The following is a 143,403-nucleotide window of genomic DNA, read 5'->3' on the forward strand; positions in this document are numbered from 1 at the left end:
CATACAATCGTCTACCATTGAGACCCTTGCATGTGCATAGCAGTCAGGGAGTGCTCTTAGGGTTTTATAGGGCTCACCTATATGCTCCTTAGTTTGGGATCAAGCCAGTCAGTCGTTTACACTCGTGACAATCAGTCTGGCTTATGTCCCAGATTCTGTCAGAAGGCTACTGTTCATGCGCTTGTTTGTGACTGCGGCTTGGGGGGGTGACAGGTGCACTCCTCTAGATAGCCGTTTACATTAGTGTATGGCGACCACCGAACTGGAGCGTGTATGGGTCTTCTAGACACCCCCCTCCCCGGGGAGATAACGGGCAGGCATGTTGGATTCAAGGCAAGCGAGCCTTTTGTTGTTGGGAGATAAGTCACTCCCCATTCACAGCACATGCATGCTCCGCCGAGCATGCGTGTGTAGGTGGGATTTAAGAGCTGTCGGTACATTCACAGGCAGTGGGCTTGTCTTATATCTCATTTCTCTGAATAGGGCTTCCACCAAATGAAGAAATTCCTGCAAATCTGAATCCAGTCCAAAGTTATGGTGGGAAATGTATTGCATTTGTAAACACTAGTCCTATATAAAGCTATAGACCCCCTATAGCAGTGCCCAGGACACCCTCCCTCCCACCCCCCTGTATGACACACAGTCACCCTGCTGCGACCAGTCCGGCCGGGGGTCGCTGCCGCTGTGCATTATGGGACGCCTCAACCACTCCGCTCTGCCACTTTAATAAAAGTCAGAGTCCAGGACAACTCGTTGGTGTGTGACAGCGGAGGCAGCCAATGGGCATCAGAGAACAGGATTAGCCACGCCCACACCTGCCATTAGCTTTCCCCGCTCCACGTTTTGATTGACAGATTCCTCGCATCAATGAGCAAACGACTTGGGAAAGCCCGCCCCCGGGGCGTTACCACGGCAACAAGACTGAAGGGAGCGGCGGAGCCGGGAAGAGGTGAGAGAGGGCCTGGGGATGCAGGAACGGGTTAAATCCGGGTCACTTACTGGGGTTTAGTGGGACACTCGGGCTGGAGTGGCCCGAAGGGTGAGGTGGGGGGGCAAAGGCCGGCGAGCCAGGTGTGCGCCGGAGGCATGTAACATGGCCGAGACGTGTGGTGTGAATGCGGCTCTATGTGCGGCGTCTGCCTCTATATTTAGCGCTCTCCGCAGTGTCCGTATCCCCGGAGTGCGCAGGAGACGTCACTGAAGGGTTAATCCATTAACACTTTCATTGCCGCCTCCATACATAGACAGTGTGGTAAAGTCCAGGGTGATGATGGCCACTTACCGAAGCACCCACTGGGGCTCACTGTGCCTCAGGATGGGGGCATTGTCCTTTACATTTCCATAACTGATGACTCCTCGCCCCACTTACCACTACATGTCACCCGTGGGACCCCATCTGTCTCTGTGACCCCCGTGAAAGGTCAGAGTCCATGGATCCATCAGGGCAGGACGGGGTGGGGGTCCTGAGAATCTGACGTCAGGACCAAAACGACATAAGGGCCCGACATACCGGGGGCCCGAGGCTTGGTGCCCAACCAGGTCACAGATGTTCCATGCCGGATGTCACTTGGTACATTTACAAAAAAATAGCGTGGATTTAAAGGGGTTCTCCGGGCACACTTCGCCGCCCCATCTGACGTGGAGAGATGCCGCTGCGTGCTCGGCGGTGGAGTCGCCAAGATGGCACGTACAGTGCGTGGGTCCTTTCCTGGTTAAATGGGCGCATGTGCGATACTTGGACTGTTGCCTTGGCAACCCAGTTCCCAGTCGTGTCCGGTCAGGACAGTGTGCCCGGAGAGCCCCTTTAAGGACACATTCTAGAAAGGAATTAAAGATAGGATTTTCAGGAATTAAAAAATCTACCGATCCAGGCACAAACTTTTTGGCGCGCCCACACTGCACCGATTCCACCTCGTTACCCCACGTGCCTGATACGGTAAGGCGTGCCATAAACTGGTCACCTGACCTGTTGTCGCTATGGAGATTGTGTCAGCGCATACATAGAAGGAGCGGAATCGGTAAGGTTGGCCGGACAGCTGTCTCTCCGGACCCCCATACACATGCATGCTTGGCTCAGCCGAGTATACATGTGTTGTGAATGGGGGCAGACCCCCGCAATGGTGACTTATCTCCTCGAGCATGTTGAAGTCCAGCTGTCCTGTCCTTATTTCCTCGACATCTGCCATCAGGGGGGAGTCGGGAGCCTTCCGAACTCTGTTCTGGACTATCCACTGGTAAGGAGTGGATTAAAGGGGTATTCTGGCTGTAGGACAGGATAGGGGATAACTATTAGATCAGTGAGGGGTCCCACTCTTGGGACCATGAGAATGGGGTCACCCTGAAATGAACGGAGCGGTAGGTCGGGTACGCACACTGCTGCTCAGTCCAAATCTATGGGATTTTCGGAAACAGCCGACCACTGTACTCACTACAACCGGAATCCCCCTATAACTCAGCAGAAAGTGCTCTAGTCTCCTGCAGCGCCTTCGCAGGGGAAATGAAGCATTACACAGAGCGTATGGAAATCAGTGGGCTGTCTCTGTTATGGATAGCCTCGTTCACGCGTCCGTGTGTTGTCCGCGGTCTCCACAGAGCGCTCGCCTCCCCATTGACTTTAATGGGTGTAGGTAGGGGATGCCCTGGAAATACGTGGAATATGGATAGCAAAAAATGAACCCGCTGATTTTTCACGGAACATTGACCGTCATGGATGTCAACACGGATGTGCGAAAGAGGCCTAAATGAGGGGCTCTGCGTTGTGTTTCCTAAGGGTTGGGTCATATGTTTCGGTCATATTTTCCAAAATTCTGACGTGTGAATTAACCCTTAGAGGATGTTTGAAATTGGGTTTCCAAAAACGGACAACCCCCTTAACCCCTACTCTCGTAGTTGCTGATGCAGAGCTGATGACGTCACCGCGGAGCAGAGGAGAACCAGAACTGCACCCAGGATTATTTTTCTGGTTCTCGCCCCACTGTGATCAGTTTGATTTTCTCGGGTGTTACCTTTGCGATGTACATAAGGATTACTGGACCCTTGTATCGTGACGAGGGGCGGAGGGTGCGTGCACGTGTCCTTGTCACTGGTGGTGCTGGATCTGTACTGGTATCGGTCAATAGATTGATCTGGTGATGTCACTGCAGTGGATGAGGGGGAGGGGTAAATGACTTGGGTATACATGACATTGGTTGTATTTCAGCTCAGGGAATATACCTGAAGCCTTTGGGACTAACGTCATGTGAAGAAGGAGTGCGCGGCCCCCGGAGGCCAATAGGGACGCCCCCATCTGGCCGACCAACAAGGAGGATGGAATAGTGCGGTGCTAATTCCAATGCACTCAGTAGATTAAAGTGGTCACCAGTGGTCCCTGCAGGTCAGTGCTCGGCCTGATCCCAGGGGGCGTCCAAATTATGGGTAGCCCTTTATTAGTTCAGCATCACGTTAAAGGGTTTCCCCGAACCTGACGCGCCATTTATCAAAGGAAAGAGCATATAGGAGCTGTTACTGCGGACACTGGGGGTGTGCGGGTGGTATAATACCTACAGGGGAATTCTGGGCAATAACCAAAAATCCAGTTTTGTCCAAGATAGGCGATGGTCAGGATTTGACATCCGCTGCTTTGAGACTACAACTCCCAGCATGCACATCTACCTGGCTGTTCTTGTAACTCCCACAGAAGTGAAAGGAGGATTCTGGGAGTTGTAGTTTGAGAACAGCTGGAGTGCCGGAGGTTCCTGATCCCTGCCCTGCGACTGTCCATGGACTGAGCCTGGTGTAGCTGAGCTGCAGTACCAGACACAACCAGTGTACAAGAGTGGCGCTGTTTCTCATGCACCCTCTTTAATCAGTGCAAAGGCTTTATGTAGGGGTCTTGTTTAAAGTGTGTGAGGTCGTAAATCTGTCGTCTGACAAGTCGTAGTGCAGCGGCTAACCAACCGATGACAACAGCATGTCCGGACTGGAGCTGCAGGCGGCCAGAGACATGAAGGAGGATAGTAGACTGCTTGGTAGGTCGGTGACTACAGTAGCATGCTGCAGCCGTCATGGGTGGTCTCTGCGGCCATGTTATCTGATCACTTGGCTGATTGTGCCTTGGCCTCCATTAGGTTTGTTTTTTTTGCTGTGTAGGCGCACCGCGCTGCCGCTCTGAGGCCCCGACATCTGCCATTGGGGTAGATCCGGAATGACTCTTTAGATAGTCGGCCGGTCCCTCTGAAATCGTGGCCTGTATGGGAATGAATGGTCTTTGACTGACTCAAGCAATTTGTATACAGACGATGAGCACATAAATGGTTACATTTACAGATCCAAAACCTGTGCGTACCATAAAGAAGAACCCGGGAACCCTGCGCGGGGCAGATTGTACTGCTGTGCCCCCGTATGAAACAGGCTGGTACATGTGAGCAATCAGACGAGGCACGGTGATAGAGATGGTATCATGGCAGCTTGTGGGCACTTCACTGTTATCTGTAACCCGCAGCGGGCCATCTGATGTGCAGCACCGCCACAGGCTGCCAGTTTAGTTCGCCCACTGCAGGACTTGTAAGGAGAAGCGCGAGTGGACGCTGAGGTTTCACGCTGACTAATACCGGCTTCCTCCCATCTGCAGCTCACATCTCTGACCTCAGGCCTGGCTGCAGAACCTCCCCGGGCCCCCTGCTGTGGCCCCCGCTTGTCCCGGCTCCTGGTCCTCATTGCTTTCACTTCCTACTGACATGACGAGGAGAATAGTTGATTTCCCACAGTGCACGGGGAAGGAGCCGATATATAGAATGGTATCTGTCTTCAGAGCAGGCTTCTCCAAGCGTATCTAATAGGTCGCACCAGGCAATCTGTTCTGCAGCACAGTGCCCGTATTACCTCTGTAGCAGCACAGTGCCCCTATTACCTCTGTAGCAGCACAGTGCCCCTATTACCTCTGTAGCTGCACAGTGCCCGTATTACCTCTGTAGCAGCACAGTGCCCCTATTACCTCTGTAGCAGCACAGTGCCCGTATTACCTCTGTAGCTGCACAGTGCCCGTATTACCTCTGTAGCAGCACAGTGCCCCTATTACCTCTGTAGCAGCACAGTGCCCCTATTACCTCTGTAGCAGCACAGTGCCCCTATTACCTCTGTAGCAGCACAGTGCCCCTATTACCTCTGTAGCAGCACAGTGCCCCTATTACCTCTGTAGCAGCACAGTGCCCCTATTACCTCTGTAGCTGCACAGTGCCCGTATTACCTCTGTAGCAGCACAGTGCCCCTATTACCTCTGTAGCAGCACAGTGCCCCTATTACCTCTGTAGCAGCACAGTGCCCCTATTACCTCTGTAGCAGCACAGTGCCCCTATTACCTCTGTAGCAGCACAGTGCCCCTATTACCTCTGTAGCTGCACAGTGCCCCTATTACCTCTGTAGCTGCACAGTGCCCCTATTACCTCTGTAGCTGCACAGTGCCCGTATTACCTCTGTAGCTGCACAGTGCCCGTATTACCTCTGTAGCAGCACAGTGCCCGTATTACCTCTGTAGCAGCACAGTGCCCGTATTACCTCAGTAGCAGCACAGCGCCCCTATTCCCCCTGTAGCAGCACAGCGCCCGTATTACCTCTGTAGCAGCACAGTGCCCCTATTACCTCTGTAGCAGCACAGTGCCCGTATTACCTCTGTAGCAGCACAGTGCCCGTATTACCTCTGTAGCTGCACAGTGCCCGTATTACCTCTGTAGCAGCACAGTGCCCGTATTACCTCTGTAGCAGCACAGTGCCCCTATTACCTCTGTAGCAGCACAGTGTCCCTATTACCTCTGTAGCAGCACAGTGCCCGTATTACCTCTGTAGCAGCACAGCGCCCGTATTACCTCTGTAGCAGCACAGCGCCCGTATTACCTCTGTAGCAGCACAGCGCCCGTATTACCTCTGTAGCAGCACAGCGCCCCTATTACCTCTGTAGCTGCACAGCGCCCCTATTACCTCTGTAGCTGCGCCAAACAAATGACACCAGTGCAGCACCAGCAGTATTCTCCCACTTCCTGTCCTTCCCCCCCCACTGGGAAACCTCATTCTCCCCCTTCCTGCCCACCCCCCCCCACTAGCAGCAGTATTCTACCTATTCTTGCATCTCCTTCACTGGGGAACAGCATCCTTTCCTTTTCTGCTCCTCCCCCACTGGTAGCAGCATTTTCCAGCTTCCCGCTCATCCCCCATTGGCAGCAGCATTCTCTCCCTTTCTTCCTCTCCCTCACTAGCAGCAGAATTCTCCCCATTCCTGCCCGACCCCCACTAGCAGCAGCATTCTTCCCATTCCTGCACCCCCCCCCCCCCACACACACACTGCTAAACAGTATTCTCCCCCTTTCGCGCATTGGTGCAGGATTGTCCTGCCTTTCAAACATTCCCCCATTGACAGCTGCATTGCCCCCCTTCCTAACTTTCCTGCACTGGCAGCAGCATTGTCCCCTTCACACTCCTTCACTGTTAGCAGCATTACCTCACTTCCAACCCTCTCCCACTATAACAGCATTGTCCTAAGCACCCCTTCTCCTAACGTAGTGATATTCTCCCCCTTCCCCATTTCCACCGTGCCCAAACTGGCAGGAGCTCACATGGTGCTGGATGTGGGAGGGGGGTATCAGGAGAGCTCTCCAGGCTCCTCTCTTTCTCCACAGTTTAGTAGTCTCAGGACCTGAGCACCCATGTTCCTTCACGACATTACCAGCCTAGACTGCTGGAGATATCGCTTTGAGCCGATGCCCAGGACCCGAACCTGTGCAGTGGAGTTCAAGGGAACCTGTCACCTGGATTTTGTGTATAGAGCTGAGGACATGGGTTGCTAGATGACCGCTAGCACATCCACAATATCCAGTCCCCATAGCTCTGTGTGCTTTTATTGTGTAAAAAAAACAATTTGAGACATATGCAAATTAACCTGAGATGAGTCCTGTACGTGAGATCAATCAGGGACAGGACTCATCTCAGGTTAAGTTGCATATGTATGAAATCTTTTTTTTTTTACACAATAAAAGCACACAGAGCTATGGGGACTGGATATTGCGGATGTGCTAGCGGTGATCTAGCAACCCATGTCCTCGGCTCTATACACAAAATCCCGGTGACAGGTTCCCTTCAGTACCAGGCATTCACTTGCTGTGTGGATTTTCACTGTGGATTTCCCTCCGTTCAATGCACCAGGAGTAAAATCCACAATCCGCAAAATCCGCACAGTTTTGAGAGGAGATCCACATACACTTCCTACAAAGGAGCAATGTTATGTAACGTCCAAGTATTTCTGGCCTGGTTGTGCTCGGTTGGGGTGCCAGTGTACATTTTGCTCTGTGCCACTTGTCCTTAGCGCCCAGCTATCCGCCTCCAGACACGGAGATGCACTAGAGAAGCTGGACTATCGCGGTAGGCTCGTCACTCATTCACGTAGTGATGGTTGGTAGCAGCTCCGCTGCTTTGCCACCCGAGGGGGAACGTATTCTGGCAGTCAGAGTGAAGCAGACTCCTCGTGTGCCAGCAGCCAGAAGGCACTGGTGCTCGTCGGAGAGGCGGATGTGACAAACACTGGTGGAGAGCAGATGATTCCTGCCACCATAATGTCTGCCGCACTGTGATGAGTCTGTTCTGGGACTTGGCTGGAAGCCACAGCCTCCTAGTCAGCGAGGTCAGCCGCGGCTAGTGATCGAAAAGATGGACATCTGAGTGCGATACTGTCCTGGACATTTGTAGGACTCTGTCTGGATTCAGGGGGGTCTACACAGCGTTTTAGTGGAGTGTTTCTGCAGTTTAGCATTTTTTTTTTTTGTGTGTATTTTTCACGGTAAAAACAGATGTTAGGCTACTTTCACACTAGCGTTTAAGTTTTCTGGTATTGAGTTCTGTCATAGGGGCTCAATACCGGAAAAAAAAAACGCTTCCGTTTTGTCCCCATTCATTGTCAATGGACACAAAACTGAACTGAACAGAAGAGTGATCCAAAATGCATTCCGTTCCGTTTAGTCGCGTTCCCATACCGGAGAGCAAACTGCAACATGTAGTTTGCTTTCCGTCCTGGGATGCGGAGTAAGACGGATCCGGCATGACCCCCAATGCAAGTCAATGGGGATGGATCCGTTTTCTCTGCCACAATACAAAAAAGGGATCCGTCCCCCATTCACTTTCAATGGAGCTCATGACTGATCCGTCTTGGCAATGTTAAAGATAATACAACCGGATCCGTTCATAACGGATGCAGATGGTTGTATTATCAGTAACGGAAGCGTTTTTGCTGAACCCTGCCGGATCCATAAAAACGCTAGTGTGAAAGTAGCCTTAGCTGGAAATATGAAACACGTGGTGTTCTTGCTCATTAGATCACGTTTTTGTCTTTCTTTCTCCATTTAAAAAAATGCAGCATGCTGGAGCTTTTGGTGCAATTTCAGGTGTTTTCACATCTCTGTAGGGCCTAGTGTAAATTGACATCACCTATAAGTTGGCGTAGCTGTAATCCAAAAAAGGCGCCAGAATTTTGGCGCACAGAGGCACCTTTAGGCCACAACCCTTTTCCCGAGAAGTCACCTCCCTTGTCCGGCAAGCCGTATAATGCTTACAAAAGTGTGTAAAACGGTTGGTAATTGTGACGCAGAGCATGCCCGCCAGTTTTTTTTTTTACCACAAAAAAAAGTAACAGGTGGAGTTGCGCTGTAAGGCCTCTTGGACATCACCGCATCCGTTTTGTGGCCCTCAAACCGCGGATCCACCAAACATGGATAACGGCCATGTTCATGCTGCACTTTCTGCAGGCCCTGTTCTAGAACTGCCTATTCTTGGCGGCAAAACGGAGAAGAACAGGACATGTTCTGTCGGCGGCACGCACATATGGATGCAGAGGGCGCTCATTTTTTTGCAGCCTCGTTGCATCCGATCCGCAAAAAATGTGGCATCAGATGTGGAAAACATATGGTTGTGTGCATGAGACCTAATACTGGACAAGCAGACCTCCATATTCTCTAGAGGCCGATAGCGTCCGCCGGCCACTATTGCAGGTAGAAAAGCATCACGCTGGCTTACGGTGGAGCGGTGAGAGTAGCTGGACTGGAGAGGAGGTGTCCCCCTGTGTATGACATTTAGGCCACCTTTACATTTTGTGGAATATGTGCGTTTTTTCTGCGTGGATTCCCGTTCGGAAAAAACGCAGCGTATTACAGTACCAGCAAAGTGTATGAGGCTGCAGAAATCTCATGTACACTTTGCAGATATTTTCCATGCGGATTTCTAAATCTGCAGCATGTCTTTTCTGTTTGCGGTTTTAGCTGCGGATTTCACCTTTTTTCAATAAAGGGTGAGATCTGCGGAAAAACGGTATCAAATCCGCACCACAAACCACTGTTAGACATTTCAGATTATGGTGCAGAAACGCACATAGATCCACCAGAAATTTTTGCGGATCTTATGTTCGTTCACCCGTGTGCAGGTGGCCTTAGGCCTCCTGCACAAGACCATACCCATTTTACGGTCCGCAAATCACGAATATGTAAAACATGGATGTGGTCCGTGAGCATCCCCTCAATTTTCGCAGGACCTACTGTAAAAATGTTCTATAATTTACGGACGGGAGGCACAGATACACACAGCACATGGACCCATAGAAAATAGTCCATGTGCGATCCGCAAAAAATGCAGACCAAAAATCGTGTGCATGAGGCCTCACAGGGAGGAATTTCCACAGGCAGGTTTGCTGCAGATTTCACCCAGGGCATTGCAAAGATCACATCCGCACCGTGTGTCCTTGCAGGGTTTTTCTGCCGTGTGCAGATGCGATTTTGTTGGCACTGTAAGGCCTCTCTCACACGGGCATCGCGTGTGAGGGCCGGATAGGATGCGGTTGCGTCGCGGGAAAATCATGCGATTTTTGCCTGTGAGTGAGGTGAGTTTTGTATGCAATTGCGTTGCGTTCTTCAGTTTTTTTCCACGCCAGTGCAATGCGTTTTGCTAGCACGTGAGAAAAAACTGAATGTGGTACCCAGACCCAAACCGGACTTCTTCACTGAAGTTCGGGTTTGGGTTCGGTGTTCTGTAGATTTTAATATTTTTCCTTATAACATGGTTATAAGGGAAAATAATAGCATTCTGAATATAGAATGCTAAGTAAAATAGGGCTGGAGGGGTTAAAAAATAAAAATAATTTAACTCACCTCATCCACTTGTTCGCGCAGCCCGTCTCGTCTTCTGTCTTCTTCTTTGAGGACCTGGGAGAAAAGGACCTTTGGTGATGTCACTGCGCTCATCACATGGTCCATCACCATGGTGATGGATCATGTGATGGACCATGTGATGAGCGCAGTGACATCACCAAAGGTCCTTTTCTCCCAGGTCCTCAAAGAAGAAGACAGAAGACGAGACGGGCTGCGCGAACAAGTGGATGAGGTGAGTTAAATTATTATTATTTTTTTAACCCCTTCATCCCTATTTTACTTAGCATTCTGTATTAAGAATGATATTATTTTCCCTTATAACCACGTTATAAGGGAAAATAATAATGATCGGGTCCCCATCCAGATCGTCTCCTAGCAACCGTGCGTGAAAATCGCACCGCATCCGCACTTGCTTGCAGATGCTTGCGATTTTCACGCAGCCCCATTCATTTCTATGGGGCCTGCGTTGCGTGAAAAACGCTCAATATAGAGCTTCCTGCGATTTTCACCAACGCACAAGTGATGCGTGAAAATCACCGCTCATGTGCACAGCCTCATTGAAATGAATATGTCCGGATTCAGTGCGGGTACTATGCGTTCACCTCACGCATTGCACCCGCGCGGAAAACTCGCCCGTGTGAAAGGGGCCTAATAGTCTGCACGATGTCTGCCCACTGTTCCATGGCAGAAAACCTGTGGAGCATGTGTTCTGTGTAGATGAAGAGCAGATTTTTCCTTCCATAATATCCAATGCAGAATGCTTGGCGGAAACCTGAGGCTGATATGCATCTCTGCAATCCATGTCTAGCCACCTACCATGGTTTCCGCACAGAAATGATGGCAAAAATAGACATAAATTATTATTATTATTTTTTTTATATATGACGTGGCTGTCAAATCTGCTTGGGTTTACCTGTTTAGTCCCTGTCAGCCCCTCTAGTGTTACTGTTTTGCCAAAATGGAGGCAATGGGCAGGTATATACTTCAAACTGGAAATGAGGTGTAAGCCCTGATTTGACGTTGGGGAAGGGGTGCTGCTTACTGGGCATTCATTAGGGCTCACTGCTTGGTTGTCCCACAAAGAACAGGATATAAAGTGCATTCGGAAAGTCCTTTCTTTCCCTTTTTTCACATTTAGTTCAGTTGCTAGTTTTCGCTCATTCTGCTCTCAATACCTCATCATGAGAAAGTGAAACAGGATTTTAGAAATGAAAATGAAAAACTAAAATCTCACAAGGACATGAGTATTCAGAGCCTTTGCTGTGCCACCAGGCATTGAGCGCTGGAGGCCTCCCATTTCTTGATCATCTTTCAGATGTTTCTATGCCTTGATTGGAGCCCACCCTTGGTAAATCCAGTTGATTAGACATGACTTGGAAAGACACAGATGATAACGCATATCGGAGCAAAAACCAAGCCATGAGGAGGAAAGAACTGCCTGTAGAGCTCAGAGACAGGATTATGTGGAGGCCCAGATCTGGAGAAGCGGACAAAAACATTTCTACTGCACTAAGGGGAAATGCACACGATCAGGATTGCGTGCGGAAAATCCGCTCCGTAGGTCATGTACTTTGTATTCTATGAGAACTTGAAATTCTCAATGCACACGATGAAGATTTTTTTTCCGCGCGGATTTTGACCTACAGTGCAGATTTTAAAGTCCGCAGCATGTCAATATTTTCTTTTTCCTGACCGGGTTTTCTCTATTCACTTTAATGGAGAGAGTAAAATCCGCACAAATTGATCCGGATTTCCTTGTGAACACCTGCGGATTTCAGTGCGGAATGTCCACATATAAATCCTAAAGGGTAAATTCACACGATCAGGATTGCGTGCGGAAAATCCGCACCATAGGTCATGTACCTAGTATTCGATGAGAATTTTAAATTATCAATGCACTATGCGGATTTTGACGTGCTGTGCGGATTTTAAAATCCGCAGCATGTCAATATTTTTTTTTTTTCCTGACCGGATTTTCTCCATTCACTTAGTAAAATCCGGAGGCAGAAAATCGGCATGCAAATCCACATCACTTGATACGGATTTGCCTGCGAGCACCTGCGGATTTCAGTGCGGATTCTCGGCACATGAATCCTGAACGTGTGCATGTACCCTTAACGTGCACAGTGGCCTCCGTAATTCTTAAATGGAAGAAGTTTAGAACAACAGGAACCTTCCTAGAGCTGGCCTCCCCACCAAACTACTGGTCTGCGCATGCGCAGTTCTTTCTAGCGTTGAGAAATTTTAATACCGTATCCGTTATTCCGGAAAGACGGATCCGGTATTTCAATGAATAAGTCTAACGGATCCGGAAAAAAACACATCCGTTTGCATACAGATTTCCAAATCCCGTTGCCGGAACTGCCTGCCGGATTCTAACAGCGCTAGTGTGAAAGTACCCTTAATCCTAAGTAAAGGGTCTGAATACTTAGGTCAGTGCAAGATTTTAGTTTTTCCTTTTCAATAAACTAGCAACGATTTCTACCATTCAGTCTTCACTTTCTGAAAAGTGCAGAACGATGGGGAAGTTTAGCACAAGGCCACAACATAACAAAGTGTGAAAAAAGTGACAGGATCTGAAGACATTCAGACATTTTGTTTTTACTTGTGGAGGAAACTGCTTCAATTAAAAATCGACAGCGACACATCGGATGATGATGTTCGGTCTCGGAGCCCCCCCACCGACATCCTGAGTGAACAGGCCACAACAATCTATAGAGGTCCTGATACGGCTGAACCCCCAAACATCCAATCAATATGTATGTCTCGACCCGGGACACCTTCTCAAGCCCTCGTATGGTCTCCTCTCTAGAGGTATTAGGCCCCACGATGTGTACTACACGCAGCGTAGTACAGTACCCGCTAAGGAGCTGACATTTTCAGAATCTCATCTGCACGGATGCAGAAATTTTCCACCTGTTGCGAATTTTGGAATTTGCAGCTTGTCAATTGTTTGTGCGGATTTTCAGTGCAGCTCTCGCCCTTTGCAATGCGGATTTTGGTGCGGAAATGCGTGAAGTGAGCATGAAAATCGAGGGGGGAAATCTGCATAAACTGCAGAGTATGTCAGCAAGGAAAGCTGAGTGTCCAAAGCCGTGTTATCCCGTAGCATGCCCGGACGGGGGCAGCCATATAGGTGTAGTGTGCTGGGCTGATGTATGGGATACGCAGGTGTAGAGAACGGTTATTGGGGGTAAGATTGGGAGGAGCTTGTTGTTAGATGGCGTCACCGCCGAACGCTTGCTTTACACGGATACATGAGCTCCGTGGGAATTGCCATAGAAACAGAAGTCTGGATCCCATAGCTCCTAAGTATCGCCCATATGTGCCCTGCACATACGTGACTTTACAGCAGACATACTACGTGTCAGCTTCTCAATAGATGTAATCCCCTCTATGTGCGCAACGTGGGAACAGCGAGTGGGCGACATTCTCTCTCATCGGCGCCGTGTTTATTTCAGGGGAATCCTGTAGCCTCGCTGGATACTATCGGAGGGGGCAGCTGTCCTGGCAGAGGCGCCAGCAAGATCCTCCCGAGCAGCCTTTCCTGGCCATTATATTGTATTCTTTATTTCTTTCCCGCACATGAATCGTCTGCAGCCAGCCATTACATTTTGTGTTACGTCGTCAGACTCTATTCAGACGGCATCTGCAGCATTCAATTAACGAGTGCATCCAGAAAGCTGTCGGCGAATAAATTAAGCATACCGATGAATAGCGTGGCATATGGCGCTGTTCTGTACAGAGCCATCCAGTAATCAGTATAACACGCGGTATATTTTTTTTTAACATGGCTGCCTATGAGTGACGCATGCCAATCTGTGGCATCCATTAAAGGGGTATTCTGGTATACTATACTGATAGCCTAACCTCAGGATAGGAGACCAGTATCTGATTGCTGTGGATCCGACTCCCGACACCCAAACTGATCAGTTGTTTGAAAAGACCAGGGCTCTGCGGCCTCCTCACAGCTAAGGCTACTTTCACACTCTCGTTTTGGGTGGATCCGTCATGGATCTGCAAAAAACGGATCCGTTACAATAATACAACCGCATGCATCATTCATGAACGGATCCGTTTGTTTTATCTGTAACATAGCCAAGACGGATTCGTCATGAACTCTATTGAAAGTCAATGGAGGCGGATCCGTTTTTTTTATTGTGTCAGAGAAAACAGATCCGTCCCCATTGACTTACAGTCTGTGCCAGGACGGATCCATTCGGCTCAGTTTCGTCAAGCGGACATCAAAACGCTACAGGCAGCGTTTTGGTGTCCGCCTCCAGAGCAGAATGGTGACTTATCGGAGGCAAACTGATGCATTCTGAACGGATCCTTTTCCATTCAGAATGCATTAGGGCAAAACTGATCCGTTTTGGACCGCTTGTGAGAGCCCTGAACGGATCTCACAAACGGAAAGTGAAAACGCCAGTAGCCTAAGCCTAATTCAGCTTTTTTTTGGTCTGGTCTGAGGTCTGCATTAAAGGGATGGGGGGGGGGGGGGGGGGGGGGCATTCAAAATTTTGCTGTGGGGCACAGTCAGTTCTATTTTAGCCACTTTTCATCAGTTACAAAGAGTCAGAAAACCCTTTAAGCAAATTAGTTTTTTTCTGCTAAAAAATGTCTTATAGTCAAAAAAATGCTTTAATTATGTTCTTTTTCCTTTTTCAGAGCTGAGTGAGAGCTCCAGCGGAAGGCTGGCTAGCAAAGCCACCAGGCAACATGCCTCCACCGCCAGATATAGTGAAGGTAGCCATTGAGTGGCCTGGAGCTAATGCCCAGCTGATTGAAATAGACCAGGTGAGCAAAGTGGGAGAAATTATTTACATGGACATTGCATAAGCTACTTACACATCAGTGTTTTGGCATTCCGGTTTTGAGATCCAACAGAGGCTTTCAAAACCAGGCCAAAACGGTTTATTTTAGGGCCAATGTATTGTGAATGGGGTATGCTCCATTCATGATGCATTCCGTTCCGGCAGCACTTTGTTTTGTGACACCGCTGCAAGCTGCAGTTTTGTGTCCGGTCATCGAAACAGAACAAACCCGATCCATCACTAAAACCAATGAAAGTCAGTGGTGCCGGATCAGTTTTTTTCCGAATCCTAAAAAAAACAGATCTGTCACCCATTGACTTACATTGTTTTTAGTGATGGATCTGGTTTGTTCCATTTCAATTTAACACAACCACGTCCTAACGGAATGGATGCATCCTGATGTATTAAATCAAACGGAACCGTTTTGGTCCAGTTTTGAGATCATCTGCCGGATCTCAAAAGCTGAAACCAAAATGCAGATGTGAAAGTAGCCATACACAGCCATGTGTACACACGAATACAGGTTAAAAGGGGTTATCCAAGTGTATTCCCCTGCCTGGATCACTGGTAGGTGCAGTAGGACATGCATGATAATGGCTGGGTGTCATGCAGTTGTCTAAACAGTGAGCAGTTAAGTCTCTGTATGCCCAGTGTCGGAATGGGTGGGATAGTGTGCCCCGACAAGCCCATTAATCCCTTCTTTCACCAGGGTGTTCAAATATGTCACCAGCAGAAGTGAGTTCTTACCCAGCATTGCAGATATATGTCTTGGTGATCAGGCAGTGATAGATCTAGATCAGCCCATCTGAACAAACCCTTCTTCAAATGAGGACCTGCTAGTGACCAGGTCTTCACTGTGCGTCCAGCAGCCGATCAGCTTCTATTGGTAGGTGACTCTGTGGACGGCCATATTTCTCCTGCAGTCGCTGCTCTTTGATTTCTACAAAGGGTCTGGAATGGCAGCGACTGCTCTTTAGTAACCAGTTTGGTTGAAAACACAACTGAGATGTAAGGGGGCTGCCACACGTCCCTGCTGTGCTGCATTTTGTGTGCAGCAAAAAAACACTAATGCCTTTTTTATGTGTTTTTTTACTGCACTCAAAACACAGCACAGCCCCAATGTGTGGCAGCCCCCCGAAGTGAAGCTGTGCGTTATCCTAATTTCCACCTATTTTCTCTTGTAGAAACGGCCTCTGGCATCGATTATCAAGGAGGTGTGTGATGGGTGAGTACAATTTTTATTAGGATGAGACACCATGCAGTCTAAAAATGTGGCCGACATCACAGGCTAGGAAATAACTGGGGACAATATGTGTATCTTCTGGTAGAGGGTAACACTGAAATGGACAGATTGTAAGCTTGTCTGAAGAGTTCAGTTTGTAGGTTTCATTTAAAGGTTTGCAGGTAGGTAAAGGTGGTAGGTAGTTTGCTGTAGTGATTTTCAGGGAGGCAAGAAAGAAAAGAGCTGAAGTCTTGTGTGCGGTAATAGTGGAGAAATATATGGAGGAGCCAGGTTGAAGAGCCTTGTTAGGGTGTGGAAATAATATTCACTGGGTAGGTAGTAGCCAAAGAATTGACTCGCAAACATTAGAAAAGTAGACAAAGAGGTGAAATAGAAAAGATGGAAGCCAGTCTAGTGAACGACCAAGATGGAAGGCAGTCTAGTGAACGACCAAGATGGAAGGCAGTCTAGTGAACGACCAGGATGGAAGGCAGTCTAGTGAACGACCAGGATGGAAGGCAGTCTAGTGAACGACCAGGATGGAAGGCAGTCTAGTGAACGACCAGGATGGAAGGCAGTCTAGTGAACGACCAGGATGGAAGGCAGTCTAGTGAACGACCAGGATGGAAGGCAGTCTAGTGAACGACCAGGATGGAAGGCAGTATAGTGAACGACCAGGATGGAAGGCAGTCTAGTGAACGACCAGGATGGAAGGCAGTCTAGTGAACGACCAGGATGGAAGGCAGTCTAGTGAACGACCAGGATGGAAGGCAGTCTAGTGAACGACCAGGATGGAAGGCAGTCTAGTGAACGACCAGGATGGAAGGCAGTCTAGTGAACGACCAGGATGGAAGGCAGTCTAGTGAACGACCAGGATGGAAGGCAGTCTAGTGAACGACCAGGATGGAAGGCAGTCTAGTGAACGACCAGGATGGAAGGCAGTCTAGTGAACGACCAGGATGGAAGGCAGTCTAGTGAACGACCAGGATGGAAGGCAGTCTAGTGAACGACCAGGATGGAAGGCAGTCTAGTGAACGACCAGGATGGAAGGCAGTCTAGTGAACGACCAGGATGGAAGGCAGTCTAGGGCTGCAGACAGGCTTATTAAAAAAAAGAAGTGATGTCACGTCCATCATTCACGTGACTGCTCATCCAATCTGTGGCCTCACCAGTCATTTTTGTATGAATGGCATGTGATCGCCGAGGTCAGAGATTGCCTGCACTGTTATGTGAACGGTGGATATGACATCATCACTTCCAGTCTGATGGGTGCTGGAAACCCAGGGGACAGTACCCGCATCACTGGAATGAAGGGATCTTTAGCAGGTGACTTACTTTTATTTATTTTTTCTTCCTTTTTATAAGCCTGTCTGCTGACCTGAGAATTTTAAAAACTTCTGGGCAACCCCTTTAAGAAGATTAGGTTTCTTTGAATACAAACTTCACTTCTTATTATCTAAATTGGTCGTATGAAGATTTTTTATTTTTTTTTCTATTGCTTAGGTGGTCGTTACCAAACCCAGAATTTTATGCCTTTCGCTATGCAGATGGGCCCCAACTGTACATCACTGAGCAGGTGAGTCGCTGTGCACCACTATACGACCTCTTGGTAGGGGGGTGGGTAAAAAGGGCGCAGAGATAGCAAGTAAATCGGTGCCTGAAGGGGCCCAAAGGCCTCTCTGCCATATAGGAATGCACCAGTATTATAAATGGTACCTGGAAGGTGGGGGGCTGTTATATATTTTACATCGGGGTCCAGGAGCTTCATGTTACTTACACCTCTTGTATTGCGTTACCTATTTCTTTTGCTCTTTTTGGGCCATTTCTCTGTATTGACATCCTGTAGTATTTCAGACTCGAGGAGACATAAAGAATGGAACCATTTTACGCCTGGCTGTGTCGCCGGTAAGTTATATTTGCCCTTTTGGATTTTGACGAACCCTACCTCAATCCCCCTTCGTGACCCTGTGCAACACAGTTCAGCAAAGCTCCCATTATAAACCATGGTTAAATAACATTTATGAAACTGTGGTCAGTTAAAGAAGAATTGTAGTTGAGGTCTGAAGAATTAAAATTAAAGGGGTTGTCCAGTTCCAGAAAAAAATATCTGCCTGAATTGTAATAAAATAACAAACAAAGCAGTACTCACCTCTTCAGTCCCCTGGCCATCCATTGCAGATGCCAGGGATCTGACACTTGACTGCTGCAGACATTCAGTGGCCTCAGCAGTTACGTGCATTACTACTGGCATCACCGCTCGGCTGCAGCAGTCACATTGTGGTATGGCAGGTCATTGCTAGCTGCCTTTAAACCAAGACTGGTAGGGGGCCATCTGAGCATCTGCTGCTATGTCTTAGATGATGTGTAGGAGCAATTTTATTTTCGGCCCATCGTTAGGGCTCATTTAATCCTTGCATGGTAGACTAAAGGTCCTTTTACATGGTCCAGTGAGGTGGCAGATTATTGGGGATGAGTTTTTGTATAAACGCGTGTTCCCGATTATCTGCGAGTGTAAAAGGTGCCGCCGACCACCCGATGAATGAGCAAGCGCCCTAATGATCCAGGTGATCTGGTCTTTCTGCCGACCCCTATGGGCGGAGAAACAATGATTTCCTATGAAGATAAATGCTTGCTATATTAATTGCTTGTCCCCATACAGCGGCAGGTAAGTGCAGCCCCCATCCCCGCTGATGATCAGGCAATTATCAGGGACGTCTACTTAGTTCACGATACTCTCCCTGATCATCTGTCTGTGTAAAAGGATCTTAAGTTGAAAAGTGAGTCTGAGGTAGTCTCATCAGTGACGCATGTTGCTGCTCTCTCCCTTCCAATGCATTACACGGCAGCTCTAGATTGGCTGCTGTATAATTAGCACAAGCTCACCAAGAAGTCATTGTATGTTATAAGCTGGTCTGCCGGCTGAGCTTCTGAGCTGATTTATGACCAATTCAAAGTTCAACTTTGTTTTGGTCATATGTCGGCTTAGAAGATCATTTGGGCAGAGAGAGAGGGGCTGGAGACTGGGCCGCCAGAGGAGCTTTCTGACGGATTACACTGTGAACGGCGTTCTGCAGCCTGCTATATACTCTAGTCCATAGAAAGTACAGAAGACTTGAGGTACGAAATTGGCTTTTCAGACAAAAATACATGCAGTTATGTGGAAAAACAAAACAAAAACTGCACCAAAGGGTGCCAAGAGGTTTCCTTTAAGTCAGGAAAGAATGACTATAAGCTCCAGGCATCATGCAGTTGCTACTAGTGTTGCGCAAACTTCTATTTTCAAGTTCGGCGTACAAGGTTCGGGTTATCTTAAGAATTCCATTATGGATTCTGCTACTACGGACCATAAGTTATGGTCCATGGTAGCGGAACCCATAACGGAATTCTTAGATAACCCGAACCTTGTACGCCGAACTTGAAAATAGAAGTTCGCTCATCCCTAGCTGCTACACATATAACAAATGAGCCTCAATAAGTGGGGGATGGTTACAGGTACGGCCAGGTGCACATCACTGTATTGTTTTCCGTTTTTCTGATCCTTCAGAAGAATCGAAAAAAAAAAAAAAAAGAGGATCCTTTCTTTTAAAGGGTTTCTGTCACCCCATTAAACCGTTTTTTTTCTTTTCTTTACTAATAATCCCTACACTGCGATCTCATCATACATAAGCTAATTAATGATTTTCGTTCAGTAGAATTTCTTAAAAATCGATTTTTGAAATATGTAAATTACCTTGCTACCAGCAAGTAGGGCGGCTACTTGCTGGTAGCAGCCTCATCCTCCGATGGTAATGACGCCCCCTCTGCTTGTTGATTGACAGGGCCAGCGGACGGGATCTTTCTCTGCTGGCCCTGCCTGTTTTGATTCAATATCTGGCGCCTGCGCCGCGGCCGTACCTCTCTTCAATCTGCGCAGGCGCACTGACAGGCGGCCGCTCGCTCCTCAATGCGCCTGCGCCGGGTGTAGATGTGACGTCATCGGCGCATTGAGGATGGAGCGCCGAGTGAGTGGCCGCCTCTCAGTGCGCCTGCGCAGATTGAAGAGCGGTACGGCCGCGGCGCAGGCGCCAGATATTGAATCAAAACAGGCAGGGCCAGCAGAGAAAGATCCCGTCCGCTGGCCCTGTCAATCAACAAGCAGAGGGTGGCGTCATTACCATCGGAGGATGAGGCTGCTACCAGCAAGTAGCCGCCCTACTTGCTGGTAGCAAGGTAATTTACATATTTCAAAAATTCTACTGAACGAAAATCATTAATTAGCTTATGTATGGAGAGATCGCAGTGTAGGGATTATTAGTAAAGGAAAAAAAAAAAAAACGGTTTAATGTGGTGACAGAAGCCCTTTAAAGGGAACCTGTCGCCTCCAAAAACCTTCTGAAGCCGCCAGCAGTACCTTAGAGGTAGCGAGCAGTGTTTTTCTGACGATTGTTTTGTTCCTGAAGGCAGATGCGGCAAAAGCTCTGAAAACGTTCTTTTATCCCCTGCCGGCGCGCTTCTCTAGTCATGCTTGAGGTCAAGGGGGCAGCGGCCTCGTTGCTTCAAGTCACGGTAACCACGCCCCCTTCCCTGCCCCTTCGCTGTGACTGACAGCGCTTATGCAGAGAGTTCGGCAAAGCCAGCGAAACTGCCGACTATCAGTCACAGCGAAGGGGCAGGGAAGGGGGCGTGGTTACCGTGACTTGAAGCAAGGACGCTGCTGCCCCCTTGACCTCAAGCCTGACTAGAGAAGCGCGCCGGCAGGGGATAAAAGAACGTTTTCAGAGCTTTTGCCGCATCTGCCTTCAGGAACAAAACAATTGTCAGAAACACACTGCTCGCTACTCTCAGGTACTGCTGGCGGCTTCAGATGGTTTTTGGAGGCGACAGGTTCCCTTTAACTATCAGTTGTGCTCATTTTGGATCTGTTTTTGTCAGACGGATCAGAAGAACGGAAAACAAAAAGGAGATATGAAGCCAGCCCCTCCCCGATCCCCTATTATCATGTACTGTTTGGGGTAATGAGCTGCTGCCAGATACCCCTGACATAATCTTCACTCCCTCACTCCATGTTCCTTTAGTGTCAGTTCTTCTACAAACCACACATGAATTTGTTGTGACTTTTTGCTATCTCTCTAACTGTGATTTTTCGATCAGTCCCGTGCAGCCCGCCAGCTCCTGGAGAGGATACAGTGCTCCAGCATGGACTCCAGGCTAGATGCAATGAAGGAACTGGCTAAGCTCTCTGCAGACACTACTTTTGCTACCGAGTTCATTAATATGGATGGAGTGACTGTTCTCACCCGACTGGTTGAAGGAGGCACAAAGCTCTTGTCACAGTCAGTATTAGGAAAGATCTTCACGTTCGGTCTTCTGGGCTTCCTGCCACTGAATTAAAGAGAGCCTGTCCCCATGAAATGCAGCATGTTATAGAGCAGAAAGAGCTGAGCAGATTGATGTATAGTTTTGTGGGAAAACATTCAGCAAGACTTGTGTAGTTTATACATTTAAAAGGGTATTCTGGTTGTTTCAAGTTATCCCCCATCCACAGGATAAGGTCAAACTGTTAGATTGGCACGGGCTATACCGCTGGGACCCCCACCGATCACGAGAGTGGGGGCCCTGCAGCCCCCCTAAAATGAACGGAGCGGCTGGTCACACGTACGTGCATTCACTCTATTCATTTCTATGGGAATTCCGGAGATAGTCAAGCGGTGTACTCAACGACCGGCTGCTCCTTTTATTTCAGGGTGGGGTACAGGGACCCCATTCTCGTGATCGGTGGGCGTCCTACCGCTGGTATACCTACCCACCTGTGGATTGAGGCTAACTGGGAACGACCGGAATACCCCATTAAGTCTCTGCTTTTTCTGAGATCACTTTTTTCGGAGGCCATCTTATCCATGACTGACCGCTATCTCTGTATACACACTTACACACTTATTGAAAATACCAAAGTGGGCCATTGTGAGCCCAGAAAGAGCAGAGATTTAAATTACCACTGAACCACTGTGCTGACATTTGTTTCCTCCTTGGTAAATGTCCATTCAGATGGCCAATATTACTTTGCATTGAATGAACATTTGTTCCTGATGACTTCCTGTTCGTTAGCTGTATTTACATGCAGTGATCAGCGGGTGGTTCATCCCCATAATTATTCCCTGCTTCTCAGGGTTTACACAGGGTGATGTGCTGCCAGCTAACAATATTTTTGGATCAGGCGATGTGATCTGCAGCACATTCACGCGGTCCTATTATCATACAAATGTTTGTTCCCAATTGTTCAATGTGAATATGCCTTAAATAGCTCCCTTTACTCCCATAGCTATCCTCTGCTCCTCATATGACCGCTTTCTCTCTCCTCTCAGTTACAGCGAAATGTTGGCCTTCACATTGACAGCCTTCTTGGAGTTGATGGATCATGGGATAGTCTCTTGGGACATGGTCTCTCTAACCTTTATAAAACAGGTGTGTCTCTTGCTACAAGTGCCTTAAAGGGGTTGTCTCAGTTCAGCAAATAGCATTTATTATGTAGAGGAAGGTCATTTAAGCCACTTACTAATGTAGTGTTATTATCCATATTGCTTCCTTTGCTGGCTGGATTCATTTTTTGTTATTGGATTATGCACTGCTCGTTTCCATGATTACGACCACCCTGCAATCCAGCAGTGATGGTCATGCTTGGACACTATAGGAAAAAGCACTAGCCTATGTGAGCTCCCATGGTCCCGGCCACCAGAGAGGCCAGTGCATTTTCCTACAGTGTGCAAACATGACCACCACTGCTGGATTGCAGAGTGGTCGTAACCATGGAAACGAGCAGTGTATAATGTGATCAAAAAACGAATCCAACCAAAGGAAACAATATGGATAATAGCAATACATTAATAAGTGTTTTGTATTAACCTTGTCTACATGGTGAATGCTATTTGCTGAAGTGAAACTACCCCTTTAATGACAGATTTTAGTAACGTGAAATCAGAATAAACACTTTAAGTTAGGGGTGTTCTTTAAACTCTTTCATGCTCGTAATTTTGATCTACATCATGTTCTGCAAGTTTTTTTTTTTGTTTTTTTTTTGGGGGGGGGGGGATTTCATGGTGTGTGTCATGGCCCCCTTCATTGCAATCATAACCAGGAGAGTTCTTTATGTCATGCATCCCTATATAAAAAGAGAATTTCTCATCCGTATCATTGGGGGACACAGGCTTGACCATGGGTATAGCTCTTACCGCCATGAGGCGGACACTAAGCACACAAAGTGTAAGCTCCTCCCCTTCAGCTATACCCTTCCTACAGGGACTAAGCTAATCAGTGTCTGTAGGAGGCAGAACTGCTTGCGTTGCAGGTCTGCTGGTTTTTTGTTCTTTTTTGTTTTTCCTTTTTTTCTAGCGGGAATTTCAGGCAGTCCTTAAAACTGCCTGCACTCCCACCCAGGAGATGGGAGACCAGCCCCCTGCTCCATCCCGTTCTCCAGAAGCAAACGAGGACCAGAGGTTCCCACAAAGCCTCTGTTTCCCGCCAGCGTTCGGATCACCACAGTCGTCTACCGCAAGTCCCCTCTGTCCCGGTGTAGCGTCCCACCCCAAGGGGCCACACCGAAGGTGGTGATCCGGCTGGAGCCAGGGGAGCAGAAGACACCGGACAGGTGAGTTTAAAAAAAAAAAAAAAAAAAAAAAAAGAGGAGGAAAGGAAATTGCCCCAAAGTGCTCCCCCGTTCCAGTACCATCCCCTCCCCAAGTTACCTGGTCCACGAGGCTGGGCCCCTCCAGGAGGGTGCTGCTGGAGGGGGGGGGGGGGTATGCAGGGTGACAGGACAGTCGCTCTGTAATATGGTATGGGGTAGGTACTTGCACCTGGGGGCGTCAGTTTTCCAGTGCCAGCAAGGGGCACACCGCAGCTCTCCGGCTGCGTCCATGGCGCCATTCGGCCGATGAAATGCGCCTGTGACTGATAAGGGGGCGGAGTTATCCTCCTCTGGGTTTAGAAACCTCGCCGCTTCCTGGTCGGCACGTCACCTTGGTTCCAGGGCCATCGTTAATTGAGGCCCTGGCTTTTGTGCGTCCTACTCCTGTAGGGCCCCCCCCAATCCCCGGCTTATTTTTACCCAGCCGGCATCTTGGTTTGGCCAGGGATGCGGGCATGTGTGCCGGCGAGCGGGGAGGGTGCGGAGCCAGATAAGGGGGGGCTGGGGGCGGGGCCTGTCTTCTCCCCGCTCCCACGCCAGAGGGAGAATGGGCTCCGCCCACTTCCAGGATTTAAAGCACCTGGTGGGACGCTGACAGGCTGGTCTTGCTGCTTGGAGGGACACAGGCTGGGTAAGTGCTGTTTGTCCCTTCTTACAGGGCCTAGCCTTCCCCTTTTCCTCATTTAGGGCCAGGGTTGTTATTATGTCTAAACCCAGGTCCCGAAGCAGGCGGTGCGTCATTTTGCCTGTGCGTCGTATCGCTCAAAATTTTCATTACCGCAGTCAGACTCCCTCTGCTTTGCGTGTGCGGCTCCACCATCAAGTGGCTCGGCCCCGGACCCGATGGTTCCTGCGCAAACCTTCCTTCAAGCCACGCCTTTCCTGGCGTTCCCGTCAACAGGGCTCCAAGTCCTTTAACCCTAAGAACTCCACTGCATGACAGGCGGTTCCCGGCACCCTCCGTTCGGGTGGGAGGCTGGCTGGCTCACGTCTCGGACGCGTGGGTGAGGGAGGTCATTACAGAGGGCTACAAGTTGGATTTCAAGTCCTCCCCTCTGTCCCGTTTTTTTCTGTCGTTTCCGCCGGCCTCTCCCTCAGCCGCAGATTGTCTTTTTCAGGCGATTTGCACACTGCTGCAGCAAGGTGTCATTGTTCCGGTTCCTGCGCAAGACCGTTGTCGTGGATTTTACTCAAATCTCTTTGTGATTCCCAAAAAAGAGGGGACGGTCTGTTCTGGACCTCAAGGCGCTCAACAGTTTCCTTCGCATCCGCAGTTTCCGGATGGAGTCCCTGAGGTCGGTCTCTGCGTCCATGGAACCGGGGGAGTACCTGTCCTCGATAGTACCTGTCCTCGGAAGCTATCCGCTCTCCGTCTTCAGATTCTCCCCTTGTTGCGGCCAGGTCCGGTTCCCATTCGTCGCTGCATGTGGGCTCTGGGTCACATAGTCTCTGCCTTCGAAGCAGTTTTTTATCCTCAATTCCATACCAGAACGCTTCAGCGAGCCATTGTGTCCAGCTGGGACCGCTCTCCAGCGCCTCCCTGCCCCGGTTTGCTGGGCCCTCAGATGGTGGTTGGTCTCTCCGAGGTTTACTTCGGGTCGCTCGTTCCTTCCTCTCCGTTGGAAGATGTTAACAACAGACGCAAGCCTCAGTGGTTGGGGGGGGGGGGGGGGAGTGTTGTAAAATCTCTCTGTTCAAGGGGGTCACATGAGGAGCACTCGCTTCTAATCAATGTTCTGGAGTTTAGGGCTATTCGGCTCTCGCTGCGCCATTGTGCCGACCATCTCAGGGGTCGTCCGGTTCGGGTTCAGTCCGACAACTCCACGGCAGTGGCGTACCTCAATCACCAGGGGGGCACTCGGAGCCCAGCAGCCATGGCGGAGAAACATGTTCCGCCACTATCGGCAGTTCACATCCCTGGCATCGACAACTGGATCACAGACTTCCTTAGCCGGGAGCGTCTCGATGGCGAATGGGCTTTTCACCCGCAGGTCTTTTGGGCAATCTACGAGCGGTGGGGTCAGCCGGATGTGGATCTCATAGCCTCCCGTTTCAACAACAAGGTCAAGGACTTCGTCGACCGATGGCCCTGGTGTGCGACGCGCTGGTGATTCCGTGGAGTCGGTTTACATTTTCTTATGTGTTCCAGCGTCTTCCTCTCATTCCGTGTCTCCTCCGGAAGATCAGGTCCGAGGGACTGCCCGTCATTCTCGTGGCCACGCTGGGTGTGGCACGCGTCTCTCTAGTCGCCCTTCTCGCCGACGAACCCTGGTGTCTTCCTCTTCGGGAGGACCTTCTGTCGCAGGGGCCGATCTTCCACCCGAATTTAGGGTCACTACATTTAACAGCATGGCTGTTGAAGCCGCCGCACTGAAGGCTCAGGGTTTTTCGGATGCGGTGGTCCAGACCATGATTTGGGTCAGGAAGCCATCTTCCAGAATCTACCACCGGACCTGGAAGTCCTACTTTAGGCTACTTTCACACTTGCGGCAGAGAGATCCGGCAAGCAGTTCCGTCGCCGGAACTGCCTGCCGGATCAGGCAAACTGTATGCTAACTGATGGCATTAGTAAGACTGATCAGGATCCTGATCAGTCTTAAAAATGCCTGATCAGTCGAAAAAATGCATTGAAATGCCGGATCCGTCTTTCCGGTGTCATCCGGCAAAAACGGATCCGGCATTTATTTTTTCACCTTTTTTTCAGTCTGCGCATGCGCATACCGGAAGGACGGATCCGGCATTCCGGTATTCTGAATGCCGGATCCGGCACTAATACATTCCTATGGGAAAAAATGCCTGATCCGGCATTCAGGCAAGTCTTCAGTTTTTTTAGCCGGAGATAAAACCGTAGCATGCTACGGTTTTCTCTTTTGCCTTATCAGTCAAAACGACTGAACTGAAGACGTCCTGATGCATCCTGAACGGATTACTCTCCATTCAGAATGCATGGGGACATACCTGATCAGTTCTTTTCCGGTATAGAGCCCCTGTGACGGAACTCTATGCCGGAAAAGAACAACGCAAGTGTGAAAGTAGCCTAAGTTGGTGCGAGCGGCATCAGCTGCCTCCCGTTCGGTTCTCTTTGCCGCTACTGTTGGCTTTCCTGCAGTCAGGCATGGGCTTGAGGCTGGCTTTTGGCTCCCTCAAAGGGCAAGTGTCGGTTCTCTCCATTCTTTTTCAGAGGATTTAGCTTCACTTTCGGTGCTTTGAACGTTTCTGCAGGTGGTGGCGCATGCTGCTCCCCCTTTCCGTCCTCCGTTGGATCCCTGGGATCTTAATCTAGTGCTCAACGCTCTCCAATGTTCTCCTTTTGAGTGGCAGGTGTTGCTTCGCTTCCGGTCTTGCAAGGTGGAGTTGTTGGTGGCAATCACGTCCATCCGTAGGGTGTCTGAACTCGCGGCTCTTTCATGTCGGTCGCCTTTCCTGATCCTCCATCAGGATAAGGTGGTCCTTTACCCTGTGCAGACCTTCCTGCCGAAGGTGGTGTCGGAATTCCATCTAAATGAGGAGATTATTCTCCTTTCATTTTGTCCGTACCCGTCTCACCCTAATGAGCAGTCTCTCCATACCCTGGATTTGGTACGAGCCGTTCGAGTCTATCTGTCCCAGACGGCATCTTTCCAGCGGACGGATTCCCTGTTTGTGAGTCCAGAGGGCCGAGAAGAGGGCTGGCGGTGTCGAAGGCTTCCATTTCCCAATGGATTTGTTTAGCCATTGTGGAAGCGTTAATGGCCGGACCCCACCCTTCCGGGTGACTGATCATTTGGCTCGGGCAGTGGGGGCCTCTTGGGCGGTGCATCACAGTGCTTCAGCCCTTCAGGTGTGCAAGGCGGCTACTTTTGCCAAGTTTTATAGAGTGCACACTTTTGCGTCTTCTGACACTTCTCTGGGGCGTAGAGTTTTGCAGACGGCGGTTCTCTGATTAACGGGAGGGTTGCTTGTTATGCCCACCCTTGGGGACTGCTCTGTAACGTCCCATGGTCAAGTCTGTGTCCCCCAATGATACAGATGAGAAAACTACTAGACTAGATTTTTGTACTGTAAAATCTGTTTCTCTTCCGTTCATTGGGGGACACAGCTCCCACCCATTCTTTTGTTTAGGGGCCTTTTCCGGCCTATGTGATTCTGGGTTTGTACACAGTGTGTGTGGTTTTTTTTTTTTTTTGTTTCCCCCCCCCCCCCCCCCCCCCCCGTTGCTTCTCCTACTGCTTTTGCACTAACTGATTTAGCTTAGTCCCTGTAGGAAGGGTATAGCTGAAGGGGAGGAGCTTACAGTTTGTGTGCTTAGTGTCCGCCTCCTAGCGGCAACAGCTATACCCATGGTCAAGCCTATGTCCCCCAATGAACGGAAGAGAAACAGATTTTACGGTAAGTACAAAAATCTAGTTATTATTCTACCCATAGTATTGGGCTACAGCTGAGGCTGTGTCAGCAAGACAGCAAATAACTGATCCTGCTAACCATGCAATGGATGGTGAGCTGGCAAAAAAAGATGGAGATCCATGTGTCTCCATGGTAACAGACTACAAACAGACCCTCTGTAGCTGGATCGTGCAGTCATACGCCATCTGTTTTCTAATCCATTTATTAAGAAGTATATTTGGATGACAACATGACTGCAGAATCAGACTACCCAGAATTTGTTTGCAGTCTGTTACCATGGTGACACAAGTTTGCATAGGCGCTGTATATAAGCAAAATGGTAGGAAATGAATCAAGACTCTTTGCAAAGTTTGCTGCATTTTTCATTTTGGATGCACTGGAATAATAAAAATATGGTATGTGACAGCGAATGTAATATCACAATGCCACTGTTACCCGGATCTGATGGGATATTAGGGCCCATAATCATACATCTCTTGTTCCTCTCCAGATCTGCGGCTATGTATCCCAGCAGTCAGTGGATGTCTCTATTCTGCAGCGATCTTTGGCTATATTAGAGAGCATGGTATTAAACAGCCAGGCTCTATACCACAAAATCGCAGAGGAAATCACCGTTGGCCAACTAATCTGCCACCTGCAAGTGTAAGTCACCCACCTCACCCTCAGCATGCACATTACAGGTATGTGCCCTCTCACTTACACTCTCTTCTCTTGCCCAGCTCTAACCAGGAAATCCAGACTTACGCCATCGCCCTGATTAACGCTCTTTTTCTGAAGGCGCCAGAGGAAAAGCGGCAGGTGAGTGTCCGCTGCTCACTTTCGCTAACCACGTGACATGCATAACTCTATATCCATGTGTGTTTTCTTGTGTAATTATCCCGTGGTGTCCTTTTTGTTGCTGTCTGCTCTTAACTCCCATCTCTGCTTCTGTTTGTGTGCGTGGTGCACTCAGGAGAAGCCCCAGAATCTCATGGAAGTTCCTGTTAGTGTGAGTACCACGTGTGGGAGTCCCCGTTGTCCTCTGTTCCTCACCCATGGCTTCTTTTTCTACCTTTGCTGTTAGTGATGCCCCTCAGTTACTCCAAGCTTTTTCCTCTTCCACATGACACTTTCCCTTCTTTTGTTGTCCTGACAAGTGCGACTTGCAGATAATGATTATCTTGTCTTCATTTGTATAGGAAATGGCAAACATCTTTGTACAGAAGCACCTCCGATCCATTATCCTCAATGTAAGTGATGGGGAACTGGATGAATCCCGACCGAGAATATACATAGACTAGAGGGGACCCTATAGCAAAAGTCTACATCCCGACGCTCCCGCCATGTGTGCTGGTTTGCATGTCTACCATATTTCATGACCTGTTCTTATTTCACATCCAATGAAGGCAGCTTGACCCACTATGTTGTTTTTTTCCGTCTTGTTTGCTACTGACCGTGTTGAGGCACAGCCTTCCTTAGGGTCTCATCATTCAAGGGGGACCTGGCATGAGACCAACCATACATGGGTACCCTCTTAAAGGGAATCTGTCACCTAACCTGTTTTAATCTGGTGAGGTGGGGAGCACTGGGCACTCGCCGCTCCAAGACCCTTGCGATATCGAATTTGCATATCTTTGAAAGTTTGTTTTTGGTGCTTTTGGAGTCTCTCAAAAATGAAACCAAAGTACCATCATGTGTTGTGTATACCACAGAGCTATATTATCAGTTTGAAACCTGTTCTGTAGGTGACAGACTCCCTTTAAGGCCTGTAGCAGATGCATGCGATCTCGTGCTGGCCATAAATGTTCCTATCCTGCTACTAAACCACATTAATGAGTGCAGCTATCGGAATGAGCACTCAGAATAATTGATGCCGGTTACTGCCAACAGCAATTATTCACCATCTGGATTTACTGTGGTGCTTACAAGTGCTGAGGTGGATGAAGGATTGTTCTCGATGGCAGCTCTGAACATCAGTGTAATATTCAGCCGTCTCCAGCACAGGTGTCTGCCACAGATTATTATTGGAATTATTTTTATTCTCATGGTTTCCCGTTTTCATTACCTTTTAAAGGGAACTTGTCGCCTGAAGATTCAGTCCTATCTGCAGGCAGCGCATTATAGAGCAGAAGGAGCTGAGCAGATTGATATACGATTTTATGTTTAAGTTTCAGGGTAATTTATTCATTTAAAGGGGATTTATTTTCAGCCTGGAGGTATTGATGACCTATGCTCAGGATAGGTCATTAAAGGGGTATTCCCATCACATACAATGGGGGCATATCGCTAGCATATGCCCCCAATGTCTGAAAGGTGTGCGTGTCCCACCTCTGGGACCCGCACCTACAAGGAGAACGGAGCAGGGAGAGCTGTGGCTGGAGGACCCTGGGTTTCCCGGGGTCCGTCCACCACCAAGCGCTGCTCCCATACAAGTGAATGGGAGCGCACGCGCGGCCCCTGCTCCCATTCATTTTTATGGGCCAGACGGAAATAGCCGAGCCAACGCTTGGCTATTTTCGGCGGCCCCATTGAAATGCATGGAGGGCGGCTGCGCATGCAGATATAGCTGTCAGTTACTAATAGGACCGCCCACTGGACTCCTAAGCGTAGAAGAGCAGGGATTTTAAAGGATAAATTCTAAGTTATACTGAACATTTCCCATAAAACCATATAGCAGACTGCACTGCATTTTCATGGTGACCAGGTTTGTTTTACAGTCGGGTCTTGTGGTTCTACTTTTGTCACATACCGAAGCCGGGTTTTGTGTGACACCTCAACGTCTTTGCCACTCGGCTGTAATACTGCTATTCCTCAGTTTGCTATTATAGTCTCAGCCATTGCTTCTCTAATGTGTAGTGTTTCTTGTTTGATCTTTTAGCATATTATCCGAGGAAATCGACCAATTAAGACAGAGATGGCGCATCAGCTGTACGTGCTGCAGGTGCTAACCTTTAACCTCCTGGAAGAACGGATAATGACTAAAATGGACCCCAATGACCAGGTGACGCAAATTACGTCCACGTCTTCCCTGCCAGTTAAAAAACGGACTTATTATTGAACAAGCAAAACTATCTTGTCACTTTGAACTTACTAGGAGAGATTTGTGGGACTGCCGGAGGTGGCAGTACAAGCGCTTGGCTATCTCTGGCCGCCACATAGAGCTGAATGGAGCAGCAGCGCGCATGTGTGACCACAGCTCTATTCAGACGAGGGGACCACGGGTCACCGTTCTTGTAATCGGCAGTAGCCATCGCTTGTCCTCATTGTGTGGAGGTGACCGCTGAATGAAAATGCAGCTCTCACCTCCACTGACGAGCAGACCGTTATCAGAAAGGGACGGTCTGTTCCCTATAATTTGCCTCCTCAGTCGGCACATGTGCATTCACCTTTATTGTTAGTGAGCATGGCTGTCTGGGTGTGACCGCCTGCTCTATGTATAATGAAGTACTCATGTGGGTCAGACTTTAGAGCCGGATAAAATAAATAAGAGGAAAGGATAGCCCCGAAATTCTGAATTCATAAGCCATAATTACAGCCACGTAAATTTCCTTTGAACATAGATTTTCTAGTCAAGAATACTATAAAGCAGGATAACGACCAATAAACCTGTGGTGACGCCGGTGTCCCGAACATTATGCTCTAAATAATCTCAATACTGATTCAATTATATGAAGTACAGTCCAAAGTAGTAAAGAGAAGTAAGAATCGCAAGATAACTCTACCCATGGGTGCCACCTTTTATAAAATAAAGGAAGTTTATGTAGACTTGAAGCTGTGAAGCAATTTTAGGATTGTTCCAGGGTTTCACAATTTTTATTTTTGTTACTATTAGCACGTGTGTAATGTCGTCGCAATTCATGCGACTCTCCTTCTTCTTTGTGTGGTGCCAAATCAATTAGAAGAATAAGTATGTGTACAGCATACTGCTTTATAATGAGACCAGACACTAGGTGGTTTCATGAAAGCATCTTCTCTGAGCCATGGTAGAAGAGAGCAGGCGAGCGAGTTTTATTCACAGTACATTCACTTAAATAGCAGACATGACATCACAAAAGGGGTGTTCCTTAAGAAGAGACTATTGGCTCCTTAACCTGATAGGAGTGGTTTCATAATCCCCTCTTCCCCCTCCCTTATTGACCTTCTCATACATATGGTTTGCGGCCATCTAGTGGACAGAAATGTGTACTACAGAATTTTCTAATTATATATTCATAAAATCATAAATCCTTCTCTCACAAATCCCTCCTTTTGCGGGAAATAGACCAGAGGTGAACAGGCAAAGTGAGGTACTCTCCCAACGCCCTAAACAGCGAAGAGCTGGACTTTCCTTATTGCTTCACCAGGTCCCCTCAACTCCCTTTCGGGTTTGCCTTCACCTTGTCCTATTTACACCGCAACCATCAACAAGGTTTTATTTACTTAAGGATGGAATAATCTTTGTCTTTGACAGGGGCACAGCACATATACATAGTGTGGGCATGGATGTATTATACATTTTCAAAACAATTTTCCTAAAATGTAGAACTATATGACAGCCCATTAAAACCAAATTCTAATAACATTGTAGTCGCTGAACCAGTTCCCAAAACATTATTCTGGCCATGATATTAATTTCAGAATTTTTCCCGTCAGTTCATTTGATAAAGTTCATCAGTTTCTTCAGATCCTTGGTGATCCTTCCATCAGTTTCTTCAGATCCTTGGTGATCCTTCCATCAGGGGCAGTGTTGTCCGGAATGTAGATGCAGCAGTTCCTGTAGACCCCTCCTTTTTCTGCTGTCAAGGACCAGTCGGTTCTGTAGAGTCATCACTGGAAAAGAGCTCAGTTGTTCCACCATTCTCTGCACAGCATCACAGATATAATTCACAAATCTCTGTTGATGACAATAGATATGTTAATCTAATCAAAAAAATTATTATTATTAATTTTTTTTATACTCGAATCCTGCAACTATCTGACTTTTTGCTTTAAATTAATCAGAAACTCTACTACAGACTCCTATGGCATCCATGTATAAACGTGAGTCAAAGGATGTAGGCAGTGACCTCCTTAGTCGTGACCGGACATTGTTTTCTGATTTGATCCCACTCAGGAGGTGAGAATAGAACAAATGGCATCAGTACCCGATCAGGACTTGATCAGGGTACATTGGCCACTTCATTCTACCTGCATCCTGGGTCGGAGTTTCAAATCTCCACACAATCACCAGATATCTGCGTTTTGATAATTTTGGTTGATAAACCAACTGTCAGAGTAAACGTTAGAGTCACTACTTGTCATCTTCAGCTGAATTATGTAAGAACAATATCCTGGAGGGAAAACACCAAAGGGCTTTCCTGTATAAATCCTGTCTCTAAGGTCAGTTTGTCATTATATTTTAAATTTGGCCAAATATTTAATGCCAATTATAGGTAAGGATGTAGGAGCCACAGGAGCAACTGAACTTTGAGATTTCTCCCTTACCAACATTCTAAATTTGCCTAGGGGATCTTGGTCACTTACACATGCTCCTAACACATATATCCCCAAATCCTGTTGTATAGGATTTCTAATGGACAGGAACAGAGGATTACATTCATCATGTTTACAACTGTTTGGTGGGGTTCCCTTCAGGATAGTCATTCTATGGGACAAACCTTCACCTTTACTGACTCTAGAAGTAGTTTCCACTGGTATATATTCACAACACTTCAGATTAGTACTCCATTCTGTTAATTTCCAATATCTACAGTTGGTATGGTCATATTTAAATACAATTACCATAGACTGGGTCAGTCCCCGTCACACAGATGTACTTATCAGCCCAAAACCAAGTGTCCTATCTGTCATCTGTCCTTACAGTCACTATACTGCAAAAGTCAACTTAGTTGTTCCTGACTCATCTTGAGAATATAAAACCGTTGGAATTTGATTTGACTGTGATTTCCCCTTTGTACAATATGGAACAAACAATAAGGCATGAAACAACATTATGGCTCTTATAGTCCTGGCACTTGATTGCAATACGATCAGTTTCTCCTTGCAATTCGACAGCAGTGACGGCGGTTATCAGGACTTGATGTAGGTCTTCAAACTGTAGCTCTAGGACTTTCCGCCCGTCTCTTGTTTCACCACTATCCAATCTCCTGATTGTGAAGAATGAATCGCTTCTATACAGTCTGGATTCTAGGAAACAACTAAAACTTGGAAATACACATTAAACAATAAATTGTGCGACAACATCATTTTGGAAAACTACTATGCTGCATCTGGAACTATTGGGGAAATAGACACCTAATCCAGGAGCATTCCCAAAGAGTACTTCATAAGGACTTAGGCCTATCTTCCGGTTAGATGTATATCGGATGGAGAAAAACCCCAGGGATAGGTACTCTCACCTCAGTCAGTATCTTTTAGCTGTAGCCTTCGCTACAGGCCAAATCTCCGAATATCCTGGAAAGAGATCAATATAGACACAGACATATTCACACTGTTCCACCTTTGTTCCGAATGTAGTCAATCCGCAGTCTCTGAAATGGGTAAGATGACCTTGGCATATGCCTTCCTGGAACTCCCATAGTTCTCCCATCATCATTACAGCAACTAACCTAGTGGCAGCATTGTTGAACCCAGGAGTCATCCACCACAGAACCCAATCACACCTTCTCTCTCTCGATTTGCCCATGTTCTAAATCCATCCTCTTTAGGTAGAGTGCCCTCTGAAGGAAGAGTTTATTACCAACTCTCCAGAGTCCTATTATCACTTCTACCTTTATCCTTTGATGTTTCCTTTCAGCCTCTGTAATAGAGTTGTTGCGATACCAAATTTTTGATTCGGTTTCGATACCATGAAAAAGTATTGCGATACTCGATACCATTCGATACCACGCGAAAAAAATAAACAAAAAAAGCCACGTGCATTCCTCATTTTTAAAAATGGCGAATCGACGCAGTTTTTATTTTATTTTTTCTGTTCCGGCATTCACCACCTAGATTTTTTTTTTATATTTTAATAGTTTGGACTTTTCTGACGTGGCGATGTAATATGTTTATTTATATATTTTATATGTGAAATTGGGAAAAGGGGGGTGATTTATACTTCATATTTTAGTGTTTTTTTTTTTTTTCACTTTTTATTTAATAACTATTTCCCCCCTTAGGGGCTAGAACCTGGGATCTTTCATCCCTTTTCCTATTCACCCTGATAGATCTCTATCAGGGTGAATAGGACTCCACACTGTCCCTGCTGCTCTGTGCTTTGTGCACACAGCATCAGGGATGTTACCATGGCAACCAGGGCTTCTGTAGCGTCCTGGCTGCCATGGTAACCGATCGGAGCCCCAGGCTTACACAGCTGGGGCTCCGATCAGAAGCTGCCACTGCACCACCAATGAGGGGGAGTGGAGAGGTCCCTGTGGCCACTGCCACCAATGATTTTAATACTGGAGGGTTGAGAGGGGCCGGCGCACTGTGCCACCAATGATTTTAATGGGATGGGGGGGATTGAGGGGGAGGGGGTGCACTGCACCACCAATGATTTTACCCCTTTATACAGGAGGCGGGTACTAGCAGATCAGCGGCAGTTAACTGCCGCTGATCGCAGCTCCCTGTCAGGGGCAGGGTGCCGGCAATGCGATTCTGCTGCCGGCACCCGCCTCCTGTATGTGTTAAAGACTGACTACTGTATATGAGTCCAGACTTTCACTATTAGCCCACACAGAGCGGCGCCCAGCGATGTCTCAGCACTCACCATTTAGTCCTGGGCGCCGCTCCGTTCGCCCGCAGTGCCCCATTACTGTCTCCTCTCCTGCTCCACATGCTGCTGATTACTATCGGAGCGATGGGAGGAGACATCAGCTTCACTAGTGGGCGTTCCTTCTCCCTGGCTGTAGCGCTGTCCAATCGCAGCGCAGGGAAAAGGAACGCCCACTAGTGAAGCTGATGTCTCCTCCCATCGCTCCGATAGTAATCCTATCATTGGTGGCGCAGTGCGCCCGCCCCTCCTCCGCCCCTCTCTTCTCATTGCCGCCCCTCCTCCACCCCCTCTCTTCTCATTGCCGCCCCTCCTCCACTCCCTCTCTTCTCATTGCCGCCCCTCCTCCACCCCCTCTCTTCTCATTGCCGCCCCTCCTCCGCCCCTCTCTTCTCATTGGTGGCAGCGGCAGCAGCACAGGGGGGGGGGGGACAGCTTCCTTCTCCCCGTGCTGCTGAGAGAGAACATGAGCGCGCCGATAGCAGCGCGCTCATGTTCAGAGATACTAGACTGCGCAGAAGCGCAGCCCAGTATCGAAAAAACGGAAATCCCGGTATCGTATCGATACCGGGACAAAAGTATCGATTGGGTATCGAAATTTCGATACCCGCAACAACCCTACTCTGTAACCTGTATCTGAAAAAGACAAACTTTTTGGAAGTCCACTGGCCTTAAGCCATCCTTTATCACACAGATTTCCACTTAGGGTAGACTTCAGGTAATAATGTAGCCTCTACCTCCTCAGGCAGCATCAGGGCATCAAACATCCTTCATACACTCAGCATTCATTATTGATGGGCTTAGCCATGGATCAAACAAAATCTCTGCTTCACTAGATTAGACCATAATAATGAGTGATACCGAAGGCATACCTGGATGTTAGCAGTCTTACCCTCAGCCATCTTACCAACCTCAGCGAGTGTCTTTAGCTCTGTCTCCTGCACTACCATTGCTGGACGGAGTGGTTCTTTCTTGACAACATCAGATTAAGTAGGAACAGCATATCCTGTCCGAAATGATCCATCTTCCAGGAACCTGAAATGATCTACCAGAAACTCAAAAATGTGGTTATTAATTGGAGACATTAAATTTGAATTTTTATTTTTATATTTTTATTTACAGAGGTGGGAAAGTATTTGTATTTACTACTCCCAGCCTCACCCCTTCCAGATGCAGCAGAGTGGTCGGATCTAATTTTGCACACCCTTAAGACGGTGATTAATTGGTGAGAGGAGTAGGAATTGCATTACTATATGCTCCTACACATGTGATACTATCCTCAGTCATGAGAGATATTTTCTCATGCATAGATAAGGTAATCTCAAAAATCCAAATCCACCCAACTTTTCTGGAGTCTAGTGAAAACTTTCTCCACACTCTCTGTCCTGAGGACAATGTGACTGACTGATGATCTAAACACTTCATCACAGACTCACTGATCTTCACTATGCATTAAATCCCCAGCTTTACATTGGACTCAATTTTCCAAATCTCATAAATAATAGGAGAAAACTCTCCATATTTTAACTAATTTTCTATAAAGCAGCATAAGTAAGTCCTCTGAATTGGGAATTCTATTCATCATGGCAAAATTGATGTTACTACTGGGTGTAGTATATGTCATACATCATATAATGATGCAGATATCCCTACACTTTCACTCATACCTGAATAAGGACTTAGAATGAGTGCAATCTAGATTGAGTAGACTGGCCTGGAATATTTCTAGTAGGCATCATAGGGGCAATTACTGCAGGTACATTTTTAACTGATGGGACATACAATTGGGAAGGGTTATTTTCAGACATCACTGGATATAATCCAGTGTTGGAACTATGATAGGATTGTGTAAAGTCTTTGAGATCCACAAACACACAACATGTTACTCGTGCTTGCACACACACTCCCATCTCCCATAAGGCCTAAGGAAAGAGTTTTTGGGGGGTGGGGAAAGGCTAGAGAGAGCAGAAGGCACAGTGGGTGGTGCTGATTAGCACATTCCAGCACCTGGTGTAGAGGAGGGGCTGACAGAAAAAGCAATAGGTAGTCTTTGATGGACCACAAGACCCAGGATTACTTTTTTTTTTTTTCAACACATGTGGTGGGGGGAAGGGAATGCCGCATGGCCAACTCTCTTTGTTCCCTTACCACACCCAAATCCTCCATTTTACTATAGCCATATTGTCCATTCTTCTCAATTACTTTCAACTTTCCCTCTACAATTTTCCACAACTTTAATTTAATCTATCTCCTACTGCATTTGCAACATCTAGGGGGAACTTTTACACAAAACTGCATATTTACGGATAATACCGGAAATCGCTGCTACTTAGTATGACAGAATGCTTTCAACTTTTATTTTCTAACTGAAACTTTTCCTTTCTTTTTTCGCATCAACTGAGCCACTGTTAATATCTCTTTTCACTCTGTCCTGCAACATTCGAATTTCCCATTATTGTAGTTGCACAAAGCTCTAACAATTGCTACTTATCAAACCCGCAAACTTAAGCGTAGTTGCACAAAGATCAAACGGAATCCGATTACTATAAGTAATCGCCACCGAACCCACAAACTTAAGCGCAGTTGCACACAGCTCAAATGATATAATAGTATTGACCCCACAATCTCTCAAAGTGAAGACCCCTAGTCAATTCACCGGGATACAAAATCTTAATAACTTCCAATTGCCTATGGCAATTGGTATTAACCCTTTCTCCAAATATTCTCGTCAGAATATTGGCTGGGAAACAATTCTACGTCACAGGATATCCGGCTCAGCTGTCTAACAATTTCCGTTTAGTTTCAGCATGTTCTACCACACAAAGAAGGAATATTTCAATAGGTTCTTTCTAACAGACAGATCAGCTATAATTTGAACCCTTATATCGCGATAACACCAATTCAACTCTTGAGAACCCACAAAAGCGGAAGTTACAGATGAGATTTGTAAGAAATAAAGCTTTCTTACCTTGCCGGCATGTGATCTCGTCTGATGGTTCCGTTTAAGTCGCTCTCGTGGCGTTTGAATCGGAAGTTACGCAAGCTATCTGCCCCACGTTGGGCGCCATTTTGTCGTCGCAATTCATGCGACTCTCCTTCTTCTTTGTGTGGTGCCAAATCAATTAGAAGAATTAAGTATGTGTACAGCATACTGCTTTATAATGAGACCAGACACTAGGTGGTTTCATGAAAGCATCTTCTCTGAGCCATGGTAGAAGAAAGCAGGCGAGCGAGTTTTATTCACAGTACATTCACTTAAATAGCAGACATGACATCACATAAGGGGTGTTCCTTAAGAAGAGACTATTGGCTCCTTAACCTGATAGGAGTGGTTTCAGAATCCCCTCTTCCCCCTCCCTTATTGACCTTCTCATACATATGGTTTGCGGCCATCTAGTGGACAGAAATGTGTACTACAGAATTTTCTAATTATATATTCATAAAATCATAAATCCTTCTCTCACAGTAATAACTGTTATATGTATATAGTGGAAATGTTCTAAATTTAGAGATAATAAGAAGGCGCTAGTTAGTTTTGCATCATATTTAGGCCCCAGACACACAACCGTATTTTAGGTCCGCATTTTTCGTGTATTGGATGTAGACCCATTTATTTCAAAGGGGCGTTTTGTGGACAAGAATAGGCATTCTTAACATAGGGCTGGACAGGAAATTGCATAACATCCACAGCAGGTATCAATGTTCTGCGCATCTGTATGCGGTCATGTGCATGGGGCTTTACACAATTTGCTAACTAGAGAACTTATTGCCTCCCATAGGGCATTGATTATTTTAAGGTTTATGAGTTCTGGCATACACAAGTAAGGGTCCATTCAGACGTCCGTAGTGTTTTGCAGTCTGCAAATTACGGACCGCAAAACACTGACACCGCACATTGTCGGCACTATATAGAGGATTCCTATTCTTGTCCCCAGCTGCGGACAAGAATATGACATGCTCTATTTTTTTGCGGAGCCGCGGACCGGAAATGCGGATGCGGACAGCACACTGTGTGCTGTCCGCATCTTTTCCGGCCCCATTGAAAATGAATGGGTTCGCACCCGTTTTGCATAATTGCGGAACGGATCCGGACCATTCATACGGACATGTGAATGGATCCTAATAGTGAACAGATGTTGTTTTGTAAATGCATATTCCTACAATAATGGTTTGTACTTTACCCATTTATTTCTTATGTGTTTCATTAGGCGCAGAGAGACATCATATTTGAGCTGAGAAGAATTGCCTTTGATGCGGAGTCTGATGGGAGTGGTGTGTCTGGCAGCGGCACTGAAAAAAGAAAGGCTATGTACAGCAAGGACTACAAGATGCTGGGCTTCACTGTGAGTAGTCCTGTCAGTCTGTATCCCTGCCATATACTAAAGGCCTTGGAAGTGTTACCGTATGATCTAAGATTGTGATGTTAACCATTACTATGTGGTCTGTTTCACGTTTTTTGCTTACCGTATTTTTCGCTTTATAAGACGCACCTAATGATAAGACGCACCTAGATTTTTGAGGAGGAAAATAAGAAAAAAAATATTTGAACCAAAAGGTGTGCTTTTGCTGGGTTTTGAACTAATGGTGGTCTGTGGATGACGCACTGTTATGGGGGGACCTGTGGATGACGCACTGTTATGGGGGGACCTGTGGATGACGCACTGTTATGGGGGGACCTGTGGATGACGCACTGTTATGGGGGACCTGTGGATGACGCACTGTTATGGGGGGACCTGTGGATGACGCACTGTTATGGGGGGACCTGTGGATGACGCACTGTTATGGGGGGACCTGTGGATGACGCACTGTTATGGGGGGCCCTGTGGATGACGCACTGTTATGGGGGGCCCTGTGGATGACGCACTGTTATGGGGGGACCTGTGGATGACGCACTGTTATGGGGGGACCTGTGGATGACGCACTGTTATGGGGGGACCTGTGGATGACGCACTGTTATGGGGGGACCTGTGGATGACGCACTGTTATGGGGGGACCTGTGGATGACGCACTTTTATGGGGGGACCTGTGGATGACGCACTGTTATGGGGGACCTGTGGATGACGCACTGTTATGGGGGGACCTGTGGATGACGCACTGTTATGGGGGACCTGTGGATGACGCACTGTTATGGGGGGACCTGTGGATGACGCACTGTTATGGGGGGACCTGTGGATGACGCACTGTTATGGGGGACCTGTGGATGACACTTATGGGGGGACCTGTGGATGACACTTATGGGGGGACCTGTGGATGACACTGTTATGGGGGGACCTGTGGATGACACTGTCATGAATGAAGTGGGAGGAGCGTGAATGAGTGAGCATCGCGAGGTTACGCTGCCGCCCTGCCTGCCGCTTTCATAGTGAGTTGTACTACTACAGAGGATTGCCCTAGTTTAAAGCAGAGATACTGCTTGAAGATTATAGACTGTACATGTGAAAATTACTGTGAGCGGGGTCCGATGTATTACAGTACAGTGACTGCATCGGGCCCCGCTGCGAGTGTTGCCAGCCTCCGTCCCCTCCTCCCACCCCTCTGATACGTCGCGGCTTGCGATGTATCAGCGTCACCAAAGTAAACATGGCAGTGTTCGCTTTATAAGACGCACTGCCATTTCCCCCCCACTTTTGGGGGGGAAAAAGTGCGTCTTATAAAGCGAAAAATACGGTAAATGGAAACAAACCTACTGGCTTTGTGGGATGTAATGGATACGGAGATCAGTAGAAGGTGGTATGTTGGCTTAGTTTTTTTTTTTTTTTACTTGTGATCATGGATGGATATATATATGGTGATGGAATATATTCTATCCTGCAACTTCCTGTTTTTCCCGCTATAGAAATATCAAGTTGCTGCCATAATTCTTAGACTGTTTCTATGGTTCCTTATGGCAGAAATGTCCTTTAGACGCTATAGACAATAAAACAAACTGGATCTCTCCATTCTCTTGGCTGATTGCTAGCACATATCAATGTCACTATCTCTTCCTCTCCTTCCTCTTCTCTCCACATCCAAGGTGTATTATCAGGTTTAAGCGACTGCTATAAAAAGGCATGTTGACGGTCACTAAAGGGTTAAACCGTGCTGTATTCTGTGCCCTTTCTTCAGTCAGGATAATCCAGACAATACGGCCTCATTATAGTTGCAGGCTTCATACTGTCAGATGATTTGAAAGTATAATTTAGCTTTGCTCGTCAGAGTGAAATGGCAAAGACCAATTTAATAAGGCTGAGTTGAGATAAACATGGCAGATTCAGTGGAAGCCCGAAATTCACCTTTATGGATGGAAAGGACAGCTGATATTCATATACTGTCATTTCAGAATCATGTCAACCCAGCGATGGATTTCATTCAGACGCCCCCTGGCATGCTGGCCCTGGACAACATGCTGTATCTGGCAAAGTTTCATCAGGACACCTACGTTAGGGTAAGCCTCTCATTTGGTGACCATTGCTCCCACTATATATCAATACTCTATATAATACTGTATTTATTGCAGTTGAAAGTAAGGGTATGGCATTGTGGTGGATTTGTATGAAAAAGGGCTAGTATCACACTAGCAGATCAGCCAGGCGATTGTTGGGAAGGAAGAGTACCTTCCAGGCAATCGCCTGCTTCTCAGCGGAGGAGACCATTGCATTTACATGCAGCGCTCTCCTCCACAGTATGGGCAGGAGCGACTGCTAATTACATTGCTCGTCCCTACACTGAATCATTGTTTGCCGCCGACAGATCGTAATTAGACACCACAATCTGCCGCCGGCAAACAATGATTTTCAAGCAAGCTGAAAGAATTTGATTTCCCTGGCAGATCATCGCTAGCGAGCGCTCCTACGAACGCTCGTTAGCGATGACCCGGCCGACAATCGGCCAGTGTGTAATATAAGTAAGCGTTACTGTCCACCCTATCATACAACTAGCTATCCTACACTTGTAACAAAGAGAGTGTCGTATTAAAAATTACGTTTTAAATTAGGCTACATTTCTTGAATAAGTCATATCATTTTCTAGCCTAAGTTGCAAAATGAAATTGTGCTCCTCCTATATACCAAAGCCTTCTTAATGACTGTATATATACATAAATAAACTATTTCACGTAACTGCCTAGTTAAAGAGCACTTGTCCCCTCTCCTGACATGTCTGTTTTAGTAACTACTTGTATTCCACATGTAATAACAATTCTAGATCGTCTTTTGTTAGGTTTTTATGTTGTGCCATTCCTCTACTTTTCCTGGGTGTTACCTGCACAGTCTAACACTAGCCAGTCGCTGCTGTCAGTGTCCGATTATGCAAGTGGTAACACCGAGATGGCAATTCACTCATAAACTCCTGGTAGGAATATTAGAGGAATGGCACATGGTTATTTACTAAAATCGACATGTCAGGAGAGGTGACAGGTCCCCTTCAGAAGGGTTGGCCACAATAAGCCCCTTTTGCACGCTCCCATATATCTGGCCATCCATTGTAGTTTCCCTCTGTGACAGAAATGCCACAGTGAAACTAATACCAGAACTGATAGGAACCGCCCTGGTATCCATTGCATCAGGTTTAACGTCAGATGTCTCCCTACACATGCCGGACCAGTGCACAGAAATGGCATGGACTGTCAGGCACAGGCAGAAAACAAATGATGTATGTGAGCCAGCCTTACATTAGACATTACAGCTTCAGATCCGATGTCCCCCTCTAAGGAGCACCGCCTCCTTGTTCCTTACAGTGCTTGGTAAGCTGCGGCACTCATCAGAGCTCCAGTGAGCGTTGCAGGTTCCTTACACAGTTGATGCGTGGGGGGCACCAGGTATTACATCCCTGCCAGTCTCATATTGATGACTTATCTTGAGGATACGCCTTCACTATGAAAAAATTAGAGAACCCCTTAAACCTCAAAAAAGTAATTGTGATTTCAATTTTACTCTCAACATCCTACTGCCCTATGAGTCCTAATTACAGAACTCCGGGGAGATGAGATATTGGAGACAGAACCTTCACACTGTTAAACTGTGGTCACCAGAAGTAAATAAAATGGCTGCACTGCTGGGTTAAGGGATCAAGAAAGGATTCCCCCCCCCCCCCCCCCCCCTGCGTAACTGATGGGGAAATAAAAATGACTGTGATCTGCAGCTCTACATTCTGAGGATCCTCTCAAACGGCTGCCTGTTCTCAGTTCCCTTGGTCTCTGGGAGTGTGACATTTGGGTTGGGGTTCCCTGCAGTCACACCTTTGTCAGGGGTTAGTATATTTCAGAATTTGTTCCTATTTTGCTCTCTTTTTTCCATGGAGTCAGTCTTTTCTGTGTCTCATTGAACTTCTGTGCTCTGCAGATTGTCCTGGAGAACAGCAGTAGAGAAGATAAGCATGAATGTCCATTTGGGCGCAGCGCCATAGAACTGACCAAAATGTTATGTGAAATTCTGCAGGTTGGAGAACTGCGTAAGTGCCTGTGTGACTTGGGCTGTCATTGGCTATGGTGTATATCAAACCTTTAGATTTAGTGGGGTCAAAAAATCTCCATCTCAACTGGGCTTTTTTTTTAGTTCTCCGCTTTAATTACCTGGCTGTCCTGACTTGTCCGTTTTTTTTAATAAAAACTTCCCCATAAAATAACAATTCAGGGGCTTCTTTACTTGGACCTCTGCATTGCACCATTCCTCTAATTATGTCTCCCTGAAATATATGAATACATTGACAGCTGGATGTTACCATGTCCATAAACGCTGAACCTCTCCATTCAGAGTTGTCAGTGTCAAACTGTGTTGGGATTCAGCCTATTGACAAGGGGAATGGTAACATCCTACTATGATTTTATTCAGACGTTTCCAGTAGAAATAACAGAGCAACAGCACAACACAGAGCTCTTAACAAATGTGCTTCTGCATTGTTATTTTAAGGGAAATAGGTGTGCTTTTTAAGCAAAAATACTGTGGCCATATATGAACCTTTTATAGTGACATAGTTTGTAAGGCTGAAAAAAAGACATATCCATCCAGTTCAGCCTGTTATCCTGCAAAATGTTAATTTGTAATAGTCGGGGGATACTATATCACCTTATGGAGAGCACCTTAACGGCGTGAGTAGACTTTAGGGCTGCAGTAAACGATTATTTTAGTAATCGAGTATTCTATAGATTATTTTTTACAATTAATCGAGTAATCTAATAAGAAAAAAATAATAGACTGTTTTCCTTTATAAAAACTCAGACCCCTCAGTGCCATCAGCTCTCCCCACCCAGTGCCATCAGCTCTCCCCACCCAGTGCCATCAGCTCTCCCCACCCAGTGCCATCAGCTCTCCCTCACCCCAGTGCCATTAGCTCTCCCTCACCCCAGTGCCATTAGCTCTCCCTCACCCCAGTGCCATTAGCTCTCCCTCACCCCAGTGCCATTAGCTCTCCCTCACCCCAGTGCCATTAGCTCTCCCTCACCCCAGTGCCATTAGCTCTCCCTCACCCCAGTGCCATTAGCTCTCCCTCACCCCAGTGCCATTAGCTCTCCCTCACCCCAGTGCCATTAGCTCTCCCTCACCCCAGTGCCATTAGCTCTCACTCACCCCAGTGCCATTAGCTCTCCCTCACCCCAGTGCCATCAGCTCTCCCTCACCCCAGTGCCATCAGCTCTCCCTCACCCCAGTGCCATCAGCTCTGCCCCCTCTGCGCCCCCACCCCCTCGGTTTCACCAACTTACCTTTCCAGCAGGGGGTGCTGCCGACACTCCATTGTTCTGCGCTGCTCTGCTCCTGACGTCACACAGTGCGTCAGGTCACGGCGTGCGTACGTCAGGAGGTCAGAGCAGTGCGGGACCATGGACGTACTGTGGAGTGTCCAGAGGCCGCCTGCTGGAAAGGTAAGTATTCCAAGCGCCGCGGGAGACCACGGAGCGGGAGTAATAGCAAGCGCTTCACTCCCGCTCCGTGGTCACATGACACAAACGAACCTTCGATGCAAAAAATTTGCATCGAGGATTTTTTGGTGTCGAATTACTCGATTTAATCGAGTAATCGTTTCAGCCCTAGTAGACTTATAGGCCATACATGCTCCTGGAACTCTGGGAAGAAAGGTATGCAAATAAGCTCTTAACAAGCTCTGCCTCTGATTCTACAAGATGTAAAGCAACTACCCTATAAGTCAATGTTCGATGCACAGCTCTTTTAGTGAACTCACCATCACCACCTCGGGCAGAGAGTTCCATAGTCTCACTGCTCTTACCGTAAAGAATCCTCTTCTATGTTTGTGTACAAACCTTCTTTCTTCCAGACACAGAGGATGTCCCCTCGTCATAGTCCTGGGGATAAATGGATGATGGGAGAGATCTCTGTACTGACCCCTGATATATTTATACATATGTTTTTGATCTGCTGTTTTTCTCAGTAATATCATTAGGAGGAACAAAAATACCAAACTTTAAAAAAAGCAAAATTTAGCCAACTTAGAGAGGCCATAGGTGTAACTAACTGTGACAAAGTCCTCAAAAATAAAAATACAGCCACAAAATGGGATATTTTTAAAAGCATCCTAAAATCTAATTTTGAGAGGTGCATACCTTTATAGGAATAAAGGGTTATGGAACAAGAAGAAACCAATGTGGATAAATAGAACTGTAAAGAAAGCAATAAATGACAAAAAGAAAGCATTTAAATCACTAAAACAGAAGGGAGGCCAGGAAGCACTGAAAAACTATAAGAAAAAAAAATAGAATATGTAAAAAACAAATAAAAGCCGCCAAACTAGAGACCGAGAGATTAATTGCCAAAGAGAGTAAAACTAATCCTAAAATGTTCTTCAATTATATAACTGGTAAAAAGTATAAATCTGAAGGTGTCGGCCCTCTACAGAGCAATGAGGGGGGAGTTGCAGAGAGCGACGAGGAGAATGCAAAGCTATTAAATATTTTTTTCTCCAATGTATTCACTGAGGAAAATAAACTGTCAGATGAGATGCAGAATGTAAAAGTAAATTCCCCATTAAAAGTGCCCTGTCTGACCCAGGAAGAATTACAACAGCGACTTAAAAAGATTAAAATAGACAAATCGCCAGGACCAGATGGCATACACCCCCGTATCCTAAGAGAATTAAGTAATGTCATAGCCAGACCCTTATTTCGGATATTTACAGACTCTATACTGACAGGGAGTGTTCCACAGGATTGGCGCATAGCAAATGTGGTGCCAATATTCAAAAAGGGTCCAAAAACAGATCCCGGAAACTATAGGCCGGTAAGTTTAACATCTGTTGTGGGTAAACTGTTTAAAGGTTTTCTAAGAGATGCTATCTTGGAGAATCTCAATGAAAATAAGCAAATAACAATATCAGCATAGCTTCATGAGGGATCGGTCATGTCAAACTAATTTAATCAGTTTCTATGAGGAGGTAAGTTCTAGACTTGACAGCGGCGAATCAATGGATGTTGTCTATCTGGACTTCTCCAAAGCATTTGACACTATACCGCATGAAAGGTTAGTATATAAAACAAGAATGCTTGGACTGCGAGAAAATGTCTGTATGTGGGTAAGTAACTGGCTCATTGTTAGAAAACAGAGGGTGGTTATTAGTGGTGCACACTCAGATTGGGTCACTGTCACTAGCGGAGTACCTCAGGGGTCAGTATTGGGCCCTATTCTCTTCAATATACAGTCAGGTCCATAAATATTGGAACATCAACACAATTCTTACATTTTTGGCTCTATACACCACCACAATGGATTTGAAATGAAACGAACAAGATGTGCTTTAACTGCAGACTGTCAGCTTTAATTTGAGGGTATTTACATCCAAATCAGGTGAACGGTGTAGGAATTACAACAGTTTGCATATGTGCCTCCCACTTGTTAAGGGACCAAAAGTAATGGGACATAATAATTATAATAAATCAAACTTTCACTTTTTAATACTTGGTTGCAAATCCTTTGCAGTCAATTACAGCCTGAAGTCTGGAACGCATAGACATCACCAGACGCTGGGTTTCATCCCTGGTGATGCTCTGCCAGGCCTCTACTGCAACTGTCTTCAGTTCCTGCTTGTTCTTGGGGCATTTTCCCTTCAGTTTTGTCTTCAGCAAGTGAAATGCATGCTCAATCGGATTCAGGTCAGGTGATTGACTTGGCCATTGCATAATATTCCACTTCTTTCCCTAAAAAAAAAATCTTTGGTTGCTTTTGCAGTATGCTTTGGGTCATTGTCCATCTGCACTGTGAAGCGCCGTCCAATGGGTTCTGAAGCATTTGGCTGAATATGAGCAGATAATATTGCCCGAAACACTTCAGAATTCATCCTGCTGCTTTTGTCAGCAGTCACATCATCAATAAATACAAGTGAACCAGTTCCATTGGCAGCCATACATGCCCACACCATGACACTACCACCACCATGCTTCACTGATGAGGTGGTATGCTTAGGATCATGAGCAGTTCCTTTCCTTCTCCATACTCTTCTCTTCCCATCACTCTGGTACAAGTTGATCTTGGTCTCATCTGTCCATCGGATGTTGTTCCAGAACTGTGAAGGCTTTTTTAGATGTCGTTTGGCAAACTCTAATCTGGCCTTCCTGTTTTTGAGGCTCACCAATGGTTTACATCTTGTGGTGAACCCTCTGTATTCACTCTGGTGAAGTCTTCTCTTGATTGTTGACTTTGACACACATACACCTACCTCCTGGAGAGTGTTCTTGATCTGGCAAACAGTTGTGAAGAGTGTTTTCTTTACCAGGGAAAGAATTCTTCGGTCATCCACCACAGTTGTTTTCCATGGTCTTCCGGGTCTTTTGGTGTTGCTGAGCTCACCGGGGCGTTCCTTCTTTTTAAGAATGTTCCAAACAGTTGTTTTGGCCACGCCTAATGTTTTTGCTATCTCTCTGAAGGGTTTGTTTAGTTTTTTCAGCCTAATGATGGCTTGCTTCACTGATAGTGACAGCTCTTTGGATCTCATCTTGAGAGTTGACAGCAGCAGATTCCAAATGCAAATAGCACACTTGAAATGAACTCTGGACCTTTTATCTGCTCATTGTAATTGGGATAATGAGGGAATAACACACACCTGGCCATGGAACAGCTGAGAAGCCATTTGTCCTATTACTTTTGGTCCCTTAACAAGTGGGAGGCACATATGCAAACTGTTGTAATTCCTACACCGTTCACCTGATTTGGATGTAAATACCCTCTGCAGTTAAAGCGCATGTTGTTCGTTTCATTTCAAATCCATTGTGGTGGTGTATAGAGCCAAAAATGTTAGAATTGTGTCGATGTCTCAATATTTATGGACCTGACTGTATTTATTAATGATCTTGTAGAAGGCTTGCACAGTAAAATATCAATTTTTGCAGATGACACTAAACTGTGTAAAGTAACTAACACTGAAGAGGACACTATACTACTATAGAGGTATTTGGATAGATTGGAGGCTTGGGCAGATGAGGTTTAACACTGACAAATCTAAGGTTATGCACATGGGAAGGAATAATGCAAGTCACCCGTACATACTAAATGATAAAACACTCGGTAACACTGACATGGAGAAGGACCTAGGAATTTTAATAAACAGCAAACTAAGCAGTAAAAACCAGTGTCAGGCAGCTGCTGCCAAGGCCAATAAGATAATGGGTTGCATCAGAAGGGGCATAGATGCCCGTGATAAGAACATAGTCCTACCACTTTACAAATCACTAGTCAGACCACACATGGAGTACTGTGTACAGTTCTGGGCTCCAGTGAACAAGGCAGACATAGCAGAGCTGGAGAGGGTCCAGAGGAGGGCAACTAAAGTAATAACTGGAATGGGGCAACTACAGTACCCTGAAAGATTATCAAAATTAGGGTTATTCACTTTAGAAAAAAGACGACTGAGGGGAGATCTAATAACCATGTATAAATATATCAGGGGTCAGTACAGAGATCTCTCCCATCATCTATTTATCCCCAGGACTGTGACGAGGGGACATCCTCTGCGTCTGGAGGAAAGAAGGTTTGTACGCAAACATAGCAAAGGATTCTTTACGGTAAGAGCAGTGAGACTATGGAACTCTCTGCCTGAGGAGGTGGTGATGGTGAGTACAATAAAGGAATTCAAGAGGGGCCTGGATGTATTTCTGGAGCGTAATAATATTACAGGCTATGGCTACTAGAGAGGGGTCGTTGATCCAGGGAGTTATCCTGATTGCCTGATTGTAGTCGGGAAGGAATTTTTTATTCCCCTAAAGTGGGGAAAATTGGCTTCTTCCTCACAGTTTTTTTATTTTTTTTTTGCCTTCCTCTGGATCAACTTGCAGGATGACAGGCCGAACTGGATGGACAAATGTCTTTTTTTTGGCCTGATATACTGTTACTATGTTACTATTGGGGGACACAGCACTGTAGGTACAGGTGTGACCTGCACATATCACCAGAACAGGGCAGAATGAATGAAGTGGCGGCCACTTGTTCAGCTGTTTCCATGACCTCCGTGGAAATGAATGGAGATCCCACAATTCTCAATGGCAATGTGCTGACTTTGTGGAAGGTTGCTGTAGGCTAGTTCTTCTATTAGGTTTGATGAAAGGTTGTATGGGCAATTTTGAGTCATCTTGTGTATCTGCGGTAAAAAAAAAAAAAATCTTATTCTGTATCCAGCCACAGCTTGCTGTCCCCAATGTTTACTAGCTGAGCAGCAGGATATGGGTCGAAACATTTTCGTTGATATGTGCAGATCTGAAAGACATGGCCCTTCCACTTCTCTTTTCTGTTACATAGCTAATGAAGGTCGTAATGATTATCACCCCATGTTCTTCACCCACGAGAGGGCGTTTGAGGAGTTTTTCTGTATCTGCATCCAGTTGCTTAATAAGACCTGGAAAGAGATGAGAGCCACCGCGGAGGATTTTAATAAGGTACGTTGTCCTGTGCGTGTTAGATTTATATAGAATGGCTCTAAGCTGGATTTCACGAGGATCATTTGATTCACAGAAGTCATCTTAGAAAAGCTGAGAATAATCGTATAATGATGTGGTCAGCCCAGCACGTTATGGTATTAGTAGATGTCACATCACCATTCATTGACTTTACTAATTAACTTACCTTAATAGAAATCTTGACAATTTCCTGGAAGATAATACAGAGGTCCTTATGTCACAGCTTTAAGTACATATCACTAAATGTTCCCCTAACATACCAGTAAATTGGGGCATGTGTATCGTTATGCTTGGACGAAACATGGTGGTTGAGCCTCTGCTTCAGCTTATTTGGGGATGTGAAGAATCCATGTAAATTGGCTTCTCATGTCCTCTTTAACTTCTTAAGGACCCTGCCATTTTTCACCTTCCTGCCCAGGCCATTTTTAGCAAATCTGACATGTGTCACTTTATTACTCAACACAATAAATAAAGTACCAATATACCCATAAATATATCAAAATGTATTATATTCTTATTAAAAAACATACATACATACATACAATAACGTGGAAACAAATAAAGTGCCTACAAGCGATTGCTCACATCTATCCTTAGACACCGTAATACGATATCATAAATAGGCTACCATCAAAAATACATAGTAAATATAATATCTAAGAGTTATATATGGGTGAATCAAATCACAGTTTACTACTATAAATTATCTCATAGTTTAGGAAAATCTCCACATACCATGGATGTAACAACATGTAGTGTGATTAATACAAACCCTATATCACTGACGTCTATGTCCTCTCAGACTTTCTATGTAGCCATATATAGTTAATGTGCTGTAATGTCATATAGGACTACAGAGAGCACAGGAGTCGCCCTATTCAGTGCATCATAACCTTTGTCTATACTGATTAATCATTTAGTCCACACAAACGGGGACCGCTCCAAAAAGTATCCTAAGAATATAGCTGCACAATCATATCCACTGTTACCTAGTCACTCTGGTATATGTGATGGCTCTCAATCGCTAGCTGGCGTGCCCCTCTACGCGCGTTTCGCGTTAGCTTCTTCAGGAGGAGTGTCACTTTATGTGGTAATAACTTTAAAACGCTTTTACTTATCCAAGCCCTTCTGAGATTGTTTTCTCGTCACATATTGTGCTTCATGACAGTGGTAAAATTGAGTAAAAAAGGCAGATTTCACTGGGATAATTTTAAGCTGCCATGTCACATTTGAAGACCCCCTGATGCACCCCTAGAGTAGAAACTCCCAAAAAAGTGACCCCATTTTGGAAACTACGGGATACGGTGGCAGTTTTGTTGGTACTATTTGGGTACATATGATTTTTGGTTGCTCTATATTACACTTTTTGTGAGGCAAGGTAACAAAAAATAGCTGTTTTGGCACCGTTTTTATTTTTTGTTATTTAAAATGTTCATCGGACAGGTTAGATCATGTGGTATTTTTATAGAGTAGGTTGTTACGGACGCGACAATACCAAATATGATTTTTTAGTGTCTCCATATTCTATAAGCCATATTTTTTTTTTTTTTGGGCGACTGTCTTATGTAGGGGCTAATTTTTTTCGATATGAGATGACGGTTTGATTGGTACTATTTTAGGGTGCATATGACTTTTTAATCACTTGCTATTACACTTTTTGTGATTCAAGGGGACAAAAAATAGCTTTTTTTTACACAGTGTTCATCTGAGGGGTTAGGTCATGAGACGGAGGTTGTTACGGACGCGGAAATACCTAATATGTATACTTTTTTTATTTATTTAAGTTTTACACAATAACAGCATTTTATTGTGTAAAACTTAAAAAATCTTCTTTTAGTGTCTCCATTTTCTGAGTGCCATATTTATGTATTTTTTTTGGGCGATTTGTCTTAGGTAGGGTCTCATTTTTGCGGAATGAGATGACTGTTTGATTGGTATGATTTTAGGGTATGTATGACTTTTTGATCGCTTGGTATTACACTTTTTGTGATGTAAGGTGACCAAAAATAGCTTTTTTTTACACTTTTTTATTTTTATTTTTATTTTTTTTACGGTGTTTATCTGAGGGGTTAGTTCATGTGATATTTTTATAGAGTAGGTAGTTACGGATGTGGCAATACCTAATATGTTTACTTTTTTTCATTTATTTAAGTTTTACACAATAATGTAATTTTTGAAAAAAAAGAAATCCTGTTTTAGTGTCTCCGTAGTCTTAGAGCCATAGTTTTTTTTTTACATTTTTTAGGTGATTTTCTTAGGTAGGGTATCATTTTTGCAGAATGAGATGACAGTTTGATTGGCACTATTTTGGGGTGCGTATGACTTTTTGATCGCTTGCTATTACACTTTTTATGATGTAAGGTGACAAAAAATAGCTTTTTTACACCGTTTTTTTTGTGTTTTTTTTTTTCACCTGAGGGGTTAGGTCATGTGGTATTTATTATAGAGCAGGTTGTTTATAGAGTTTTTTTAGCAGTTTTTATTTTATTTTATTGACGATTTTCACCTAGCGGTTAGGTCATCTAATATTTTTATAGAGCCCGTCGATTCGGACGCGGCGATACCTAATATGTCTACTTTTCTTTTTTTCCCTATTTTTTTTATTTTTTTTTTTAACTTCTTTATTCACTTTATTTTTTGTCCCACTATGGGACTTCAAGATTTCAGGGTCTGATCCCTGTTTCAATACAGCACATTACATCTGTATTGTGCTGTATTGAACTGTCAGTGTCTTAGGCTGTAAGATGCTAACAGTTGCATAGGAGACCCAGCCCTGGGGCTGGATCTCCTGGGCTTCCTTAGCTGGCAGTCCCGATGCCTGTTGAAGGCATCAGGGCTGCCAGAGCAACCATCGGGTCACCGCAGCATGGTGACCCGATGGGGATATACAAGCTGCCGCAAACCCCCTGTATGCTGCGGTCAGCGTGAACGCGGCATACAGGGGGTTAATCTGCCGACATCAGTGTTTTCACCGATGCTGGCAGATACAGCAGGGTTCTGCTGCTGATCGCGGCAGCACGTTAACCCTAGGATGAGAATGCTCGTCTTAGTGTGTTAAGTACCTGCAAGTTAGGAGGAGCATTCTCGTCCAAGGTCCTTAACATGTTAAAGGGATTAAACATTCACGACCTGTCCTCAGGATACGTCATCAATATCTCATCAGTGGGGATCCAACTTCTGGTTTCTCCGCCGATCAGCCATTGGAAGAGCCGTTCAGATGAGCACTGTAGCTTCTTCAGTGCCGTACATTGTGTAGTGGCTGAGTCTCATGAATGGAACTGAGCTGTAAAATGGCCATGTGACCAATGGACATGGAATCGGCCACATCGCTTGCCCAAGTGCTCGGTCCCTTCCAAAAGCTGATCAACGGGAGTACCAGGAGTCGGATCCCCACTGATCTGATATTGCTGACCGCTCCCAAGGATAGGTTATCAGTATTAACTTTGGAAGACCCCTTTAAATAAATGTCTGATGCCTTCCGCTTTTCATTTCAGGTAATGCAGGTAGTAAGGGAGCAGATTACCCGAGCTCTGCCCTCAAAACCCAACTCTTTGGAGCAACTGAAAAACAAACTTCGTAGCTTGAGTTACACAGAAATTCTTCGCCTGCGTCAGTCTGAGAGACTGAGCCAGGATGACTTCCAGTCTCCACCCATTGTGTGAGTACCTGATGCATCATGTCTGTTCATGTAAGAGCCTCCAGATCATGGCAGATATAGAGCCAGCAAGGAATGTTCTCAGCTCCGATACCTGTAGGAATTGTTAATGCAGTTTTGTACTATGCAATAGGCTGTTAGTTTATAGGGAACCTTCTGCGTGTAAGAGAACACATGATCTGGACCCAGGGAGAAGAGTCTGGGGGCAGAGAGAAGAGTCCGTCGTGCAGCTTTACCATTCTCAGCTTGTTGACAAGCCCCTCTCTGTTTGCATATAAGGATGCACACAGCAGACTCTTCTCTTTGTACCATATTGCCGTCATCCCTAATTTCTTGTTAATGTCATTGGGGGACACCGCACCATGGGTATGTGCCCAGCTACCACTAGGAGGCGACACCAGATATGAAAAAGGTTGGCTCTGCCCAGGTGGGCTATACCCTCTCCACAGACACTGGGCTCATCAGTTTTAGTCTAGTGTCCCTAGGAGGCAGACACGACCTGCTCTTCTCCTGCAGGTCTTGCTGCTACTTGTTTTGCTTTTTGTCTTTATTATTTTATAATTTCTCTTCACTTTACAGGTGCAGGTTTTATCCTGCAGCAGGGGGTCTTCATCGTGGAAGTCCACTTTAGTAGCACTCCCTGCGGGCGTGTACCTCGGTGCCTCGCCGGTCACCCAGTCCCCCATTACTACATCCGCAGTGGAGTACCGGTAATCCCACTCTTGTGCGAGTTTACTGGAGGGGTGACCCTGCGGCGCCAAAAGACGTTAGATGGTGAGTATACCCCCTACCCTAGTTAGGGACTTCTTCCCTCCCATGCATCCATACTCAATCGGGGTCCCCTCCCCCCTGGCCGTCCTTCCCTTCCTCGGCTTCCTAATTACTCTAGTCCCCGCCTTGTGCCTGGACTAGAGTTCCTGCCTTTTTCCTGGCATCCAGGATCTCTGTGTGGCTCATTTTCTATATATATATGGGGGTCGCTATGACTCTCCCCCCCCCTTAAGGCATTCCTTCCTCCCCTCCCCAGGTTCCGCGGTGTGCGCCCGCTTAGGGTGCTTCATTTTCAGCTGCGGCAACTACTTTAGTCCCCGTCTCTGGCTGTGACTAGGCCAAACTCTTTCCCGACATTTTTTCGGGCTCCCTGTTTTTATTCTAGGGGTGTTGCCTCCCTCATGGCCTTCTAGAGGTCTCTGCACGGAATTTCGAGTGGGAATTTCCCAGAGGGTGCTTTCCCCATCTTCACAGTGCCCCCCCACCCCCTGCATGTAGCGTCATTGGTGGGTCGTATTATCTTGGGCCCCTGTTCAGTGGTTCATGTTGTGGCAGGTCCCCTTGCCCTCCATCCCTCCCCCTGGGTTGCATCTGCTCCTGCGGTGGCTGGGGGTTGCTGTGCTATTGGCCTGGCTGGCCTGCATGGGGTAACTGGATCCTGGGCTCAGTCGGGTTACCCTAAACTCTGTTCAGGGGTCACCTTCTCCCCACGTGGGTCCCTCACCTCCACCGTAGCCTGCGCCAATTCTCAGCTATGATGATGATATGGCGCTCTTCCCTGCCCTCATGCGGCAGCATCGCCCCGTTTTACTTTATTGCTTGACTCACTACTTAACAGGACTTCTCAGTCCTGTTATGCACCAGACAACCACACTGCCTCCGCCATGGGCAGGTTGTTGGCTATCATGCTAGGTTTCTTCTTTGTCGACCCTATAAAGTACTACTGTATTCCGCACAGCCGCTTTACCCCATTTCATGGATCGAGTACTCGCGTTGTTGTTACTGCCTCTCTGCTTTGTTTTCAGAGTTACATGGCCCAGTCCTGGCAGAATACCTGTATCACCACTGGATGCTCTATCCTGCAGGGATACGCAGCATTGTGAGCACCAGCCGCTACTGCAGTTTTTGGGTCATCGCTGGACGTCCTCTCTGATATGGCTGTGACAGGACTAGTGAGCGCCACACACCTACTTGGTGGCTGGAATTTTCCGCCGCTCACTCTGGTACCGGACATGGTCCCGTAGTTCTTCCATGGTCTGGGCGTTCTTTTTTTAAATCGAAATCATTTTTATTGGTTATTAATAAAACTATTAATAAAATACAAATTTGTATACAATGACCAAGATCCTGTCAGTCAGTTACATAGACAGAAACTTGATGTTATGATAATACAGAACAATACAAAAATACTGTTAAATAACTATTTAACATCTTACCAAACTCCCCCCCTCCCCTTGCATTGCCCTGCAGAGAGATAATTACACCTTTTTTATTTAATTTTTTACATTTATTAATCATACCTCAAAAAGGTCATATCAATGTAAACTAATAGTAAATTGAGCACACGATCCTCACTAGTACATAGCTTGAGCTAAGGTAAATGTCCCAATAGGCACAGTTGTCCTCTCAGGCAGTCCCTTGTCAGTGCTAATGAAGCCAAGTTCCTGGTTTCTATCCAGCCCTATTGACAGGAATTTGTTTGGACATTTTCTCTTAACATAGATCCCTCTTTCGAGGCGTAAAACTGTATTCAACCTATTTTTATATTCCTGTTTGTTGGGAGGCTTACCCCGTATCCAATGCTTAGTAAATAAAACCCTCGCCTGGAACAACACTCCAACACGCCTTCTTTGTGTGGGAACCATGTCTTTACGTTCCCTTCTCCTGGCCATTACCAAGGACCCCCTTCTCCCCCAGGGGTTGGCTGCTTTCTCTGGCAGGATGGAGTTTCCACCTTCTCATAGGGTGTTTCTCTTTTCCCACGTGACTTGCAGTGTAAGGAGGCTTGCTGCCTTCCCATGGTGAGTCTTTGCTATTCTTTCTCTCAATCGTTCATCCTCCAGTGCTTCCTTGTTTCCTCTCTACCCTGGCCTTCACATGGTGTTGGCTACGGACAGGCCATGTTTTTGATTTGAGACAATTTTGAGTTATTTCCTTGCTGGGTCCTTTTTCTGGTCGGGTTCCTTTGCTTCCAGGCCTTATGGAATCTCCTTCCTTTTGCTGAGGGGTGGTCTACAGGGTCTTCCTTTAGTTTGTCTCCAGGAAGTTTTTTTCCTTGGTTCAGGACTGCTCCTGTCCTTTTCCCAAGCATTTTCTCTCCTGCCAGGTTCCCTTATGGTCTAATTTTTCTTGTAGGGTCTGCCCTCTTATAGATCCTCCTTCTGGAGCATTCTTCTATATGCAGAGCGCTAGGCCATTACCAACAGATTGTGCTGCTCTCCTGTTTCTTCAGGGGGTGCCCTGGTTATTCCAGGTCCTTCCTCTGGCTCTCTAGTGCACACTTGTTCAACTCTCGGTTCTTGCGCAGGACATCTAGCCCTGCTCCCTATCCTTTAGCTTCTTTTTTTTTTTCCACCTTGGCTGGAGCTGGGTGTTTCCCTTTTTCTTTCTTGCAAATGGCCTTTTTTCCCAGGCACTTGTCCTTGGGATCCTGGCGGTCTCCCATCATTTTTTTCTTTTGGACTCTTCCTGGTCCTGGAGCCTCTCGGCTCACTTCCTTAGTTTTCTATCTACCATTTCATGCTATGGCCTCTCCTTGTCCTGTTGGGCCACATGGTTCTCCTGCACCTGTGCGCCCAACTTTTTGTATGATATTTCCTTCCCACCCTCGGGGATTGCTTTGGGAGGTCCCATGGTGCTGTGTCCCCCAATGACATTAACGAGAAAAATTGATTTTTGTACTTACCGTAAAATCCCTTTCTCGTTCAATTCATTGGGGGACACAGATCCCACCCTTTTGTTTTCATTTCTCTTTCTATCACCGGGCTGCTGTTCTTCTTCCTTCCTCGGTCCAGGACATGTTGGTTCTTTGCTTTTGTTTCTCTCTCCTACTACTATTGGTACAAGCCGAATAGCCTAGTGTCTGTGAAGAGAGTATAGCCCACCTGGGCGGAGCCAACCTTTTTCATATTTAGTGTCGCCTCCTAGTGGTAGCTGGGCGTATACCCATGGTGCTGTCCTCCCCAATGAATTGAATGAGAAACAGATTTTACTGTAAGTACAAAAATCTAATTTTTTCACTTTTCTCTTTCCTCACATAGAGAATTGCGGGAGAAAATCCAGCCTGAAATTATGGAGCTAATCAAACAGCAGCGGCTAAACCGTTTATGTGAAGGAAGCAGCTTCCGCAAGATCGGCAACCGCCGGAGGCAAGGTGATTGCAGATATCTCATGCAGATTTATAGTTAACGAGTTTTTTGGGTGCTACTGGCTAATGGCAATTCTTTTTACAGAGAGTATAAAGTAATGTCGCACTCGAATAGGGTGGGGATCCAATAGAGGTGCTCCCACTAACAGACAACACCCAATCTGAAAATGTGAAATAAATATAAAAATAGAAGTGGGGCACTCTCTTAAGTAGAGGGATCTTTATTACACATTATATACAATAAATTGACAATATAGAATAGATATGAAATACAATGATGTTTAAAATAGCAGCAGGTAAAAACAGAGTGACAACCCTACAAAAATATTAAAAATATATTGAATAACAATCAACATAAATATGGATCCCAATTAATATAATAAAAGATTATTCAGATTTTCAAATAATTAATGGTATTCGAATAAATTTTCATAAAAATCTTATCTTTCACTGGTATTCGTTTGGCGTGTTTCTTCACATATAAAGTATTGAGAAAATAAATAGTCAGATAGAAAGTGATTCCTGATTATGACCAGTCTCTTATATACATCAATCGATGATTAAACAGAGAGTTCTCCTATTATAAATGGTCACAAGCTGTTGATCAGTAAGCTTGCAACATTGTATCAATGCATGTACGTGTGATATCCAAAGTTCCAAGCAGTGTGGCTTTCAATGGTTCAAGCAAGTATTAAAATAGCTACTAATGCATACAGCGGCGTCCCGCTGTGTTTGATAGAAAAGCGATCGCTTGTGTGGAGTCTATGTAATTATACCCGGAGGTCTTTAAACTGGACGATGAGCCCTCGACTCGACGCATTTAGCTTGTAAGGTCCCGGTCTCAAGGGCTGTTGCTTCAGATTTGAATTGTGGCGCCAATTGGATTGTTTGTTCCACGCGGTCTTAACGTCTCTGATGTCGTGGTTAATTGGCTTAACAATTCCTTGTTCTTATGGCAATGTCCAGGCCTCACCGGAGTTACAATATCCTTTCTTTCCTTAAGGGGGGGATTCACACCAGATGCGTTTCGGGGATTTTAAAGCATGGAACCACTGAGGAAGGGGTCAATGCTTTAAAATCCCCGAAACGCGTCTGGTGTGAATCCCCTTCTTAAGGAAAGAAAGGATATTGTAACTCCGGTGAGGCCTGGACATTGCCATAAGAACAAGGAATTGTTAAGCCAATTAACCACGACATCGGAGACGTTAGGACCGCGTGGAACAAACAATCCAATTGGCGCCACAATTCAAATCTGAAGCAACAGCCCTTGAGACCAGGACCTTACAAGCTAAATGCGCCGAGTCGAGGGCTCATCGTCCAGTTTAAAGACCTCCGGGTAAGATTACATAGACTCCACACAAGCGATCGCTTTTCTATCAAACACAGCGGGACGCCGCTGTATGCATTAGTAGCTATTTTAATACTTGCTTGAACCATTGAAAGCCACACTGCTTGGAACTTTGGATATCACACGTACATGCATTGATACAATGTTGCAAGCTTACTGATCAACAGCTTGTGACCATTTATAATAGGAGAACTCTCTGTTTAATCATCGATCATCGATGTATATAAGAGACTGGTCATAATCAGGAATCACTTTCTATCTGACTATTTATTTTCTCAATACTTTATATGTGAAGAAACACGCCAAACGAATACCAGTGAAAGATAAGATTTTTATGAAAATTTATTCGAATACCATTAATTATTTGAAAATCTGAATAATCTTTTATTATATTAATTGGGATCCATATTTATGTTGATTGTTATTCAATATATTTTTAATATTTTTGTAGGGTTGTCACTCCGTTTTTACCTGCTGCTGTTTTAAACATCATTGTATTTCATATCTATTCTATATTGTCAATTTATTGTATATAATGTGTAATAAAGATCCCTCTACTTAAGAGAGTGCCCCACTTCTATTTTTATATCTTTTTACAGAGAGGTTTTGGTTCTGCCGTTTGGCCTTAAATCATAAGGTTCTGCACTATGGAGACTTGGAGGAGAACGCACAAGGGGAGGTGCCCTATGAATCACTGCAGGAGAAGAGTAAGAATCTACAACAGCTTCTTCTCTTAGGCTTCGTGTATACATCAGATTCTCTCTAACATGGCTTTCCTTGCAGTCCCTGTTGCTGATATTAAGGCTGTGCTCACTGGAAAGGACTGCCCGCACATGAAGGAGAAGAGTGCCCTGAAGCAGAATAAGGTGTGTGTTGGTCTGTACTGGTATATTTGGATTTCCTTGCTTTATTTGATGCCCTCAAACACAATGTCTGTTTATTCTTAATATGTAGGAGGTGTTGGAATTGGCCTTTTCCATATTGTACGATCCAGACGAGACATTGAACTTTATTGCACCAAATAAATATGAGGTAAGTGGTTGGGAACGACTCTTCTGTTAATGTGGTTGTTTAGGATTTTACTATTGATGGCCTGTCCTGAGGATAGGCCATCAATATCTGGTCCCATACTCTCGTTGATCAGCTGTTCTGCAGTAACTTTTGAAGTACACAGCTCCGTGTGCTGTGTACTGTATGGAGTTCTGGTTAGTGCAGTACTGCTCCCATTGAGGTGAGGTGAATCGGTTCTGTCCACTACAAAATGGATGGACCTGTGTAGTTTCGGCACAGACTTCCAGCACCGGAGCTACCCCGAAATAGTTGATCAGCGTGAGTGCAGGGTGTTGGACCCAGGCCAATCAGATTTTGATGGCTTATACTAAGGATAGACCATCAATAGTAAAATCCTGGACAACCCTTTAAAGGGGCCAATTAGACTGAAAGTGAAGCTGTCAGATGATTTCTGTCGCCCTGCCTAAGTACAGTATATGGTAGAGAAGATGAGCATATATATATTTTGAAGCAGAATTTCTGAGTAAAAGACTCCAAAGAGAGACAGTGAGTCCTGATTACCTTGCCACCACACAGGATGATTGACAGACATCTCTGTACAAACACTGATAGAGCTTCAATCACTATGTGAGGGTGGGGTAAGCAGGACTCTCGCCATATCCATAGGAGTCCTGTTTGCATTTTCTCAGCTTTTTACTCAGAAATCCTGCATCAAATCCTACAAAGGTATATTTCACAGAAGTCAACTTCTCTCCTTCTGTCATTCCCCTTTCAGATAGCACAGCAGAAATAACCTGACAGGTTCAATTTAAAAGGGTTTTCCAAGATATTCTTTTACTGATGACCTATCCTCAGGATAGGTCATCAGTATTTGATCAGTGGGGGTCCAACGCCTGGGACTCCCGCCAAACAGCTCTTTTGAGAAGGCAGTAGCGCACCTGGGAGCGGCTTACCAAGCTCAACGTCTCTTGAATAGGGCTGAGCTGCCCCTACGAGGCCCTCTGTCAGCTGCTCGGAGGATTTGGGGAAAGAGTACCCCTTCTCTCCTGACGAGTGACTTGGAGAGATCTATGCACATTTGTCCACCTCTCTATTTAGTCCCCATCTGCAGGCAGTGGCTGGAGGACACCTCGGCTTGAAGAATGGGAGTCAGGGGAGCCCTGATTTTCCAAAGGGTGGGCTGCCAGGGAGTGCGCTTCTTCAGTAGCTTTACATATGAGACAATAAAACTTTCCTTTCATTCACACGTCTCGTATTATTCTTATATTCTTAAGTAGAAACAATTATATGACCTCTGAATTCTCGCTTTCTTGGATAGTACTGCATCTGGATTGATGGAGTGAATGCTCTCCTGGGGAGAGAGATGACCAGCGAGCTGACCCGCAGTGACATGGACACTTTGCTCAGTATGGAGATGAAGCTGCGTCTGCTGGATCTGGAGAACATACAGATTCCTGAGGTGCCTCCTCCAATCCCCAAAGAGCCCAGCAGTTATGACTTTGTCTACCACTATGGCTGATCTGGAGCGCAACATGGAGGACATAAACCCACAGTAACGTGGGGAGACACCTCTCATTAACAAGCTGTATAACAAGCCAGGTCTGCCCTGAGGGAGGGGGGCTCATGTATTACAGAATCATGCCTACCACCCAGTCCTCAGAAGAGTTGCAGCTCTCGGGAACAGCATTGAGGGTCTCCCATGATTTTCCAGCTGCCCTCTTTCTCCAGCTTCATTTTTTTTACTAGGTACTGAAGGAGGCTGCTTATTCTATGGTCAGTATGGTCCAAATCGGTTCAATTCCATATTTGCCTTATTGTTAGAGATTGCTTATCCAATCAGATTGCTGCTTACTACCATCCCCTCCAGAATGGAGTGCGGCACAATCACAGGCATTTGTGCACAACGCGCTACGTAAAAGCACAATCGGTTCTCTTCCTCCATTTAGCCAGGGAGGCGTCTGGTTTTGCCCCTCTTTCCGCAAGACTGGTCCAGACGGGGAGGACTTCATTTACTTATGTACAAAAGCCTTCTTGACGTGGTACGAATGTCGTCCCATATAACTGTAAGTGACCACAGGGAGGGGGCATTTGAATGTTAGGGATATGTGAAGGTACAGAAGGCTGACATCCAAAATAATATGTAATGTTACTAATAAATAATTGACTGACACTCGAGTATTCGTTTTATTGGTGCGCTGCCGTATGTAATGGACATTGGGGGACAGATGTAAGCTCTCAGTAAAGCAAGCATTGTTAATGGACCTGATGTGAGTGGTAGCTGGGCTGCACTACCCGAAAATGGCCACTATCCGGTGTATGGAGCTGTACGGAGAACTGTGGCTGCAGGTAACAGCTGAATCCTGACCGATCTGATACGGATGACCTTACCCTATGGATAGGGCATCCGTATCTATAGCCCGGAATACCCCTTTAGGCTACATTCACACGTCCGTATTTTTCGACATCCCGATTTTCGTTCCGTTTTTTGCGGATCCGTTGTTCCTGAAAATGTTTCCGGATGTCATCCGTTTTTTGCGGATCCGCAAAAAACGGAAACATGTGAAAACTCAAATCCGACAGTATATTCTAACACAGAGGCGTTCCCATGGTGATGGGGACGCTTCTAGTTAGAATATACTGAGAACTGTGTACATGACTGCCCCCTGCTGCCTGGCAGCACCCGATCTCTTACAGGGGGCTGTGATCCGCACAATTGTGCGAATCATAGCCCCCTGTAAGAGATCAGGTGCTGCCAGGCAGGAGGGAGCAGACCCCTCCCTCCCATGTATTAAATGTTGCCAGTGCGGATTCCCAGTATTAATAAATGTAACCAGTGCGGCCTCACCTCTTCAACGCCCCCCCCCCCCCCCCCCCCCCTGACCGGCCGCACAGACCTTTCACTTACCAGTAGGAGGAGCTCCCGGCCGGTCAGACATCGCAGCTCGCAGTCGCAAGGTAAGTATAATGGTTCTATTTATTGCTAAGTAACCATGGCAGCCAACACTGCAATAGCGTCTTGGCTGCCATGGTAACCGATCGGAGCCCAAGCGATTAAACTGGGACTCCGATCGGAACTCTCCGCTGCCACCAATGATGGGGGGGGGGGAGAGGTGAGGCCGCACTGGTCATATTTATTAATACTGGGAATCCGCACTGGCCACCAATGATGGGGGGGGGGGGGGGGGGGGGAGAGGTGAGGCCGCACTGGTCACATTTAATACAGGGGAGGGAGGGGGTCTGCCCCCTGCTGCCTGGCAGCCCCTGATCTCTTATAGGGGGCTATGATCTGCACAATTAACCCCTCAGGTGCAGCACCTGAGGGGTTAATTGTGCAGATCACAGCCCCCTGTAAGAGATCGGGTGCTGCCAGGCAGCAGGGGGCAGTCATGTACACAGTTCTCAGTATATTCTAACTAGAAGCGTCCCCATCACCATGGGAACGCCTCTGTGTTAGAATATACTGTCGGATCTGAGTTTTTCACGAAGTGAAAAATCAGATCTGTAGAAAACTTACTGGGAATCCGCACTGGCCACCAATGAATATAGAGGGAGGGGGGCCGCACTGGTCACATTTAATACTGGGGAGGAAGCCTAATTTTCAGGAACGGAATCCGCATAAAACGGATGACATACGTAATGACATACGAATGTCTTCCGTTTTTTGCAGATCCATTGACTTTGTATTGGTCCAGGATCCGATTTTTGCGGAAAAGAATAGGACATGTTTTATATTTTTTCGGACATGCGGAACGGAACAACGGAAACGGACAGCACACATTGTGCTGTCCGATGTTTTTCAGGACCCATTGAAAATGAATGGGTCCAGATCTGTTCCGCAAAAAACGGAACAGATAAGGAAAGAAAAAACGGACGTGTGAATGGACCCTTAAGGCTACATTTACATGTTTAGGATTTGAACATAAGGCCCCATTCACACGACCGCGTCCGTCATCTGCAAGATAGGACATGTGCCTTCCATAAAGGCCTTCCGCGTCCATGCTGCTGCGCCGCAAAAGATAGCATATGTCTTGTCTTTGGCTGCATCTTGCAGATGATGCGAGGTTATTGTTATTATTATTATTATTTATTATTAAAGCGCCATTCATTCCATAGCGCTGTACATATGATGAGCGGTGCACATACATAATACAGACAATTGCACTAATCATAAACAAGACAAGTTACAAACTGGTACAGAAGGAGAGAGGGCCCTGCCCGTGAGAGCTTACAATCTATATGGTATGGGTGAAGGACACAGTAGGTGCGAGTTAAGTTGGTCATGGCGGTATAGAGGCAGCGGGGTCACTGGTTGTAGGCTTGTCTGAAGAGGTGGGTTTTCAGGTTTCTTTTGAAGGATTCCAATGTAGGTGAGAGTCTGATATGTTGGGGTAGCGAGTTCCAGAGTATGGGGGATGCACGGGAGAAATCTTGGAGTCGATTGTGGGAAGAGGCAATAAGAGGAGAGGAGAGAAGGAGGTCTTGTGAGGATCGAAGAGTGCGTGTGGGGATGTATCTGGAAAGTAGCTCAGAGATGTAGGGAGGGGACAGGTTATGGACGGCCTTGTATGTATTTGTTAGTACTTTGAAGTGAATTCGCTGGGCAATGGGGAGCCAGTGAAGGGATTGGCAGAGGGGAGAGGCAGAGGAGTAATAGGGGGAGAGGTTCAGACAGCCGTGTCCGTGTTTGGTGGATCTGCAGTTTGCAGTCCGCCAAATGGACATGGTCGTGTGAATGAGGCCTTAATCCTTATCAAACCTACTAACATTCTGCAAGTGAATGCAGAGGATTAGTGGTGGTGATACAGATTTTAAAATCTGCAGGATGCCTATTATTGTGCGGATTCGACACAGAAAGGCGGTGGATCAGCCCCATTGATTGATAGTGGAGTGAATTCACATACAGATCTGAGTGTCCACCTCGGATTTCTCCTGCATATTTCTCTGAAAATACACATTATCCTGAACATTGTATTGCCTTGTGCTGCTCTGACCGCTCATTAGTCATTTGACCACCGCAGTTGGTGTCGCCTCAAGAAGTAAATTACTATGAGAAGAGACCTATTCACGAAGTTCAAGTATAAAGGCTTAGGGACCTCCCTTTGTTCCCAAATTACTAAACAAGAGGCAGATGCAGATCCTTTCCTATGAATCTAGATTCTACAATATATGTACAGTAAGGGCCAGTTCACACAGTTTTTTGGCACTGATATTGGCGTGTTTTTGCCTCAAAATCAGCTTAAAAACGCCTCAAAACAGCCTCCCATTCAATTCAGTGGGAAGCAGCACTTGCTTTTTATCCACTGGGAAAAAAGAAGCAGTTTGTCCTATCTGGGGGCGGAATCCGCTCTGAATCTCCTATTGAAATGAATGGAAAGCGGGGAAAAACGCTCCGTACATGTCCGCTCGTTTTTCTGGAAAGCCAGATTCAAAGTTAATAAATGGTGTAGAGCCATATTTTAAAGTAGTTTTCCAACCGTTCTCCTGTTAGGACCCTGCACTCAGCCTCGGGCACTGTACCACTCGGTGTGCAGTTGTCTTTCTACTGCCCATGTTTGCTCGGGTTGGTGAGTATCCCTGGAAGGAAAATAACTGAAGTTCTTAAGATTTTCTATTTCTTCGCCGTTTCTGTCCACACTTGCACAAATTATTACTGCTGACCTGAATATTTTCTTGCCCCTACTCCTGAGATACAGCCCCCAATATTTCTTGTGTACATGCTATAATGCGCCTGTGGTTAGCCAAGGTGTGGCCACCAGAAGTCTTCAGGTGGAGCGATCTTCAACACTCGGCTGCAGTCCAGTGTGCAGAGGGACATGGCGCTCTGATGTCCACACTAATTGGACGTCACCGAGGCAGTGAAGATGACTCCACATTGGGAAAATCCCCTAGGTAGGTGCCCCCTGGGCTAACCACTGGTGCATATACATAACGTGTGGCAGATATATCAGAGGTGTACAAAAAAATGCCCAGAATACTCAGGCCAGCAGCGATAATTTGGACAAGTATGCTGTTTCAAATATTTGACATAGTTACAGGCCGTCTTTGAGCTGCACACAAAGGCTGCTGCTCTGTATCTCATTCATCCTTTACACTGCAGCTCCGCTTGATCTGACTGGCTGCTGTGTATAAGCACAAGCCCTCCACCACAACTCCAGCAAGTCAGCCCTTGTTGAGATGATTGTCCTTGGAGCAAGCACAGACTCATTATAAACTATAAGCAACTGAAGACGGTCAGGTAACGGCTAGAAGTATACTGAGGCATGCAATGAGGGGAATCGGGAGTTCTACTTTTACAGAGACTAAGCGCAGTGCGGCTTCAGTGTACCGACACAACGTGACTACATGTGGGCACGACTATAATACAGGAAAGCTATATTGTTCCTTGGGTGTGACCAGGAATTGTGGGGGAATGATCATGGTATTGCTCTTGTGTATGTTACTTTGTGGGAACAGCTTGGCACTGTTATACGGACAGTGTATGGCAATATTATATCAGTACAGTATGTCACCACATGGGCATATATTTAAAGGGCATCTGTCAGCAGATTTGTACCTATGACACTGGCTGACCTGTTGCATGTGCGTTTGGCAGCTGAAGACATCTGTGTTGGTCCCATGTTCTTATGTGCCCGCATCTAATATATGCAACTGAGCCTCTAGGAGCAATGGGGGCGTTGCCATTACACCTGGAGGCTCTGCTCTCTGCAACTGCTACACCTTCTCCACATTGATTGACAGGGCTGGGTATGGTGATGTTTTCACTGCCTGGTCTGTCAATCAAAGTGCAGAGGGCTCAGCAGTTGTAGAGAGAGCTGAGCCTCTTGGTGTAATGGTAACGCCCCCGTTGCACCTACAAGCTCACTTGCTTCATTTTTCTCAGCAATGTGAGCACATATGAACATGGGATCAATGCAGATGCCTTCAGCTGCCAAGCGCACATGTAACAGGTCAGACAGTTTCATAGGCACAAATCTGCTGACAGATGCCCTTTAAATGGATTGTGAAACCAGGATTGTGGCCAGGCTACCAACAGTGAGCTAATTGTTGGAGGTCAGACAGTACATGTGCCCTAACATCCATTATGAATTAGGTTTATCCTCTAACCAATGGTGTAGCTAGGCTTTCCAGCACCCAGGGCAAGGATTGGTACTCAAAGTTACAGAGTGAAAAGTTCAGCGGCACGTGTAGTGCGCCACGGCCACTCCTCTAACTCCGCCCAGTGCTTAACTTCACTCACTCAGTCCCACTTACCTAAGGAAAGCTATCATAGGGTACATGGTGGTACCAAGACACCCTGCAATAAATGAAAGACCCAACTTTTTTTTCATATCCGCTCATCTATAATTAATTAAAAAAATATATAGTATATATGGTATAGCCGTGTCCATAACGACCTGATCTAAAAAGGGATCATGTTAGGCTACTTTCACACTTGTGGCAGCAGGGTCCGGCAGGGGAACAGCCTGCCGGATCCGTGCTAACGGAAGTCTGCTCCAGCCCCTTTTACTAAAATGGGGGCGAGCCGGAGGTCCAGCCGCAGCATGGCAAACATGCCGGACAAAAACTACAGCATGCCCCCGCCAGAACAGCCTGCCGGACCCTGCTACCGCAAGTGTGAAAGTAGCATTACTTATCTTGCATGGCGAACGCTGTTAAAAAATTTATAAAATAATGACACAATTGCTGTTTTTGTCTTAACTCCCAAAATGGTATAAAAAGTGATTAAAGAATCACATCTACCCTATAATGGTACCAATAAAAACTACACCCCATCCCACAAAAACAAGCTCTCAGAAAGCTACGTTGGTGGAAAAATAGAATATGACCATGAAAAATATCTTATTATAACTTATAATAACTTATTTTTAGTAAAAAGTGATGCAAACGTAGTAAAATATGAAAAAAATCTATATAAGGCCTCATGCACACGACAGTTATGTGTTTTGCAGTATGCAAATTGCGGATCCGCAAAACACTGATGGCGACCGGGTCCGTTCCGCAATTTGCAGAACGGCAGGGACAGCCATTGATATAACTGCCTATTCTTGTCGGCAAAACGGACAAGAATAGGACAGGTTATATTTTTTTGGCGGACCACGGAACGGAGCAACGGATGCGGACAGCACACGGAGTGCTGTCCTCATCTTTGGCGGCCCCATTGAAGTGAAAACTGCGGCTCGGATGCGGACCAGAACAACGGTCGTGTGCATGAGGTCTAAATCTGGTATCACCACAACCATAAGAAGAGTAATCATATCATACTGTATATACAGCATGTAGAACTTAATAAAAATAAAAAAGTAGTATAAAAACTGATCAAAAAGTCATATGTACCCCAAAATGGTACCAATAAAAAACGACATCCAGTCCCAGCTTAGTCAATAAAAAAATGTATGGCTTTTAAAACCATTTTTAGCAAATTCCATGTTAGAAAGCAGATGCCGCTCCTTCCCTTCTAAACCTTGCGGTGTGCCCATACAGCAGTTTACGACCACATATGGGGTGTTGCCGTATTCAGGAAAAAGTGCGTAACAAATTGTGGGGTGATATTTTGCTATTACTCCTGTGAAATGTAAAAATTTGGGGCTAAAGCAAAATTTTATTGGAAAAAAATTTAATTTTTCATTTTCAAAGCCAAATATTTCTAAATTGTTGGGTCAAAGCACTCGGTATACCGCTTGAAAAAGTCCCTGAGGGTTATAGTTTACAAAATTTGGTCATTTTTTCTTTCTAGGGGTACCTCAGAGTCTCTTCAAATGTGACATGGTGTCCAAAAACCATTCCAACAAAATCTGCCCTCCAAAATCCCTATGTTGCCCCTTCCTTTCTGAGGCCTGCTGCGTGCCCATACAGCAGTTTACAACCACATGTGGGGTGCTTCTGTAAACTGCAGAATCAGTGTAGTACATATTGAAGTTTGCCTTGCTGTGTTACAGGAAAAAAAAAACGGATTAAAATGGAAAATCTGCATAAACAAAGATGAAAATGTTAAATCTCACCTCCATTTTGGAACACCTAAAGGATTAACAACGTTTCAAAAATCAGTTATGAATAATTTGAGGGGTGTAGTTTCTAAAATGGTGTCACTTATGGGTGGTTTCTATTATGTAAGCCCCCAAAGTCACTTCAGAACTGAATTGGTCCTTTAAAAAGTGGTTTTGGAAATTTTCCTGAACATTTGAAAAACTGTTTATAAAATTCGAAACCGTCAAACATCCTGCAAAAATAAAATGACATTTACAAAATGAAGACAACATAAAGTAGACATGCATATTAATTATTAACTATTTTGTCAGGTATCACTGTCTTAAAAGCAGAAAAAGTGAAATTTAGAAAATTGATAATTTTTTTTTAATAAATAAAGATATAATATATCGCTCCAAATTTACCACTGACATGAAGTGCAATGTGTCAGGTGAAAACAATGTCAGAATGGCTTGGATAAGGGAAAGCGTTACCACATTAGGCTACTCTCACACTTGCATCGTTGTTTTCCAGTATTGAGGCCCAGGAGAGGATCTTAATACCGGAAAAAAATAAATCTGTTTGGTCCTCATACATTCCGAATGAAAAGAGATCCGTTCAGGATGTCTTCCGTTCCGTTTTGTGACCGCAAGCTGCGGTTTTGTGTCTGGTCATAAAAACTGATCCGGCACTGAAAACAATTAGTCAATGGTTGACGGATCCATTTTTTAAGGAGCCTAAAATAACGGATCCGTCACCTCTTGACTTTCAATGTATTTAGTGACGGATTCGTTTTTTTCCGTTTTGATTTCACACAACCGCATCCTAACGGAACGGATGCATCCTGATGTGCAAAATCAAAACGGACCCGTTTATGTGCGGTATTGAGACCCTCTGCCGGATCTCAATACTGGAATGACGAACGCAAGTGTGAAAGAAGCCCTAGTGACACCTGTCAGATTTGCTAAATTAGGCTTTGTCAGGAAGGGGTTAAAAGGTTATCCCCCTCCACCTTGGACATTGGGGGCATATAACTAGGATATGCCCCCCATTGTCTGATAGTTGCGGGTTACACCTCTAGGGCCTGCACCTATCCTTAGAGCGGTGCCTGCAAAGTGCAGAAACTGGCACTGCGCATGCGCAGCCGTCCAACATTCATTTCTGCGGGACGGCCAAAAACAGTCGAGCCGCACGTGGCCACCGCTCCATTCGCTCCCACAGAAATGAACATGCGCCCTGTTAAAGGTGTCATTCCCAGAGGTGGAACCTGCAACTATCAGACATTGGGGGCTTATCCTAGCAATATGCCCCCCAAATGTCCAAGAAGGGAATACCCCTTTAAAATATGGCAACTTAATTCTCAGTATGAGTGTGAACCGCTTGGTGTAACAGGTCACAGCAATATAGCTGACTGAGCAGTGGCTCTCCTGCACAAAACTACAACTCTCAGCATTCTCTGAGACTGGGAGGTGTAGTGCCGTAAGACCCCTGTACTGGGCAATGAATTATAAGATTCCAGTCAGCAGACATAAGAGGAGCCCTCCAGCGATACAACTCCTGGCTCCTCACTGTGACAGATACAGTGATGCCTCAACCAATATGGCGGGACTGGCAGGACAGACTTGTGCGACGTCACGAGGGTCTCCCAGCATGCCCCGCGCCTGAGCCACGTCTTGGCTAAGGAGCGATCCCCGGGTAGTGGGGTACGGGGCGGGCGGAGTGCTCAGGCCAGTCATTGCTCGTGGGTGTGGTGACCCCGAGTTCTAGTCCTGTGTTCCCCGTCAGGCTCTGGCCGAGCTTCTGGAGAAGTGCCATCTGTTGCAGACATTGTGACACGTCCGTGTTATGTTAGGTCAGACTATAGACTGTAATAAAGGCTGCAGCCCTTGTCATGGACTCTGCAGGGCTGGATCTATGGCTGAGGCTGCAGGGGGAATAAGTGAGAACACACCCGGGGTAAGTTACTTGTGTGGCTGCAGGGGGAATAAGTGAGGACACACCCGGGGTAAGTTACTTGTGTGGCTGCAGGGGGAATAAGTGAGGACACACCCGGGGTAAGTTACTGCAGGGGATTTCACATGAGGACAGGTTGGTGTTGTCAGTGTCACATGCTGATCTCCAGCTGCTGCACAACTACAACTCCTAGTATGCCTGGTAGGTTCCTTTGGGAGTTGTAGTTTTGCTTATAGATATCCGAGCAGGCAGAGGTGAGTACAGGGGTCTTGTATAATGCTCTGGGTTTATGAACTTCTTTGCTGACCCCATTTATGTGCCAGGCACTGTTTATGGGGTCTTTCATTGGTGGAGACTTGGAGGGTCTCTGGCTGGGACTGTCCATAGCAGAGATCAGCAATCTCTCACACTCCAGTGGTGGTGAAACTACAACTCCCAGCAGGAGCACTTGCTTGGCTGTTCTCAGGATTCCATAGACGTGAATGGAGCATGCTGGGAGTTGTAGTTTCCCAGCATCTGGCATGTTGGAGGTTGCAGACCCCTGACCTTTATTGACAGGTGGGCACAGCGTAGGGGGGTCAGTCTTTGGCTGACGCTTGGAGTGGCTCTGGCTTGCAAACTTACCGTCTGACGCTGTTTATGGGGTGAGTCTGGTTGGCACTGTTAGTGGGGTCACTCTCTGGTTAAGGCTGGTTACGGAGTGACTCTGGGTGGCATTGTCTAAGTTTTGCACACGAGAATAGGCTTTTTGACAATGGAGACCGCGAAAAGTGTGGGATGCGCACAGCCATTATCTCCATATTGCGGATAGCAAAACTGAAACCGCCGTAAGAATGTGAACTAAGTCTTATTCACGCGCTGTGGAAAAAAAAAATCTATAGCGTAAACAGATCAGCCCTTTCATTTTGGATTTCTCACTTTGCAATGGGGTAACCTTTGGTGAAACCATGATTGTGCCGCAGGGCTCCTCGGGACGCTCTGCACCACTGGGTTTTATCGGCTCTGCTCGGCTTTTTCAGCATGCGGAGTGCAGATCCGTAGAAAAATATATGTGATCCGTACCCCGCACACTGGAAAAGCCGAGCGGAATAAAGCTGAAGGTGCAGATCTCTGAGAAGCCCTGCTGCCCAATCGTGGTTTCACCAGAGGTTTGAGGAACAGCCGCCACATGTGGTTGTACCCTAAAGGCTTTCATTTGCTGACAGTTTATGGGGTCACTTACGTACTGGCATCGGTCAGAGATGGGCACACTCAGAGGTGTGCTTTCATTTTCTAAAATGTCCTGGAATAAAAAATAAAAAAACATGGTCACTGGTTGATAGGACAAGCAGATGATCGCTCCAGAGGTTGTCACAGCGTTATTAGATTCTTAGGGTTTAGATGAAATGCTGTAATAATTCTCACATTCTTCTTCCCAGTTCCCTCTTGGACGTTTCCATCTGAATGCAGAAAACGGATGGTGTTGCTGAGAAGATGGCGCTTCCTTGCTGGGCCATAACGTGGAAGGTCTTTCTGACCTTGGGCCTGGTCCTTTTCTATTACTCCTTCTCCATCGGCATTACCTTTTACAACAAGTGGCTGCTGAAGGTAGGGGTGCTGGGTGATCAACCTGCCACCTAGCGCATGGCATTGATCAGAACTGAGCGCCATAGTGCAGGACCCATCTGGTTTAGCATGGCCAAACTGAATGATACCTACAGGGAATTCCCACCTTGCACATTATGGCAACCTCTCCCTTCACTTCCATCTTGCAGTGGCGTATAGCTCAACACCGCAGAAGCCAGTGATGACCACGTTATCACTGCACCAAAGTTTTGCAGGGCGCAGCCCTCACGAACCCACCTTAATTACTCATATCTCGCTTGTAGAAGAAAGTTTTGTGGATCGGCTGCTGGGGAACCCGGTCACGTGACGCTCCTTTGCTGAAAATCCTGCACCTGCCGATGTCACGTCCTATACCAGGTTTCCGGTCTGGGTGATGGATGGGATGTCGCATGTTGTGGATGAGGCCATAAATCATGCTCAACCTGCGGCCCTCCAGCTGTTGTAAAACTACAACTCCCACCATGCCCTTCTGTAGGCTGTCTGGGAATGATGGGAGTTGTAGTTTTGCAGAAGCTGGAGGTCCGCAAGTTGAGCATGCCTGCCATAAATGTTCTCCCTGGAGCATGCGTAGATGAGCCGGATTCAAGAGTTTGCACTGTGCCAGGGGGACAACTAGTTCTGCCCCGTCCACAGCACTTCCTGATCCTCTGCTGCAGAAGTGACGTCCTGTGCATAGACCAGACTGGAAACCTGGTAAAGGACGTGATGTTAGGAGATGTAGGATTTTCAGAGGAGCGTCATGTGCCTTTGTTCCTGAGCAGCCGATCCATGCAATATAGAGACGGTAAGTATATTAGAATCTTTCTTCTACTGGCGACATATGAGTAATTAAGGTGGGTTTGTGTGGCCCACTGGGTCCTGGTCCTTTTTAAGTTGATCATACACTAGACCGAGACCTGGTTCCTTCCATTTAGTAGACACAGCCCTCATATGGCTACAACTGTAAGGTACGAAATGAAGGAAGTAATTTGTATATTGTGTTATAAGTGACATATGCTCTTTCTAAAGGGGTTATACCATGATTAATGTAAAAAATGAAACTCAGACTTCATATAGGACATGACAATCTCTTTTTAACAAATCTAGAACCAGCCCTGTACCTCACATGGATCCAGAGATCTCCCCATTTATTGCTCCAGTTGCTAGGTTTATTTCAAGCTGTCAGCTTAGGGGACATGTCCTTTTTCAGGGGTGTGTCCATTCTGCTGCAGCTGGTGGCAGTTGAAGGATGGAACTGAGCATGTGCGTCCACCTCTGTGAGCAGGACAGGGAAATTAGAAAAAGAACAAACAGCAGGTGGCGCTATACAAATAGATTTCAGTGAATAACTCCGTGCCTATACTACATTTTTAATTACATGCAATTACAAAAGTATTCAGATCCAGTGGCTGGTTTGAAAAACGTAGAATATTTTTGTGGGACAACCCCTTTTAAGATCTTTTCTTCTTCTTTGGATTATTGCAGCGATTTCACTTCCCGCTGTTTATGACCCTTGTTCATCTCCTGATGACCTTCATCTTGTCGTCATTAAGTAGAACGTTGATGACCTGTGTCAGCAGACGGACACGAGTTATCCTGCCATGGTCAGACTACTTCAAAAAAGTGGCCCCGACAGGTACAGTCACATTATTACATCCTTCACTATTTCTGGTGCCATGACGTCACCTTTATTACATAGTTGTCTTCACAGCTTTCCTTCTCTTCACCATACAGCGTGCTGGCTTCAGAGAACAGCAGATAAGTTACAGTATCAGCTAGGGCGGTATTACACTGGCCGATATTGCTAATGAGCGTTCGCATGATCATCTTGCAGTGTAATACTGCCGCTGATGAACGAGCAAACGCTTGTTCATTGGTCAGTATCACATTAATGAGGGGCTCACACAAAAACGTAGTGGATACTGGAGGGTTCACTATCAATTTGGGTCACCCAGTCCCAGTATCAAGAAGAAAGATTAATAAAAAAGATAGGCAATGTATGTAGGACAAGAGAATTTATTAAACCCCCAAAACCAACTAAATAAATTTAAAATACATAAAAATTTATAAAAATTAACAATCAGCATGATCCAATGTTATACATAATAGTAATAATAATTTCCCATAATAAATTAATAAAATAGTTTCCCCAAAATATCAACTAATATCGTAGCACATAAGGGTAATTCATGCAATAAGGTTAGAAATCATGACAGACATATAATTGCATAATAATAACCATACAATCGTGTAGTAAATAATTAATGTTCGGTCTCTTGTAATTAATATCCTGAAATCATGATTAATTAACGTCTCTTATAATTAATATCCTGCAGATATGATTGGTATTTTGTGTTCATGATTGATCTTAATGGTAAAAACACTATTTTATAAATCAAATAGTTGAAATACGGCAGTGATATAGGATGAGTACTGTTACTATCGAGTAGTTAATCTGTAGCAATTAAAACGGAACGGAGCTCCGTTATCTCCATTCAGTAACTAACAGCGATTTGTAGGAGTCCAATAGTTACTGACACCGTCCTGCCGGCAAGTGACAAATCAGAAATGGCATTAACTCCAGCGCCTTTGTCTCATTTACTTTATCCCAATAACTGGCTCAAGTGAAGAAGGAAAAAAAGAAGAAAAGAAAAAAAGAGAATTCATAATCCATTCTTATACACTGCGTGCAGAATTATTAGGCAAATGAGTATTTTGACCACATCATCCTCTTTATGCATGTTGTCTTACTCCAAGCTGTATAGGCTCGAAAGCCTACTACCAATTAAGCATATTAGGTGATGTGCATCTCTGTAATGAGAAGGGGTGTGGTCTAATGACATCAACACCCTATATTAGGTGTGCATAATTATTAGGCAACTTCCTTTCCTTTGGCAAAATGGGTCAAAAGAAGGACTTGACAGGCTCAGAAAAGTCAAAAATAGTGAGATATCTTGCAGAGGGATGCAGCACTCTTAAAATTGCAAAACTTCTGAAGCGTGATCATCGAACAATCAAGCGTTTCATTCAAAATAGTCAACAGGGTCGCAAGAAGCGTGTGGAAAAACCAAGGCGCAAAATAACTGCCCATGAACTGAGAAAAGTCAAGCGTGCAGCTGCCAAGATGCCACTTGCCACCAGTTTGGCCATATTTCAGAGCTGCAACATCACTGGAGTGCCCAAAAGCACAAGGTGTGCAATACTCAGAGACATGGCCAAGGTAAGAAAGGCTGAAAGACGACCACCACTGAACAAGACACACAAGCTGAAACGTCAAGACTGGGCCAAGAAATATCTCAAGACTGATTTTTCTAAGGTTTTATGGACTGATGAAATGAGAGTGAGTCTTGATGGGCCAGATGGATGGGCCCGTGGCTGGATTGGTAAAGGGCAGAGAGCTCCAGTCCGACTCAGACGCCAGCAAGGTGGAGGTGGAGTACTGGTTTGGGCTGGTATCATCAAAGATGAGCTTGTGGGGCCTTTTCGGGTTGAGGATGGAGTCAAGCTCAACTCCCAGTCCTACTGCCAGTTTCTGGAAGACACCTTCTTCAAGCAGTGGTACAGGAAGAAGTCTGCATCCTTCAAGAAAAACATGATTTTCATGCAGGACAATGCTCCATCACACGCGTCCAAGTACTCCACAGCGTGGCTGGCAAGAAAGGGTATAAAAGAAGAAAATCTAATGACATGGCCTCCTTGTTCACCTGATCTGAACCCGATTGAGAACCTGTGGTCCATCATCAAATGTGAGATTTACAAAGAGGGAAAACAGTACACCTCTCTGAACAGTGTCTGGGAGGCTGTGGTTGCTGCTGCACGCAATGTTGATGGTGAACAGATCAAAACACTGACAGAATCCATGGATGGCAGGCTTTTGAGTGTCCTTGCAAAGAAAGGTGGCTATATTGGTCACTGATTTGTTTTTGTTTTGTTTTTGAATGTCAGAAATGTATATTTGTGAATGTTGAGATGTTATATTGGTTTCACTGGTAAAAATAAATAATTGAAATGGGTATATATTTGTTTTTTGTTAAGTTGCCTAATAATTATGCACAGTAATAGTCACCTGCACACACAGATATCCCCCTAAAATAGCTAAAACTAAAAACTACTTCCAAAAATATTCAGCTTTGATATTAATGAGTTTTTTGAGTTCATTGAGAACATGGTTGTTGTTCAATAATAAAATTAATCCTCAAAAATACAACTTGCCTAATAATTCTGCACTCCCTGTATAGATATGAACACATGTCCCTTAAAGTGAAGATAATAACTTCCCTGAAGGTTGAATGGGAATGAGCGTTATCTTCATTTTAAGGGACATTATTCCTTCTCTATAACCTTTTATAAGGGTAATTCATTTGTATTTAAACAAGACAGATAATGGATAATATACAACGTACCAGTATAATTATGTGATGTAGTGACTTCCACATACGTATTGTCAGTTTTGTTTCAAATACGAATTGATGCAATCTTTTCTCTCAAATGTAAATTGCCCCAGTGATTGGGAATAAAAAAAAAGTAATAATAAAAAAAAAAAAAGCATATGTAGAGAGAAAACCGTATTAGAATCACAGATGTTCAGAACTGGAAATTTTTATTATATATTCCATCTGAGTGACCAAAGGAAACACTATATGCAAGTAATAAAGAAAAGCAACTAAAAAGGAAAAATATAAGTACAAAAACACTAAATAGAAGAGTTGATCTATATAGGGGTTTTGCAGACAACCAAATTGTAAAATAATCCAGTCTGGAATTTGGCTATTATAAGACAATAAAAATGTGAGAAGCCGAATATATGAGATACAGCCACTGAGGAAGGAGCTAGTGCTCTGAAACGCGTCTGGAACATATATATATATATATATATATATATATATATATATATATATATATATAGACATGAAAGGATTTTTTTTTACCCAATTTGCTCCTAAAACGGAAGGAGAAGGCTGAGCGCTACTGCAGAAAACCCCCGGAGCGACATATCCACCTGGTGAGGAGGAGGAGGAGGGTAGGACGCCAAGCGCTGCTTGCACGTGCTCCCAAGGGAGACAACCCGACAAAGAGAGACAGGGGTAAGTGCACAACTCCATACACCTCTATCGCAGGAGACAGTTATTGGGATAAAGTAAATGAGACAAAGGCGCTGGAGTTAATGTCATTTATGATTTGTCACTTGCCGGCAGGACGGTGTCAGTAACTATTGGACTCATACTAATCGCTGTTAGTTCCTGAATGGAGATAACGGAGCTCCGTTCTATTTTAGTTGCTACAGATTAACTACTCGATATTAACAGTACTCATCCTATATCACTGCTGTTTTTCAACTATTTGATTTATAATAGTGTTTTTACCATTAAGATCAATCATGGACACAAAATACCAATCATATCTGCAGGATATTAATTATAAGATACTTTGATTAATCATGATTTCAGGATATTAATTACAAGAGATTTTGGTCACCGAGCGAACATTAAATGAATTATTTACTACACGATTGTATGGTTATAGTTATTATGCAGTTATATGTCTGTCATGATTTATTACCTTATTACTTGAATTACCCTTATGTGCTACGATATTAGTTTATATTTTGGGGACACTATTTTATGAATTTATTATAGGAAATTATTATAACTTATGTATAACATTGGATCATGCTGATTGTACATTTTTTGTTTTTATGTATTTTATATTTATTTGATGGTTTTGGGTTTAATAAATCCTCTTGTCCTACATACATTGCAGAAGGAGGAGTGCTTGTTCATTGGGCAATTCAGATTTTTTTTTTTTTTAAGCATTTTTAGGCAAACCACTAGACAGTATGGGGATGAGCGATGGCATAGTGATCACTCCTCCCCATGCTGTGGAGGAGATCGTTGAATGTAATAGCAGTGGTCTCCTCAGCTAGCTGGCAAGCGAGTTCTGGGAAGGGAGGGCTTCCCTCCGGAAAATCGCTTGCTCAATTGGCCTGTGTAATACAGGCTTTAGTGTCAGTTGATGTACTGTATTACAACCCTTCAGTTGTGACGTTTTCTCAGGGCTGTAATTACCTTATGAGCAAACAGAGGTAAATCCGCAGGTGTAAACTGAGCATTCAGAAAACTGAAGCCCATCCTCCTGGGTCAGGTTCCCCCCCTTTGGACTCTACGAGAAGCTAAGTCAGAGCAGATATCCCACTCCTTTCAGTCCCCACATGGAAACTTTCTGCGCCACATTGCAGGCAGTGACTGGTCTCAGTGACCCAACAGTGTGAGGACCACTTGGGGACATGTCACCACTTAAGCCAGTCATTGGCTGCAGTGTGGAGCATGTGCAGGAAATTTACATGCAGGGACCGTAGTGCCGTGAAAACAGGCCAAGACCCACGGCACTGCAAATGAGTGTTGGGAAGCAGGCAAGTATACTTCTTTTCACAGGTCCCACTGATGGATGGGATAAAAAAAAAGAAACATGGACAACCACTGTAAACTTCTCTTACCTGTTGATTCCACTTCTGGCTTTGGGTCAAAAACTGCAAAGATGATTTCCTAAAAATGCCGTGTGGGATATCAACCTTTACTGTGATTCATTTCTGTGCCCGCGTATAAATCTAGATCTTCATGGATGAGACAATCTCAGTTGACTTGACAGGCCTCCAATGATGGTCGTTGTTTTGTGTTTTCAGCTCTGGCCACTGCTCTGGACATTGGACTTTCCAACTGGAGCTTCCTGTACATCACTGTGTCTCTGTGAGTTGGGGCCGGTCATATAAATCTAGTCGTGCCGGGATAAGGTATAAGCCTCTTAACGCTCCTTTCATATGGTCGCCAGGTACACCATGACCAAGTCTTCTGCTGTTCTTTTCATCCTCCTCTTCTCACTGCTCTTCAAGTTAGAGGAATTGGTGAGTCACTTCGGGGCAGGTGCTGGGTGGAGATGGTGTTCGCTGGGGTTTAGAGTTCAGCTTCCTGTGTGTCACCTGAATTACCTCTGGAGAATTAAACTTTACGCATCTGCCAAGATAATACTTCTAATGCGTGCTTCCCTAAGGTGTTGTGCTGCAGGTAAAGGTTGTCTGCCAATGTAACTGGCTGATCAAAGGCAGTAATTAGGGCAAGGGATTAGAATGCAATGGAAAAGTACCATGAGCACTGTGAAGCACTGTCAAAGACAGGGTTATATGATTTGGATCAGGATTTCTGTGTGAAAAGCAGAGTAAATTGTGACAGGACTCCTTGGAGAAACAGTGAGAGTCCTGCTGACCCCTCCTACAGAGAAGGACTGACAACTGTCCCTGTATCAGTGTGTGCAGAGAAAGCTGTGCGTCCTCCTGTGTGAGTGGGATTATCAATTCTCCACTCCATTTATAGGGTTTATTAAAGGGGTTATCTGGTTTCAGGATGAAACCGAACAACCCTTTGGATCAAGCTGCAGTGAAAAGCATGTAAGTACTTACAGGTGAAACTCGAAAAATTTGAATTTCTCGCCCATGAAAGAGGAACACATCGGGTTAAGAGGGGGCGGGGCCCATTCCGAGCACAGAGCGGGATGAAGAGGCAGGCTTAGGGAAGCGCCGGCTTATCTCCGATTTACTACGGGAGGCAGCCTGTTCCAGGCGCTGCCTTGTGCGGCATCCTGAGGTGATTTGAGCAGGGAGAATCGGGTACTGCGGCGGTTACTGAATTGGGTACTGCAGTGGCCATGAGGGGGCGGGGCTTACTCTTCCCGCCACAGCGCTCAGGAAGTTCTTCGCTGGGACATCCTCCTCCGGATGGCGTCTGCTCCTGGCTCTGGTGGGAACTGTTGCTCCTCTCCTCAAGTCAGCTGTACTCTCTCCTGCCCCAGATTGCCCCTACCATCATGTCTGATCCCTCTGGTGCTCTACCTCAGCTGCCAATTGCTGTCCACTATGCCTGCTCTATGTGTCAGGCAAAATTCTCTTGCGGGCAACCGTATTCTGTCTCCTCTGCTTGTCAGACTCCCAGGCAGGGGTTCCCCCTTCAGCCTGTACTGCTACCTCACCCTCCGGCAGCTGAGTTACCCGATTGGCCAGAACTCTCTCAGGCGGTGGAAAACCTGGCTAAAATCTCCCAATCCACCCTATCTATAGTTGGTCGCTTGGTTGAGAATCCGCCACCTACGCCGGCTGCACCTCCCTTGGATGCACCCTCCAGAGCTTCTTGCCAGGGCGACCGCCCCCTCCCCAGGTCACTTTTTTCCGGTGATTCCGTCAGCGCACGGCATTCACAAAAGCGTCCCAGAATGGAACACGTTTCTTCCTCTGACGCATCTCCCTCTCCGCCCTGTGTATGGTCTCACTTAGGGTTTTCTTCTCCTGGGGACGTGCTGTCTGACGGAGAGGTTGAGAATTTGGATATGGATACAGAGCAGCCTTCTAAGTTGGCCTCCACCGTGGATAGCCTCATTGCTGCCATCCGCGACACCTTCCGAGTGCAGGATGGTCTCCCCCCCCCCCCCCCCCCCCCTTCCCACTGACCAAAAGGGGTATTCTTCTTCTGCCCAAAACAGGCCTCAAGGGTGTTTCCTCGCAATAATGATCTTTCGGTGGTGGTTTCCAAAGCTTGGGATCATCCAGACATGCGTTTTTTCCGCCCCAAAGAAGCTGGACATCCACGTGGACATCCCCTCCTAAGGTGGACCCACCAGTGGCACGGCTAGCCAAAAATACAGCTATTCCTATAGCCGATGGATCCTCCCTTCAGTCCGCTGAAGATCGTCGGATGGAATCCTTGACGAAGTCCCTCTTTGCAGCTACGGGGTCAGCCCTTAGGCCTGTGTTCGCCTCCGCGTGGGTGGCAAAGGCGATCTCTGAGTGGGGCAGTCAGCTGGACCAGGACTTGGTATCCGAGGTCCCTGCTCAGGATCTCCGATCCTTGGCGCAGTTGCTCATGCAGGCTGTGAAGTTCCTCTGCGATGCGTCCTTGGACGCTGGCACCCTCATTGCGTGCTCTTCTGCGCTTGCAGCGGACGCGACTTCCAAGCGTTCTTTAGTCGGTCTCCCCTTTGCCAGCACCCATCTCTTTGGTTCTCGGCTGGACAAAATTATTTCTGAGGCCACGGGAGTCAAGAGCACCCATCTCCCACAGCCTAGGGCCAAGCGGGCCTCTCACGTTAGGTCAGGTTTCTCACGTGGCAGGCCCTTTCGTCGATTCGTTAGTACGCGCCCTGCGGCGAGCTCTTCCGCTGGGGGGGCGGGTTTACTTCCCAAGATCAACGCAAAAAGCCGTCTTTTCGGGCACAGCCCTCCTGGCGTCCCAGACCTCAGGCCGCTCGACCTTCTGCGGCTAAGCAGTCCTCAGCCTGAAGGTGTGCTGGGTTTGGGAGGAGTGTTCCCTCCCAGGACAGTCCAAGGCACATGGTCTCGGTCGGAGTCCAAGCTCTTGATCAATGTCCTGGAGCTCAGGGCGATTCTTCTATCCCTCCGGCATTGGACCCACCTCCTGAAGGGTCGCCCCGTCAGAGTCCAGTCGGACAACGCCACGGCGGTGGCTTACATCAACCACCAGGGGGTAACACAGCCCCGCAGCGATGCAGGTATCTGCCAAGATCTTACGGTGGGCGGAGACCCATGTACCGGCAATTTCAGCAATCTACATTCCTGGTGTGGAGAATTGGACTGCGGACTTCCTCAGCAGGACCACGATAGATCCGGGCGAGTGGTCCCTCCACCCGGAGGTATTCGAGTCGATCGGTTTACGTTGGGGTCGCCCGACGTGGATTTGATGGCCTCACGGCTCAATCGGAAACTTCCCACCTTCCTCTCCCGAGCAAGGACTTTTTTTTTCAGGATGTGGCACATACGGTTCCCCCGTACCGTCCTCCTTTACCATCTTGGGATCTAAATTTAGTCCTCTCAGCACTCCAGACTTCTCCCTTTGAGCCATTGCGGGAGATTTCTCTGACTCCTGTCCTGGAAGGTGGTTTTCCTTGTAGCCATCACTTCCATCAGACGGGTGTCCGAGTTGGCGGCGCTCTCCTGCAGAGAACCCTTCTTGGTTCTCCATAAGGACAAAGCGATTCTCCGGCCCGTTCGTTCCTTTCTTCCGAAGGTAGTCTCTGACTTCCATATTAACCAGGAAATTGTCCTTCCCTCACTGTGTCCATCTCCTTCACACCCTAAGGAAAAGGAGTTGCACCATTTGGACGTTGTCAGAGCTCAGAAGATCTATTTAGCAGCCTCCGGTCCCTTCCTCTGTACGGACTCCCTTTTTGTCATTCCGGAGGGTCCTCGCAAGGGATTGGCGGCCTCCAAGGTGGCAATCACACGTTGGATTCGGGCTGCAATTGCGGAGGCTTACCGTGCCCGGGGCAGGGTTCCGCCCTTAGGTGTCACGGCTCACTCCACCAGAGCGGTGGGCGCATCTTGGGCTCAGAGGAATCGGTCTTCGGCTGCACAGTTGTGTAAGGCAGCTACTTGTTCCTCCTTACACACTTTCACAAAATTTTACCAGGTGCATACTTATGCATCGGTGGACGATGCCTTGGGCCGCATAGTCTTGCAGGCTGCAGTTTCTTAGATGCCTGCAGGGACGCTTGCTTCAATGGGTCTGTGGTTTTCCCTCCCTGTGGACTTCTTTTGGGCGTCCCACGGTTCCTGTGTCCCCCAATGAATATGTGCGAGAAAAGGAGATTTTTGTATAACTTACCAGTAAAATCTCTTTCTCGCTCTTCATTGGGGGACACAGCACCCACCCAGTATTGTTGTTCGACCACAGTTGTGGCAGTTGCTGGTTTGAACCCAGTTGCTTCTTTTGGCATGGTTGGTGTTCCATGTTTTTTCTTGGTTGGCTTGCTTCTCCTACTGCTTGTACACAAACTGAAGCTCTCTCTCCAGGCTGGAGGGGGTATAGCTGCCAGGGTGGGAGCTATATCTAGTGTCAACGCCTCCTAGAGGACATAGCTATACCCACGGTTCCTGTGTCCCGAATGAAGAGTGAGAAAGAGAGATTTTAAAGTTATACAAAAATCTCCTTATTGTGCAAAAGTTCATTTATTTCAGTAATGCAACTTAAAAGGAATTGCATTAATGCAACTTAAAATTAGAATATTGTGAAAAGGTTCAATATTCTAGGCTCAAAGTGTCACATGCTAGTCAGCTAATTAATTAATCCATACCCCCTGAGCAAAGGGTACCTGAGATTGTGACTTTGGGGTTTCATAAGCTGTAAGCCATAATCATCCAAATTATAACAAAGGCTTGAAATATCTCGCTTTGCATGTATTAGTTTCACCTTTTAAGTTGCATTACTGAAATAAATGAACTTTGCACGATATTCAAATTTTTCGAGTTTCACCTGTACCTGCCAGATCCTGCATCACTGCTTTTGGTTTTCCTGGCCGGGTTCTATCTACCTGGCTGCAGTGGTGATCTGACTTCAACAGTGTGACTATTGCAGCCAATCACTGACCTCTTCGGGTGCACCGCTTGAGGCCAGTGATTGGTTGCAGCGGTCATATGTTGTCGACATGACATCACTGCAGCAGCCACTAGTATTGATGTTCTGGTGGACATCTTGCAATGTAAGAGAAAATGTGCAATAAATGAAGTTGAGGTCTTGGGACTCACTCTTATTTCTCCCATCTCCTTTAGAAACCAGCTCTTATCCTTGTGGTGCTGCTTATTTCTGGAGGCCTCTTCATGTTCACATTCAAGTCAACACAGTTTGATGCCAGAGGGTTTTTTCTGGTTCTTGCTGCGTCGTGCCTGGGTGGGATCAGGTGGACCCTCACTCAGATCCTCATGCAGAAAGCAGAGCTAGGTAAGTGCCAGCAGTAGAACGACATCTGTACATTTTGAAGTTGTGCTGCTGAAGAGTTCTATAGACGTAATGCTAATTATTCCAAATCTTAGCATAACATTGGAAATGATAATGCTGATAGGTCCGGCGATCATGCCTTAAAAGGGTTGTGTCACTTTAGCAAATGGCATTTGTCATGTAGACAGAGTTAATACAAGGCACTTACTAATGTATTGTGATTGTCCATATTGCCTCCTTTGCTGGCTGGATTCATTTTTCTGTCACATTATACACTGCTTGCTTCCAGGGGTTAGGACCACCCTGCAATCCAGCAGCGGTGCCTGTGCTGGAACACTATAGGAAAAAGCGCCGGCCTCTCTGGTGGTCGAGACTGTGGGAGCACACATAGGTACGTATGTGAACACGTCCCGGCCACCTCGTGTCTGCGCTGCAGGGGTGGTTATAACCCCTGGAAACGAGCCGTGTATAATGTGATGGAAAATTGAATCAAGACTGCAAAGGAGGCAATATGGACAATCGCGATACATTAGTAAGTGCCTTTTATTAACCTTGTCTACATGATGAATGCCATTTGCTGAAGTGAGACAACCCCTTTAAACATCACACAACATCTCAAAATGGAAGGCTGGTGGTGGTCTGTCTTTTGTATGTCAAAGGTAGGTAATCATATTACCACTACTTGGTCTCCTCTTCTTCCTTTTTTTTTCTTGGCTTATCCCTGTCCTAAACCTTTTCTCGTAGTCCCACTTAAATAACGGCTACCCCCAGGTTACACATGAGCTCATCTTTCTACTCCCTATACTCTCCAGTGCTGAAGGCTCTTGCCTATTTCTCATTATCCTCCCTCTGCATTTCCCTTTAAGTCTACTAGCCATTCTAGAGATGCCTGTTCCCCCTTATGGCACCTCTCTTAAAGGGGCTTTCCTGTAGGTTTGTATTAATGGCCTAACTTTACAATAAGTTGTCCTTATCAGATCGGCGGGATTCAGACTTCTGGAACCCCTGCCGATTAGCTGTTGCAAAGGGCACGTCACTTGAGCAAACCCTGCAGCCTCTACCTAGGCCTGTGACGTCATGTCCATCAGTTACATGGCCTTTCTGCAGGTCAGTCCCTATCAAGTGAATGGAATTGAGCTGTAATGCAAGCACAGCCGCCGTACTATAGATAATCAATATTTAGCTCCTAGAAAACCCCTTTAAAAAAGAAAAGGGGCAGAAATTGTTCATGGATTTCGAGGTTGGGTTTGTCAGCTATAAATAGACCCTGAGCGCTGTAGGACATGCCAGGCCTCCTATAACTATACAGAGGTGTCACACAGATCCTCTCCCCTTGTACCGCTGGCTTCCTGTCCTTCAGTGCAGTGGTTATGGATCCAGGTCTGTTACTCATCTTGCTTCTTTTTTTTTCTCCCAGGTTTACAGAATCCCATAGACACCATGTTTCATTTACAGCCTCTCATGTTCCTCAGTCTATTTCCGCTTTTTATTGGCATTGAAGGTGAGATTTACCGCTTTCTTTACAGTCCTTGATTTTGTCTTTTGTCGAGCTGGTAAAATTTCTTTCTCATTGGGGGACTCAGAAAACCGTGGGTATAGGTACTGCCACTAGGAGCGACACTAAGTGGAAAAAGTGCTAGGTCCTCCTGCCAGCTAATGATTCTTAATAATTTTATTTTTTGGAGAAAGCTAGATGACAACCAGTATGGATGCTATTAAAGCTTTCACGTGGGTTATCACCCAGCCTTCCCAGACTTCATCCCCTTGTTTTTGGAAAGTAAAGTGACAGCGCTACCACCAGAGGCATCTAATTCTCACTGTCCAGTGATAAAACACTAGTGGTGACTGTGGTTCCTTGGTCTGTTCCTTCTTAGGTCTGCACGTATCCGCATCAACGCAGCTTTTTCGCTATCAAGATGCCCAAAGCCTGCTTGTTGTATTGGCCACCCTTGGTGTGGGAGGACTGCTTGCATTTGGCCTTGGATATTCTGAGTTTCTACTGGTTTCCAAAACTTCCAGTCTTACCCTTTCCATCGCTGGCATCTTCAAGGTACAGTTCCCACCTGTTGTCCATCAGCTGTCCACCCAGTAAGCCTCATCATTGTCAATCTTCTGTGGTGGTGTTAAAGGGAGCCTATCGCCTGAAAATTCACTGCTAAACCAGGCACAATGCCCTGTAGGGCTAGCTCGTCCATCAACAGCTCCATTGAGACACACTGCACGTGATCTAGTTTTCTTGATGTCCAAGACAGATGAAAGTTTGCTCAGGTCCTGAATATCCAGGTAACTAGCGCATGAGCAGTGTGTATCAGAGGGTTTTGCTGATAGACACGTCTCCCCACACGACCCTCTATCCCCTGCCATTCTCTGGATGGGAGTGTAATGACACTCAGGGACGGTTGTTATGACCACCCATATTCTGCTGAGCGACTTACTTGGCACAGATTTGTATTTCTCTTCCACAGCTGTTGCGTTATTAGATCACTCCCTTCTGATAGAATTACTGTATATTATCTGGCCTTATTACATAGACCTGCCTGACGTTATCATTTTGTTGTCAGGAACTCTGTGTGTTGTTATTGGCGGCCCATCTTTTTGGTGATAAATTGAGCCTACTCAACTGGTCGGGATTTGGCGTCTGCATCTCTGGCATTGCACTGCATGTTGCTTTAAGGACCACCCATACTAAAGGTAACTGTTGGTACAGGGGCATCTCTGTGTGTGTATATATCTAATATATAAAGCTGAGTGTATGTGTTTATGTCCGCTTAAGGAATCCGTACCGTCGCATTTACAATCACAAAATTTGGCACACAGGTACATCGGGTGTCCGGGAAGGTTTTAGACTGGGTCTCTGCTCTCTAGCATGTACCGTTGCTGAGAGATTCTCAAAAAAATGCATTAGCCAATAGAAGCTTGGTCACGTGACCCTTATCAGCCAATAGAAGCTCGCAGGCTCTTAGTCTCCACATACACACAGTTTGACACCAGGTTTCCATAACAACCCAGCCATTTTTCTTCACTGCTGTAGGTCAGCTTTAAAGGGGCAGGGCGCTGTGGATGACACTGTTAAGGGAGCGGAGTGCTGTGGAGTTACAAAATAGAGGACCAGTCGGCACCGTGTGTGATGTTTTAGAACATTGTTAATTTAGTTTCACATAGTCTTTTGACTATAGAACGTGTAGTTACACGTGCTCTAGTAACTAAGACATATTTTTTAAAAGAAAATTAAAATAAAAGTTATTACTCAACACATTAAGTGAGACTAATTAAAAATCTCAGCAGTTGGTAGACTTTTGCCCCATATTTCATCCAGTAACTGAGAGGTTAATTCAGATGCTATTTGTTTCTCTCAATGAGAAACACTAGCCAGCTAGTTGCTTACTCTTTACCTATATCATATGATCTTGGGCTGTCTGTGCCCAACTACTGTGCTTAAAACACACAAACACGTTTGCTGCCTCCCGACATGTTTCGCCGGAAAAACGGCGTCTTCAGGGGATCGGGCAGGTATGTGTGTGGGGGCGAGGACCACCTTTTATTACATTGGTAAGTAATGTCAATACTCAGAGATCCAATGTGCGAGGCTCACTCACTTATGGCAAGCTAAGGGAGGTATAAGGTTGGCAATAATTGGCAATTCCCTCCCCAGTACGTCACCCGCTCGTGTTAGCATCAGTACGGCCGCCTCGTCTCTAACGGAGTTTCGCGCATGCGCACCCACTTATAAAAATCTTTCTGCACTGCTCGGCCGGTACTGCGCATGTCACAGGACTTTGCTTTTTTCCTCCGCTTCTAGCAATGAATCCAAGGATGCTGATGACTACAATTTTATGTATATATTCTTCTCATCTCCATGATTACTTTATTTTATTCCTAGATATCTAATTATTAAGATCATGATCATCTACCTCATTATTTTATATTGCTCATGATTATAACTAACCATTAACTGTATGAATTAATTTACTATAATTATAGCATTACAGCTCATAACAGATAGTATATCATAAACAGGATTATAAATTTAACGCCACAATCATGATCATAATTGACCATTATTTTCATAATTTATTTACTTTTACAATCCTATACCTGAAAAAATCAAATGTACATGATGATATGAAAATAGTGAAATAATAGATGAGGGTCATGATAAATCTAATTGTAGAATAAATATTATGAATTTTTTCAATATTGTGTATTTATTATTGGGATGTACTGCTAAGGCTACTTTCACACTGGCGTTTTGGCTTTCCGTTTGTGAGATCCGTTCAGGGCTCTCACCAGCGATCAAAAACGGATCAGTTTTGCCGTAATGCATTCTGAATTCAAAAGGATCCGCTCAGAATGCATCAGTTTGCCTCCGATCAGTCTCCATTCCACTCTAGAGGCGGACACTGCCTGCAGCGTTTTGCTGTCTGCCTGACGAAACTGAGCCAAACGGATTCGTCCTGACACAAACTGGCCCAATAGAAACCGGATCCCTCTCCCATGACTTCTAATGGAGTTCATGACGGATCCATCTTGGCTATGTTACAGATAATACAAACAGATCCGTTCATGACAGATGCATGCGCTTGTATTATTGTAACGGATCCGTTTTTGCAGATCCATGACGGATCCACCCAAAACGCGAGTGTGAAAGTAGCCTTAGATGAATTAGCTAGTTGAGCTGGAGTAGATTTTATTAACTCCATTCGTCTCCTTTTTAGGCTAGTAATAAAATTTATTACTTTTAATATCACTGGATATCCTGCTGTTAATGACATCAATTCATATGAATCTCCACAAAAAATTCAAGATTAAGAAATAAAAAGAGCCCCAATATATTTCATCCAATATATATCTTTTCCACATATCCTTTCCTTATATTATCCAAATTTTTTTATTTTTTATTTATTTACTTTTTGTTTTTTATTTTATTCTTATTCTATGGGGGATCTTATATATACACATAGATCGACTATATGTCAATTGCATCCAATGTCTAAGGTGGTATATCTCTCACTAGCTTGTTTTCTCTTTGAACAGATATTTATATTTCTAAATTATTTTCATAGCTACAGATGGTGTCAATTCAAATTTATAATAACCACTTATAGGAAAGATGAGTAAGTAAAACCTCCGTTAAGTCCCAATGGTGATAAGGATTTCAAATGATAGATCCATTTTGTTTCCTTTTGTTGCAATTTCCTATCAATATCTTGTGGTTTTACAACTGAATGTAGTCTTTTATCACATATCTCTTTCCATCAGTTGGATTCATAAATTCCTTTGTGGGGTTCATAAATGTACAGAAGGTACATCCCCCATATGGGTATGAACCCTTACTGACTAGCCATGTGTTAGGTTTTCTTTTTTGTTGGTAATGACTATGTACCAGAATGTCTTTGAGGTTTCTCCCTCTCCTGTATGTAATTGTGGGATTAATAGATATTACTTCTTCAAGGTCCCTATCTGCTCGCAGGACATGCCAGTGTTCTGTACAATTCCGTCTTGCTCTCTCTAGGATACCTTTTTTAAGTGACACAGGATGGAAACTTTTCCAGTGTAGGAAGCCATTAGTTGTTGGATTTCTATAGGTATCTGTAGAGACACTGCCGTCTGGCTGCAGGGTAATTCTCAAATCCAAAACAATTGAGACTTTCACGTTGTATTTCTGCTGTAAACTTTAAGCCTATCTCGTTCTCATTTAGACTCTTTGTAAAGTTCAAAAATTCCTTTATATGTATTTCCTGCAGCCTGACGACAGTCTCCTTCGTATCTTTTAGATAGGATGGGAGAGTCTGAACAAATGGGGAGATCATTTCTTCAACATCCGTACTGATTCCTTCACAAAGGTTCTGATTTCCGGAGACAATCGGTCTTCCAGGAATAGGTTGATGTTTTTTATGAAGGACAGTGTCGTCAGGCTGCAGGAAATACATATAAATGAAAATACATTGATAGCCAGTCTTGATGTAGAGGCACTTTACATTAGTATCCAACATGAACTGGGCATTAGGGCAGTATAGATTCATTTCTCAATATGAAAGGCATACAATATATTACGAGCACAATAATTTTGTTACTACACTTTTGCGTTTTTTGTTAACTCGCAATTATTTCACATTTGATGGTAAATATTATTTACAGATTAACGGGACAGCAATGGGCAGGGTTTGTGCACAGAGTTTCGCTAATCTGTTCTTAGGGTGGTGTGAAGATCGTATAGTATTCATGGATTTAAGCACACATTACACAAATCATGTTTTATTTTGGGATCCTTATATAGATGACATTTTTAATTTTTATTTTTTTGGGATGACACTGAAACCAGGGTGGATTTGATTTAAATCGCTATTTAAATCACTAGTCAGTAAGGCTTGATTTTAAATCCTAGTTTTCTACATAAAGACTACTTCTTGCTGGTATAACTTATAATATGCAAGTAGATGAAGATTTAAACAACTTTTCATATTAGTTTGATTAGGTTGATTCTGCATTCATAGGTTTGTAGAAGTTAGAATTAAGGTATTTTTCTCAACTCTGTTCATGTTATAACATTTTTGCTGTGAAGAACAGGCATGTGATCTCTGCTAAGTCAAAAGTAAACCAAGCATCTGTGATAATATCTTGTAGGCAGAGAAACTGCCCAATAATCTTACAAAAACCTCTGGAAGAGCATGACATTGTGAATGGATTAATGGAATTTATTTTCCAAAAAAATTACACATATAGAAACATAGAATGTGTCGGCAGATAAGAACCATTCGGCCCATCTAGTCTGCCCAATACACTGAATACTATGAATAGCCCTTGGCCCTATCTTATATGAAGGATGGCCTTATGCCTATCCCATGCATGCTTAAACCCCTTCACTGTATTTGCAGCTACCACTTCTGCAGTAAGGCTATTCCATGCATCCACTACTCTCTCAGTAAAGTAATACTTCCTGATATTACTTTTAAACCTTTGCCCCTCTAATTTAAAACTATGTCCTCTAGTAGCAGTTTTTCTTCTTGTAAATCTTCTCTCCTCTTTTCCCTTGTTGATTCCCTTTATGTATTTAGCAGTTTCTATCATATCCCCTCTGTCTCGTCTTTCTTCCGAGCTATACATTTTAAGGTCCTTTAATCTTTCCTGGTAAGTTTTATCCTGCAATCCATGTACCAGTTTAGTAGCTCTTCTCTGAACTCTCTCCAAAGTATCAATATCCTTCTGGAGATATGGTCTCCCGTACTGAGCACAATACTCCAAATGAGGTCTCACTAGTGCTCTGTAGAGCGGCATGAGCACCTCCCTCTTTCTACTGGTAATGCCTCTCCCTATACACCCCAGCATTCTGCTAGCATCTCCTGCTGCTCTATGACATTGTCTGCCTACCTCTAAGTCTTCTGAAATAATGACCCCTAAATCGCTTTCCTCAGATACTGAGGTTAGGACTGTATCACTGATTTTATATTCTGCTCTTGGGTTTTTACGTCCCAGGTGCATTATCTTGCACTTATCAACATTACATTTTAGTTGCCAGATTTCTGACCGTTCCTCTAGCTTTCCTAAATCCTTTTCCATTTGGTGTATCCCTCCAGGAACATCAACCCTGTTACAAATCTTTGTGTCATCAGCAAAAAGACACACCTTACCAGCGAGGCCTTCTGCAATTTCGCTGATAAAGATATTAAACAATATGGGTCCCAGAACAGATCCCTGAGGTACCCCACTGGTAACAAGACCATGGTCTGAATATACTCCATTGACTACAACCCTCTGTTGTCTGTCCCTCAGCCACTGCCTAATCCATTCAACAATATGGGAGTCCACGTACAGCCTTATTCTACATAATTAAAAAACTAATCTTTATTTCATGATGGAATAACCTTTGGATGGTAATATATTTTCCTCAAAAAGCATTTTATATAAAAAAAATCAGATTTAAATAAAAAAAATCAGATTTAAATAAAAAAAAATCTGATTTTTTTTTTTATTTTTAAAAAAAAAAAAAATGGATTTTTATCCACCCTGACTGAAACTGAATTTTTTAACTTTACAAAGAGTCTAAATGAGAACGAGATAGGGTTAAAGTTTACAGCAGAAATACAACCTGACAGTCCCAATTTTTTGGAGATTTGAGAATTACCCTGCAGCCTGACGGCAGTGTCTCTACTGGTATCTATAGAAATCCGACAACAACAAATTACTTCCTACACTGGAAAAGTTTCCATCATTCCTGTGTCACTTAAAAAAGGTTTCCCAGTGGGAGAGTATTTGAGAGCAAAACAGAATTGTACAGACGAAATTTCCTTTGAACAAGAGAGCAATCTATTATATCGAAGATTCCTGGCCAGAGGGTATCCGAAAAAGGTTCTTCATAAAGCTTATTATAGAGCAAAAAATACTGAGAGAAACAGTTTTTACTTCAAAAAAGAGAAAATAAAGGAGAAAAGAAAATAATACGCTGTATAGGAACCTTTTGATATACAACATGAAACAATCTATAGGATCTTAAAGGGACACTGGCATGTCCTGCAAGCAGATAGGGACCTTGAAGAAGTGATGCCTATTAATCCCACAATTACATACAGGAGAGGGAGAAACCTCAAAGAAGTTCTGGTACATACCGGTAGTTTTTCTTTTTTGTTGTAAAGGACTAACACATGGCTAGTCAGTAAGGGTCCATGCCCATGTGGGGGATGTACCTTCTGTACATTTATGAATCCCACAAAGGAATTTATGAATCCAATTGATGGAAAGAGATATGTGATAAAAGACTACATCAGTTGTAAAAGCACGGGTGTAGTATGTGCCATTCAATGCAGTTGTCCCAAACTGTGTATCGGTAAAACGATCCAAGAGCTGAAGAGACGTATCTCCAAACATTTGAGTAGCATAAATACAAAAGAAGATGCACCTCTCTGTAGACATGTAAGGAATTATCATCAAGGGAATCCCTACAATTTGAGAGTTTGGGAAATACAGAAAATGAAAATCGGTCGGAGACGAGGAGATATTGATAGGAAATGGCAAAAAAAGGAAACCAAATGGATCTATCATTTGAAATCCTTATGACCATTGGGACTTCTGTCACCCCACTAAACTAATAATTTTTTTTGTGTGTACTTATAATCCCTATCCTGCGATATAGCTATACATTGTTATTAATCATTTTCGTTCAGTAGATATGTAAAAAAACTTACTTTTATAATATGCTAATTACCGATGACGTCTTCTCTTTCGGTGACGTCATCGGCGCAGGCACACTGAGGGAGTGCTGAGGAGGCGAGCCTCCTTATCTCAGAGCGCATGCGCCGAATCAACACAGGCGCGGGATTTTTTAAATGCTGACAGGGCCAGTCGGAGGAGGAGATCGCGGCTGGCCCTGTCAATCGACAGGAGGAGGGGGCGGTTTTTTGCGGATGCTTCCAGCAAGTAGACGCCCTACTTGCTGATAGACAGGTAATTATCATATTATAAAAGTACGTTTTTTGACATATCTACTGAACGAAAATGATTAATAACATAATGTATACATATATCGCAGGATAGGGATCATAAGTACACAAAAAAAAAAAATTAGTTTAGTGGGGTGACAGAAGCCCTTTAACTGAGGTTTTACTTATAGGAAATATGAATAAGTGGTTATTTATATATTTGAATTGACACAATCTGTAGCTATGAAAATAATTTAGAAATATAAATATCTGTTCAAAGAGAAAACAAGCTAGTGAGAGATATACCACCTTTAGACATTGGATGCAATTGACATATAGTAGATCTATGTATATATAAGATCCCCATAGAATAAAATTAAAACCCAAAGTAAATTAAAAAAAATAAAATGAAAATAAATAATAATTTGGATAATATAAGGAAAGGATATGTGGAAAATATATATATTGGATGAAATATATTGGGGCTCTTTTTAATTCTTATTCTTTAATTTTTTTGTGTATATTCATATGAATTGATGTCATTAACAGCAGGATATCCAGTGATATTAAAAGTAATGAATTTTTAAAGAAGCATATCAAGCTGAGGTTCCGCCTGGACCGAGGTCATGTGTGTTGGGAATATTAGACATTAAAAACTGTAATGTACTTCTTGGGGTGCAAAGTCTGCTTTTCCAGGCCAGGAAACTAATTGCTAAAAACTGGCTTAGACCTCAGCCCCCATCTAGGGCCGAATTCTTGAACAAAGTGGACGAGATCATCCGCCTGAAAAAGGGTGTATATATTAAAAGGCAGTGTTTAGCCAAGTTCATCAAAATATGGGACAAGTAGGTGTCTTATAGGAACACCGTGATGTGACTGAGTATGAGTATCTGGGCTGTGTTGGGATGAGTGGTCTCGGTGACACAAAGGGCTTTGGATCCTGCATATAAAAGACCGAGACTGGGAAGGGAAACTAGTGTGGGTGACTTGGAGTGGAGAAGTTCTGAGAATAGCTCTTCATGGCAAGGATGAGGGATGGGCCTGTACTTGGGTGTCGGCTATGTCTCCCTCGGGCCCATGAGGCATTTCATTTCTAATAGTGGTGGAGTGCTCTTCTCATCACTGGGAGAGGGGTTGGGAGGGAGGGTTGGGGTGGGTTATTTAATACTTTTCTTTTTTTCTCTGGGTACCACAAATGAAGAGGTATATCGTTGTATAATGTGCCTTTTTATTTTTGTAAGCTGGTTGTCATTTATGAACATGTCTTGATAATTAAAGATAAAAAAATACTGGGCACTCTCGCTTATGTAGAATCATACACTTTATTTGTACATATTTATAATATAATCAATTGGTATATAAACGCATAGTCATAATAAAACCATTAATTGGATTAAAATAGGATAGATAACACACTAAAACAACTAAGCATTCAACACTATAAGTATAAAATGGATATATCCAGCCGTAACAGAACTAAAAATGGGGGGTGATCAGTCAATATAAATCAATAAATGAGGGAATCCCGGCTGTTGGCTAATAGTGGTCTTATAACCATAGATAATAACCTCGCAATGTCATATGGAGTCCACAATACTAATCCTTTTAAGGAGAATAAGAATGCTGCGGTTAGAATAATTTACTTGGGTGAGTATATTCGCGGCGTCCCGCTTTTACTCACTGTGCAATGCGGTTCTTTTTGTTGGTAAACTTGTCATCCAAAGCGCTCTTGAGTGCTCCTGTCGTAGCTGTATAATGCTGTGGCTTTCTTTCCCGTGTCTTTGGGGTCCTCTGGCTACCGCTCTGTAGTAGCTTAGAGCCGGCAAGCCCTGGGACTCAAAGTTCCTTTCCCCACGTCGGCTGACCTGCGTCACGATACTTTGTATCCTCGTGTTTTGCGCTTGTAGCCGCCGGCGTGTCAGGGCTTAGTAAGTCACGGAATCCTCAATTGATTTTGAGTACAGCGCAGCCTTTATAATTCCAGCATATCCTTCTTATGATTACTCTGGGGGTCTCTTCACCAAACGCGTTTCGGGGTACTTGCCCCTTCCTCAGTGCTAGTGACTCCCCCGCAAATGTCTACTTTTAAAGAGCCATACAGATTCAAATTATTCAAACAGGTGTTGATCCTCCTCATTTCCCTCAAAAGCTGATACGGAATTAAGATCCATTCCATTCAAATTTCAACCTAATTGTCCATACAAACACTCTTGGATTTCAGATTGCATACTTCTTAATGCACATTAGTGTTCGCCGACCCCTATATATTCAATACACTCCTGGGTTAAGATACTATAATGTTTGATTCACCTTATTTACTTTCAGACAAAAAACAACCTGAAACCATTCCTTGCGGTATCTATGCGGCTTAATTTGTTAGTCGGAGGGTTTTAAATGGCGAGTTGTATATAGGTTACTCTCTTATTCCCCCTGTCAAATACATATAACAGAATGACATAACTTTGAAATGAACCAGCAATGGAATAGACAGATGACTCTTGTATATTCCCAGGGACTGGCAACGAGGCTTTAACCCCCTAATAGCCAAATCCGATGTTGATCTCCATACTGCTTTATCTCTCAATCTTCCATGTTCTACTGTTCATATCTCCTATGGGGACCATATACATTATTCCCACATTCCCAACGGAAAATCCTTTTTCATTATTTTGATAATTTCTTCTTTTTAATATATTGATTTATTTAATTTATCTAAAAACAATTTTCTACTGTTCTATTGTTCTTCATAATTTAGAATCAGGGGTGGATTGAACCTTCCCAAAATGGGGGATAAGATGGTAGGTGGAGGTCCCCCACAAAGGGCCGAACCCCCCAGGAGAGCATTCCTGTTTGTATTTTTCTGCGTCTTGTACAACTATTGCCCCCCCTTTGTCGGCTGGGCGGATGATAATCCTATTATCTTTCTGTAATTGTTTTAGGGTGCCAATTTCTCCCTTCGTTAAATTCTTGCGTCTTTTATTTTACGTAGATCGTTCTCCACACTTTCTTTGAATGTCGCCATTTCATGGCTGATTTCGTTCCTCGGATATTTTTTGAAACGGTTTTTGAGTTTAGTATGTATATATTTCTCCCTCTGGGTATGGTTCTCTATTTCTTTCTCGATCGGGTTTTTCGCAAAATATTTTTTAAGGCATAGCCGCCGTATGAATTTCTCTACCCCTATGAAGGTTGAGAATTTAAGTTTTTCCGTTGGGGCAAATTTTAAGCCTTTATTTAAGAGGTGTTTTTGGACATTAGTTAGTGCAATTGAGCTCAAGTTAATAATGGAATCATTAATCACTTCTGATTCTGCTACCTGTGATGTCTTTCCCTTCCTCCTTCCTCTACGTACCTTCCCCTTTCTTCGTCGTGATATCTCGTGTTGTGATTGTATTGATTGTGTGGTTGTCGATATTTCCCTATATTCTGTGTCTTGAAATCCTGTTGTTCCCTGTGTGCTTGTGGTCTGTCTCTCAGGTTGTATTGGTGATCTATTAGTGGTTTGTGATAAGGTTTCTGTGTTCCCCTTGGGGGTGATATTGGCCTGGTCCGTATACGGTGGTGAGGTGGGGTTCGATCTAAAAAAGATTCCCTTTCTTCGAAAATTTCGAATCTATTGTGGATCGGTATGCTAAAATTACTGTGCCTATTTGTGTCTTTAGTGTAATTGTCCCGTGAGTTAGTGTTGCTCCCTACCTGATCATCTTCCCTAATGTCCTCGCATTGCACAGTGAGTAAAAGCGAGACGCCGCGAATATACTCACCCAAGTGAATTATTCTAACCGCAGCATTCTTATTCTCCTTAAAAGGATTAGTATTGTGGACTCCATATGACATTGTGAGGTTATTATCTATGGTTATAAGACCACTATTAGCCAACAGCCGGGATTCCCTCATTTATTGATTTATATGGACTGATCACCCCCCATTTTTAGTTCTGTTACGGCTGGATATATCCATTTTATACTTATGTGTTGAATGCTTAGTTGTTTTAGTGTGTTATCTATCCTATTTTAATCCAATTAATGGTTTTATTATGACTATGCGTTTATATACCAATTGATTATATTATAAATATGTACAAATAAAGTGTATGATTCTACATAAGCGAGAGTGCCCAGTAATTTTTATCTTTATTTATTCAATTGTTAGAGGAAGGGCGGATCCTCTTTACTGGCAGCACCTCCTCCTGATTTTTCTTCAGTCCTGTGCGTCTCACAAACCTTTTTTCTGTATCTATTAATTCGCCCTGGTGACTGCACGGACTGTTGAGAATTATGGATATGTGGAATCATGTAGAATCCAAAAACCAAAAAGTTGATAATTTTATTTTTGAAGCAAATGATATTAGTGAAAATAGAGAGGAAGTATGTATGGGTAAAGTTTTCAGAGAATTAGAGGGGCTTCTCATTCGACAACTAAAACAAAAATGGGAGATAAAAACCCGTACGAGGTGTATAGAAGTGAACCAGATCCCAAAAGGCCTGTCTTATAGTAAAGTTCCAGCTCAGGACTTATGCAGTGTCTACTTTGATCTAGAATGGGACAATTTACTATATGAACAATCTGTAGCCTTAACCAGATTGATCATTAAAAGACGTGCCGTAATTTTAGAAGAAACAACAAAAAAAAATTGCGGATATAAAATCACAACTGATAAATTCCCCAAAACTGAGGAATTGAATATGTTACAAACTAGATTATGTAGCAATCTGGACAAGATTGAACGGGAGATTATGGAGAAAAAAATAAAAAAGAAAGAAAGGACAGGGGAGCACAACGTGTGGAGAGGGAAAGAGTAGGGGACATTAGGGAAGATGATCAGGTAGGGAGCAACACTAACTCACGGGACAATTACACTAAAGACACAAATAGGCACAGTAATTTTAGCATACCGATCCACAATAGATTCGAAATTTTCGAAGAAAGGGAATCTTTTTTAGATCGAACCCCACCTCACCACCGTATACGGACCAGGCCAATATCACCCCCAAGGGGAACACAGAAACCTTATCACAAACCACTAATAGATCACCAATACAACCTGAGAGACAGACCACAAGCACACAGGGAACCACAGGATTTCAAGACACAGAATATAGGGAAATATCGACAACCACACAATCAATACAATCACAACACGAGATATCACGACGAAGAAAGGGGAAGGTACGTAGAGGAAGGAGGAAGGGAAAGACATCACAGGTAGCAGAATCAGAAGTGATTAATGATTCCATTATTAACTTGAGCTCAATTGCACTAACTAATGTCCAAAAACACCTCTTAAATAAAGGCTTAAAATTTGCCCCAACGGAAAAACTTAACAAATTCTCAACCTTCATAGGGGTAGAGAAATTCATACGGCGGCTATGCCTTAAAAAATATTTTGCGAAAAACCCGATCAAGAAAGAAATAGAGAACCATACCCAGAGGGAGAAATATATACATACTAAACTCAAAAACCTTTTCAAAAAATATCCGAGGAACGAAATCAGCCATGAAATGGCGACATTCAAAGAAAGTGTGGAGAACGATCTACGTAAAATAAAAGACGCTAATAAATAAAAGACGCAAGAATTTAACGAAGGGAGAAATTGGCACCCTAAAACAATTACAGAAAGATAATAGGATTATCATCCGCCCAGCCGACAAAGGGGGGGCAATAGTTGTACAAGACGCAGAAAAATACAAACAGGAATGCTATAGACAACTATCAGACAAGGATACATATAAAAAATTAATGAAAGACCCGACCAATGACTTTTTTATGGGACTAACGGACTTAGTGGAAGACGGCAAAGTGAAAGGGATTTTAACGGAGAATGAATATAATTTCATATTGAACAAATATCCCAGAATACCGGTATTCTATTGCATACCGAAGGTGCATAAGGATATGAATAACCCACCAGGTCGCCCCATAGTTTCAGGGATAGAGTCTTTAACGTGCAATCTATCTAAGTATATTAACGTGTTATTGCAGCCGACAGTCAAAAAGATTGCTTCATACACTAAAGACTCGACACAAATAATAAAAACTGTAGAAAATATGGAATTTGAAGATGACTGGTGGATGGGCACATTGGATGTCCAATCCTTATACACAGTTATTAACCACGAGCAAGGAAAACGAACAGTTGAGTCCCAATTAAGACAAGAAGGGAGGCTGAAGGAGGAACAAATTAATTTTTTAACCCAAAGTATAGATTTTATATTAACGCATAATTATTTTTAACTTTGAAACAGATTTTTATCTTCAAACCCAGGGCACAGCCATGGGCACCAGGTTCGCCCCCAGTTATGCAAATCTATTTATGGCGGATTGGGAGGAACGAAACATTACCCCCCGACTGGGGGTGGACCTGGTGCTATGGCAAAGATATATAGATGACGTGCTTTTTATTTGGAAATTGGGCAAAGAATCTTTGGAGAATTTTTTAGGGGCAATTAATTGTAATAATCTTAACTTAAAATTCACCCATAATATTAGTAAGGAGACGTTAGAATTTTTAGATTTGAAACTTTTTGTAGAGGATAGGGTATTAAAAAGCTGTACTTTTATGAAACCCACTATGAGAAATAGTTATATATTCTATAACAGCTGCCACTTACCTAGCTGGTTGATTAATATACCGCAAGGCCAGTTTCAAAGAATAAAGCGCAATTGCACATTAGAAAATCAATTTGAAAAAGAAGCAAATAAGATGAAAGAGGCATTTTTAGAAAAAAATTACCCAGAGGAGTTAATAACTGGGTCCTTGAACAAAGTGAGAAATATGAGAAGGGAAGATTTCTTTTTAGAAAAGGTGAAGAATATAGATGGGGGAAAAGGAAGAGATACGGATTATTTTACCTTTTTAATGATGGGTATAGGAAGATCCAAAAGATAATAGGGAGACATTGGTATTTATTGAAAAAGGACAAAACAATAGCCCCCCTAATTCCAGAAAAACCTCGGATAACCTTCACCAAAGCCCCTAGTTTAGGGAATAAGGTGGCCCCAACAGTAAAAAGAGGAGATAAAGGAAGTACCTCTCTACAAAATTGGCTGAATATAGAGGGTTTCCAAAGATGCGGGAAATGTGGGAACTGTAGGATAACCTCTTTCCCCCGGAAAACAAGAGATTATATCTTCGGTCAATAATCACAAACATACAATAAAGGATTTTTTAACATGCAACTCCGACAATGTTATATATATATTATCGAGTGTCCATGTGGACGCCAATATGTTGGGAGAACAAAAAGATTTTTAAAAAAACGTATCTCCGAACATATTACTAATATCAAAAAGGGCCTAGAAACCCATACATTGTCCAAACATTTTAAGTTGATGCATGACCAAAACCCGACAGGTATGAAATTTGCAGCAATTGACAAGGTGGACAAAGGATGGAGGGGAGGGGACCATATAAGTAAAATGTCCAGACTAGAGTCCCAACGAATATACGAACTAAATACACTGATGCCGGGCGGATTGAATGCAGAGTTCGAGTTGTTCGGATTCCTGTAAATTGGTGGATGTCCCCCGTGGACGGCAAAACCCCTGCAGGTTCTTTCTCTCCTGGGGGGTTCGGCCCTTCGTGGGGGACCTCCACCTACCATCTTATCCCCCATTTTGGGAAGGTTCAATCCACCCCTGATTCTAAATTATGAAGAACAATAGAACAGTAGAAAATTGTTTTTAGATAAATTAAATAAATCAATATATTAAAAAGAAGAAATTATCAAAATAATGAAAAAGGATTTTCCGTTGGGAATGTGGGAATAATGTATATGGTCCCCATAGGAGATATGAACAGTAGGACATGGAAGATTGAGAGATAAAGCAGTATGGAGATCAACATCGGATTTGGCTATTAGGGGGTTAAAGCCTCGTTGCCAGTCCCTGGGAATATACAAGAGTCATCTGTCTATTCCATTGCTGGTTCATTTCAAAGTTATGTTATTCTGTTATATGTATTTGACAGGGGGAATAAGAGAGTAACCTATATAAAACTCGCCATTTAAAACCCTCCGACTAACAAATTAAGCCGCATAGATACCGCATGGAATGGTTTCAGGTTGTTTTTTGTCTGAAAGTAAATAAGGTGAATCAAACATTATAGTATCTTAACCCAGGAGTGTATTGAATATATAGGGGTCGGCGAACACTAATGTGCATTAAGCAGTATGCAATCTGAAATCCAAGAGTGTTTGTATGGACAATTAGGTTGAAATTTGAATGGAATGGATAATTCCGTATCAGCTTTTGAGGGAAATGAGGAGGATCAACACCTGTTTGAATAATTTGAATCTGTATGGCTCTATAAAAGTAGACATTTGCGGGGGAGTCACTACCACTGAGGAAGGGGCAAGTACCCCGAAACGCGTTTGGTGAAGAGACCCCCAGAGTAATCATAAGAAGGATATGCTGGAATTATAAAGGCTGCGCTGTACTCAAAATCAATTGAGGATTCCGTGACTTACTAAGCCCTGACATGCCGGCGGCTACAAGCGCAAAACACGAGGATACAAAGTATCGTGACGCAGGTCAGCCGACGTGGGGAAAGGAACTTTGAGTCCCAGGGCTTGCCGGCTCTAAGCTACTACGGAGCGGTAGCCAGAGGACCCCAAAGACACGGGAAAGAAAGCCACAGCATTATACAGCTACGACAGGAGCACTCAAGAGCGCTTTGGATGACAAGTTTACCAACAAAAAGAACCGCATTGCACAGTGAGTAAAAGCGGGACGCCGCGAATATACTCACCCAAGTAAATTATTCTAACCGCAGCATTCTTATTCTCCTTAAAAGGATTAGTATTGTGGACTCCATATGACATTGCGAGGTTATTATCTATGGTTATAAGACCACTATTAGCCAACAGCCGGGATTCCCTCATTTATTGATTTATATGGACTGATCACCCCCCATTTTTAGTTCTGTTACGGCTGGATATATCCATTTTATACTTATAGTGTTGAATGCTTAGTTGTTTTAGTGTGTTATCTATCCTATTTTAATCCAATTAATGGTTTTATTATGACTATGCGTTTATATACCAATTGATTATATTATAAATATGTACAAATAAAGTGTATGATTCTACATAAGCGAGAGTGCCCAGTATTTTTTATCTTTATTTATTCAATTGTTAGAGGAAGGGCGGATCCTCTTTACTGGCAGCACCTCCTCCTGATTTTTCTTCAGTCCTGTGCGTCTCACAAACCTTTTTTATGTCTTGATAATTGTCCGAATGACCAATTGAACTGTATATACCCAACTTTATGCCTTCTGAAGGATTTTTCTTTACTTTGTGTTTGTAATTTAAAAAAAAAAAGTTTAATAAAAATTATGATTCAAAAAAGTAATGAATTTAATTACTAAAAATGAGAAGAATGGAGTTAATAAAATCTACTCCAGCTCAACTAGCTAATTAATCTAACGAGTTCATCCCAATAATAAATACACAATATTGATAAATTAATATTTATTCTACAATTAGATTTATCATGATCCTCATCTATTTCACTATTTTAATATCATCATGTACAGTTTGATTTTATCAGGTATATGATTGTAAATGTAAATCAATTATAAAAATAATGGTCAATTATGATCATGATTGTGGCATAAAATTTATAATCCTGATTGATATACTATCTGTTATGAGCTGTAATGCTATAATAATTATAGTAAATTAATTCATACAGTTAATGGTTAGTTATAATCATGAGCAATATAAAATAATGAGGTGAATGATCATGATCTTAATAATTAGATATGTAGGAATAAAATAAAGTAATCGTGGAGATGAGAATAATATATGCGGTACATAAAATTGTAGTCATCAGCATCCTTGGATTCATTGCTAGAAGCGGAGGAAAAAAGCAAAGTCCTGTGACATGCGCAGTACCGGCCGAGCAGTGCAGAAATATTTATAAGTCGGCGCGCATGCGCGAAACTCCGTTAGAGACGAGGCGGCCGTACTGATCCTAACACGAGCAGGTGATCGAGTGACGTACTGGTGAGGGAATGGCTAATTATCGCTAACCTTATACCTCCCTTAGCTTTCCATAAGTAATTGAGCCTCGCATATTGGATCCCTGAGTATTGACATTACTTACCAATGTAATAAAAGGTGGTCCCCGCCCCAAAAAACATACCTGCCCGATCCCCTGAAGACGCCAGTTTTCCGGCGAAACATGTCGGGAAGCAGCAAACGTGTTTGTGTTTTAAGCACAGTAGTTGGGCACAGACAGCCCGCATCAAGATCATACTATATAGGTAAAGACTAGGAAACAAGTTAGTTATGTAGCCAGTGAAGGAGCGCAACTAGCTGGCTACAGTGTTTCTCATTTAATAAGCTGCAAGAGAGTAAAAAATAGCATCTGAATTAGGCCTCTATCACACGAGCTAGTTTTCTGCACGGGTGCAATACGTGGCGTGAAGACATAGCACCCGCACTGAATCCTGACCCATTCATTTCAATGGGTCTGTGTAAATGAGCGTTTTTCTCGCCCATATTCATTGGGGGACACAGGAACCGTGGGTATAGCTATGTCCTCTAGGAGGCGTTGACACTAGTAAAAGCTGTTAGCTCCTCCCCTGGCAGCTATATCCCCTCCAGCCTGGAGAGAGAGCTTCAGTTTTTTCTAGTGTCAATAGGAGGCAAGACCTCCCTGCTCTGCAGGGATCTCCTGAAGATTTTTTATTTTAGTTTATTTTTTCCCTTCTTTTTCAGATGGGAAAACAGTGGACGCCTCACCTCCCTGTTCTCCCGGGGTCGAGTTGCGCCAGTGCTGGTCACTGCTGCCTCCCCCACAGGAGACAAGGTGGACCAGGGCAGCCTCGCTCCCTGCATCCCGCCAGCCAAGGGGTCACCCCTCCAAGTCCCTCTTCCAGCATCCTGCCACTATGGTGCCAGTAGCTGAAGGGGTGACCCTGCTGGACCAGAGGAAGGGTGAAGATGGCAGCAGAAGAGGATGAAGATGAGGTGAGTACACAGAACTAGGTAAGTATGTTTTAACCCTCTGGGTTGGTCTCCCCCCTCCCTCCCTCTTGGTGGCAATAGTCTCAAACAGACAAGGCTTCAGCATAGCGCCATTCCCAGCTCCCTTCATTCCCTACTGGGTCCGGAGCGCAGTAATTGTGGTGTGTACCTGGCTATGAACTGTCGGTGCTCCGACCGCGTCTTATTGCATGCAGAGAGCGCAGTGCAGCTCCCGCTCCCCGACAGGAAGCTCTTCCTGAGGCCGCATCTACCATCCTCCACCCCTTCGGGAGCGGACGCCGGGCGCGTCGCTCCGGAGGGGGTTAAACGCCCCGCGATATTTGCCCGGCCCGCTCTCTGTCCGCCCGGCCCGCGGGGTGGAGCCCCGTCCTTGACGGGTGGGCGCATTTCGCAGGTGGCGCTGCACTGCTGGTCTGTAGTTTCGGCCGATGCAAGGGCTAGCGATGCCCTAAACGGCCATGCGCAAAGGGCTTGGATCGCCGCTTGGCCTGACTAGGCTCAAACTTCGTCCCCTTGTAGGGGAGAGGGGGGGGGGGGGTGCACACTGGCGCGAATTCTTCCCGCCCTACTTCCCCCTCCTCCAAAAGCATGCTGAGCTCCGCCCCCGGTCCACACCAAGGTGGCGATTGAGGAGGATGTGGCCTTAACCCTTCCCCAGCCACCTCTTTAGGCCGGCATATCTAGGAATCTCCTAGTGCAAGGTTAGTAAGTGGAGGAATTTAAGCCCTTCCTGCCTCTTGTGCCTAGAGGCCGGCTTCTTAGTTTAAAAAAAAAAAAAAGTTTAAATGTGCGTTGATACTGCCCCCCTCATCACCGCAGGACCACCCGGTCTGTGTGGTACCAGGCTGGGCCCGTGTCCTATAGTGGACAAAGGAGGACATCTCATAGTTCCCAATCCGCCCTCCTGGGTCATTGGTTGATTTTCCTCCACCTGCGCAGATCCAGGGAGGACAGCTGCAGTATTCCCAATCCACCCTCCGGGTCGTGTGGTTGATAGTTCTCCGGCACAGGACCTCTGGATTACCAATCCGCCCTCCGGGGCCGTTTTTGGTTGATATATTCTCCAGCACAGGACCTCTGGATGATAATTCTTCAGCGCACTCCAGTACAGGACCTCTGGATTCCCAATCCGTCCTCCGGGGCCGTTTGGTTGATAATTCTCCACCAGCGCAATCCGGGGCAGAACCTCTGGATTCCCAATCTGTCCTCCAGGGCCTTTTGGTTGATAATTCTCCACCAGCGCAATCTGGGGCAGAACCTCTGGAAGTTCCCAATCCGTCCTCCGGGGCCGTTTGGTTGATAATTCTCCAGCGCACTCCAGTATAGGACCTCTGGTTCCCAATCCGTCCTCCGGGGCTGTTTTGGTTGATAATTCTCCACCTGCACGATCCAGTGGAGAACCTCTGGAAGTTCCCACTCCACCCTTCGGGTTGTTTGGTTGATAAGCTCCACCTACGCAATCCGGTGGATGGACCTTTTAGATTCCTACTCCACCCTCTGGGTCGTTGGTTGATATATCCCCACCAGTGTGGCCTACTCTGCCACGGGCAGTTTTCTGTGAGGTAGAACTGCACACAAGCGAGCCAGAGCAGAACATTTCTCCTCGGTCTCCTGCACACCCCCAAGGGTCCCGCTCAGATGCGCCCTTCCATCCCTGGAGAGGGGATCAGTGATTTGGTCTCTATCTCGACTCCCTCGCAATCTTCCGAGATTGCGTCCACAGTAGCCAGCAGTTCTTGTGGTTTGCATTACCCCCTTTCATAAGGTGGAGTATTTGCACCATTGCTGCATACCATACCTACTTTAGGCATTATAACTGCTAGAGAGCTGTTGTCAGTGACCCCCGGAGGCGTTTCCCCTTCCAGAGGGGACAGAATTACTTTTCCACTAGGTAGTCTCGTTATGGCATTATCACCATTTCGGTGGTTACCGTAGGCATTACCTCTTCCTTAGGTGGAGTAATTGCATATCGCATATGCGTGCCCTTCCATAAACGGCGTAATCTCTCTACCGTTGCATTCAGTTCCTGCTGTATGCATGACCACTTCTGCTAGCAGTACTCCTTGTATGCATTACCCCTTCCATAGGGAGTAATTGCACTACTACGGTTACAGTAATTGCCTTATATACAGGATCTTCTCAAAAAATTAGCATATTGTGATAAAGTTCATTATTTTCTGTAATGTACTGATAAACATTAGACTTTCATATATTTTAGATTCATTACACACAACTGAAGTAGTTCAAGCCTTTTCTTGTTTTAATATTGATGATTTTGGCATACAGCTCATGAAAACCCCAAATTCCTATCTCAAAAAATTAGCATATTTCATCCGACCAATAAAAGAAAAGTGTTTTTAATACAAAAAAAGTCAACCTTCAAATAATTAAGTTCAGTTATGCACTCAATACTTGGTCGGGAATCCTTTTGCAGAAATGACTGCTTCAATGCGGCGTGGCATGGAGGCAATCAGCCTGTGGCACTGCTGAGGTGTTATGGAGGCCCAGGATGCTTCGATAGCGGCCTTAAGCTCATCCAGAGTGTTGGGTCTTGCGTCTCTCAACTTTCTCTTCCCATTTCTGCAAAAGGATTCCCAACCAAGTATTGAGTGCATAACTGAACTTAATTATTTGAAGGTTGACTTTTTTTGTATTAAAAACACTTTTCTTTTATTGGTCGGATGAAATATGCTAATTTTTTGAGATAGGAATTTTGGGTTTTCATGAGCTGTATGCCAAAATCAACAATATTAAAACAAGAAAAGGCTTGAACTACTTCAGTTGTGTGTAATGAATCTAAAATATATGAAAGTCTAATGTTTATCAGTACATTACAGAAAATAATGAACTTTATCACAATATGCTAATTTTTTGAGAAGATCCTGTATTGTCCCCTGCAGTTGGTGGACTAAGTACAATTACACTGTTTTTAGTGCCGGACGTATGCATCCCCCCTTCAGTAAGTGGCGGCATTGCATCTCCACTGGGTTCTGTTCCTGCCGTATGCATTTGCCTTCTCCCATCACCGTGCTTCCTCTTGCATTCCCCTTCCACTAGTGGTCCGCTTACAGGGGAATACCTAAGCATCTTGTGCTGCAGTTGAACTTCGCCACGGCTCTCGATGCCTTAGCTTCTTTCACAGTGGGGCGTGGCAACAGCCGATACCCGCGGGTGCTGCTGCTCTGCATCTGTGTTGTATGGGTGCCGCCGGGGGATACAGTAGCTGTTTCCACATGGGCTCCTTATCTTTCGGTGCTGTTCTGGTGCATAGTTGTGACATCCTCTGTCTTCTCAGAGGGGTTGCCTAGCAACACTTATGTGTCAAGTCGAGGGTTCACTGACTCTGTAGTCCCCCTCAGCTGGGGGTTCTACCCTTACACTAGCATTGCTGTTGCTCCTGTTCAGAGCCTTTCCGAGGTAAGTGTTTAAGGCTAACTCTACTTAACTGGGACAGTATAGTGTCATGACTTCTACGGGATAGCCTTCCCCCCCCCCCCCCCCTTCTCGGGGAGTGGTATTTGCGTTACCACTGCATGCTATGGTTCTTATTGCTCAGCTCCTTCGTCAGGTGGTGGATTCCGCTAGCGATACAGTTGTGGCTCCCCTTGCTTGACTTCCTCCTATGGCGGAGTTTTGGCGCAGTCATTAAACGCCTGTTGTATACGCATTTGCACGGAGTGTTCCTTTGTGGCCTTCTATTTCAGAGTTCCGGCCCCGGCTGGTGGGTTGTGGCGCACTCCACATCTTTCCTTCTATGGGTTAATCCTTCCCACTGGTCCTGGGTGTGCTACTTGTTTCTGCATTACTTTCCTTAAGACATGACTAATGTCTAGGTCATGTCAGCCCTCTGGTGGTCATACTTTCCACCGCCTATTCCGTGGGTAGGCTACGAGACTCCCCACACCAGACAGAGCGGATTTGCTGTCACATCTTGCCATGTTGATAGACGTTCCATTCCTGGACCGGAACACCCTTCTGTTTCTTCTTCCTCCTCGGACAAAATGGCTACAGGCCTCTCCCTTCTGTATTCCGGGACTGCGGAAGGTGTTCGAGGCGATCTGTCTGCGTTAGGGTCTCCCGGACGTGGACTGGTTGGCCTCAAGTCTGACTCGGAAGCTTCCCACCTTTCTCTCCTGAGCAGGAAGTCCGGAAGCTTGCGGCGTGGGCGCCCTGATTTCCCTTTGGCAGGGGCTCCCTCCTTTACGTTTCCCCCTCCTCTCCTGCCCAGAGTTCTGCGGAAGATCAGGATGGAGGGTATTCAGACTATCCTAGTCACCCTGGGGATTGGCCGTCACACGTGGTATGCCGACCTCGTTCTCCTTCTAGGAGATGTTTCTGGTCACTGCCGCTCAGAGATGGCCTTCTGTCGCAGAGTCCAGTCTTCCATTGGTATTTCAGGTCTTTTCGTTCGCCGGCGGATGTCATCCGCAAGCCTGCATCGTCCAGGGGGTGGAGGTCCTTCCTGGGGTTGTGTGGAAGCTGAGATGTCCGCCACTTCGTTTTTTCTCTCCCCACGATCCTGTCCCTTCTACAATCAGGGTTGGACCTTGGTCTGGCCTTAGTTCTTGAAGGGTCAGGTGTTGGCGCTTCTATTCTTTCCAGCAGCCTCTGGTCCCCCCTGGGGCTGGTAAGGACCGTTCTTCAGGGAGTGTCACATACGGTTCCTCCGTACTGTCTTCCTTTACCGTCTTGGGACCTGGATTTAGTCCTCTCAACGCTCCAGGTTTTTTCCTGGAGCCCTGGCGGGAGATTCTCTCCTACTCCTGTCCTGGAAGGTAGTTTTTTCTGGTCGCTGTCACTTCCATTAGATGGTGTCTGAGTTGGCAGCGCTCTCTGCGGAGAACTTTTGCTGGTTATTGATAGGGACAAGGTGGTTCACCGGCCTGTCCCTTCCTTTCTTCCAAAGGTGGTCTCTGACTTCCATTTTAACAAGAAACTTGTCCTTCCCTCACTGTGCTCATCTCTTTCACACCCTAAGGGAAAGGAGTTACACCATTTGGACGTTGTCAGAGCTCTGGAGCTCTATTTAGTAGCCTCCGGTTCCTTCCGCCGTCCGGATCCCCTTTTTGTCATTCCGGAGGGTCCTCGAAAGGGGTGCGTGGCCTCCAAGGAGGCAATCCTCCTAGTTTCGGTCTGCAAGTGCTGAACCATACGCACCCGGAGCAGGGTTCTGCCCTTAGGTGTCACGGCTCACTCCACTAGAGCGGTGGGCGCTTCTTGGGCTCGGAGGAATCGCGCTTCGGCTGCACAGTTGTGTAAGGCGGCTACTGGTCCCCCTTACACACATTAAAAAAATTTTACCAGGTGCATACGTATGCATCGGCGGACGCTGCCCTGGGCCGCGTGGTCTTGCAGGCGTCAGTTTTCTTAGATGCCAGCAGGGACGTTTGCTTCCATGGGTCTGTGGTTTTTCCCTCCCCGTGGACTGCTTTTGGACGTCCCACGGTTCCTGTGTCCCCCAATGAATATGGGTGAGAAAAGGAGATTTTTGTACAACTTACCAGTAAAATCTTTCTCGCTCTTCATTGGGGGACACAGCACCCACCCAGTATTGTTGTTCGGTCACAGTTGTGACAGTTGCTGGTTTGAACCCTGTTGGGTCCTTCGGCATGGTCGGTGTTCCATGTTTTTTCTTGGTTGGCTTGCTTCTCCTACTGCGTGTTCACAAACTGAAGCTCTCTCTCCAGACTGGAGGGGGTATAGCTGCCAGGGGAGGAGTTAACAGCTTTTACTAGTGTCAACGCCTCCTAGAGGACATAGCTATACCCACGGTTCCTGTGTCCTCCCAATGAAGAGCGAGAAAGAGATTTTGCTGGTAAGTTATACAAAAATCTCCTTTTTTTTCACGCATCAGTTCTCCGTTGAGTGAAAAACACAGCATTTTCTATATTCTGCGTTTTTCACCCAGCCCTGGCCCCATAGAAGTGAATGGGGCTTCAGACAAAAACACATTGCATCCGGAAGCAGGTGCAGATGCGATGCGTTTTTCACTGATGGTTGCTAAGAGATGTTGTTTGTAAACCTTCAGTTATTATCACGCGTGTGAAAAACGCATTAAAACGCATTGCACCCGCATGGAAAAAATGGTGCGAGTTTAAATGAATGCATCCGTACCTAATCCGTCACGTGTGAAAGAGGCCTTAACATCTCAGTTACTAGATGAAATATGGGGCAAAAGTCTGCCAACTGCTGAGATTTTTAATTAGTCTAACTTGATGTGTTGAGTTAACTTATTTTAAGTTGCTTTTAAAAATATATGTCTTTAGTTATTAGAGGAGTGCTATGGAGGTCACAGTCAAGGGGGCAGGTAGGGTGGCCATTTAGGCCACCCTCAAAAGACGGACTTAAAAACCCCTCCAGGTCCAGTTAAGCCACGCCCCCGATTCGGTAAGGCCACGTGCCCTCCCACTCTGTAGCTGACTGGGATTGAAAAAATGAAGGTAAAAATCAACTTCTGTTAGCTGCAGGTGATCGAGGGAGGGTGACTTTCTCCCTGCAGCTCACGCTCAGACAGCACAGTGCTGCTATCTGAGGGTGAGCTGTTCAAAAGAACATCCCTGTGTCCGTCCAGGCCCTGTGGTGGACGGAGGACAGGGAGTCTGAAAGTCGGACTGTCTGGCCTAAAACCGGACCTCTGGCCACCCTAAGGGCAGGCTGCTATGGAGGTCACAGTTAAGGAGACGCTCCTCTGTGGAGGTCAGTGTTAAGGGGCAGATTGCTGTAGAGGCCACTGTTAAGGGGGCTGGGTGTTGTGGAAATCACTGTTAAGGAGACGAGTTACTGTGGAGGTCACTAATAAAAGGATGGCCGCTGTGGAGGTCACTGTTAAGGGGGAAGGATGCTGTGGAGGTCTCTGTTAAGGGGTCACAAAATGGTGGAGGTCACAGTTAAGGGGACGGTCTGCTATGGAGATCAGTGTTAAGGGGCAGATTGCTGTAGAGACCACTGTTAAGAGGGCGGGTTATTGTGGAAATCACTGTTAAGGAGACTGGGTACTGTGGAGGTCACTAATAAAGGGACAGGCACTGTGGTGGTCACTGTTAAGAGAGGAGTGGACTGTGGAGGCCACTATTAAAGGGGCAGCGGGGTACTGTGAGGTCACTGTTAAGGGAGCGGGGTACTGGGGCAGTCACTGTTAAAGGGGCAGTCGCTGTGAAGGTCTCTGTTAAGGGGGCTGGGAATGGTGGAGGTCACAGTTAAGAGGACTGTAACCTATGGTCAATGTTAAGGGGCGGGTGCTATAGAGATCAATGTTAAGAGGGCGGGCCCCTGTTGAGGTTACTGTCAAGGGGGTGGGGTACTGTGGAACTCAGTGTTAAAGGGGCAGGCTGCTGTGAAGGTCAAAGTTAAGGGGGTGGGCTGCTGTGAAGGTCCCATTTTATGGAGACGGGGCACTGTGTGGGGGAAGGGGGTACTGTAGATGTCACTGTTATGGGGGATACTGTCTATCTTTTAACGACACACAGAAACAAAAGTTCATTTATTTCAGTAATGCAACTTAAAAGGTGAAACTAATATATGAGAGACTCATTACATGCAAGGCGAGATATTTCAAGCCTTTGTTATATTTGGATGATTATGACTTACAGCTTATGAAAACCCCAAATTCACAATCTCAGAAAATTAGAATATTGTGAAAGGGTTCAATATTCTAGGCTCAAAGTGTCACACTTTAGTCAGCTAATTAATCCATAACACCTGCAAAGGGTCCCCGAGCCTTTAAATTGCCTCTCAGTCTGGTTCAGTAGGAATCACAATCATGGGAAAGACTGCTGACCTGACAGTTGTGCAGAAAACCATCATTGACACCCTCCATAAGGAGGGAAAGCCCCAAAAGAAGTTGGATGTTCCCAAAGTTCTGTATCAAAGCACATTAATAGAACGTTATGTGGAAGGGACAAGTGTGGAAGAAAAAGTTGCACAAGCAGCAGGGATGACCGCAGCCTGGAGAGGATTGTCAGGAAAAGGCCATTCAAAAGTGTTGAGGACTTTTACAAGGAGTGGACTGAGGCTCGAGTTCATCCAGAGCCACCACACACACAGACTGATCCTGGACATGGGCTTTAACTGTTGTATTCCTGTTGTCAAGCCTCTCCTGAATAACAAACAACGTCAGAAGCGTCTTACCTGAGCTAAAGAAAAAAAGAACTGGTCTGTTGCTCAGTGGTCCAAAGTCCTCTTTTCTGATGAGAGCAACTCATTTGCATCTCATTTGGAAACCAAGGACCCAGAGTCTGGAGGAAGAATGGAGAGGCACACAATGCAAAATGCTTGAAGTCCAGTGTAAAGTTTCCACAGTCTGTGTTGATTTGGGGAGCAATGTCATCTGCAGGTGTTGGTCCACTGTGCTTCATAAAGTCCAGAGTCAATGCAGCCGTCTACCAGGAGATTTTGGAGCACTTCATGCTTGCTTCCGCAGACTAACTTTATGGAGATGGGGACTTCATTTTCCAGCAGGACTTGGCACCTGCCCACACTGCCAAAAGTACCAAAACATTCAATAATCATGGGATTACTGTGCTTGATTGGCCAGGAAACTCGCCTGACCTGAACCCCATAGAGAAGGATGACAGACATGAGAACGATCAATGCAGAAGAGCTGAAAGCTGCTATTGTAGCATCCTGGTCTTCCATAACACCTCAGCAGTGTCATAGGCTGATAGCATCCATGCCACGCCGCATTGAGACAGTAATTGATGCTAAAGGGGCCCAAACCAAGTACTAAGTACATATGCATGATTATACTATTCAGAGGTCCTACATTTTTCTATTTAACATCCTTTTATATTGATCTCATGTAATATTTTAATTTTCTGAGATTGTGAATTTGGGGTTTTCATAAGCTGTAAGCCATAATCATCCAAATTATAACAAATAAAGGCTTGAAATATCTCGCTTTGCATGTAATAAGTCTATCTCATATATTATCTCATATATTAGTTTCACCTTTTAAGTTGCATTACTGAAATAAATGAACTTTTGCATGATATTCTAATTTTTCAAGTTTCACCTGTGTGTGTGTGTGTGTGTGTGTGTGTGTGTATGTATGTATCTATGTATATATAATATTTATATTGTGGGGATTCGCTCTGGTAGTTAGGACTAGTAGATGCAGTACAGAGGCAAAGTATACAGTTCCTGAATCAAACAGTGGTGTTTATTCACACATTGGTGTATAACAAAATGCAGATAAGCTGTATCACAAAACACAGGTGGCTTGGTGTTTCTTCACACACAAGGAAAGTCCATAAACCATAAAAGTCACCTTTTTCTCCTTGGTGTTGATTCACACCCTGTTAGCAGTTCAGCCTCATCAAGTCCATAGGCGCCCTGTTCGCCTTTAGAGTGGCCTGAGTCCTCCAGCCCGGCTCAAACCTCAAATCTCACCACAGCCCTCAGTTCACAGCACACAGACTCCTGAGCTCCACTGTCAGAGGGAGGTAAATCCACCACACCTGGCAGTGCTGGCTGGTTTTTATTCCTGGCAAAACCCAGCCTGGAACATGGGGAGTAGTCGCCCACCCAGCACTTTGACTACTCCCAGTAATAGCTGTCCCAGATCACCTATGACAGCCATGCTAAATCTCAAGGTGTCAGTTAGCAATAGCTGCTGCTGACACATAAAATACCGGCTCTTACTTCACTGAGGCCAGGAACCTCGGTGACACATACCTTCTATCCACGATGATTCCAGGTAACTTCTTACTAATAAATATATATATATATATATATATATATATATATATATATATATATATATATATATATATATATATATATATATTATATATTTCTCAAAAAGTTAGGGATATTTGGCTTGTGGGTGAAACTTCAGGATAAACCTAAAATGCACTCTAACCTTTACAGGTGAACTTAATTTGACTTTCTCTAAACTTTTGAATGCACTTGTTCAACTGTCCAGTGTTTCAGTACTTTTTGCACAACTTGCTGTTCTCTAACAAGGAGCTTAACAGTATTTAAACAGTCCTCCTCATCATGCTGTTTACATTTTGACATCGTGAGACCAAGACGACACCTAAAAATTGATCAACAATACCTCGCCATTGTGAGGCTTCAAGCAGGATGTTCTCAGACGGCTGCCAGCGATGTTGGAGACGTCAAGGAGAGCGCTATGCATCAGCCACTGTTGTCACCAGAGTCGCCTTTGGTTGTGTGGGGGGGGGGTTTACAATGTGGGCAGATGTGTCTAGTCAATACAGAACTGCCCTACACTTTGTAAATGGTACAGCGACAAGCCCATACTATTTGAATAGCATCATTTATCCAGTCATTGTGCCTCTGCATAAACAACACAGACCTAATTTCATCTTCATGGACGACAGACAATCCATGCTCATTGAGGTCGTATCATTAGGGAACGAGTGCTGGAGACTGGGGACCTCAAATGTAGTGGCCTGCACTTTCTCCAGACCTGAATCCCATTGAAAACCTATGGGATCAGCTGAGTTGCCATGTAGAGGCTCGTAACCCTGTACCCCAGAACCTCAAGGACCTGAAGGCCTCCCTTCAACAAGAGTGGGATGCCATGCCTCAGCAGACAATAAGTCGACTTGAGAACAGCAGTAGACGTCGTTGTGCTTGATGCTCAAGGCCACATGACAAGTCATTGAGACATTGACATTTTGTGTGGGGGTATAGCCACCACTGTTGTTGAGATGAGGAAATCACCATTGCTGCTGCTTCTTAAATGCCCTACTTTCATGAAATAATATCACTGTGTAGTGGGAACTTTTTACGTTTTCCATAAACTTTACCCAAAAGCCAAATATCCCTAACTTTTTGTGAGATATATTTATTTAAGATAATATAATATTATATACATAGGTCTAATCGTTTAAATACATAGGTCTAATTGTTTTCTTTCTATTGCGATAAATTCACACAGAACACAGAGTGTCTCTGAGCACAGACATGGAGCTTCTACTCAGAGGAGGTGAAGATGAAGAGGATGAGGATACGTGACTGCCAGACTAATACAAGACGTGTTCCTTAGATCTGGAGCTACAAGTCTAGACACATTTAAAAAAATGTGGCTCTTCTCAAGCACAGTACGAACGCTGTGCTGCATTCACCCACATATGATGAGACGTGAACTATATGGTATCCCTCTGAAAGAATGGCGGCTGAGACTGGGATGTTTACTTGTACATTGCTTGTCTCTCTGCGCTTCGTCCCTTTTCATGTGTGGGCCCTGCTACCTACCTCTGCCACATACATTTCCTCCAATCCTATTTATTTGGTTTACACTGATCCCCCTCCTAAGTGTTGGAGTTAGCATTAGTGGAGCATTATGTCTCATTTTTTGGTGAAGACTAGACAGCTGCCTGTGGTGATGGGTGGTGTCTCCTGGGATCGGTCACTGCCATATTTGCAGGAATAAAATGAGATGAACAGGGATAACATGTGGAGAGGTAAATGTGCCTGGCGTGTAAACCAGAAGAGTTCCTGTTCAACAGTTTGCATATAGAATCAATCTACATAAAAGGTTCAGTAATTGGGTTGCATTACATACTTTGTATTGAGTTACCATATTTTCCGCTCTATATGGCGCAGTTTTTCAACCAAAGATGGGGAAAAAATGGCAGTGCATCTTATAGGGTGAATACTAATGAGTGCTTCCATTATGGAAGTGCTCATTAGTACAGTAGGACCGGGGAGCGGTGAATACAGCGCTTTTTGTGCTGACTCTGTACTCGCTGTTCCCTGGTCTTCTTCTGCCGGCTCTGCACACTGACCTGCACACAGTGTGAGGACATAGACGTGCTCTGTGACCTCACGCTGTGTGATGTTGGGTCACAGCCCGGCATGGAGAGTTCTGGATCTCAGGAGTGTTGGTGGCACCCGGAGTTTGAGAGCTGAGTTTTTATGTTTTGTTTTCTGTCTGATCTGAGGTCCGATTAGGGGTCTGAGCTGAAGACAAATTTTTTTTTTTTTTCTTATTTTCCTTTTCTAAAACGTGGGTGCGTCCTATAGGGCGAAAAAAATGGTACATCCTGTTAAGTAGTCCAGAGCTGTATTTACAATTTTACTGGGTTCTCTATTAAACTGGTTTTAATTGTTTACTTTGTTGATTTCCAATCTGAGACATTAAGTCTATCCTGAGCAGTTATTGTAAGCTGGCCAAAATGAGTTGACAATCTTGTTCACTGTTTCCAGTAGTAACAAACAGAATTATGATTGCAGCTCTGGAGTATAGTACAAGCTGTAACTCAGGATCAGTGCAACATGAGTAAAGCCCTTTATTTACAAAGTTTCTTAAAGGCTATGGACGCCTTTTGTGGGCATTTTTTTTATAATAAAAAATAAATAAATCAGCCCCTTTCTCTGTACAGCCTTGGGTTTCTCTAGTACCAGGCTCTGTATTTATGCTATTTCTTGCCCGGGTACTCAGCTAAAGGTTCCTTATTTCTGATCTCCTGATCTCATAAACACTCATTATAGCTTATTGGTAATTCTTATCTTAATGATAATATGACTTAAATAAGTGTTTTCAGAGATAAAGGATATGCATAGCCCTCAGATGCCGGCTCAGAGTGAAAGTAAAAGTAAGATGCTCACAGCTAGATTAAAACTTAACCCTTTTATTGACAAAACCTTCAGAAATTTTTTTAATAAAGACCAAAAAATTATTTTAGCCTAAAATGAGTAAAATGGAATCCTCAAAAAATCGCCCCTCAAGGTGTTCATAGACTTCAAATTTTTAAGTAAATTTAATTGTGTATTTATACAATTATGTTAACTGTAAATGTCATGTTCAGAGGCATTGGGAGGTACTGTTTCTTCTTGTGGAGACGTTTTGTAGGTCATGCAGGGCTCCATGGGTAAAGGGATATGCAGATAAACTCTCTTCCAAAGAAAAGCAATCTGTCTCTGTATTGCCACCTAGTGGAGGTAGCCATTTACTACTCTACTGTCTGACCATTTTAACTGTGCAACATGACTGAGGATATTAGACAAACCAAGAGCTTCCCCAAAATGAAACCCATCTGTAGACCACTGTTTCGGTTTCTTGGCCCTCATCAGTACAGAGCAGGATGCTTGGCTGGCTAGGGGATACTGATTTTCCTTGTAGAGAGAGCCAGAAATGGCTTAAAGGGGTTGTCTCACCTCAGCAAATAGGATTTATTATGTAGAGGAAGTTAATACAAGGCACTTACTGATGTATTGTTATTATCCATATTGCTTACTTTGCTGGCTAGATTAATTTTTCCATCACATCATACACTGCTTGTTTTCACGGTTACGACCACCCTGCAGTCCATCAGTGGTGGTCGTGCCTGCATACTGTAGGAAAAAGCGCAAGCCTATGTGCACTCCCATGGTCCCTGGCGCTTTTTCCTATAGTGTGCAAGCACGACCACCACTTGGGGATTGCAGGGTGGTCGTAACCATGGAAATGAGCAGTGTATAATGTGATGGAAAAATGAATCCAGCCAGCAAAGGAAGCAATATGAAAAATCGCAATACATTAGTAAGTGGCTTGTATTAAAGGGGTTATCCGACTTAAATAAATCTATTCTAATTGCATTTATTGTAGACCAGTGAAAGATTCTTAAAATCACTTTCATCACCTATCTATCACTGTTTGGCCAGTTCAGTTCAGGGTCATGTTACACCTGACGTCAGTAAGCCTGCTCTGCTGGTGACGTCTCGTTTACAAGCTTCTCTCTGCTTGAGGGAGTGGCCAGGCTGTGTAAACGAGACGTCAGAGCCTCTGGTGCCCTCCCCCCTCCAGCTCTTGTCACTGCCTCGGCTCTGCTATGCGATCACTCATGTGCAGTACATACCAAGGTGATCTCTTCTCCAGCAGCACAGGGTATGTTTGTCCATCCTGCATTCACTGGGGCTAGAGGTGGCAGTTTGTAAACGTTCCCCTCTGCATCTGGGGATCGTTATTACAGCCCTGCCCCCCCTCCCCCACACTAATACACATTCAACACCCCCTGGGAAATATAAATAAATTATTGGCCATCATTATTATCATCATCATTATTCAGCTATATAAAATCCTTATCTGCCACCAATATATGGATTTATCTAAGCAATATCCATATTGAATATATATTTGAATAATATAGATATTGCTTAGATACAGATAATGCTAATGATATTTTCACACTAGCGGCAGGACGTATCCGACAGGCTGTTCACCCTGTCGGATCCGCCCTGCCGCTATTTGATTGTGCCGCTGGACGGATCCGTTATTGCAATTCATTTCTAGACGGATCCGCACCTGGATCCGTGTACAAATGCTGTCACTTGTCACACTGATCGGCGGATCCAGCAGGCACGCAGCTCCGACGACGGAGCTGCCGTGCGGATCCGGCGTTGCAAAACAACTGAAGGACGGATCCGCCCTTCCGGTCTGCGCATGCGCAGAACGTGAAAAAGACTGACAGAGGGATCCGTCCATCCACATGACAAGCGGATAGACGGATCCGTCCTTCCGGTCTACGCATGCACAGAACATGAAAACTGTGAAAAAGACTGCAAGAGGGATCCGTCCATCCGCATGACAAGCGGATAGACGGATCCGTTATTGCAATGCATTTCTAGACCGATCCGCACCTGGATCCGTCTACAAATGCTGTCACTTGTCACACTGATCGGCGGATCCAGCAGGCACGCAGCTCCGACGACGGAGCTGCCGTGCGGATCCGGCGTTGCAAAACAACTGAAGGACGGATCCGCCCTTCCGGTCTGCGCATGCGCAGAACGTGAAAAAGACTGACAGAGGGATCCGTCCATCCACATGACAAGCGGATAGACGGATCCGTCCTTCCGGTCTACGCATGCACAGAACATGAAAACTGTGAAAAAGACTGCAAGAGGGATCCGTCCATCGACATGGCAAGCGGATAGACGGATCCGTTATTGCAATGCATTTCTAGACCGATCCGCACCTGGATCCGTCTACAAATGCTGTCACTTGTCACACTGATTGGCGGATCCGGCGGGCAGCTCCGACGATGGAACTGCCTGCCGGATCACACTAACGCTAGTGTGAAAGTATCATAAAAAGTCGAAAATCCAGGACTTTTAGTCAAGTGGCCGCTCGCTGTGCACTGCCGCGCTGCGCCATAGCTCCACCACCGTCCCCTTTATAGTCAATGGGGACAGAGCGGCGGTCCAGCGGCATGGCAAAATAGCGGCTGGCCGGATCCGACAGGGTGAACAGCCTGTTGGATCGATCCTGCCTCTAGTGTGAAAGTAGCCTTAGGCTCCATTCACACATCCGCAAATGGGTCCACATTTGTTCTGCAATTTTGCGGAACGGGTGCGGACCCATTCATTTTCTATGGTGACGGAATTTGGAATTAGTGCAAATACGTCCTCCTTGATATACTGTAATAACAGAAATTTTTTAGACTAGAAACAAAACCAAACATGAAAGAAATGTATGTAAAATAACATAACTTACACTGTGCAGCTGCAATGTGACAGGAAGATCTTCTGCCCTGTGTGTGTGTGTATTTATTTTTATGCAAAGTGCAGAGCAGGGGGCGGGGAAGGTCAGGTTGTTCACGCCCAGAAATATTCATGAGGCAGAGCTCAGGCTTTGTTGTTACACGCCCCCTCACCTTGTACTTGAGCATGTAAACAAAGCAATGACAGAACCATGAAAAGGTGCAAATATGGGTTTCAACTTGATGAAATCAAGCTTAACCAAATTATATGTATATCCAGATGGATTTTAAGTGGTTTTTTTTTTATTAACTTGGATAACCCCTTTAACTTTCTAAATGCTATTTGCTGAAATGAGACAACCCCTTTAAGGAGTGCTAATCTGCATATTTTCAAAGGTGCATATAGGTTTTAGGCTAAAGCTGGTTTGGTATGCTGTAATGTGCTAGAATATGAATTGATCTGTCACGATCCCGAATCAATTCATTAAAGGGTGAAACCAGAGTTTTATATTATAATATTTGTGTGCTAGCAATGTGTGTGACTACACCGGATCTCCGTTCTCTGGTTGGTGGTGCCTGTTGATGCTGCAGAACTAGCATTCCTGCTTTGTGCATTTCTCCAGGAAAGATTAATACTAGTCCTGAACACCAGAGCTCGGAATATTACTTGAGTATTTATTTTTTATTTTTTTTAGATATGGAGAAATTTAAAGGGGTTGCGCAGTGTTGAGATATTGATGACTTATACTCAGGTTCGTTCGTCAATATCCGATATATGGGGGTCCTACTCCCGGCAAACCTACCTATTAGCTATTTGAAGAGGCCACAGTGCTCGTGCTAGCGCCACATCCTCTTCACTTTTAATCTGCTCACATCTAGATAGTAGTGGACTGTGGTATTCTAGCAGTATACCATCACTTCTGTAATGGGAAAAACCCTTATGGGTGGTTTCACACCAGTGTTTTTTGCAGAGATGCCAATGCAGTTTTTTGTCTGTGTCATTGGGGGACAAAACAAAGACTGTACAATTGTTTGAGCCAGGGCAGAAAAGGATTCAAAAAGCAATTAGAAATATAAAGGAAGATCTTCTCATTCCCACCACAACCATTTATGACTAGCTCAAAAAAAAAACATAAAAAAAGATTGGATTTTTGTTACCTTTCTAGTCTCGTTCATTGGGGGACACAGCAAAGACTTTGAGTATAGCTGCTGCCACTAGGGGGCGCAAACAAAACAAAAGAGGACCACCAAATTCGCCACCACCCGCCAGACTTGTGCCTTCTCTACCTCTGGCACCAGTCCACCCCTACCAAATGGAGTGACTTGGGAGGCTGAATAACCCTGCTGGAGTCAAACCCAGACTGGGCGTGAGGGAGCACCCTCAATTCCCCACACCCCAACCTCTGCAGCTTTGATGCTGGCACTACAGACCCCAGTAAGCCCAGTCCCTCCTGCAGCTATACTGCGCCACCACTGTCCCCAACAACCGCAGTCACTCCTGCAGTTATGCTGCTCCACAACTGGCCCCTGGCAAGCCAGAGAACTGGGAGAGGGCTTCACAAGCCACTGCAGGAGTTTTTCCCGGGCTTCTCCCTTTGGCGGTGATGGCAATCGTGAACTGCCACGGCTACTTCTGTATGGGCCCCTCTCAGGGGAAGTGTTTGCTTTCACCCTCAATGTGGTGATGGCAATCACTTTATTTCCTTCCTTGTATGATACATTTGCACTGGGCACAGGATCTGTAGTTTCGAACACATTAACCTCTACTCCATACAGAGTATAAGCCTTGGCATTGTATGCTGTAGCTGCTACTGCATTCCCTCTTCTATAGGTGGAACCTTCACACTGGACCTAGGTTTGGTGACTGTGACTACTTTTCCTTCTCAGGTGGATCTCCTGCTCATTTTATGAAACCAATGGATGTTGTAGCTCCGACTGGTGTCGTCTTTATGCTAGCACTTGGGCTGTAGCTGATAAGTACGCTTTTTGCTTCCACCAACAGACCAGGTATTTGCAATGGCATGGGATGCTGTAGCTGAGGAGTCTACTCACCTCTGGTATGCACATTCAGGGTGCTTCATCTGACATCGGTGCTAACAATTTAGGTTGCGGCACCATTGGCATTGACCCCTTTTGGGTAATTGTCCTAACGTCCTGCTGTAGTGGACTTACTTATTCAGTTCACATGCTGTGAGTGGCCTACATTACTCCCCCTCAACGAATGGAGCAGTGGTGCTGTCATTCTAGGTCTCATGGTGGCGTCAAAGAAGGCCGTGCCTTTCGCACAGTTCCACACTCGTCCTCTACTGAGGGCAATCCTCAGGTCTTGGGACAAATCTGTGCCCTCCCCAGTCCGTTGCATGCTTTTCTCAGCGGCATCTCGTCACTCACTCCACTGGTGTCCCCAGCTTTCTAACCTGTCCACGGTAGCCTAATTGGCTTACCTAAATCACCAAGGAGGAACTAACAGCCAAGCTGCTATGGAAGAGATAGCAGAGATCTTCAAGTGGGCGGAGAAGATGATTCCAGTTCTATTAGCGGTCCACATCCCAGGATAGTGGATAGTGGACTACCTGAGCAGTAAATGCGTGGACTCGGGAGAATGGTCTCTCTATCTGGATTCCTTTGACAAAGTCTGTAACATATGTCATCCTGATGGCATCCAGGCTGAACAACAAGGTGCCACGCTTTGTGACCGGTCCAGGACCCCTGAGCGGTAGCGACAGATGCCCTGGTGATTTCCTGGCACAGGTTCAAGCTCTTGCATGTATCTCCCCCCCCCCCCGCTGCTGCTCCCCAGGGTTCTTGAGAAGCTCAAGGCAGAAGGTGTCCGACCGATCATTTTCACTCTGGATTGGCCCAGATGGTCGTGGTACGCTGATGTGGGATCTCTGCTAGCGGACACCCTATGGCCACTACCTACAGGGAAGATCCCCTCTCCTAAAGTCCGATCTTCCACTCACATTCAGTCACACTTCATGATGAAAACTTAAGGGATTGTGTTTTTTGTATCCGGTGATGCAAATTATGCTGAGAGCTAAGAAGTCGACTTTCTCCAAAATACACAGTTGTACATGGAGGTCTTTCTTTCGCTGGTGTGAGGGCAACCACTTTCATCCTCTTTGTTCCATTCCTTATCTTAGCTCCTTTTTTAAGGAAGGCTTCAATTTGGGGTTGGCCCAAAGCTCCCTCTAAGGCCAGATGTTGTCCCTTTCCATTTTGTTTTAATGCCCTGTGACTTCTATCTCGGGAGTCTGTACATTTATCCAGAGAGTTCTGAGACTGGTACTCCCGTATCAGCCTACTCCTCCCTGGGACCTCTGTTTAGTTCTGGACAACTATTCCCCTTCGCACCCCTCACAGAGATCTCTCTCTGCCTACTTTCTTGGACAGCCACCTTTTTAGTGGCCATCACTTTGTTACGGCGAGCGTCTGAGCCCCCGGCACTTTCAGTTGAGACCCCGTTTCTGACTGCATCAGGATAAGGTTGTCCTGAGACCAGTTTTCCCCCTTTCTGCCAAAGTTGGTCTCCTCTTTCCATCTGAAGGAGGATATAGTCCTTCCTTCTTTCCAGCCACAGTTAACTGCAAGGAGGAAGCATTCCATACCTTGGACGTTGGGGTGTTTAATTTTTCCAAAGATTTGATTTTCATATGACTTTGCTTACGCCCCGAGTCTGAGTGATGTAAAAGGATATATATGCCAAATTTCAAGAAGATTGGACACTATTTAGGGGTTGCACATATTGATCACTTTTATTACTACTCTCACTCCTGTACCTAAGAGGTTGGTCTAAAAACGACCCCCAAGCAACCAGACAGGTTAAACAATAGTGGATTTATTAAATAAATGGCAGTACAGTCCAAACCAGTAAGCATATACAGGTAACCAACCTGCATAAAAACCTGTGCAGGGAAACACCAAGGGGACAGCCAGTGACCAGACCAAAGTTCTTATGCGCGGTATTAGTCCGTGTAACGTGGTACCTAGGGATGAGACGTCAGGATTTCCAGGGTCCGATCCAAGGTCATACACGAGACAAACTGTTCAGCAACGATGAGGTATCCAGTGAAAGTCTCTAGAGATAAATCGAGGAAGGCAGAGGTCATGCACAGGTAAGAATATGAACTGCAACATACACTCGGGTTGTCAAAACAACAGTGGGCACTGACCAGCCAGGGAGATCACCTTTTAAGTTCCTGCTAGCCAATCACAAAGTGCCATGTGTCTATTTCTCATAGGTCATATAATGATCCTAATCCCTGACACTTGTGCGGCCTAGACTGGTCCTTAGTCACTTAACCCATGCCTGCCCTCTAATCTACTAGTATTTACGTACAGGTATTTTCCCCGTCAGAGGCCGGCGTAGCGAATAAAATGCGCATACGTTCTGCAGTGTATCCTTTTGCAAACTTTCTCTAGAGCGTGCTTGCGGATGCTCGAGCGGCCTAGCATGAATACATGATAGTGTCGGCATGGACGCCAGGTGATACCAGAGACAGGACCGGCCACTGCGTGCCGCCACCAGTCCGGTCAATCTGCCTCCGAGACCTCGGCGGTCTTCCCCTCTGGCGACCATGCGGACGCACTACCGCATCTGCCCACAAAGAAGTCGGAACCGAAGACTCCCCAGGCACATGCATGACCTGTCCTGCTACTCCAACGTGGTCCCCCACAGGCCGAGCCCCACGAGGACCCCTGTGGGCCCCAGTGTATCGCGGAACAGGAGAGTGTCCTACACAGTTTCAGGATCCCTGGGGCTTTGCATCAAGCAAGGTGGATGGCAAAGGCAATATATGCACTTAAAATTGTCCTATTCATTAAACAGTATTCCTCAACGAAAATTGAAAGGAATGAAACGGGTTGCACATTTTGTCAGCCTCATATATGTTCGCTTTTTGCACGAGGCAATTGTAAGTCGATGGGCTCCAAATAATGATTTTTTTGGACGAACGTATTACTCGGGCTGTTAAGGAAAATATGACAAAAAATTTTGAAACCAAACCTGCAAAGAAAAAGGAAATGAAACGATTAAAGGGTAAAAACCTAGTTTTTGAAGGAAAAGACCTGAGCCATTTTGTTACTAATAAAACAAAGACGTTCTTTGAATTGTTTCGGATCCACGACGTGACAGAATACTACAGTCATTCTCTAAGAAGCCATGCGAACGCTCTGAGGTGGTCAATGATACCGCAGAAAGAGGAATTGCTCTGATAAAGTTTAACGAATCGGTCAGGGATAAACAACAAAAACAATTACAAAATTAAACGCCCTATTGGACGTGGTCCGAGCACTTAATAGATCTGAACAGAACGGTGGCTTTTCACAAGCCGACTCCCTCTTTGTAGTTCCTGATGGTCCTTGGTAAGATCTAGCAGCCGCCAAGTCCACTACCAGTCACTGGATCAGGACGTCTATCAGCGAGGCTTATCGTTCCAAGGGCAGGGCGTCGCCCCTTCAGGTGACGGCCCATTCCTTCAGAGCGGTTAGCGTCTCGGGCAGTATGGCACAAGGCCTTTCTTTTGCAAGTGTGCAGGGCAGCTATGTGGGCTGGTGGGAGGAGTTAGAGCTTTTTGCTTAGTGTCCGCTTCCTTGTGCTATACTCAAGATTATTATTATTTTTAATTTCAAAAAAGGCCACATGGCGCAGGAAAACCCCAATAAAGTGCACATCCACTAAATATAAAACCAATGCATAAATTTGATTAGGCTACAAAGACACACAGACAGTTTAAAATTGTAGACAATATAACGTGCTTGTACAAGATAAGACCAGACACCTACACAGCTCCCACCAAAAGCCACAAATATGGGCACAATGTCTGTAGTCCAGAGTAACAATAAAGAATAAGATAAGGCAAAGATGCAGCCTAAAATATTCATTAAAAGAATGGTAAATGATAATGTAGCATTAGAGCACCTAATACCTGAATAATATGTAAAATATACGCTCAGAACTATCCAGGTGGGCCTGGGTGAAGAATTGACGCCCCACACGTATCGCCGGTAACGTCCGGCTTCTTCAGGGGTAGACGCCTGTGTGGCCTAAGGTCCTTTTTATGTGTGCAATAGACAGTGATCAATAATATATGCAAATCAGCTGAGTTAGGCTACTTTCACACTAGCGTTCGGGTGTCCGCTCGTGCGCACCGTTTGAAGGGGCTCACGAGCGGCCCCGAACGCATCCGTCTGGCCCCAATGCATTCTCAGTGGAGGCGGATCCACTGAGAATGCATCCGCCTGCCAGCGTTCAGCCTCCGCTCCGCTCAGTGAGCGGACACCTGAACGCTGCTTGCAGCGTTCGGGTGTCCGCCTGGCCGTGCGGAGGCGAGCGGATCCGTCCAGACTTATAATGGAAGTCAATGGGGACGGATCCGCTTGAAGATGACACCATATGGCTCAATCTTCAAGCGGATCCGTTCCCCATTGACTTTCAATGTAAAGTCTGAACGGATCCACTCAGACAACTTTCACACTTAGAAAATTTTCTAAGTTTTAATGCAGACGGATCCGTTCTGAACGGATGCGAACGTCTGCATTATCGGAGCGAATCCGTCTGATGAAACATCAGACGGATCCGCTCCGAACGCTATTGTGAAAGTAGCCTAAGACTGAAACCTGCTCAGGGCTGTGGAGTCAGAGGCAATTTTAGGTACCTGGAGTCGGAGTCGGCAAAAATGAACCGACTCCGATTCCTACTAGATTTAACTGTCCCAATTCACAAAAAGTTATAATTAATTACCGTATTTTTCGCCCTATAAGACGCACCTGCCCATAAGACGCACTTAGGTTTTTGAGGAGGAAAATAAGAAAAAAAATATTTTTAACCAAAAGGTGTGCTTTTGGTGGGTTTTGAACTAATGGTGGTCTGTGGATGACACTATTATGGGGGATCTATGGGGGCATCTGTGGGTGGCACTGTTATGGGGGCATCTGTGGGTGGCACTGTTATGGGGGCACATGTGGATGGCACTGTTATGGGGGATCATTGTGGGGGCATCTGTGGATGACATATACACTCACCTAAAGAATTATTAGGAACACCTGTTCTATTTCTCATTAATGCAATTATCTAGTCAACCAATCACATGGCAGTTGCTTCAATGCATTTAGGGGTGTGGTCCTGGTCAAGACAATCTCCTGAACTCCAAACTGAATGTCAGAATGGGAAAGAAAGGTGATTTAAGCAATTTTGAGCGTGGCATGGTTGTTGGTGCCAGACGGGCCGGTCTGAGTATTTCACAATCTGCTCAGTTACTGGGATTTTCACGCACAACCATTTCTAGGGTTTACAAAGAATGGTGTGAAAAGGGAAAAACATCCAGTATGCGGCAGTCCTGTGGGCAAAAATGCCTTGTGGATGCTAGAGGTCAGAGGAGAATGGGCCGACTGATTCAAGCTGATAGAAGAGCAATGTTGACTGAAATAACCACTCGTTACAACCGAGGTATGCAGCAAAGCATTTGTGAAGCCACAACATGCACAACCTTGAGGCGGATGGGCTACAACAGCAGAAGACCCCACCGGGTACCACTCATCTCCACTACAAATAGGAAAAAGAGGATACAATTTGCACGAGCTCACCAAAATTGGACTGTTGAAGACTGGAAAAATGTTGCCTGGTCTGATGAGTCTCGATTTCTGTTGAGACATTCAAATGGTAGAGTCCGAATTTGGTGTAAACAGAATGAGAACATGTATCCATCCTCTGATGGCTACTGTCACAGTCGTTACCTCTGGCTGTGACCTTCTGTCTATGCTCTCGCTGCAGCTCAGTTTCTGTGTGTTCTTTGATTCCTTATGGGTTAACTCCCCTGTGTGCCTATTAGAAGTTAATCCTCTGTCTGCTCCATGGGTGTGGCCTCTCTGCTGCACCCATGGAACCTGTATATAAGGCTGAGGTTTCCTCAGTTCTGTGTCAGCTCTCCTGGTGTGTGTTGTCTTGTCCTGTCCTGCTCCTGGTTTGTACTCTCTCTCCCATGCTGCTGACCCATGGGATCCGTGTCTGTCTGTCTGTGCTCTGTGGGTTTCCCTACTTGTTCAATGACGTCGTCTCTCCCGTCCTCTTTCCTGTCTTTCTGTTATCTGTTCTGCCAGTTATGTTTTAGTTACTTTGTGTGTATTCATATGTCTGTGTTCAGCAAGCCTTTGCTGCACCTTTCTTTGCAGCAGAGTGGCATGCGCAAGGCCATGCAGTTTACTACTGGTGGAGCAAGTCCTTCTCTGCTCATTGTCACTCCTGTTTCCCTGCTTGTGTTATTAGTTGCCCTGTTTTGTATTTGCCTGTCTGTTATGTTTTGCCTATGTGTCGTCTGTACCTTCTGGTACCTGTTGGCCATTCGTTCCTGCTGTCACTGTCTAGTTCACGCTCCAGAGTGGACCCTGGCAACTTCCTGCGGCAAAGCCTAACCCTACCTTCTGGGGCCCTAGTGAATACCAGGAGTTGCTTAGTCACGCCCCTCTGGAATATTACTAGACAGTGGCGCAGTGGGGGTTTTCTCCCACTGTGCTGACAGTACATAGAGCTCATGTTTTGTCTGTGCTGCCTTCCCTGTTTTTTGTTTGTGCAATAAACTCTTGTGTGTCTGTACCTGATTTCTGTTTGTTTATTGCTTGACGACGCGGTGGTCTCTCCTGGGACCTCCTACTCATGACAGCCACTTCCAGCAGGATAATGCACCATGTCACAAAGCTCGAATCATTTCAAATTGGTTTCTTGAACATGACAATGAGTTCACTGTACTAAAATGGCCCCCAAAGTCACCAGATCTCAACCCAATAGAGCATCTTTGGGATGTGGTGGAACGGGAGCTTCATGCCCTGGATGCGCATCCCTCAAATCTCCATCACCTGCAAGATGCTATTCTATCAATATGGGCCAACATTTCTAAAGAATGCTATCAGCACCTTGTTGAATCAATGCCACGTAGAATTAAGGCAGTTCTGAAGACAAAAGGGGGTCCAACACCGTATTAGTATGGTGTTCCTAATAATTCTTTAGGTGAGTGTATATATAGCATCTTATCTTATGTGTCATCCACAGATTCCCCCCCCCCCATAACAGTGTCCCTGTGTAGTGAATGGGGGCCGGCATCTGTTTCTGTAATGGCAGCGGGGCCTGATGCCTGCTTCATTCATAAAGTGAGCGGAGCAGGCGCGTGACGTAGTGCGCTACGCTACGAGCGCCCACCCGGCCTCCTGACTGCCAAGAAGTTAGTAGTAAGTAGTACAGCGCTAGATTTAAGATGATTGGAATACTTTAACAATACCCACAAGTTAGATATGATTACCGTATACTACAGTGAGCGGTGCCCGGTGTAGTAGAATACAGTGACTGCACCGGGCCCCGCTGCCATTACAGAAACAGATGCCGGCCCCCAGCCCCTCCTCCCTCTCAGCCTATTCACCGGACGGACGCAGCATTCGCCCCCATAAGATGCACTGCTATTTTTCCCCCACTTTTGCGAAAAATACGGTACTTCTCTACTGTAAGAATAGAGGCCAATGCATGCAGTGCGTCACGTTATCGCAAAACGAACACGTTAAGTGACCATGAAGAAGCATGCTTTTCATATGCTTCACTATATGGCACGCAATGCACAGTTAAGGAGCGGCAATACTTATACTTTCCATTGTGTTGAGTTCCGCTGTTACAGGGAACGCAACGCCCATGGTTAACCTAGCCTCTCACTGATAACTGATCAAGTAAATATGTTTTTTGCAGTACTAGACACTTGTATAAGTGAAGGGAATGGATAGTCAATAGTTCAAGACTGAAGCTGTAAACCATTTGAAAAACTGCTGTCATTCAGCTAAGGCTATAAAAACTTGTAAACTCAGATTGTTAGCTTAAACTTTAAACATGACTATGGGATTCTACTAGGGAAATCATGTTTTACAATAAATGCCCCTTCCTGGATCCTCCCACTACCCTATCTTCAGCAGAAGATCAGCACACAAAGGAGAAGGCAGCGGCTTCCTAGCCAGTAGTTCTGTGGTAATGACATGTAACATAGTAACATAGTACATAAGGCCGAAAAAAGACATTTGTCCATCCAGTTCGGCCTGTTATCCTGCAAGTTGATCCAGAGGAAGGCAAAAAAAAAAAAAAAAAAAAAAAAAAATGTATGTTGCCTTTCTTTCCTTCAAGGAATGTATAAAATACATTTGCATATTAAATACAGGGGAGTCGGAGTCGGAAGTACCAAAAACTGAGGAGTCCAAGTCGGACCATTTATCTACCGACTCCACAGCCCTGAATCTGCTGCACCCCTAGTGTCTGTAACAACCCACGGCGCATGCACTAGTGGCGCTGTAGAGAATGTGAGGAGAATCCTGTGATCGTAAGATCACATGAGGCAGGGAAACATCCTGACAGTGGAACGCAAATGCGCTCCACAAGAAGAATGCTGGAATGTAAGTGCGTGTGATCGCAGACTGGAAGTCCCGCTATACCTGTGATGTAGGATTAGACATGTGATAGGCTAATGGAACGCAAACGCGCTCCACTATAGAAGCAAATGTGATGTGAAAGATAGTGATACGCCAGCATAAAAAAGCATGGGACAAGCAAGTGTGTGTAATGAACAAATAAATAAACAATAATTGAATAGAGATAATAGAAAGATCCCATAGTAAACAAATATGCATGAGAGAAAGTGAAATTAATAATATATAAATAACCAACATGGTAAACAGAGAATTAATCATGCATGATTGGGAATAAAAAAATATATAATAAATAATACCAAAACAATGTTAAATACATGATTAAAATATCCTGAACATGATTTATTGGCCAATAAATTCATAGAAAAATTCATGAAAAATGCATCACATAGATTTCATATATAATAAATAAAAATACACAAATTTATAAGAAATAGTAACAAATATATCATAAATAAATAACTCCATAATAATTAGCACCAAATATCAAATCAATATCCACATAATCAGAAAATTTGAAAAGTCAATATTACCATAATGAATAAATATTTAGACTGTACACGTGAAACATATAGTACATGGATGCTACGACGCCAAAGGCGCAGCAGAGAGAAAAAAAAAAACCTCTAGCACTCTCCTCCCCCTACAATGTTATCTGCACTGCCCTATTAACCCCTTAGTGACCAAGCCTGTTTGGGCCTTTATGACCAAGCGTTTTTCTTCCTTTTTTTATGGTCTCGTTCCAAGAGCTATAACTTTTTTTATTTTTTCATCTATATAGCTTTATGAGGGCTTGTTTTTTACGGGACAAGTTGTAGTTTTTAATGGCGCCATTTTGGGGTACACATAACTTTCTGATTAACTTTTATTAACTCTTTCTGGGAGGGAGATGGGGAAAAATAGCAATACTGCCACTGCGTTTTTACATTATACATTTTTTGGCGTTCATTTTTCGGTACAAATAACATAATATCTTTATTCTCTGGGTCAGTACGATTACACTGATACTAAATACTTATAATTTTGTTTACGTTTTACTACTTTTTTTGCAATAAAACACCTTTTATTAACCCAAAAAATTATTTTGCATTGCCACTTCACAAGACCCATAACTTTTTTTTCTTTTTTTATATGGAATTGTGTGAGGGCTTGATTTTTGAAAGACGACTTGTATTTTTCATGGGTATGATTTTGGAGTAAATGCCGCTTTTTGATCGCTTGTTATTACGTTTTTTTTCGGTGGAAACTAAGAATAAATTCGAAATTCTGTCTTTTTTTATTTTTTACGGCGTTCACCATAGGGGATAATTTATGTAATATTTATGTAGTCCCGGTCGTTACGGACGCGGCAATACCAAACATATGGGGGATATTTTCTTTTTGCAATTTTTTTCATTGAAAAGCGTATTTTCAATGGAAAAAAAGGCATATTTTTTTATTTTATGGATTTTTTTTATTTAATAAATGTGTATTTTTTTTCTATTTTTTTTACTACTTAATAGTCCCACAAGGGGACTATAATATACAGTATTTTGATTGCTTTTAAAATGTAATGCATTATCTCTATAGAGGATAAAACATAACGAAATACAACATACACACATATATATATATATACATGCACAGTTATATACACACACATATATATATATATATGTATATATATGCGATCGACAGTACTAGCAGATCATAATAATAGATCAGATAAGTGAGGGATTAAAATATTCGGTAAAAAAAAATTTAAAATGCAAGAGGAGGCCGTGGTTGACGTGGTGGCCTAGGTACAGAGAGAACGGATAGACTAATGTAATATTATATTATTATAATGATTAAAAACTAAAAACTAAACATAAAGGATAGAATATAATAATAATAAATTAATGTGACTGAGGGTGCATCTGTCAGGGGGTTCATGATTGATTGTACTCATACAAACTCATACATATAAATACACAAATACATAAATGCACATTTACAATAGTCAAAAGGATGTGATGGTATATGTGGGTGGTGGGGGGAGGCAGTTACCTTAAGGGCCGGGCATACACGATTGGCAGGGCTGGTCCAATTGCTAGAGTTAGAATAAGGGGAAAGACATTATTAGCCATGTGAGTTAAAAGTTCAAATTGGTATGGGTGGTTAATTTGACTAATTGTAGCTATTTGATTACCTAATAATTTAACTAATCAGATATAATGGCATAATTGTGTGGGTATATGATGTTACCTGGTGCCGGGTCCTGTCCTTGTGTAGCGCGGCTTGCCATGTGTGTGCAAGCGCGTGCTTTAAGAGCCGAACAGAGGGAGGAGCTGTGGCAATATGCCGGCATATGATTGGAGGATGTGAAGAGGCGAGGGGCGGGGCTGTACACGGACTGCTGCGGTGGAAGTTCTATGTGTTTGTGCGCTCTGGGGGAGGTGTGGCAGCTTGCTGGCAGTTCATTGGGGGATGTGGGAAGGCGGGGGGCGGAGCTACTTGCGGGCTGCTGCGGTGAACTCTGTTGGTGTCAGTGCGCTCAGTGACCTGATGTTGTTGCGCTAATGTCGGCGGTTATGCACTGATGTCGGGGAAAGGGTGTGTGGGTGTAGGATATATGAATATGGTCAGTGGTGTGGGTGATTGATGATACATGGGTGGACAAACTTGGGATGGGATGGGATGAGGTTGATTGGGGGGGCGACGACCTATGGGTAACGGAGTGTGGTGGTGAGTGTGGGTGATAGTAGATGACGATGGTGTTAATGATAATGGCACCCCTGATGATGATGATGATTATTATAATGGTGGTAGAGGGGATCAGTTTATGTGACTACATGGTGGATAATTATTGTGTGATGGTGTAGGTGATGGTGTATGGTGATATTGATGGTGATGGAGATGATAAAATGATGAAATGATAATGGACTGGATTAAATGATGGGGGTGGTCAAAGTAATAAAGTGATGGTGATGAGAGGGGGTGTTTTTACGCATGTATATATACACATACACAAACCCGTATATGTGTATATGTGTGTACACACACACGTGCACGCGGACACCGGTGTGAGTTGGTTTGGTATCCATATATGATTGTATACATGTATACCCGCATACACACACGTACACATACACAAGCGTCTGCATATGAATGCCAGTGTGAGCATGATAGGTGATGGTTTAGGAGTGTGTGTGTTGGCAGAGGGGGGGGGTTTGGCTATTAGAAGCAATTGCTTTCAAGGGATTCGTTAAGACCATACGGTTCTATTGTCTGTAATTTGAATATCCAAAACATTTCTTTTCTTCTTAATTTTTGGTAACGGTTGGTGCAGGTGGTCGGGATTTGTTCTATTGGTGTTATTGAAAGGTCCACAGGATTTTTGTTATGGCAATTGAGAAAATGTTGCGTGTTGTGGTTTTGCGCCAAAAGGTATCACAGTGTGTACAAGCTAGTACACAGCCCTTATACAGCACAAAAATGAAATAGTTACTCATAAAAACCTGAGAGAGTAGTGGATGCATGGAATAGCCTTCCTGCAGAAGTGGTAGCTGCAAATACAGTGAAGGGGTTTAAGCATGCATGGGATAGGCATAAGGCTATCCTTTATATAAGATAGGGCCAGGGACTATTAATAGTATTCAGATATATTGGGCAGACTAGATGGGCCAAATGGTTCTTATCTGCCGACACATTCTATGTTTCTATGTGAATGTGAGTTCTTCATTCATTCCATTTGGTGTCAGAGAATCAAGATCAAAGATCCGTCTGGATTCAAGACGAAGGAGCTGTGAAGTAATGGGGTTTCCCCTGAGGTTGTTGCGTACCCAGCCTAATCCAACGACTTGTAGTGCTGCTTTAGGTGGTCATCCAGAAAATGCGCGGATACAGAGGTCAATGTTTTTTCTCCTTTTGTCTTGTCGCGACATGCCAAAGCAATATTGGATAAATGTTGCTAGATATGTTTACGCAATTCTTGGCCGGTTTGGCCGACATATACACTGCTCAAAAAAATAAAGGGAACACTTAAACAACAGAATGTAACTCCAAGTCAATCACACTTCTGTGAAATAGAACTGTCCACTTAGGAAGCAACACTGAGTGACAATCAATTTCACATGCTGTTGTGCAAATGGGATAGACAACAGGTGGAAATTATAGGCAATTAGCAAGACACCCCCAATAAAGGAGTGGTTCTGCAGGTGGTGACCACAGACCACTTCTCAGTTCCTATGCTTCCTCTCTGATGTTTTGGTCACTTTTGAATGCTGGCGGTGCTTTCACTCTAGTGGTAGCATGAGACGGAGTCTACAACCCACACAAGTGGCTCTGGTAGTGCAGCTTTTCCAGGATGGCACATCAATGCGAGCTGTGGCAAGAAGGTTTGCTGTGTCTGTCAGCGTAGTGTCCAGAGCATGGAGGCGCTACCAGGAGACAGGCCAGTACATCAGGAGACGTGGAGGAGGCCGTAGGAGGGCAACAACCCAGCAGCAGGACCGCTACCTCCGCCTTTGTGCAAGGAGGAACAGGAGGAGCACTGCCAGAGCCCTGCAAAATGACCTCCAGCAGGCCACAAATGTGCATTTGTCTGCTCAAACGGTCAGAAACAGACTCCATGAGGGTGATATGAGAGCCCGACGTCCACAGATGGGGGTTGCAGCTTACAGCCCAACACCGTGTAGGACATTTGGCATTTGCCAGAGAACACCAAGATTGGCAAATTCGCCACTGGCGCCCTGTGCTCTTCACAGATGAAAGCAGGTTCACACTGAGCACATGTGACAGACGTGACAGAGTCTGGAGACGCCGTGGACAACGTTCTGCTGCCTGCAACATCCTCCAGCATGACCGGTTTGGCATTGGGTCAGTAATGGTGTGGGGTGGCATTTCTTTGGAGGGCCGCACAGCCCTCCATGTGCTTGCCAGAGGTAGCCTGACTGCCATCAGGTACCGAGATGAGATCCTCAGACCCCTTGTGAGACCATATGCTGGTGCGGTTGGCCCTGGGTTCCTCCTAATGCAAGACAATGCTAGACCTCATGTGGCTGGAGTGTGTCAGCAGTTCCTGCAAGACGAAGGCATTGATGCTATGGACTGGCCCGCCCGTTCCCCAGACCTGAATCCAATTGAGCACATCTGGGACATCATGTCTCGCTCTATCCACCAACGTCACGTTGCACCACAGACTGTCCAGGAGTTGGCAGATGCTTTAGTCCAGGTCTGGGAGGAGATCCCTCAGGAGACCGTCTGCCACCTCATCAGGAGCATGCACAGGCATTGTAGGGAGGTCATACAGGCATGTGGAGGCCACACACACTACTGAGCCTCATTTTGACTTGTTTTAAGGACATTACATCAAAGTTGGATCAGCCTGTAGTGTGTTTTTCCACTTTAATTTTGAGTGTGACTCCAAATCCAGACCTCCATGGGTTGAAAAATTTGATTTCCATTTCTTTATTTTTGTGTGATTTTTCAGCACATTCAACTATGTAAAGAACAAAGTATTTCAGAAGAATATTTAATTAATTCAGATCTAGGATGTGTTATTTTTGTGTTCCCTTTATTTTTTTGAGCAGTGTATTTTCCCACACTTGCGACAATTAACAAAATGTCTGAGGTAGATTTTTCTAGAATCTCTTGGATTAATGAAACTGTCTGAAGATATCATGTATTGACAAACATTGCAATTACCACAGGGATAAGTACCTTGGAGTTTGGTACCGGTTTATAGTGACTGAGTAGGTCTTTGAGAATGACTACGTACCAATTTGTCACGTAGGTTGGGGGCTCTGCGTGCAATGATTTTCGGTTGTGCATTAATGTAATTTCGAAGTTTGGCATCAGAGAGAAGACGATACCAATGTGTATTTACAAATCGTTTCACTGGTTGTTGAATCGTAAGTCCTCAACCATGACTCCCACTCTCCATTTTCCGCATATCCATTTATTTTTTTAGGCCATGGTATGGGAAATCAGGAGATTACAGATCAATCCCTTATAGGATAAAAACCTGACAAATTTGGAATACATGGCCATTAGAGATGGAGATTACAACAAAATTCTTCATTTGTCATCAAAGTGGCCGACAAGGGAGGTAATGTGGTTTTGTGGGATATTAATCTGTATGTGACAGAGACTAAGAGACAACTAGATAATCGCCACTTTTACATTCCTTTACCCGCAGATCCAACATTGGTCTTCAATGCCAAGTTAAATAGGCTCCTTCAGTTTGCATTCCAAATGAACATCATTACCAAAAGAGAATTATCTTTCTTGGAAGTAAAAAATACAGTCGTACCCACCTTTTTATATGCTTACCAAGGTACACAAGGACTTGAATAATCCCCCAGGCCACCCTGTTGTTGCCAGTATAGGTGGCCTATGTGAACAAGCATGTATTTATCTGAACTTTTTTCTACAACCTATCGTTTTAGGTCTTGATTCCTCAGACATTATGTCAATTGTCGCACTCGAAATGTCATCTATGCCCTTATTTGCAAGTTTGGGGAAATATATGTTGGCCAAACCGGCCAAGAATTGCATAAACGTATCCAGCAACTTTTATCCAATATTGCTTTGGCTCGTTGCGACAGCAAAAGAGGAGAAAAAACATTTACATCTGTAGCCGCGCATTTTCTGGATGACCACCAAAGCAGCACTACAGGCCTACAAGTCGTTGGATTAGGCTGGGTACGCAACAACCTCAGGGGAAACCCCATTACTTCACAGCTTCTTCGTCTTGAATCCAGACGGATCTTTGATCTTGATTCTCTGACACCAAATGGAATGAATGAAGAACTCACATTCACAGGTTTTTTATGAGTAACTTTATTTCATTTTTGTTTCACTTTCAATACACCTTGACTTATTAGTTAGCATGTCACCTTTTGGTCACTTGGTCTTTCACTGTGTTTTTAAGGCTACTTTCACACTAGCGTTCGGGGCTCCGCTTGTGAGTTCCGTTTGAAGGGGCTCACAAGCGGCCCCGAACGGATCCGTCCAGCCCTAGTGCATTCTGAGTGGAGGCGGATCCGCTCAGAATGCATCAGTCTGGCTCCGTTTGTCCTCCGCTCCGCTCAGCAGGCGGACACCTGAACGCAGCTTGCAGCGTTCAGGTGTCCGCCTGGCCGTGCGGAGGCAAACGGATCCGTCCAGACTTACAATGTAAGTCAATGGGGACGGATCCGTTTGAAGTTGACACAGTATGGCTCAATTTTCAAACGGATCCGTCTCCCATTGACTTTCAATGTAAAGTCAAAACGGATCCGTTTGCATTATCATGAACAAAAAAAAAAAAAAATATTTTTATTTTTTTTTGTTCATGGTAATGAAACGGATCCGTTCTGAACGGATCTAAACGTTTGCATTATAGGTGCGGATCCGTCTGGGCACATACCAGACGGATCCGACCTAAACGCAGGTGTGAAAGTAGCCTTAGGCTAGTTTCACACTTGCGGCAGGACGGATCCGACATGCTGTTTACCATGTCGGATCCGTCCTGTGGCTGTTCGCCGTGCCCCCGCTCCGTCCCCATTGACTATAATGGGGATGGGGGCGGAGCTCCGGCGCAGCACGGCGGTGCACGGAGAAAGCCGCCGGACTAAAAAACCTGACATGCAGTAATTTTAGTCCGGCGGCCTTAAGCCGTGCACCGCCGTGCTGCGCCGGAGCTCCGCCCCCATCCCCATTATAGTCAATGGGGACGGAGCGGCGGCCCGGGGGCACGGCGAAACAGCCGCAGGACGGATCCGACATGGTGAACAGCCTGTCGGATCCGTCCTGCCGCAAGTGTGAAAATACCCTTAGTTACACCTTCTTTCTTCTTTCCTTTATACAATTTTTTTTTCTCCTTTCCATGTTTTTTTTCACTAAGTTCTTTTATTTTTAATTTTTTTTCGCAGGTTCTATTGATGTTTTTCGTCACATCACTTCAACACCTATGGATTGATGTCATGTCCACACCATCACGAGTTTTATATCTGTTTTGGTTTTTCATGGGTCCCTCCGTAATATTATCTTATTGTTTTAATTACCTCTCTTGTGTCATATTTATCATATATTATGTAATTTGACATAATTTTACACACATTTAATAGGGCAAGGAAATTAAGAGAAATGCAGATTACATGGTGGGGGAAGGAGAGTGCTTTTTTTTTCTTTTTTTTTTTCTCTCAGCTGCACCTTTGTCGTCGTAGCATCCATGTACTATATATTTTACGTATACAGTCTAAATATTCATTATGGTAATATTGATTTTTCAAATTTTCGGATCATGTGGATATTGATTTGATATTGATGTTTGGTGATAATTATTATTAAGTTATTTATTATGATATATTTGTTACTATTTTCCTAGGAATTTGTGTATTTTTATTTATTATATATGAAATCTATTTGATGTATTTTTCATGATTCTTTTTTTCTGTAAATTTTTTCATGAACTTTTCATTAATTTTTTGGCCAATAAATCATGTTCAGGGTATTTTAATTATGTATTTAACATTGTTTTTGGTATTTATTATATATTTTTTATTCCCAATCATGCATGATTAATTTTCTGTTTATCATGTTGGTTATTTATATATTATTCATTTCACTTTATCTCATGCATATTTGTTACTATGGGATCTTTCTATTATCTCTATTCAATTATTGTTTATTTGTTCATTACACACACTTGCTTGTTCCATGTTTTTTTTATGCTGGCGTATCACTATGTTTCACATCACATTTGCTTCTATAGTGGAGCGCATTTGCATTCCATTAGCCTATCACATGTCTAACTCTACATCACAGGTATCGCGGGGCTTCCGTTCCGCGATTACACGCACTTACATTCCAGCATCCTGCTTGTGGAGCGCATTTGCGTTCCACTGTCAGGATGTTTCACTGCCTCATGTGATCTTATGATCACATGATTCTCCTCACATTCTCTACAGCGCTACTGGTGCATGCGCCGTGGGTTGTTACAGACGCTAGGGGTGCAGCAGGTTTCCATCTTACTCAGCTGATTCTCTCTATCTGCAGGTGACTTGCATATATTATTGATCACTGTCCATTATTGCACACCTAAAAAGGACCTTAGGCCACACAGGCGTCTACCCCTGAAGAAGCCGGACGTTACCAGCGATACGCGTGGGGCGTCAGTTTTTCACCCAGGCCCACCTGGATAGTCCTGAGCGTATATTTTACATGCTATTCAGGTATTAGGTGCTTTGATGCTACATTATCATTTACCATTCTTTTACTGTATATTTTAGGCTGCATCTTTGCCTTATATTATTCTCGATTGTTACTCTGCACTACATGCATTGTGCCCATATTTGTGGCTTTTGGTGGGAGCTGTGTAGGTGTCTGGTCTTATCTTGTACCAGCACATGTTATATTGTATGCAATTTTTAACTTTGTGTGTCTTTGTAGTCTAATAAAATGTATGCATTGGTTTTATATTTAGTGGATGTGCACTTTATTGGGGTTTTCTTGGGCCATGTGGCCTTTTTTTGGATATATATGTGTTGAACTGCCAGTGCACTCCATCTCTTATAGTGTGCCCCTTTATCTATTGCTTATTATTATTATTATTATTATTATTATTATTATAATTAAAGCCCCATTCATTCCATAGTGCTGTACATATGATAAGGGGTATGCATACATAATACAGACAATTGCACTAAGCATGAACAAGATGAGTTACAGACTGGTACAGAAGGAGAGAGGGCTTTTAATCGACAAGATCTTTGCTGTGTTTTTTTTAGCTACACTCATAAATGGTTGTGGCGGGAATGAGAAGTAGAAAATCTTCCTTTATATTTCCTATTGCTATTTGAATCCTTTTCTGCCCTGGCTCAAGCAATTGCATACAAGATTACAGTGGTGTTTTTCAGAAAAACACTGTGTGATACCACCTGATAGGTGCCCGTACATGGTGTGGACCGGCCGCATGTGGATTACCGCTAATTGCTGGCAGGATACCTGGATAGCCGCAACTCATGTCTGGAATGATCAGGTCCTATGACTCGCTCTGTAACTATTTATCGTAACTATTCATTGATTGGGACCAGCTCATTCACCACATCCTGACCTATCCTACAACAGTGCCATGGGGGGCATTGTCAGATAGCAGGGTTGCTGTTTGACTCCTGGGTCTCGCCGCCTACTAGTACAGTGCCGCATTGCCACCGCGCCGTGCTGCGCCTAGTTCAGAGTAGGTCCCACTCTTAGAGGCAACCTTGACGTGGTGAGTGGGCTTATGCCTTTTGATCAAAATGTACACTAATGCCTCTTTTACAGCATGCAGTATTGGGGGCTGTACACTATGTATTGCGCTGAGAAGCGAGTTTTATTAGATCAAAGCATAGCATGTGGATGTACGATCCAGCTCTGTTTCTCCCCTTGGTATAGCTATCCTACAACAGTACTTGCAGTACTGGTGCAGCCAGGCAATTAGCGGTAATCTGCATGCGGATTCCATGGTCCCACCATGCCGTGAATGAGCACCCTCAGGGTATGGCAGTGTAATAAAGTTAGATCCACATTTTGACACCTTCATACATATAAAATTTAACTTTTAATAAATACCACTAAAAGCTGAGACTACATTAAAGACAGGCCCTGCAATCTCAAATGCACAGGTCAGACAACAGTCTGATGCAATTAGTAAACTGTCAACACATAGATCATATACAGGTTCTTCTAAAAAAATTAGCATATTGTGATAAAGTTCATTATTTTCTGTAATGTACTGATAAACATTAGACTTTCATATATTTTAGATTCATTACACACAACTGAAGTAGTTCAAGCCTTTTCTTGTTTTAATATTGATGATTTTGGCATAGAGCTCATGAAAACCCAAAATTCCTATCTCAAAAAATTAGCATATCATGAAAAGGTTCTCTAAACGAGCCATTAACCTAATCATCTGAATCAACTAATTAACTCTAAACACCTGCAAAAGATTCCTGAGGCTTTTAAAAACTCCCAGCCTGGTTCATTACTCAAAACCGCAATCATGGGTAAGACTGCCGACCTGACTGCTGTCCAGAAGGCCATCATTGACACCCTCAAGCAAGAGGGTAAGACACAGAAAGAAATTTCTGAACGAATAGGCTGTTCCCAGAGTGCTGTATCAAGGCACCTCAGTGGGAAGTCTGTGGGAAGGAAAAAGTGTGGCAGAAAACGCTGCACAACGAGAAGAGGTGACCGGATCCTGAGGAAGATTGTGGAGAAGGACCGATTCCAGACCTTGGGGGACCTGTGGAAGCAGTGGACTGAGTCTGGAGTAGAAACATCCAGAGCCACCGTGTACAGGCGTGTGCAGGAAATGGGCTACAGGTGCCGCATTCCCCAGGTCAAGCCACTTTTGAACCAGAAAAAGCGGCAGAAGCGCCTGACCTGGGCTACAGAGAAGCAGCACTGGACTGTTGCTCAGTGGTCCAAAGTACTTTTTTCGGATGAAAGCAAATTTTGCATGTCATTCGGAAATCAAGGTGCCAGAGTCTGAAGGAAGACTGGGGAGAGGGAAATGCCAAAATGCCTGAAGTCCAGTGTCAAGTGCCCACAGTCAGTGATGGTCTGGGGTGCCATGTCAGCTGCTGGTGTTGGTCCACTGTGTTTTATCAAGGGCAGGGTCAATGCAGCTAGCTATCAGGAGATTTTGGAGCACTTCATGCTTCCATCTGCTGAAAAGCTTTATGGAGATGAAGATTTCATTTTTCAGCACGACCTGGCACCTGCTCACAGTGCCAAAACCACTGGTAAATGGTTTACTGACCATGGTATTACTGTGCTCAATTGGCCTGCCAACTCTCCTGACCTGAACCCCATAGAGAATCTGTGGGATATTGGGAAGAGAAAGTTGAGAGACGCAAGACCCAACACTCTGGATGAGCTTAAGGCCGCTATC

At 44.9% G+C, this 143,403-nt stretch overlaps 2 protein-coding genes across 5 annotated transcripts; both read left to right on the plus strand.

Annotated features, from left to right (window-relative positions):
* The first annotated feature begins 888 nt into the window (after positions 1-888).
* Positions 889-63,132, plus strand: ELMO2 (engulfment and cell motility 2). Of its 2 annotated transcripts, XM_040434598.1 has the most exons (22): positions 889-949; positions 14,823-14,951; positions 16,153-16,193; positions 17,694-17,766; positions 18,045-18,095; positions 21,321-21,502; positions 22,532-22,631; positions 28,724-28,875; positions 28,953-29,031; positions 29,186-29,221; positions 29,412-29,462; positions 31,091-31,213; positions 40,153-40,287; positions 42,264-42,368; positions 44,263-44,371; positions 50,653-50,789; positions 54,305-54,468; positions 58,497-58,609; positions 60,551-60,658; positions 60,735-60,817; positions 60,906-60,983; positions 62,281-63,132. In XM_040434598.1, the coding sequence occupies exons 2-22, from the start codon at positions 14,874-14,876 to the stop codon at positions 62,479-62,481; spliced, it is 2,199 nt and encodes a 732-aa protein (XP_040290532.1). In that variant the 5' UTR covers positions 889-949; positions 14,823-14,873; the 3' UTR covers positions 62,482-63,132. The 2 variants fall into 2 exon arrangements, with proteins under 2 accessions (XP_040290532.1, XP_040290533.1); XM_040434599.1 differs by lacking the exon at positions 29,186-29,221.
* An 8,458-nt stretch (positions 63,133-71,590) lies between these two features.
* On the plus strand, positions 71,591-117,724 carry SLC35C2 (solute carrier family 35 member C2). 3 transcript variants are annotated; one of them, XM_040434601.1, is made up of 11 exons: positions 71,591-71,856; positions 71,955-71,980; positions 73,298-73,466; positions 74,949-75,099; positions 80,143-80,206; positions 80,289-80,361; positions 85,069-85,237; positions 86,652-86,735; positions 87,109-87,284; positions 87,796-87,925; positions 116,549-117,724. In XM_040434601.1, exons 3-11 carry the CDS (start codon positions 73,323-73,325, stop codon positions 116,623-116,625), a joined length of 1,068 nt encoding a protein of 355 aa, XP_040290535.1. In that variant the 5' UTR covers positions 71,591-71,856; positions 71,955-71,980; positions 73,298-73,322; the 3' UTR covers positions 116,626-117,724. The 3 variants fall into 3 exon arrangements, with proteins under 3 accessions (XP_040290535.1, XP_040290534.1, XP_040290536.1); XM_040434600.1 differs by lacking the exon at positions 71,955-71,980 and having other exon boundaries at positions 71,591-71,882; XM_040434602.1 differs by lacking the exons at positions 71,591-71,856; positions 71,955-71,980 and adding an exon at positions 71,905-71,931.
* Positions 117,725-143,403: the final 25,679 nt, after the last annotated feature.

This window comes from Bufo bufo, chromosome 6 (assembly GCF_905171765.1).
Source record: "Bufo bufo chromosome 6, aBufBuf1.1, whole genome shotgun sequence".
NCBI lineage: Eukaryota > Metazoa > Chordata > Amphibia > Anura > Bufonidae > Bufo > Bufo bufo.

Coding starts and splice junctions, on each gene's coding strand:
- SLC35C2 (XM_040434600.1), top strand. CDS start 73,323: ATGCAGAAAACGGATGGTGTTGCTGAGAAGATGGCGCTTCCTTGCTGG. Junction 85,238..86,651: donor CATGCAGAAAGCAGAGCTAG/GTAAGTGCCAGC, acceptor TTTTTCTCCCAG/GTTTACAGAATCCCATAGAC. Junction 86,736..87,108: donor GCTTTTTATTGGCATTGAAG/GTGAGATTTACC, acceptor GTTCCTTCTTAG/GTCTGCACGTATCCGCATCA.
- ELMO2 (XM_040434598.1), top strand. CDS start 14,874: ATGCCTCCACCGCCAGATATAGTGAAGGTAGCCATTGAGTGGCCTGGA. Junction 22,632..28,723: donor CTCTAACCTTTATAAAACAG/GTGTGTCTCTTG, acceptor GTTCCTCTCCAG/ATCTGCGGCTATGTATCCCA. Junction 50,790..54,304: donor CCGCGGAGGATTTTAATAAG/GTACGTTGTCCT, acceptor TTTTCATTTCAG/GTAATGCAGGTAGTAAGGGA.